The sequence below is a fragment of the Empidonax traillii genome, unplaced genomic scaffold (assembly GCF_003031625.1).
Source record: "Empidonax traillii isolate 1590-97213 ecotype Southwest subspecies unplaced genomic scaffold, ASM303162v1 scaffold56:size2478089, whole genome shotgun sequence".
Classification (NCBI taxonomy): Eukaryota; Metazoa; Chordata; class Aves; order Passeriformes; family Tyrannidae; genus Empidonax; species Empidonax traillii.
In genome coordinates, this window is record NW_020955249.1 from 25,854 (window position 1) to 151,967 (window position 126,114).

The window sequence follows — 126,114 nt, forward strand, 5'->3', positions numbered from 1 at the left end:
CAGGTGACTCCTCACTGCAGTCTGGACTCTTCAGTCCCGTGAGGACGTGGAGCGGACGCTCCTCAGTGCCATCGTGCCGTCATCACACAACAGCCGACAGGATGCGATTGCAGGGCCACAGTGTCAATGCAGAGCCTGCATCCATCTGGCAGACCAGCAGCCAGTAGGGGCCTGTTCTGTGGGAAAGGGGGAGGACAGATTGGCTGTGGTCACAGCAGCTTGTGTAAAGTGAGTGAACACACGGTAGTCTTCCCCTCATGTGAGATTTCCTTAAGGGAAAAAAAAAAAAAAAAAAAGTGCCTTTATTGCCCTACTCTCAGCCATATAAGATGATAATGTGAATAATTTAAGCCCTTTCTTCATTCATCACCAGGAGATTATAGTTAAAGAGCAAGGTAAGAAAACAGTAATCTCCTACCGCTGCTTTAGGAACAAGAAGATCTTAGTGCTCTTAGTTAACAAGTGCGCTACCCAGAAGTGGGAGCTGTGAAAGAAATCTAACAGGGTGCCCAGACAGTTGGGGCTTGCTCAGTGCCAGCTTCAGCCAGATGCTTCTTCGTTCACAAAGTGAACTGCCTCGAGCAGTGGGCCACCAGTCGTAGTGGTGTGGATAAGCACCAGTGATAAGCATGTATTTCTCTAGGTATGGTAAATCCACATTGTATAATGCAGCCTAACAACTGAAGTGGTTAGTAAGAAAGCTGATACAATGTTTCCATTCACTGAATGGAAACAAACCAGTGCTGGTGGCAATAGGTGGAGAGAGTTGTTTTATGTTTTGGTTTGGGTTGGGGTTTTTAATACATCTTTTATTCAATTACAAAATATAGTTGTGGGTTCTGCTTACCTTTGAAAGGCACTTAGAATTTCTCAGTTGGAAAATATTGTCCTGGAGCTACATATTTTTCCAAATCTGTCTTAAATGCCTTGCAAAGGTGACGGTTATTCTAGGATAGCCTGCTCCTCATACTTGTTCCTCTTATGCACCAAACAAATAATGTTTTCACATTCACTCCAAAGTAGGCAGTACTTTTCCTCCCAGATTATAACTGAGGGTAGGTGAATGCCCTAACCACCTCTTAGATGTAATATGTTAGATGAAACGAGGGGCTCATGAATATGAATCCATTTGTGAAGAGTACTTTATTGTTCTCCCAATAACTGACATGTTGCCTGAGGTGTACAATTCTTCAGGAAAATTTTCTGATTCAATTAAAGAGAACAGAAGGCCTTAACAAACTTGTTTATCTGGTTTGTCTGTTTACCTGTTTATCATTGCAGATCCAAGGGGCATAGTTTCTCTGATACCTTTGGAACTTCACAGGTTAAATCGTTATCTAATACAATCACATTGACATGCACATTATCATGGAAATTACATCAGTACATGTCTTCTTAGCATGCACACTGCAAGCTTTAAAAGACCAAATAGCCTTTCCCTTCACCGTCAGTGAGTTATAGTGATCTGTTAGTTTCCAGATTACCATGCACTTTTCATAACTAGACAAAACCTGAATGGTTCGAATGAAAGTCAAGCAGGGAAAAAATAAACTGAGCCTTTTTAAAAGGAAAATCTGTTTCCACTTATGTGAAGGAGGTCTTTACAGAAAAGATCTAATCTTTTTTAACTCACTGCTCCAGAAATACACCAAGAGTGTCAAGGCTTTCTGTTCTACTATTTTTGGTTCAGAGATGATGGTAAATATAACAGATACCAGCATTTCCTCTGTCAAGGCAAACTTGCAGAATATCTTCAGCACACACCAAAAAAACCCCAACCAACCAACTCCCAAAAACCACCAGCACATTAAAATCTCTATGTAAATATGAAATCGAGGTACTCCAGCTTCTTTTTTTTTTTTTGATAGTACATGTAGTTCAGTTTAGATGCATTGTGTTGATTAGCCTTGGAAAAAGTTACCCTGAGTCAAAAACTGTCCTATGCCCTTTATTCAGCTTGTACATTGTTAGTGCTAATTGACTATCTCAATGTAAAAATGCGTCTCTTTTTGCAGCTGTTACTCAGCAGCTGTAAACCACTGCAAATGGGCACCTCTGTGTTTGTTCTGGAGATTTTTAAGTATCTCAGGTGGTGCAAAGTAAATCAGTAAAGCAAACTGTCCTGGTTTCAGCCAGGATAGAGTTAATTTTCTTTTTAGTTGCTGGTACAGTGCTGCGTTTTGGATTTAATATGAGAATAATGTTGACAACACACTGAGGTTTTAGTTGGTTTTAAGTTGTTCTTACTCCAAATCAAGGATGTTTCTGTTGCCAGTGCTCTGCCAGTGAGGAGGTGCACAAGAAGCTGGAGGGGAACATGGCCAGGACAGCTGACCCAAACTGTCCAAAAGGATATTTTGTACCATAGAACATCATGCCCAGTAAGTAAATGTAATGGCCAGTCTCTTCGCGAACGAAGAACCGGGGAAGGTCTTTCCACCTTCCAGCCTGCGCATTGGATTTTTTAGGTGAGACACAGTGTGCGCGGAACTGAGCCCACCCTTTAATCCTGAGGTTCATCTGCCGGGGCCAAGCACGCTTGGACGGTGGCAGCGAGGTCCTCAGGACGTAGATNGGCTTTCCGCTCTCACAGGTGACTCCTCACTGCAGTCTGGACTCTTCAGTCCCGTGAGGACGTGGAGCGGACGCTCCTCAGTGCCATCGTGCCGTCATCACACAACAGCCGACAGGATGCGATTGCAGGGCCACAGTGTCAATGCAGAGCCTGCATCCATCTGGCAGACCAGCAGCCAGTAGGGGCCTGTTCTGTGGGAAAGGGGGAGGACAGATTGGCTGTGGTCACAGCAGCTTGTATAAAGTGAGTGAACACACGGTAGTCTTCCCCTCATGTGAGATTTCCTTAAGGGAGGAAAAAAAAAAAAAAAAGTGCCTTTATTGCCCTACTCTCAGCCATATAAGATGATAATGTGAATAATTTAAGCCCTTTCTTCATTCATCACCAGGAGATTATAGTTAAAGAGCGAGGTAAGAAAACAGTATCTCCTACCGCTGCTTTAGGAACAAGAAGATCTTAGTGCTCTTAGTTAACAAGTGCGCTACCCAGAAGTGGGAGCTGTGAACGAAATCTAACAGGGTGCCCAGACAGTTGGGGCTTGCTCAGTGCCAGCTTCAGCCAGATGCTTCTTCGTTCACAAAGTGAACTGCCTCGAGCAGTGGGCCACCAGTCGTAGTGGTGTGGATAAGCACCGGTGATAAGCATGTATTTCTCTAGGTATGGTAAATCCACATTGTATAATGCAGCCTAACAACTGAAGTGGTTAGTAAGAAAGCTGATACAATGTTTCCATTCACTGAATGGAAACAAACCAGTGCTGGTGGCAATAGGTGGAGAGAGTTGTTTTATGTTTTGGTTTGGGTTGGGGTTTTTTAATACATCTTTTATTCAATTACAAAATATAGTTGTGGGTTCTGCTTACCTTTGAAAGGCACTTAGAATTTCTCAGTCGGAAAATATTCTCCTGGAGCTACATATTTTTCCAAATCTGTCTTAAATGCCTTGCAAAGGTGACGGTTATTCTAGGATAGCCTGCTCCTCATACTTGTTCCTCTTATCCACCAAACAAATAATGTTTTCACATTCACTCCAAAGTAGGCAGTACTTTTCCTCCCAGATTATAATTGAGGTGCCCTAACCACCTCTTAGATGTAATATGTTAGATGAAACGAGGGGCTCATGAATATGAATCCATTTGTGAAGAGTACTTTATTGTTCTCCCAATAACTGACATGTTGCCTGAGGTGTACAATTCTTCAGGAAAATTTTCTGATTCAACTAAAGAGAACGGAAGGCCTTAACAAACTTGTTTATCTGGTTTGTCTGTTTACCTGTTTATCATTGCAGATCCAAGGGGCATAGTTTCTCTGATACCTTTGGAACTTCACAGGTTAAATCGTTATCTAATACAATCACATTGACATGCACATTATCATGGAAATTACATCAGTACATGTCTTCTTAGCATGCACACTGCAAGCTTTAAAAGACCAAATAGCCTTTCCCTTCACCGTCAGTGAGTTATAGTGATCTGTTAGTTTCCAGATTACCACGCACTTTTCATAACTAGACAAAACCTGAATGGTTCGAATGAAAGTCAAGCAGGGAAAAAAATAAACTGAAACTGAGCCTTTTTAAGAGGAAAATCTGTTTCCACTTATATGAAGGAGGTCTTTACAGAAAAGATCTAATCTTTTTTAACTCACTGCTCCAGAAATACACCAAGAGTGTCAAGGCTTTCTGTTCTACTATTTTTGGTTCAGAGATGATGGTAAATATAACAGATACCAGCATTTCCTCTGTCAAGGCAAACTTGCAGAATATCTTCAGCACACACCAAAAAAACCCCAACCAACCAACTCCCAAAAACCACCAGCACATTAAAATCTCTATGTAAATATGAAATCGAGGTACTCCAGCTTCTTTTTTTTTTTTTTTGATAGTACATGTAGTTCAGTTTAGATGCATTGTGTTGATTAGCCTTGGAAAAAGTTACCCTGAGTCAAAAACTGTCCTATGCCCTTTATTCAGCTTGTACATTGTTAGTGCTAATTGACTATCTCAATGTAAAAATGCGTCTCTTTTTGCAGCTGTTATTCAGCAGCTGTAAACCACTGCAAATGGGCACCTCTGTGTTTGTTCTGGAGATTTTTAAGTATCTCAGGTGGTGCAAAGTAAATCAGTAAAGCAAACTGTCCCGGTTTCAGCCGGGATAGAGTTAATTTTCTTTTTAGTTGCTGGTACAGTGCTGCGTTTTGGATTTAATATGAGAATAATGTTGACAACACACTGAGGTTTTAGTTGGTTTTAAGTTGTTCTTACTCCAAATCAAGGATGTTTCTGTTGCCAGTGCTCTGCCAGTGAGGAGGTGCACAAGAAGCTAGAGGGGAACATGGCCAGGACAGCTGACCCAAACTGTCCAAAAGGATATTTTGTACCATAGAACATCATGCCCAGTATATAAATGGGGAAGGAGTTGGCCATGAGGTTCCAGTGGCTGCAGGGGGACAGGCTGGTTATCGGTCAGCAAATGGTGAGCAATTGCATTGAGCATCACTTGTTTGCCTTGCGTTTTGTTTCTTTCTCTCTCCATTTCATTACAATTAGTAGTAGTGTCAAATTATTACTACCTTTTATGTTTTGTTTCAATTATTAAATTGTTCCTGTCTCAACCCACAAGGTTTACCTTTTCTTTCCACTTTTTTCCTTCCTGGGGCAGGGGTGGGGAGAGCGAGAGAGCAGCTGCATGGGTGGGACTTGCTAGGGTTAAACCACAACACAAACTGTCTTGTCTTAGTTCAAAACTGAATGTCTAACTTGGCTGTAGACTGCAAGGAGAAGAAAGGTACTGCACACCAGAACGCTGAAGTCAGAGAGCAGGAGGATTACTGTGAGAAATTACCCCAAATTCCAAGGGCCTGCCTGACCAAACTTTATTATAACCACGTAGTTGCTATGGAAAGATGTGAACAAAAAAAAATTTAGTTGTGCTGGTACGTGCATGGCATATGCATGGGAATACAACTTGCTGAGAAGTTTGACTGTAGGAAAAATAATCCCCAGTCCTGTAAAGATGTTCTTACATGTCTAATATAGCTTCCATATTTAATAATAACAATTTATAATTATAAATACTATGCATAATTTATTAATACTAAATATAGCAAGTATTAAATCACGTAATGAGGCAAGAAATACAACGGGTCTGAATTTGAAAAATATAGAAATGAGCCTTTAAAGACCAAAGTGACAGCAAACTATTTCTGGACAAAACTAGAGACAGCTCTAGCTTTTATGATTTTTTAATTTAAAAAAGGTCAGAGAATGAAAATATACCCACATATAAGCTCCTAATATCTTTCTTGTTTGAAGAACTAGATCAGAATTTCCAGGATTGTCTATAAATGGAACACAATTTTCTACTGCTTCTAACTTCTCCTTCCTTAGGTTTCATAAGGGATAGCAATGGAAAAATAAGTTTGCTTTCCTGGAAATCTTTTTTCTTGTGGGGTGAGGGAGATGTGAGAATTTTCACCAGTGGTTTTTGTCTGAAAGAAATGACCTCATGTTTCCTCAAGGAATCTTTAAAACCCACACCTAGACACAAATGAATGCACATGGCTGCTGATGGAGAAGGGTGACATGATTAAAAACATGCAAGACCACCCGAACTCTACAGTTATTTTCTTCAAATAAACATGTATGGGAGTAGATGACTCATCCTGCAAAGTACAGACTCATTGATTTCAAACAGTTCCATTGGAACTTCCTTGTCTGGACTTCAGCAGCTTGGGGTTATTTATTTATTTCTGTATGAGTCAGAAGTTGTGAATAATGTTTCTGCTTAGTTGACCACAGAAGTGGAAGACAAAGCTCATACAATTTTTTGGAGAGTCAGAAATCAAATGATTGTCAAGAAAGAGAAGAGAGAAAAAGAAAAAAATTACAATAGCAGGAAGCACAGATATCATAGAGATGGAAAATTCATAGGTTTGGTTAGTCAGTAAATGAACATGCATCAAATCCTAGAATTTGTTGAAAATTGTAACTAAAAATTAATATATAAATACAGGCAGAAACTGCTCTCACTGAAGAGTAGAAAAGTAAACATATTTGATAAGCTCACATATCTGGCAAAAGTCAATGAGCAAAGGAAGTATTGATCAAAGACAAGAAAGCACTTAGCAAGTTTTGTAGATGTTTAAACAGTTATCCTGTTCATAGCAAATGAAAAATCATAGACCTTGACAAATCTAGTTCAGCCCTTTTTCCAAGGAACTGTCCCCACAAGATTCCTGGCCAGTGTTTGTCAACCTATTATAAAAGTTGTTCTGTTGATGGAAATCAAGCTTTTTCATGGGCTGTTTTACAATTCTCACTAAAAGAGTGATTTCACCTGTTATTCTCCTCATATCCAATCACCAAAGGAATTTTCTCCCTTTCTCTATGTAACTACCTTTAAAATTACTTGAACGCTATTTTCACCTCTCACCGTCAGTCTTTCCTGCACTAAGAAATTGAGTTCCCTCAGTCTTTTTTCACAAATCATGATTTCTAGACACAGTGTCAGTAAGCATGAAGATACCACTGAAGGGACAGAAGGATATTGAATCTTTTTCAGAAGAACTCTACAAGCACTGTGTCTAGGTGCTGGCTTTTGTCAATTTGACAGCTTCAGGAGCATTGTGAGTCTTTTTTTTTTTTTTTTTCTTGGTAACTGTCTTTGCTTTCTAAACGAATCTCAAATTCCCTACAGGATGTCCTGAGTAATATTGTTCAGTTCAAGTCATGTTCTAAAAAATGAAAAACAGCATCAACATCAGGTTTATAATAAGCTGAGAACAGGGAGAGTTCCTGATTAGTATTGGAGGTCTCTTCGATGAAAAATGTGACAGTGTACATCTGACTACTTTGCTAGGGGAAGAAGGGTCAGCTGGTAGTATAGTGCACCTAAGTATTGATGCTATGAGATATGGAATTAAAAAAGGAAATTTTAGCTCATTATGTAAGGGCAATTCTGTTGCCAGTCCTCATAATATGTGTATAATTCCATTCTGCAAAAAGCTTCCTGATAAGTGGCTTGTGAGGATAAGATCCACATTGAAAAAGGTACAAGGGTTAAAAGGAAGATTGCTTCATGGTCTTATCATGAATAAGGTTGTAAAAATGGATTCTAGTCTTCAGAAAAAAGTTACAGCCAAGATGGAAGTTTTAGGTTACCAACCAATTTAAAATACAGGTTTACTTCCAGCTTTACCATAGACTGCTGTTCTGATTTTAAGGTGAATTTCTGTGCCTTAGTTTTGCATTTGTAATGACTCACCATGAGTCAGGAGTGGATGACTCAGAGGTTGTGGACAGTACAGCTTCCATGGATTGAAATCAGAGTCAGCTTGACAGGTACCAACATGGAGTTTCCTGCAAGATACAGTAGCCCAAAAGACTAGCCATACTTGTGCAGTGCAGTTCATGCAGGTCTGCTACAATTTTGTTTTTTGCCTGAGACTGGCTTCAGCATTCATATTGTTATAACCTTTAAATATCTGAAAAAGGAAAATTGTAGTACTTCTTTTTCTGATTTGTTTAATCTGTGATGTTCTTCAGGCAATTAAATGAGCTACAGTTACAGTATTTGTATTTTTCATGGAACAGAGTACAGCATGATAATATAGTGTATAGCTGTAGTTATAAAAACATATAACTGACTTAGTTTTCAATAAGCTTTGTGTCATTTTAATGTACCTTTTAATGTACAAACTGGTTTATTTTAAATTATTGTCTATTGCTATTACTTCTTGGCTTTGAATTTTCACATTCCCTCTCTCAACTCTGCAATTTCTTAAGAATTTCAAATGTTCTGACTTAACATAGGTATCCCTATCTAACTAAAACAACCATATTCATCGAAATACCACTGTATTTCCTTCCCTAAAAGTTCAGAAATGTAATTGAGAAATGAATGTTCTGCAAAGACCCAGTTGCTTCTATTTGCTTAATAACTTAAGTCTCTCGGTATCTACCATGTGGTTCACAACTTTACAGAAGCCAAAAAAAGCAGATGGTCTGAATTCCCTTGTTCATGCTCCCTCCCCATTAACACAAATCATGAGAATCTATTCCTGAATATGGACTTGTCCTCTGAAGCACTGACGTGTTAAAGAAAGGCCATATAGTACCTGCTTGCATCAGACTCACTGAGTGCCTCCACTTTTAGTCCAATACTCCAAAATCTCATCTCGTTAATTATAATTTACTTTAAATACATGGTGAAATTAAAATCCATCCAAATATTTTAAAAAAAATAACTTTTGGAAACTAGATGTAAAATTAAACTTTGCTGTACACGTCATCCCAACTAGTTATTTCATTGCACCGATTTGTAACACGTCTGTCCTTGCTTGTGGACTTTATGAATGGTACTAAATAAGTAAGTAATTGGCCAAACATATATTAGATTTACCTCTTTCAGATCCAAAGCCACAGCACAGCAGTCTCCACTGTGAGCAGGAAAATGTGTGATTTCTGTCTATACTGCTGGGTGATAGATGTCAGTCCCACACGTACAGTCACTCCTGCAGTTACGAGATGCTATTCTGTGATCTTGATGGCCAGGCTTCCCAGCAGGTCTGTGAGAAAATGCATCATGGTTAATTATAGATTCCCATAAAACACAACTAATTTCTGAATAATTCAGCTGAATAGTATGAACTTTGCAGCTGAAACCATTTTCCATTATGAGATGGAACAAAATATACAGGTAGCATTGACCTCTAGTTGCATTAAGATTGGATTTAAGTAATTTCTTAAAATGAGGCATTCTTGAGCTTCCATTAGCTCTGTGAATGACCTCTAATCTCTAACACACACACAAAAAAGGCTTCTTAATCTGTATTGTAGAAAAATCCTACACACAGCAGCAGTGCCATCTTCTGCTTGCTTGCTTTCATGCATGCAAATACTCGATCTGTGTTGCAAAGCAACCCCAGGGAAGGTGCATTTTTCTGCCAGTAGGTAACTAAGGCAGCAACATTTTCCAATAGTCAGGGACAACATGTCTGGAGTTCCATAGATGCGAGCAGTTTTCACAAGTGAAGTTTTTCTGAACACAGAAAAGGACTTCAGTCATTTGTCCAGGTTTCTAAAATATCACATCCCAGTCAGAACAGCAGCTCAAAATGTGTACATTTCTATACTTATGCTGTACACAAGGAATACATTATACCTGTTAAATATGCTTCTGGAAAGTTATCTGGACATAAATGTACACTTTTGAACAGATATAACATATTCCCTTGGGGTTTGCACAAGTACAGCAAGTTCAAAGCATGAATGATTCACGTGCAGAGGAATAATTCAATGCAGTTGTGTTTTATTTGATCATATTGCAAGCATTTGTGTGGTCCAACTGCAGTAGATCCAACAGGTCCCAGATGTATCACACGTGCTCTGAATCAATAGCACATAAGCAAGGTAGAAAGCTGGAAGCCCAATTTCAAATACTTTCTTTAAAAAGGTGAAGTTGCGGTAAATTACATTTTTCCAAACCAAAGTTGCGAGCAAAAGGCACACTGAGCCTGTATGGCTCCAGGGACTTCCTCCCCACATCAAGGAAACAGCTCTGTTTGCCATGCAGTACTGGACAATGCATTGTTGGATGGAGCTTGTAGCAAACATTAGATATGAGTTTGATTGCATCAGAAAAACTGAAAAGGGAGAGAATTTCATTGTATGACTTTATCCTGTTGGAATATGTCCTCGGGGATTTTCACCACATGGACACAACAGAATGATGCTGACAATTATGAGCCTCCCTTTTCCATGCAGAGATGTATAAAATAGCTTCTGCCAAATGCACAAGATTTAATTGTTTTTAATTTTTAGAATATTGTAGCTAGATACTCCAGTCTGTGCTTTACACCAGACTTGCACTGATAACCTTTCACCTTTCCCCAGTAATAAGTGTGATAATACTGCTGCCTGCAGAGGGGTGTCCACCTTTACATCACCTAAATGAGGTGAGCAGGTGTATTCCCAGAATGCAGAGTTAGAATTACAGTATTATCAGGGTATTGTTTTACTGCTTATCATTAGCTGGGAGAGGACAGTTTATGCTTCTGAGAATATTCATAAACATTACAGTGCTTGGTACAAGGTCCCTTGCAGTCAGTCGTGCTCACTGAACTCCCTCTGCTGTGCCGATGTGTTATGGACCCTATTGACCAAACCTCGTCCTGCTTACTGATTCAGTTCTGGGACTGACATCACCCCCACCTTGATCAAGCATTGCTGCAGACTCAGCTTGTTGCCACTACTGTTGCCAGTTCAACCCAGCCATGCCCATCCCATAAATTCCTACGTATTGGGCTCAGAAATGCCAGAGGACACGTGATGCTTTTGCTTTTGGTTCTGGCTTGGAATAGAGCTAGACGAGAGTCTAGGAACAGAGGTTTCTACTAGATTGTTCTTGAACCTGGAAAGCTTTGCAAACCAGAATCTACTGTGAGTCATACAGGATGATCCAATTGCTCTTGGTTACTTGAATTCCTTTCTTGCACACAGTTGCATTCAGTACACAAGAGGATGGACAATTCCACGCAAAGCAATAAAATATGGAATGATGGGTAAGGCACTTAATAGTGAATGTAAATGATAATTTCCTAAGATAGATTTTCCCTTCCCACAGAATCACAAAGTTTCATTATTCTCATTTTCTCTCTTTTGAAGGCATATTTATCGTTAAGAACAAATTAAGAGCTACTGAAGAAATTAACAGGTACTGAAGAACAGTCTCTGTCACTGACTAGTGCAAACCTGTGGAGGAGTAAAAAGGTAAAACAAGTTCCTATAAAACATTTTGTTGATGAGATCTCAGTCCACACTCAGTTAATTGGCCTGTTTTGCAGGATTTAACCTGGTGGCATAAGAACCTGGAAATAAATCTCTTAGCTACGATTAGAGATGAAAGACAGATTAGCACGGGCAGGAGAGCTGAAGTCTTTTTCTCCATCTCCACTGGTGAGTCAGTGTGAAGACAGGACAACCAAAGAGACATCAGGAAATCAGTGTTTCCGTCATCCTTAGGATGTCTGATTCAGGTATTTTCTCCCTTGTATTCATCAAGTTACCAGCTTCAAGTTCCTGTTCAGTCCTCTGAAGCAGGTTAGTAGTTCCTTTTGAACTGTCACAAATAAGAATGTGTGTTTACCTACAATGGCAGATTTTAGCAAAATCAGTAAAATAAGATGTGATTTGTTTATGGCAAAATTGCAAGCCAAATTTCTTTGGACAATTTTTATCTAATAAGTAAATGTTACTAACAAGCAAATAGCTGTGCTATGTCATGTTCTATGTAGTTAGGGGAATTTGATAGCAAAGGAACAGGTAGGTGGCATCTTGGCAGCAAAAAGCTACTGTATGGTGATTGAAGCTCTGTTTAAAGTGAGTTAGACAAGAAAAGCTTGAGAACGGTATTGATATTAGGGGAGAAATTTACATATTTATTTGGCTTCTTCTGTTGAAAGAAATATTTCTCCCTTTATAGAATAAAATCCAGTTTGCTCTGCCATAACCAGGGGAAAAATGTCTGTGTGTATATGATTCATAACTCTGGAGTGGCTTATGTGCACAGGTGTCTAAGAACTTTGATAGAGGTGTTAGTTCCACTGAACTGCTGGTTTTGGTTTTACAGTAACCTGCTGCCAAACATAACTCAGAGGAGAACAGATACATGTTGCAGAGCAAGACTGACACTTTTAGCTCATAATTGCACTTCAGTTCTTTCATCTGGAAGAACTTTCTTCCTGGTGCTCAAAAAATGCTACTGCATGGCTGTTTTAGTGTTGCAATACATTTTATGCAATAGATTTATTCAATACTTCATTAAACAGTTAGGAAAAGAAAAATGTTGCGGTGTATTTATAAAATTCATTATGATGGCAAGAGAGTCTTCTCATTATCCGAAATAAATCCAGTAAACTGTTAGCATAGGTAAAACTAATCTCAAGATAAATATCCATGCAGAAGCTGGGAACACAGGAATGGAATGGGTAACTGGTTCTTCTGACCCATACCCAACGCACTCAGAGTTTCATAAGCAGCACAGTGTGTCCCAGAGATCCTTTGTGCAATCCAGGTATATCAGTGATCAGAATCAGTCAACAAGTGGTCACTGCATACAACAAGCCCCTCCTCTGGCACTAGGGCTCATATGATCCTATGCTGGTGGAGGACTGTGGCGTGGGTACCTCTGTTAGATGAATGTGAATATTCCACGAAATCTGGTCTTACAACAATACTAAAATTGCACCAAGGAATCTGGAAAAACCATATGAGAATTACTGGAGGCAAGGAATTACTAGGAGAGTTTCTCTTGCACAGAATTTTTTTTTTTTTTTTTTTTTTTTTTAATTTTAGGCATCTGAAAATGGGGGAGGGAGCTACATCAGAATAGCTACTTGAGAATGAACATAGCCCTGTTTATGGAATTCAGCATCAAATTTCTCTATGGTTAGAATATGACAGAAAGTCTCAAATTAAAAAGCCTCCCAGCTTACAGTAATGAATAGCTAAAACTTTCCCCCAAAGAAGGATAATAGTCTGTTAAACTCAGCTTTACACTTGAGCCTCAGTCTCCCCTTATGCCACAGGGCCCCTCCGTGAGCTTAGACAAGCTGGTGCCCTCTCTGAAGTAGCGATGGCCCCAAGCCTGCCAAAGCTCGGGGAGCATTTGGACAGTGCTCTCAGGCACGTGGTGGGATTGTTGAGGTGTCCTGTGCAGAGCCAGGAATTGGACTCGATGATCCAATTTAGGTCCCTTCCAACTTATGATATTCTGTGATTCTGTGAAATTTACATCTTCCAAAATCAACAATGCCTTTTGAGTAGATGAATTTTAAGTAAAGGTAGAAATATTTGCAAGTTTTGTTGAAATGTTAAAGCAAAACATGTTTGGCAAGTAGGGTGTTTTCAGTGACACTGTAACTATACATGTGCCTAACAATTTAGAGGCATTTTACAAGTACATACATATATTTCATAGAAGCAAACAGTGCATGATGCATTCATTCATATATACTGGCCATGGAATGTGAACTGCATAGCAGCAGTCAGGGAATTTCACAACAGATTCTCTCTGGTGTGAGCTCCCTGACCTGAGTATCAGGGACAAATAAACCTATTAGCAGCCGTCATCTACAGCTATTTAAGGTCAAGTCACGAACTGCTTAACTGGCAAAGCAACCAAAGATACTGTCTCCAGGCTTATCAGGCAGGCTGTCTGCTGAATTCACATGGGGGCTTAATTCTGTGCCAACAGAGCATGATCCTTTCAAATAAGGTCTAAAAGATACCCTAGAAGAACCGTGTGAAGAAAGTGTTATAGTTTTACAAATGACTATTCTCAGGACTTGTCTGCACAGAGGTGTCTGTCATCGATGCGATTATCACACTGTGATCACAATCAACATTCATCCCATTCTGTGTGGGACTGACATTTAGGATTCTGACTGGAATATGGGGGGCTGTAAAGAAAACCAGTCTATGGTTGGTGGTAGGAGGGTTGGATTAAGGTGAGATTGTCACAGTTCTCAAGACAAAGAGCAAGCAACTTTAGCTGCAGGAGCAGAGGTTAAGACAGTAACGGGGATTCCCTGAAGATTAAATAGGCCTTATTTAATACATCATGCTATTCCAAGAACCGTTTTTTAATAAGAACTTTCAGAAAGAAAGGGAGGTCTATCAGAGAAAAAACAGAACATCCTAAAATGCTGATTTTTAAGGTGTGAAGATGTTCTGCTTTTTTTTTTTTTTTTTTTGTAGGGTGATTTGTTACTTCACATAAAAATGCAGTGGAGGATGTTCACCAAAAATATATTCAGGTCATAACACTTAAAAGTTAATAAAATTTTGATAATACTTTCTAGAAAACCAGCACAGTCATCGATAGTTTAACTATTTGTATAACATTTTGTCTCTGTTGATAACAGCAGTCATTTTGCCCCTGCAGTTTTTTGCCAGAGCGATCATATCTTAGTACTGTACATGTGAGGATAACACTTTCTTTTTACTAGCAAAATCACATTTCACTGTACATAATTAATGAAATTACTAAAAATACCCATAGGATACTCTGTTTCTGTTACTTTCACATTTTTTTCTATAGGGAAAAAAGGTTTATGTGGTTATTCTGTATATATTTGTGTTTGTCCTGCTTACTCAACTTTTTAACACAAACCTAGCCATAATAAAGTAATCTAAGAATAATAAATACCTGTAATTGTCAAGAACATACAGGCAACAAGTTCAAGGGAAAAAACACTGTGAGTGTTCTGGAAGGAAAGCCAGCAGCCCAACTCACTTCTAGACATCAGAAGACCTGCACAGAAAATTTCCCTTGACAAAAATCCACAGAAATCTAGAGTCATTGGTTGTACTGTTCACTTGTTTATAATTGCTCTAGTTTGTCCTTAGATTTTTTTTTTTTTTAAGTGTATGGAATTTAAGCAATAAATTTCACTAGGGCATTCCCTGGGCAGGACTGAGAGTGCGTGAGGCTGCACAGGAAGTTCTCTGTAGTCTCTATAAATGGTCCATAATACCTGGTCAAACAGACAGTAATCTCTCTCTCTCTCTCTCTGTCTTCTTCAGATTTCTACTGCATGCCTTGGACACATGCCCCTAATCCGCTTACGAGCTTCCCTTGACCTACACTTCTTTTCCTAACGCTGATCTGACTATGGCTGTTCTCAAAGTAAAATTCACCAAAACTAAGAGGGACAAACTGGCCCAGATCTTATGGATACTCAACTGGGTTTCTGTAGTGAGCGGGATCATTCTCTTCAGTCTTGGCCTCTTTCTGAAAATAGAGATCAAGAAGCGCAAGGAAGTGATGGCAAAAGGGGACATTAACTCTGTCCCCAACATGCTGATCTCTGTGGGGGTCATAGCATGTATCATCAACTTTCTGGGTGGAAAAATCTGCTACGACTGCTCAGACGCCAACAAGTTCTCTCGATGGAAACTTGTTATGCTGCCATACATTGTATGTACCTTCTGTTTTACCTTCTGCATCCTGGTGGGTGCTCTCATGTGCTACACCATGAGGAACGAGCTGGAAGAGTCTCTCTACCTGGGACTGAGGGATGCTATAAAGTTCTATAAGGACACGGACATACCTGGACGATGTTTCTTAAAGAAAACAGTGGATTTGTTACAGATTGGATTCCATTGCTGTGGAAACAATGGCTTTAGAGACTGGTTTGAAATTCAGTGGGTATCTCCTCGTTATCTGAATATGGCTTCTAAGGAGGTTCAAGAGTAAGTATTTACTAGTCATAATAAAAAAATCTAGGAGAAGAATTAATTCAAGAAGACAAAGTCTTTTTACTGGACCCATGTATCTTAATAAAGAATGACCACATTACTTGCAAAATACACTAACTACATGCACAAGCAAAGGTTGCCTTTTGCTAACCTTTTAGGGACGCTAAGCAAAGCAAAGATGTATCTTTCCTTTTTTAATGTGGTGAGTTAGCTACCTCAAAAATTTAATTTCAGTTACAGTGAGCTGATAATGGAAAGAAAAAAAGGACTGTACTATCAATACATTGCACAGTCAATCCTAAACACTGAAAGGCCTTTCTCCTTCAAGGTATTAGATTCTGCACAGCCAAGTTCAAGTCTGTATGTTCACAGGTGAGAAAGTGCCAATCATCATGTACACTGAATAAAAATTAAGAACACTTTACCTTTTTTTTTTTTTTCTTTTTTTGCTGGTAGTGCTTCACATGATGTAGCAACTGTGGAATTATATGTTCAAAAAGAGGACTGGTAATACTTATAGACAACAGAAAAAATAGCATTAAAATTTCTGTAAGTAGACAATTTAATATGTAATAATTCTTCTAAAGCAGAAAAAAGTTCTCACTGACAAGAGTGTAGTAGCTTTGTATTCCTTGGAAAGACAAACACAAAGAGCTTGACTGGCATTTGTCAAGTGCTTTGTTTTGTTGAACTCAAAAATCAGTGACAATAAGGGCAGAGGAAGGGAGGCCAAAGATCTTATTTTATCTAAATTTGCAACTTGGAACTGCCATCATAGCAAAGTGTATATACAGAGTTGCAAATATGCCAGAGTGCAGGGCCTAAGAGAATACAGATAAGAGGTTATCAGCCTGCATAAACAGTTCTCTGTGGACATAGAGCAGGATTTACAAGTGCTCACAAGAGAGAAGTTAGGAAGTATCACATAGAACAGACTGCCCCAGAGATGCTTTGAATCCTGGTTCCACAGGGAAAAGGGACATGACAACAAAGAACTAAAAAGTAGTATCTTATTGTGAGGTTCAAAAGTAAAATATCCTGCCTTTTATTTCTGCAAGGCATGCAGAAACAGTAATGTTTTATCCAGAGTCTTAACTAAACCGTTTTCTTCTGCAGGGTCACCTGTGCTCTGCAAATTATTTTGAGAATACACTGTCAGTTAATTTTTGTCCCATTTTGGCAGAAGATGACAGTGAAACGTGTGTGAGGGAAGTAATTTCAGAGCTTCTTTTGCTGTGAATAAATTGGTTAATTTCAGCTGGACTGCCAGGATAGAAGTTGGTGCTGTATGACCACATTATACTACGATTTCGAAAAGTCTGGTAGTGAAACATTTAATTAATGTGAAATCATTGGAAGCAAAGCCCAGCTGGTAATGTTCAGAAAGGATGGAGAAGGAATCAAATTTTTCTTGGTTTCAACCTGTACTGTATGTCAGTTGGAAGATTAAGAGGCAAAGCAGCTGAGAACTGACATACTGTCAACTTACATGTAATCTTTGTAAAACTGAACTTTTCACCTTTCTCCATGACCCTTTTCCCTCCCCTCTCTTCTATAGCTGCACTGCCAACACCTTAAAGTGACAAGGCATGGAGACAATCAATGGGAATGGTCGGAAGATGAGGCAGGTTACAGTAGTACAATCCTGTCATTGCTTTCGTTAGGTGAAAATCATCTTTTTTTTTTAGCCTTAAAAGTAATTTTTGCTTGACAATACCATAACAACTTTGAATTGCAACAACAAATAGCGTGAATGCCTCGCACACTGACCCAAGTTACTGAGGTCTTCCCTTCTAACAGTACCAACGTTCTTTAATTTGCCACTGACAGAGACAACACAATGGCAAGATGACAAAACCAAGTCTGGAAACTGATGCTGTTGGCAGTAGAAAGAAGATTCCCCTTTATAACATATGGCACAAAGAATTAAAAAAAAAAAATAGTTGAATTGATGCTTGGGATCAAAAGAAAAGGTTAAGACCCAGTTTAAGAGATTGTATTTTATCCATTTTAGATGCTGTACTGTATCTGGGTCATTAAATATACATGAAGCCTTAAAATATAGAGAGCATTTTCCTGAACCTTTATAATGTGCCAGTCTTCCTCTCCTCCCTTTGAGAGTTTTCTCCTCCAGCATTCATCCTCCAGTCTTCCATTTTGTGCCTCTCTGACTCTGTTCCTCATTTCCCTTTCATGGTTTTGCCTGTGCCCATGACACAGCTCACACACTTCAGTATAGTTTCAGTGCATTATTTGGCTTCTTTGCATTGGCCACAAAGTGAAGAGCTAGACTTGAAAACAGAGAGGAATTCACGCCTATCTCACTCCTAGGTGGGAAATGGCAGATGAACTTCCTGACTTATTTGGTTTGAGGAAGATGGTTTTGAGAGAACCTTAAAACAAAACACACACCAGCACCTGAATAAAAAAGAAAAAAAGGGATGAGAAGAAACAAAGGAAAAAGGAGGGGAGAAAAAAAAAAAAAAGGAAAAATAGAGAGAAAAAAGAAAAATGGGGCAGGGGAAGAAGGTTGTATTTAGCAGGGTCACAGCACTAAAATAAAGGTAATTATTCTGCCATCAAAGCACTGCCACAAATACTGAGCTTCCTAGGAGCTTACGTTTCATTTGAAAGTACTTCTCTTTAGGTAGTGCATCTTTGTGTGGACTTCTGTTTTCAAGCAGTATCTTTGTGCTGAATGAAGTAAAGATTTCATGCTAAAGAGAAGGTAATACAAGGAAAACAGGTATCACAGATTCATTTAACTGTTCCAGAAAATCATGATTAATCTGAGACTCAGTTCTCTTCCCATCCCATTCCCATTTTTTTTCTTATTCCTATTTTATCTTTCCTCTTTCCACATGTTTTCCTCCTGATCTTATGGGGGAGGGAAAGGAATAATTTTTATTAATAAATATGGTTTTTAAAGTTACAAAAGTATAGTTATAAGAAGCAGAAAATCCCTTGTGAATTAGTTTCAGAATATGTGCTGAACTAGCCATTGCAATGGGTACAGCGATGAAAGGCCAGTGGACAATTTCCAGTGCTTCTCATGGCATGCAAAGTTATTCTTGTCTTAGGTTCTCTCCTAAGGAATGACTGAATTGAAAATCAACATGAGATAATGAAACAGGATTTGAAGGGACATAACTTCCATTAGAGTTCCACCAAGATAAAGAGGTTCAGAAATTGTCTTTAGTATTTTCAGCACAAAGATACCTAAAAAGGAAACATCTCTGTGAAAACTGAACTCACATCTTGTGGCACAGTACCACAAACCAGGTGAGGTGCTGTGCTTGTACCAGACTTAAATACAGACCATTAAAAATTCCATTTTCCTGTAGTAAGCAACTTTTCCTTTGAAAATATATCCCCATTTTCCTTTTGTTACATTGGAGAGGCCTACATTGCAGCAGACTTGCATTATTTCCTCTGCTAAAATCACAGGCCCCACCTGCTGCTGACACGACTTTTGTAATGCCCAAACTTTCTGTCCTGTTGCAGCCGTCTAAAGAGCAACGTTGACGGGAAGTTCCTGGTGGATGGAGTACCCTTCAGCTGCTGCAACCCCAGCTCCCCACGGCCCTGCATCCAGTACCAGTTGACCAACAACAGTGCTCACTACAACTATGATTTTCTGACGGAGGAGCTCAATATCTGGGTGAAAGGGTGCCGAGAGGCCCTACTGGATTACTACACCAATATTATGAGATCCATTGGCATTGCAGCATTGCTTATTTGGTTGTTTGAGGTAAGTCTCACAAAAATGGTCTGTGTCAGATTAATCAGAGTCTTCTGTCTCTATAGGACGGGAAACAAATATGGTGTAACATGAGAAGTGCCTCAGCAACCAAAGTCCACAGGCACTTCAGGAATGTTGCAGGACTTCCTTTAGTGCAGGACTTTCATAAAGTCCACAGAGCAGAAGCAAATCTCGTTGAAGATGAGGGCTATCAGAAATTATGTATATAATTCTGCATATTTACAGAGCATATTTCCTTCACTGAAGCACTTACTAGATCAGATACAAAACAATATATGCACTGACGCAACTGCAAGGGAATTATGTGGTAAGGTCTGGGGGTTGTTTTAAGTCTGTTTTAACAAAGAATATACAAAATGTGAGCAGGTCTTTGGCTTAGTAGATTAATTTTGTTTATAGTTAAAATTGAGCGTAAGTATTAGTATCTCAAAGCCTCCTTTTTACATTATACATTCACCATATAAAGAGTACCTGCAAACATGGCACTGATTATGCTGCTGATAATGCAATCAAAATAAGCGCACCATAGGGAAGCATACACCCCTGCAAAGCTGCAGTCTTCCTGCTGATGTCTATTAAGAGAGTTATCTGGATGTTGTCATCCACAAGTAAAGGACCCTCAGTGGCACAGGCTGCAGTAGAGTTTTCTCGTCTTTTTAGTAAGTTTTAGTTTTCTGATTACTGCTCTATTACATAAATATTAGCACTGTAATTAAAATAGTTCACAGTCCTCAAGCAGTGCTGGGTGGTGGTGCCAGAAATAACAGGCCTTTGGCAGATTGTAAAAAAACTGTGCTCTCTGTGCTCCCTTAAATATTGACAAGCTGGGCATGCTGATCTCAATTGTAACAGAAACCAGGATAGCGGGGCTTTTTCCAAAACTTATACTTGAGCCTCTGCTATAGGCCAGCCTTTTGAGTTTTCATACCTTGGCATGTAGGACACATATGGCTTACATATGAATGATGAAACCTCCTTGGAGGAAATATTGATTTAATCAAGGTCAGTGGGGAAAAAATCCATGGAAATTAACATAGCACAATTTTGTTTTCCCAGTGGCCAATGGTTCCACTAATTGATCATCCATTCTACATCGATTAGTTCAGTCTCTGAGGCTGCAGGGTTCCCGAGTAATTCTAGGTATTTATATGCTAATAACATGCAAGGGGGATTGTTATCTGAAGAATGAAGAGAGAATCAATCCATCTCTCCCTTGTATTATTCTTTCTAAAAAAATGCAATTAACTGGTAGAGCGGTTAGATATATTGCTCAGACAATGTTTGTCTGCTTGACTCAATACTAGTTATGAGGCCTCTAAACACTTAAGTCAGAAAGCTGATTTAGTGGTAGGGTTGAGGCTGTGATTTCAACTCGCTGTTTAACCCATTCACTGTTTCTTACAGCTCTCTGTACTTATTGGTGTTCGGTACCTACAAACAGCCATGAAGAATGTCCTTCTGCTCGGAGATCTGGAGGGAGAATCAGATGGTTGGTTACTAGAAAATAGTTTTGTGGAAACTGCCAAATACAACATCAGTATCATTAAGAACCTCGGCAAAGCCAACCAGATCTCCACTGTATCAGGCATGAATGACCCTAACATTAATGTTCAAAACACAGACTGTGGCAAAACCAATCTTACAACAAAATCTATCCCTGCAGCTAGGTAGGCAAATCTTCAAAGGAATGACATCACAAGTGTAGCTTTGCTGTATTACATTCCTACAGTTACCAGATTTTTCACTGGTGGGGTAAAAAAGGAAAAAAAAATGAAGACAATTGAACAAACCACAGACTGGTGACAGCTCCAAAAATGCTGATACTTCTATGGATGGATGCATTTTTACTTGAGAAATCCCTGATTTTCAACACTGCACAGAACTTTTGGAATTTTTCCCACTTTCTCTCCTTTATCTACAGAATTCTATCATGGTCTGAACGTGCCAGAGTAATCGCTATGCACAAGCAAATGTTCCAGAGAGGATGGGTCTATATCTACTAACATACAGATTGGTCTAATATGTACCAAAGTTTGTCATTACTGTCACTACACCTACAGAAATCCCAGCAACTGGGAAATCCCAAAAGAAATTATTGCACTTGATAAAAAGATTCTTTACAAAAAAGACAAAAACCAAAATGAAAGCTCTGTTAGTCCAAGATAGGAGAGTTACTTTTAGATGAAATGTACCTATATTGCAGCCCTTCAAACAGAACCTACTAGCCAGGTGAAACTGAAGGCAAGGAAAGTTACCATAATGTACTTAATTTATTTTTCCCCAAAAGTCTGAAGTATGTTTTCATTTTTTCCCCTCTATAGTCTAGGGAAAGCCAGCTGCCACACCTCCCTGAAAGTCAAAGGGTACTGCTGAAAGGAGTTCTCTGCTTAAGAAAACTGACAACTCTTGCAAGGATATTTGAAATTCCAAGTAGCATGTGATAGCCTCAGTTTAAAAACAAGGATACACCTCCCCTAAAACAAACACTGATGATGCTTATAAGCTCCTCATTTCAAAGGTACTTAACACATTGATCCAGGGGCAGGAAGATAAGGGACTATGTGAAATCAATGAAGGCTCAGGAACTTTGTCAATGCATGGAATGAAAGCCTTCAATGCCCAAGACACTTGTAGTTACAGGATGCCCTATGACATTAATTCATCATTAGTAGTAAGCAGGAAAAACATATCGATACAAAATAGAGGTTAAAAGACCAAATAAAGTATTTTACTTGTTACTGCTGTGACTGCATTCTTTGTGAATAATCAAGTAAAAGAAGTTATACCACTGGGATATTCAAAGCAGCACTATTCCTGCTTTTGAAATTGTGCAGAAGTAAAAGTAAAAATTCCTTTAATTAACAAGTGTTGTATTCTGTAACACTAGAAAAAGCAAGGATTATACTGTAAGCATATATTGTAAATAAATTGTGCAATGTAATAATCTGGAGTGTAATTCAAGCAGGCTGTGTGCATGACCATAATTTCAAATGCAACTGCTTCACTGCTTAACATTTTAGGTCTATACTTAAGTATGGTAAAACTCCTTCAAATAACTAGGTTTGTAAGCTGAGACCTTCTACAAGAGCCATTAACTCTTCCCTTTGCATCGCATTTACCTGTGTCTGTACTTCTAGTCTTCATTGCAATCACTTTGCCCAGTGTGGAATTAAAAGTCAACCGGTGCATAATTCCTTCAGCCACTTCTGAGAGTCAAAAATACTTACCAGCTGCTCTATAATTAGCTGATACAGACTGGAAAAGAATGAATACAGAAAGTTGTAGTGCCTTGAGAGATCAAGGAAAAAGACTGTCATATACTGCAAATTAATCAGATTTCCCAACAGCATATAGGGTTCTATAAATGCAGTATATTTTTCTTCAGGTAAGTATGCAAAGTGCCACATGTTTCAGTCAACAGCATTCTCTTCCTCAACATAATTTTAGTCCACCTACATTTGGAAAAACAGATCTCAATAACCAAAAGCTGTAAGATAATCAGAAATAACTTAAGAGAAAACCAGAAATTACTCCTGTAGAGTTTTTTTTAATTAAGAAAAAAATTTAATCTAGTGATCTAAGAATATGCAAATTCTAGAAAATAAAATGCTTTCAACAATTAAAAAAGAGAGGAATGGTTCAGCATGATGAAAATGGTTGTAAATCAGGATATCAGAGCATAAAGAAAGAAAATCTTACTTTGTATTTTAGGAAACATTTCCATATTTCCTAATGGCAAAACACATTTAACTGTAGAAACAGATGAAACATTTTGCACCACTTAAAAATCTCTTGGTCAAGTCTTGAACTTGCAGAATTACAAGAACAGTGAGTTTACTCTTTTGCTAACTTTCTAGTTGATGGATTTGTCGAGAATCTGCTCTGAAAAAATAGATTTGGAACTGACCATGCAGCCTTAGAATCTCTTTAAAGACACAGAAATGTCAAGCAGTAGTTGATGTAACATATTATCGTGAAGAGCAGAGGTGTAAGTGTCCAGCTACACATCTTCCCTGGCCCCCACAAAAGCTCATTTATTTGCATATGAAGAAAACACATTTTACCATAAAAGAGCAGTTAGCATTTAGCAAGTTAACCTTTGTCTCCCAGCCAACTGCCAGAAACTGCAGAAGTGGAATGTGGTTGCTTTTGAAATTAACTGAATTTCAAAATACATTTCACAGGGAAAAGTCCTTGTCTGGCCTATTACCAGTGATTACTTAGTCATTAGATTGTTGATTTCTATCTTGTCTAGGCATTCAGTCTCATCCATAGAGACACATTACAAAAAGATGATAGCTCATTTCACAGTAATCCTGATAAAATTTACTTTTCTTAATAAAGGCTTTCTTCTCTGCTTTGTTTTACTGGTTTCCCCAGAAGGTGGAAGCGCACCCTATATATCCAGCTTCCTTTACAGCACCTGTCACAATAGTTTGGATTTCCTGACGTATTTAACATCACAGCCCCAGGCCAAGACAACAAACTCAAGTAGCAGCACAGACTCCACCTTAATTCTCTGTAATTGTTAAAGACAAAGACGGCATTAGCGAGCCAAGCCTTTAAGCCCAGGCATATGCTCAGATACAGAAATAAATGCGACTTGAGGTACACTTCTTATCCTACTTGTTATTAATGCTTAATCCAGTCAGAATTAATAACAAAATAGCAACTTCCAGAGCAAGGCACTCATCTACGCATGAAACTATTTTCTTTATCAAGTTCTTAATTAAAACAAAATTAGAGAAACACTGTAATGTTCAGTTTCTGCTGAAGGCACTACGACAGCTTCTATAATTGCAATTACAGCACTCTAAAGCTTTCTGATTACCACTGAAAACACTTGCTCTACATTCATCATAAAGAAAAAATAATTAGCAAGAAATATAAAAATGCACATTTAGGGTCTGGTTAAAATGAACACTAGACACAGCTCAAGCAGGAACTCTGGTACACTGGGATGAGCTCTCTGAGCACTAAGCCTGTATCTCAACACTTGTACCCACCTCAAGAGGCCAACATTACATTTCAGGTACACTTAAGAAGGAGGAAACAAAAGGTTCTCCAGTCTACTGAAAAAGACTAACCATGGCTCTTCACAAATACAGCAAGGACTCAAAACAACCATAAAATCCACAGCCCTCATTTTGTGCTTCACAGCATTTTGTTGCAGTTTATTCATTCAAGTATGAAGTCTAGAAACCTCCTAAAATTAAGTCTGATGGATGTAAGTTGTTTGACACTGATTTCATAATCACACAGAAATGAAAAGGAAATTCAGGTCCCATTTTAATGTTTCACATTTAACTTCATACCAGGTCTCCTCTTACTCACCATTACAGGAAATCATGTATTTAATCCCTCAGAATTTCAGATGGCTGTCCTTCAGTGCACATTTCCTTTCCATTCACTACGGTCAAAAGCAAAGCTGCATAAGTTTAGAGAAATGTAGCTATAATTAGGAATAACTAGATTTGAGAGACTTGTATAGGAGTGGATTTTCATTACTAGCCATTTGTTTTCTGTATCAACTGTTTTCTGTATCCCTCAAATTTAGTCTACCTGCAAAATACTCATAAAAACTAACAGAAGAGACTTGTGCTACAGAAATTAAACAACTTCCATTTTTGAAGAAGGTAACATTGAGGATCTTTTTAAGTAACAGGTTAGAAGAATCTAAGTAAGAAATGTTGTATCATGAATCTGAGTAACTTACAATGGAAATTATTCAGTGATACTGGCTAGAAAATAAAGTGTATTTCAACCGTAAAGCAAAGCACACGATGGCCAAAATATTCCTCTACATTTTTCGTACACTGAGGTTTTTACTATGTAAGAAATAGTGCTGTGACTTTTTTCTCTTTTTTTTCCTAATTAATAGGATTCTTGTTCTAATATTCTTCAGAACACTTTTACCAGAACACTTCAATCTATCTTCCTCTATCTTTTACCTTTTCAAGAATTGGTTCTTAAAACACATTTGCTTTACTAAGAATATGCATAAAAAGCAACACCATCAACACCCAAATCCTGTAAGCTTAACGGTGCCCAAAGCTATGACAGCATTGGATGTGATGACAGCAGCCTGTAACATAAAAAGGGGCAAGAAGTACTGACCATTTCTATGTGAGAGATTTCCCGACTGTTTGCTTAGCTCTATAATAAAACACCTTTTTTTTTTTTTTTTTTTAAACATGTATCACAGAGCACATTACACCAGCACCACAAGGCTTCCCTTTCTAGAGGTGGCTACAACAAACAGTTCTTATCTGACAAGATACAAAACCAGAATCGCTCAACTAGGACATCTTTAGGGCATCTAAATATTAAATTCTGCACTTAAGACTTATTTTACAAATCGAGGTAGACACTGCAGGAATTTGCATCTACAAAATACTGGGACAAGTTTCAAGTGGCATATTTCTTTACCTAAGAAAAAGCACAGTATCACTGCTAATGGTACAACAGTGATGCAGACTACAGGGGTAACTGGTACTGTCTACCAGACACCGCTATGATGCTCTTGTAAATACAACTGTGAGGTGTCAAATAAAAATGAATAATCTACGAGAAGTTACTTTATTTCTTTTTTTTTTTAAATATACATATACAAGATATTTTATTTCAAAAGCACAAGAACATTATACAAGTTTCAAATTTACATTTTTGCAATTAAAGATACCAGTATGTGCATTATCAAATAACTTCTGTCAGCTTGGATGGAAATCAGTGGCATAAGCATCTTGTAATCACTAAATACAGATTATACTCACAGTGAACAAAACTGCATAGTAATTTATGAAATGAAAGATGACCACGCTAGTCCATGAATGACATGGGAGCCCATTTGCTAAATTAGTATGTGCAAACGTGCAGGAAGATGCAACTTTCTTCTCCCATTTCTTCAGCTGCAAAGAGATTTCTAGAGCTTTAAATGAGCTCACCTGCTCATAACCAACTCCTGTTCTTATATGCTACAGTTCAGACAGAAAACAAAACAAAGTGATCTCATTGCATATTTGACAATGGAATTTTTGTAACAGTGAAGTGTGAGATAACAAAGTTTTTGATAAAGGAATTAGTAAATATCAGAGGGAAACAGTAAGAGAATACAGCTTGGTATCAATGAGGCATACATCTGCTAGTATTAATTCAATATTTTTGTTGGTAAGAAGTGTTTTGATGACATAAAAATCACCAGTGCATGCAAGTTTTCATGACAACTGTTCTAAATTCAGTATGTGAAGACTAACAGAATTAACGTTTGTCTTCAAAGAGTTTAATGTTTGGGTTTAAAATCTGATAGAATCAAAATAAGGAGAATGGTCTTAATTTCAAGAAATAGAATACCTTAAAAATATACCCAAGCCAACTTTTTGTACCACCAGGGAAGGATTACAGCAAAAGTTTTTAAGAAATATTTGAAACTAGAACAATATTTGAGTTCATTGGTATTCCATTTTGAGATTAGTTATGGTGCTGTTCAGAGCACTCATACATACATACTCAAAAAACTTTATTAAAAAAACAACCAAAAACCAGGAAAAGAATGATATTTAAATCTAAATCATTATTTGTGATTCTACTATTTCACATACAATAGTGGCAAAACGAAAAAGAAAAAGACATCATACATCACACGCTCTCAGACATCAATTTGAAAATCTCCCCTTGAAAGCCTTACTAAAATGGCACAAAAGAATCCAAACAGCAAAGGGGCAGGAAAATTCAGGGTAATGAAAATTTCAAACTTTCACATGGAAACAGTACTTCCTGGGAAAGCATTTTTACCCATCACATTACAAATTCGCTCATGTGTATCAGGGTTGAAATTCAGAAAACAGAACAAACATTTAGAACTAAAGCAAAATAACATATCAAGAAGAGAGTTCAATCACAATGTGCTATTAACTGGAGGGCGAAGAAAAAGACTTAGTCACCTTTTTTTCCCTTTTCTGCTCTACCTGGCACTGAACCACTGAATATGCTCCCCAAAATACAGCATTTCTTTTACACAGGCTCCAAAACATGCTCCAAACAATGTAACAGAAGATGAAGAGTGGAAAATCCCTCAAATATGGGCCAAATTATTTCTGATTCTAAAACTTGCTGCTTTGGGGCCTTGATTTTAGTCCGATGACAGCTCTGAAAGTCATTTACTTTACTGAAGTCTCTGGCTCTTGTATAACTTGCAGAGCTACACTACCCAGCAGCAGGATTTTCACATTTGATTCTTGGGAAAAACCTCAGAAAACAAACTGTAAAAAAGTAAAGCTAACCACAACCTAGCCAAATACTTTAGCCCTAGACCTCTTAAGATATACAAGACTAAGAGAGGACAAATTCTTTAGATAAAGTGCAGTTCTGGCAACGCAAAAAGCACAGACTTAATTTTTTGATGCATCAAGCAAGTTGGTTAATTCCCACCATGCACTTTCTATCCCACACTTCTCATTTGAAGAATTCATTAATGAAAACTCTTCATTAAATCCCAGTGTACAGCTGAATGCAGGCTATTTCTGTAAAATTTACTCTTCATTGTAACTGTCGCTACAGATGACTAAAGGTCTGGCACAACTTCCACTCCAGTATTATCTTGACCTATTTAAAGCTTCACTAAAGCTTGGGAAAAGAACCCAGGAAGAAAGTAAAGGAGGATTTTCCTTGACAACACCATTTTGGTATGTTCTCAAGGCACAGAAGAGACAGAAGTGCGGTGTGTGCTCTGAAGCACAGTATTTGGGAAGCTGTCCTCATGAAAATACGTGAAATAATTACAGCTTCTGAAAAAAGTGGAAATATTTCTGGACATGAATGTTCAGTAGTAATTACTGAATGTGGTTTTCCTTTTAGAAAGGAGAAAAAAAATACAAGGAAAACATATGACATGAGATTCTGTTTCATTATATCAGTGATACATCCAACTTACAGAATCCATCAATTGTGTCTGAACTACAGAATTCACTAGAGTAGATTTTTTTTACTGCCACCCTCCCTTCCATTTCCAAAGCACTGCCAAAGGTAAGATTTTTCACTAAAAATCAAGAGACTCAGAGCAGTTGCCAGTTGAATCCAAAGAAGATCTGATTGGTTTCTTGGCTCCTGGCAATCTCCTCTATGATGCAGTGTTGCTGCCATAGCAGATGGAGCTTCCAGTAACGCTCCCGACATAAGTGCAAGGGATTGCCTCTTCTTCATAGAAGGAAAAAAGAATAACCAGTTAGCGTATCAAAATAGCAACTGCAAACTTGTTCCATTAATAATCTAACATCAACACTAGACTATACAAAATACTTGCATGAACACCAATTCCAACAAGTCTATTGGAAATGTAAAAAAAAATGCTACGTGTGACAAGCAATGACCGTCATTTCCAAGGCGACACTTCAGCAATAGCAGTTGTTGCATGTTCCTGATGAAGAGTACAGAGTATTCTTGAGAAAAGTAAGAAAGTTTAACAGTACCAAAAATTGTTTTTTCCCATTATAAACCATCCATTCATGACTAGAAACTGCCATCAGGAGTTTGAAGTTCACCAAGTTCACCAGGCTAAGACACATATTACAGTGCTGCACGTGACAGTAGGAAGAACGTGTTGTCCAGTGGGTATAAGAAAGAAAGAGATACGAAAATAGAAATATAAAAAGTTAAACATTTACTTACTTTAGATCCGGATCTGTTTCTCCATACTCATCCAAGTAGGGTGCAGGGTATAAGCAGCCCCTGGTTTTACCTTCAATAAGGACAACTCTGCATTCCCTGATTCTTAAGGGGAAAAAAAAGATACATTTAAAACACAACTCCAAGCAGACTCTTCATTTTTTGTGAGCTATAGTTTACATCAAAGCAATGCATCTTCGTCTCAGACAAAAAGAATCAAGTGCTTTGACAAGGTTGTGATTTCTGAACTTCAAGTATTTCCCTTTACTCTTTCACATATTAAATTCTGGCCAGCTACTTACTTGAGAAACATACAGACTCCAGCTCCACACTGAAGAGCATGAAAAGTACAGGCTCCCAACTCCTCTCCATTCACCAATTCTTGACAGCAAGTGTTCTGGGAACACAACATAGCCCCACAGAATAAACACAATACTGGATGTTTTTGTTCATCATCAGAAGACCGTGGACATCTAAAAGAAGTGTAACCAGAACGTTACAGCAGGAATTAAAATGTTGAAAAAAAATGCTAACTATGGATAATGTTCCTCAAAAACCAAAATGACCCAGCCAACCAATGAAAAAACCCCAATCCATAATCAAACAAAAAACTAAGACAAACTATGTCATAATCATTTCACATATCTGCCTCTTTAGGCTGTGTTTTTACATTGCTTAAAATATTTTACTTGCAAGATATCTGCTTTGAGCAGGAGATTGAATGAGATAATCGGTTGAAGTCCCTTCTGACCTGAATTATCCTATGATTCACTCTTTTTGGCATAAAACAGTGCCAATCATCTGGGCTTGTTATGTCCAGGGCAAAAATTAATTTCCAGGCCTATGGTAAAACCAAATTGCACTGGAGAAAAATGACCAGGAGTCAGCTATAGTAATTTTATATGCTATCTTATCAAACGTAAGTGACTTAATTTACTAAGCTGTTGTGTTTCAGATTTAAAATGAACATGTGATAGCGTTGGCCAGTACATCCGTAACAGTGCCTTCACTTCTACAAAATAATGTCTGGATTGTTTTAACACCAGTTACAGTAACTGCAAGAATATAAAAGTCACTAGAAGTGACAAAACACTTAGGAACTAAATATGCCACATCTTACCTAAACTGAGAGGCTTGGTTCAGAAGGCAACTATAGTCTTCAGGAAGCTCTATTAAATGATTTCTTTTCCTAGGATACCTGGGCAAGTGAAAAAGAACTATTATGAGAATAACAAAGATCAAAGCAAGTAACTATGAATTCCTGCTAAGCTTTCGGTCCTTTCTGCAAACTTCTGCAGTTCCAGAGAAATTCTTCAGTTCTAGAATCCCAACAGCTCTACATTCCAGAAAAGGTGTTGAAATTAAATCGCATATGCAAGACATTCCATATTTCAGTTAGCTTTTGGTTTTCCCACAGCAGATTAGATTACTTGTCTAATAATGTACATTCTCAATGGAGAGTCACTGCACAAGGAATAATACACAGTCATTTAAAGATAAATGTACTCTTACTAGTAGAGCAGGAGGAACAAAACACAAGCTCTTTAACTTGGCCACAACACCCACTTCATTCTTTCAGCTGTTCTAGGTCAAAAACAGAAGAGAACAACCATAAGCTTACCTTATTGCAATGCTTTTCCCCTTCAAACAACTTAACACCATCGGGTCAGCACACCACCTATTTCAAACAAATATTTGCAGATGACAGCATTTGATAAAAATATACATTCAGGATCACTAAACTAAACCACTAAGTGATAAGCAATAAGGCACTGATAGTCTAGCTAAAAATTCACAACATGAAACAGCTTGGGTTTTATGCTTTTGCTTCAGGAGAAGATTTTAAGAGGAAAAACCTATGTGAAGGAACACTTAAAATTATTATCAAGCACATGAAAACACAGGGTTAACAGAGTTAAGTGCCAAGCAGTCTTCAGATATCTTCAAGTTCTCAAAGTGGGCTACAATACGTAGCACCTTTTGGAAAATATGTGCTGAAAGACAGCGTAAATAAATATCATACACTCTAATTAAAAAAATATTTGTTGTTTTTATTTAACAATCATCACCCAATGGTTATTTTACAATGGTTTATTGCATGTTATATGCTTGCTTAGAATGGCCAGTGTGTCTACCAAAGCAATGGTAGATATGGTCAGTTACTGAAGAGAGGAATTGGTATGTTTAAGACATCTTTTAAGTTATTTCTATGAAAGGAGAAGGGAGAAAGAACCGTAGCAGATGGTCAATCTAGTATGCTTCATTTAACACATTTCTCAACAATCATCAAATTTAGTCTTCTGAAATAAGTTCTGTGAGAAAACATATGGGAACTTGCATGATGATTTGGCAGCTGTTACTATTACATTAAATATGTAGCCTCCTACTTGAAACCTGTGTTTCTCATCAGGAGCACTGTAACTATTTGCTAACCCTGCCTCTAGCAACCATTTTCCAGTGTTCATAAGCACTTATCTTATGTGTTCTCTTAGAAGCACCATTATGTCTTTGAGCAAACACGTAGGAACAAGACAAACTTATTTAATAATTTACCTGTGAAAATTAATTTATTAACTTATAAGTAATTATACATACTACACAAGGTATTGATCATGATATGTAGGTAATTCTTTAGGTCAACTATATGGACTCTAAGTTGGAAGTCAACAGTTCAAAATGTCCCTAAATTGAAAAATCTAGACAATAAACCAGAACAGATGTTAAAAAACCCAACCAAACAACAACACAGTAAAAACTAGTGAGAGTCAGAGAATTCTGCCAAGAACCAGGAATTATTACAAATGCAACCAAGTGCTCAAATGGTCATATTAAATACACAGAGACATTCTCCAACACAATATAGCTGGATTATTTGTAGCTGGGGAGGGGAGAGGGTGTGCCTATTTAATTTAGCTTGAATTTTTGAATGCGGAATTTAACAAATTCTTTCTTTACTGCTGCTATCTATCACAAACCAAAAGAGAGCAAATTTAGGTTAGGTATTAGGAAAAAATTCTTTACTGTGAGGGTGGTGAGACACTGGAACAGGTTGCCCAGGGAGGCTGTGGATGCCCCAACCCTGGAAGTGTTCAAGGCCAGGTTGGATAAGGCCTCAAGCAACCCGGTCTAGTGGAAGGTGTCCCTGTCCATGCTGGGGGGCAAATGGGACTAGATGACCTTTAAGGTCCCTCCCAATCCTTAAAATTCTTTGATTTCATGATTCTAGATGGCAATATACGTAACACTCAAACTGTACCTTTAAACCATTAAGCAAATTTCAACATCCATCAGTCTATATCGGAAATGCAGAGAAGAAACACTGGAAATGCAACAAGAGGTACAAAGCCTCACTCTGCCAGCTACATAATTTTCCATAGTCTCATTTTATAGCTCATGTAATCAGCACTTTTGGTCTAGACAGATTAAAAATAGGCAAATGCAAAGTAAGTGGCATATCGCACATGTAAAGGTTTATAATAACACCTTTTGGTCTGCATGGTTTCAAAGAGATCTGCAAGCACTAGTCCCTTACACTATAATTATTTAATACTGGGATTACCATAAAATATAGAACGTTTTGTGGGTTTGGAGTGCCTTTAAGAGATTCGGCATACCTATGCACAACAAATAAATGTTTAGAGCTTTAGTACAAATTTGAGCTCAACTATTTACTAATAAACTTGATCCAGAATTCCCACAGCGAATCACAACAGAAAAACACGGCCTGTCCAGCCCCAGTTAGTACCTTTGAAGCAGTGGATTTACTGTGTCCCAATATTCATGGAAGAGCAGGAACAAATTTGTAGGTAGAGAGAGGTAACTACAAAGTGCCTTGAAGTGCCCTTCTTCAGAATCTGTAAAAGAAAAAGAAAACATGAACAACTGTTTAAGTGTTCCAGCACTGCTGAGTAATTCAGACAAAAGTAGGAATCTCCTGATCCCTTTTCCATTGAATAATACGTATCCTACAGCTTCAGCACAGCTCCTAGCTAGCACTATTGGATGTTACTCCACTGACTCAATGACAGCTACAGTAATTTGGATTATCTGAGGATATGCTTAAACAAATTTTATATATTAATTTTTAAATCATGCATAACTTCCTGTAATGACAGAATTCCTTGCTTACATTACTGCATAATATGTGACACAGTGCAGTAGATTTCTCTATTTGCATTTTAGCTTTTCACTATCCTTACGGCCTTCAATGATTCTAAATTTTGCTATAATCACGTCAGTGCTAACAGATTACATAAAGCTGGGCTAATTTAATAGTTTTCTGGGTGGTCATTTATTATTTCTGCTACAGAAAATGGCATTGTTGGTTCACCAAAAAGACTCCTTCCTACAGAATCAAAGTTCCAGACTAATGCTAAGGATAATAGCATATCCCAAAGTGCAGAGATTTTGATTCACACATCATAATAAAATGCAAAGTTAGGTCACTGTTAATATAAATCAATTTTATATTTTTCTTGCATATGTTACATTTCACCTCAGTTATTCATAGTAATTTTGATCCTCCTTTCCAAATAGTTGATGATTCTGTGTTTTGCTGCATTTTGACAGAAAACAGAGTATCACTGGTTTTAGTATCCGTAATGCATTGGGATCCTTTAAGGAAGCGTTTCAGTTTTATAATGTGCTTTGTTTCTTCTTGGCTTTGTTTTGCTCAATCTCTGTATCTTCAGTATTTACCACCATTAGCAACTATATGAAAAGGTTTGGATTCTTTAAAAATATACTCCAGGCTACTTCTCAGATGATGTAATCCAAATCTCTGAAACTATCCTTAAATCACAGAATCTTTTTATTCACAAATACTTTCTATCAACACATCACTGACAGTTCATATATTTCCACTTTCTCAGAAGTAAGACTCTTCTATGCAAGTAAGGCCAAGACAACTCAGTTTTCTCATGTTTGTCCCTACCTATACAAATTAGTAATTCTTTACCTTCTAAGTCTTATTTTAATGTATTGACTATTGTTAAGTTCTTGTGAACACTTAAATTTCTTTCAGAAAAGAGTAACCAGTCACACATAGATACATTAAATGTGTTTTCTCACATTTACCTTGTAACAGTTCTTCGGGTGGAGAAACTCCCAGCAAATAATGAAAAAATAAAGCAGCACAACGAAGGTAAGGCATGATGCCTTTTTTAACACAGTCCCACACAAACCAGCCTGGAATATCCTGACTAAAGCAACTGTAACACACAAATGAGAAACAGTTGCATTAGTTCACACTGAAAATCCTTGTAGCACTTTCATATTTTGTTAGAATGGCAGCTGTGTAGAAGCAAGGCTGATGTATCCCAAATTCTGTGAAACACAGACACCGGCACTTAACTTCTAACTGCCCCTTTGCCTAAGGAGGAAGTACCGAGTTTACATACAAGACTTACGTTAAATCTTCAAATTACGTCAACTTATATTTTTCTCAGAATTATAAAAATTAATAGGCAATACATTGCTGTCCATTTCTAGGTTACTCAAGATAACCTGATACAAACTGTGCAAAACAGCATCACACAGAGCAATTGATTCATGCACCAGTTGTTGTTTATTACCGAAAGTCAGCAATTTTTTTGAAATTGTGAAAATTTTTGATTCAGTTGGTGTTTTGAATACAGTTAACAATGAGGGAAAAAAATCCCTTAAACCAGCATAAATACACTTCATGAACAATGAAACCAACAGAATAAAAAAATTAGTAACTCATATTTCATTATGGAAGTCACAACAAACAAAGGTTGTTTAAAATAAAGCTATATCAAACTCATTTTTGACAAAAAATACTCGAGTGATACTCACCTTAGTAATTATTATTGTAGCCTGTGCAATATGAGCATTTAGTCTAAATTTCATAGTATATTTAACTTCCTTACAGTGTCATTGTTTTCTCAAAATTTTAAACTTTGTGAGCTTCCTGTTCACATAAATGTGAACTTAACTCAAATGTTGACTAGTGCTTGCTGAGGAACAACCTGTCAAGCCATATTATAACATCACAGACTATTGCAAATTTATTATGCAGACTGTGCTGTTCAAGCACAGGTAGGTCAGAGTTAGAAGATAAAAATGCATACACAGAAACTAAAACACTGAAACTATCACAGTTGGGTTGCCTAAATGCTGGCATTTAATTTTATACCTAGGCACCTTGGTACAGTGACCTAATTTTCCAAAATGCACAGCACCCATGATTCTAAGCTCATGCCTTGGGAAAAAAAATTCCTCCTGTTATTTAAATACCAAATGTTAAATACTTAAAAATTTAGACTAAAAACTTTTAGATAAGTGGATAGCACTGTCAGTCAGTGAGAAACATATCTCTGCAACTAGCCTTGGTGAAGATAAATCAAAGCAGAGTTTGCAGAGGGTGCATCCATATTTTCTACTTCATTTCACAGAGATACTGAAGTACTAAAGAGTCTGCAGCTATACCTATCAGAAAAGTCTGAAAGATGGGCACTAACACTCAAATGAGCAACGGTGTTCAGCTTTACACTTTCTCCCCTTTTATAGTAGAACCATTTCCTTCTTTCTCGATTCCATCTATACTGTGAGAGATCTAAGCAAAATAATCAAAGCAAAGAAAAAATAAATACTGTAGTTGGTTGTATTTCTCTCCAGAACAGATACAGGTATTTTTCAACCATCAGACTAATAATTTACACAGTTGTCCTCAAAAAGTAGCTACTTTAAAAGAAACTGTTTCTTTCAACAGTTTCAGTGTTCAGGAACAGAGGAAGAAAGCACAGGGCATTGTGCTAACTCCCCATACAAAAGGGATCATTTTTTTCCTGTCTTCTGTGTTCATGTAGGACAATCCCTGTGGATTACCATCTTTCCAGGAAAATGTAATGCTATAACTGAACTGTTACTTACCCACTGGTGTACTGGCAAACCTCTCTACAGAAAGATTGTGCAGACTGTGCCTCCTCACTGTTGTCAGGTGAGCAAGCAGTGGAGGATTCTGCGTACAAAAAGATGAATCCAGTGTAAATGTATTCCATTGTGGCACACTTCTCTCTCTTACCTATACTGAACCCGTTTTATTTTATTGCATTACAGAAGTATTTCCACTTTATTTTGCTTAATTATTTTCTATTTAATATTTTCTGCCTAAAAAACGTTTTCCTAAGACTGCATTCAATAAGGAAGAATCAGAATAACTCCCTCATTGCTCATCCTCAGGTAAAGAACTGCTTCCATCCCTTGAACTTTTGAAGTCATTGTCCTACATAGCTTAAGCTTTTTAAAAATTTTTATTTTTTTTTTCATTCCCATCATGCTGAAGAAAAAGGAAAGTAGTAGCTAGAACGTGTATAGGTTACTGACAGTTTTTAAAAGTATTATGAAATATAGAGAAAAGTGAAATTCTCTCCTATCAGTTTACAGGATTCTGTATTTCAGATCTGGGTGTCTACTCAGTTGATGGGTAAAGAAAAATTTATTTGCCAAGTGCATACTGGCTGTCACTGCACCCCTCTGAAATGACTGACTGGATCAAGTACTGACATATCAGTAACTGTTGTTTTCTTAGGCTAAACACACAGAAGTGATTTAATAAAAAGCTCTGAAAATGATGTAGTGCTGTTTATTTTTAACAGAAAACAGTTATTGCTACCTAGCACTGTAACTTATGAGAAAGTTGATACCTGGAAAACACTATTGGTGTCAATCCATTATTTTTCAGAAACCATGTAAAAATGCCAGAAAAATCCAACCTAAACACACATCTACCTGTTGCTGAAGAGATGACAATTTGCATTATGTGTGCCAGGGTTGTCAGATGGAAGAGGTAGAGGTGGTTATAGGCTGAACTAATTGATGAAGGTTGCAAGTCTACAGCATCCTCCCAGTATAAAGATGGAAAGGATAACACAACTCCCACCTACAGTAAAGAGGCAAATATCAAAAGGAACAAAAACTTAGTAATAACCATAAGAGTAGTAGAAATTATATTTTCACTATATATTTATATTTCATTTTGTGTAGTCCATTTGAATATGTTAATTTATCTTGCTAGTTTTAATTCAAAATGTAGCAAAAACTCACTGGGAAGTATTAACTATTTGTGCCCCCTGGCATGTAGGAAACTCAGATATAGTTCCACTGTAATTGCCAGTTTAGAGATACACCAGGACAGGCTGTCGAGTTCCTAAGAAGCTTAATTCTGTTCTTTGACATAAGACAAAGCACACTGAAAAAACTGAGAAATGAGATCAAGCATTAGACAGAAAGGCAACCAAGGCAAAACAGATTTTTATTTGGTGAGTTTTTGCTTGGTTGGGTTTTTTTAACAGCAGAAGAAACTGTAATACAGATTTGTATTAAGAACTGAAAAAGATGCTAAGAAGAGGTAATAAGAGAGAATATGAAGGAATCAGAAGGTATGAGATACCGATAGAGACAAAGGGAAACTGAGAGAAAGAAGCCAAGTGGGTGCATTTCTTGGGAGTTTTTTAAATTTAATAAAAATGGAGGTGGTAAAAAGAATACTGCGATTGCAAGTATGAAATTTAGTAAGAGGAAGACAGAAAAGACTTAAAATTAGAAGAATAGCAGAACAAGAAGTAAACATTTATAGCAGTCATATGTCATATGTAATCATTTGACTGCTGCTCATGTATAATCATTTGACTCAAGCAAGTGAACAGATAATGCAGGACTATCTACAAGGTAAAAGTACATAAAAATTTAGGCTCAAAGGAAAAGTATTAATATGAAGAATAAAATGAACCTGCTTACCAAAATGTGGAACATATCTACTTCTAAAAGTGATGGAGTGTCCTCCATTTTAAAGTTTGGTAGGAGAACTACAAAACAAAGATATCAGTTACACATTTGATACACATTTTCTTCTTTTGGAGTTCTTTTGAACTGAAATCTCAGAATCTGATTTTAGAACTTCTATCATTTCAATGTTTTCACCAAAAGAAAGTCCAAGTCTCTGAAGTAGGGAAGTATCTATTTAATGAACTGCCTGTCACTTTTTTAATTGATTGTTTAGTTATTTCCACATGCCCAAACAGCTCACAATTTTAATTAACATCTCTTCAAAAACACGGTGTTAAGGGTGAATGTACTTAGGCACTGTAAGACTAGATGCCCCACAGCCTTACCCAACACAAAAGCCTAAACACCACACCTAAGAATCTTATCAGATAGAAGGCAAACCCAAGAGTGGGTTTAACAAAGGCCAAAACACTAACCTCATCAGTACAAAACATGGATGATAGTTAAGTGCCTCAAACTAGTTCTCCCTGAGACCAAAACACCTTAAACTAGGCTGCAAGCAGCCTTTTGGAAGCACTAGAAATCAGAGAATCATGGAATGGTTTGGGTTGGAAGGGACCTTAAAGATCATCTAGTTCCAAACCCCCTGTCATGGACAGGGGTGCCACTCACTAGACCAGGCTGCCCAGGGCCCCAATCCAACATGGCCTTGAACACTTCCAGGGATGGGAGAAAAAAAAGAAAAAAAAAAAAAAAAGAAAACCACCACCACCACAAACCCACAAAAAAACCCAAACCAAACCAAATAAAACAGAAAAAAACACAAACCAAAAACAACACACTTCTCGATGAGAAGATGAAGTCTCACAAGTAAGAGAGAAATATCCATTTTGTGGCTTTATCTACCTTTTTAGAACAGAATTTGAGTAATTTTGAACATTGCCAGAAATAGCTTGTTGACCAACTGTAAATATTCCAGACCCAAGTATCTCTAGGCCTACGTAATCTGGGATAGAGGACTTTTTGGGGACTTCAGTGATATTAGTTAACGGAATTACTGATCACTTAAGTTCAATTAACACCTCATGATTTCAGGCAACGTTAGAGAAACTGCACTGTTTTCAAGTAGTCTGACCCTTGCTTCTATGCTTTATTATTGTGTATGCCATTTTGGAATAGAAACTTCTGTAATACAAAGGTAGTAAATAAAAGGAATACAATACCTCCTAGAAGACGAATTAGATGTTTCTGAATCAGGACCTGTGGTGATGTTGTTCTCTGAGCAGCTGCAAACTGCACTAATGCTTTAAGGCCACTGTGCTAGAGCGCAAGAGAAAATGGTTGAACGGGAAAGAAAGGACAGATATAATAGTGAAATAAAATTGTAAACACATATCTACTTCTACAAACAGAAAACACAGTGATAAATGAATTTTATATCAACTCCCACATGTAAGTTGAAATATTATTCTTCCAAAGTGTTCTTTACTTTAGCAATCTAAACATTTCGGGAGGTATCTCTCAAGAGAGAATGATCTTGATGTTAGCAATTTCCACAACTGTATATATGTGTGTGCATGTATAAACTTTTTTGTTTAAAATATATTGCATATCTTACTTGTCCATACCTGTCTATTTTGTAGAGATCCAAATAAAGGCTTGCCCTCCGTTTCCAAGAGGTTTTCTTAAAATTAAACACAGAAAACATTAAGATGTTTTGTTCTACAGCACCTAATATTCATTTATTCTTAGAATATGCACTTCTTTTCAAAGTTCAACTTCATACTGCTAAAAGAGCTCTCTTGCCAGAAATCTAACTTAATTAGTACCGCATGTGTCAGAGATTGTAGTTGTTGTAGTGAGCTTTTTAAACATTTTCAATTTTTCAAATCTTGTTAACCAGGAATTTAAAGGAACACTTTTTCACATGAATGAAGATAACTCATTCATTCTATGGATTTAGTTTTATGTTCAGTTACCCTTATGTAATGCTCAAACCTACCAAGTTACATTCCCAGAGATGCTATAGAGCCATCTTACCCCCAGGTTTAGCATAGAATCATAGAATGTTAAGGGGCTGAAATGGACTCTAAAGATCATCTAGTTCCCAGCCCTCTGCCATGGGCAGGAACACCTTCCACTAGACCAGGTTGCTCAAGGCCTTATCCAACCTGGCCTCGAACACTGCCAGGGTTGGGGCATCCACAACCTCCCTGGGCAACCTCGCTAAATTCACACTACTGCATTTGACTGTACTTCAACAAAAATATTTCAAAAAGAAAATTCCCAAACTGAAACACAATTTATTCTTCCTCCCTAAGTGCATTGGTTCTGAAGAAATACTAAAGATAAAATAAGCTCATAAAAATAAGAAATCAAATTAACTCAATTGAGTAAAAAGGTGTACATTCAAGTGTTTTTGTGCTTCATTCACTTCAGAGATGAATCAGAACACCAGGAATTTTTTTATTTGTTTCCACTGGGAGGTTTTTAGAACTATTACTTATACAATCAGATTGCATAAAATTACACAATCAAGTAACGTAAGATTTTCAATTAATGAGAAAGAATAAACCCAAATTATGCCTTACCTATACACTGGATGGTAAAAGCACACGTGCTCCAGGTCATCATAGGAATCCGGGAATCTGCTTCATTTGGAGCAACTTTTAGCCCAACTCTATAAATGGTGGTGGCAAACAGAATAAGCATCTCCTTGATACTGCTTGAGTATTTGGCTCTGCAAAACCAAGATGAGATAATTTCAGTCTCAATTATTAATAGCTTATTCCTTACTGGTCAATCATTAAAGAAATCTAACTCCAAACCAGTTATTTATGAAAGAAATCATGAATACAAGGACTCTTTGTCTGTACAGAGGAGAAAAAAAATCACCAGTTTCCAATAGTAAACAAGTACCTTGACATAAAAGGCTCTACAAATTGAGGGATTAAGAGCTGTCAGGCTGGGAAGAGATTATTTCTTATATTACCTTATAATTGGCATGTGAAAAACACAACCACTTAAAGCCAAGTAAAATACAACGACAACAAACATTTCAAGAATTGTAAGTGCTGAAACAAAAATAAGAAGGCACTAAAAATGGAAAGAAGGACATTTCAAATCTATTTTAAAACATTCAAATTTATTTTCCAACACATTTTTTAGCATTTAAGCTAAAAGGAAAAGTTTTATGTAGAAAAGTGTTTAGCAGTTTTAATGGCTTGTGGGTTTTTGTTGAAGTCATACACAGAACCTGTTTGACATTTGTATTAATTCTCCATATGTCTACAGACAAAACAATTGCACCATGAAGTCTGGGGTTTAGTCAAGTTCATACTTAAAGACCACAATGTTTCAGTTCAAGAATCTTTCCCATGGAGATCAGTTATCAAGAAAAAATTTGATTCAACTTTCTGAAGACGTTTGTGCAAGTAACAGATACGTGCGAGTACTTTGCACAGTCACGTCAGTCAGAAGGAGCAGAAGCAAAGTACTCACAGCGTGACCTAAAAAGAGGCAGCTGAGCACACTTGAAAAATATCTATCCTTTCATTCTGCTTTAGTAGGTAAGTGCTTTTGCCCACCGGCATAGAAACAGACAACACAATCCTATTCCTCTGAGTAATCCTTATTAAACTATCGCATCTAAAACCAAGTGAAATTTATGCCCAAACAGATGTGTAGCAGGAAAATTAAGGCAAACAGGCAGTAAATAACTTGTCTAGAGGCACAGTAAGTAATCCAAATCACTAGAATTGTGGATTAGAACATTCCAAACTTCTAGCTTTGTACCAAGAATATAAGAACTACCAGATTGGATTTGACCAAAAGATCCACTTAGCTCTGCAAAGACCTGATATTCAGTGAAAGCTTATGGAAAAGAATAAGTAAGCCACTATTCAGATCAAACAAGGCATATGCCTTTATTTCAATACAGAGTTTGAAGTATACCTAGGTTATTTAAGAGAGAATTAACATAATGCAGAAAGCACTTTCAGTAACACTTACGAGGACTGAACTCCAAAACTAAGGATGGAATGGAATTCCAAAGCAGAGTTCCCCATTCCCTTGTTGGTGAAAGCTGGAAGATTTTGCTTCTCTCCTTTCAGAAAAAAAAACCAAATAAAGAGATCCACGTTAAAACCCAAGTAAATTGTTACTGTTTTTATAGCAGTCTAACAGAAGTAAGTCTTCTTTTTACTTTAAATTGATTAGAAAATAATTGTAAACACACCTCACCAGTCAGACTATCTTGTATGATTCCTACTTAAGTAACATTTGCTTCTATTCCCCAAAACAGTAGTAGATTCTCTGTATCTTTTGTTTCCTAAATACTCATACACATTTTTATTTTGGTCTTTTTAATTTAGTTTCTCTTTTTTACTATATCAAGTCAATACAAAAAAAGTTTAATTTACTCTGAGCGCAAGTTTGCTGCTATCCTCTCCAAATGCACATAATTTTTGCTACAGGGAAGATGGAAAGAATTTAACAGAAACCAGAGAAGTTGCTAAGGACACTGTGAAATCAAGACATCAGCTCAGAAAGGGCTATGACTTTATCCCCAGCTTGATTTGATACTGTCTCAATTGACAGTCAAATGTGTCCTTTATTTTAAGTTTTCTGTTGGTATTAGATAAAATATGTACTGACATATATCCAATGGAATAGATTAAAAATTAGGACAACAAACCTTTGGTATTTTTCACACTGTAGCCTGATATCCGGACTGTGACAATCTCTAGCCACCTAGCTAGGGACAGGATTTGAGCTACTGCCTCTGCATCCTCACTGAAAACAAAAACAGAAATCAGATTTTACTTTAACTCTCACAAGAATCACCTGAACTTTAAAAACAGAAGACACAATTAGATCCAAACACATGAACTCAGTATTTGCTGGGCTTTACTGGCTTTGTACATTTTGAGCAAACATCACAAAATGAAGCGTTACACTCAATACTAAATCTAGATACTTCCTCATTTGAGATCAACTCCAAAGAACAGCCAATCGAAAAATGCTTTTTTTTAAATAAAAAATTGACTGCCAAAAGAAGTATATTTGGCTGAATAATCAATAAGGAGATATGCAGTCTTTTATCCAGATTAGGAAGCTCAAGCCAAGTTTTCCATCCAAAAATTTGAAAAGCCAACCAGTCCCAAAGTAATTTTTTTTTTTTTTTTAATTTAAAGTTACACAATCTGGTATTTCACCTGTTTATTTTTTGAGCCTGCAATGGAACGATAGGAATCACAGTATTGCACAGAGACTTGCAAAGTGGACAGAGATACTCTCCATTCTCCAAGTCGAATATCTGCTCAACGTGCAGACGCTGTCGAAAGTTCAGCTGCATGGCTTCGAAGTACCTGCAACGTTGAAAAGGAAATTACTAGAAAATGGAATGGCTCAAAAGAGACACAAAAACAAATGTTCAAAGTGCTATTATACAGCAAACACCTATTCAAGAGAAAAAACAATTCTCTTGTTGGATGTGAAAATAATAAAATCTTTAAGCACATAGATGAACTTGCGCAAAAATGCATGGTATTCCACTGACGGAAAAACGATGGCAAGTTTTGCTTATCAAGTCCTTTTAAATTTCATTAACATTTTACAGACAAGCAGTCCTTACGTTGTCTACTCTTCCCTCTTATCTTCGACACAATGAAATGTTGTATCTAATCTCTGCTATGCAACTCATTACTGTAAATTTGAAACAAGGATTGCACGTATTGTTCTTTTAGTTTTAGGAAAAACTACAGGTAACAATTCACGAATCATTGCAACGACTGAGTCTCATGACAAGACAATGAAACTGGAGCCTTCTTTTAACAGGAAGAGAAGAAAATTTGTATTATGATATTGCACTTCAACTATTTTAAACTCTATAGGAAACAAAGAAATAACTGATCTTTTTACAGGTTTCGTTATAATTCTGCCCCTTCACCGGATGCAGTAAGCCTTCAAATTTAATTAAAGTCTCAGTGGTATTATTGTGAACAAAAAGATCCAGCATTTAAATCTTCTTGTCAGGATACATGCAACTAAATTCAGTCCTAATGTTCCGACTGGGTACACAGCATCTAAGAAGCATTATTATCTAACTTGCACATCGAGGTAATATATGATTTTTTTTTTTTTGCTTTAAATCATACATCCTAAGGGAATAAAATAAAATCCCATTTTTTCATGTAATAAGAGAAAGTGTGCATGCAGGGCCATCTGCAGAAATTCTAATAAACACAGGCTATTTAGGATGTATTCTGCTACAATCAATAAAATGATACATTTATTTTCCCCACATTCAATCGACTATGTTTTTGCAAGCAACTACCCTTCCTCATACATGGCAACCGCAAGGATATTCCATTCATTTGAACTTGTACTGTTTTAGGGGGTTGGCAGTATTTTTAGGCTGCACATAGAGAGGTATGGCAGGCATCATTGGGAGCAATATTAGTAAGTTAGAATGTCTGTTATGTAATAAATAAAAGACTATACTCAAACCTTCTGTGCCATCCCGTATGAGAAGAGCCTGTTGTCCATTTTAATCCCATTAACCCATACAGCAAGTCATCTTTTCTTAAAAAGAGCAAGGGAACTGAGCTCCAGTGTTGCACTACTTAGATCTACGCAGATGTAGATGGATCTGCCAAGAGCAGATGTATTATACTCAAGGAACATACTTCCGTATCATTTTAAGTGTGTGCACCTATTTATTCTGTACCAATGTTTTATTGTAAAAAACTATATATACACACATATAGAAAAGTAAATGATATGCACTAGAAGTTTAATAAGATTTTTTGAAGTAAAATGGCACATGTACAAGCAACAAACCTCAAGAGATTGTTTATAACATACAACAAAAAAAGAGTAGCTGTCATTGCATGACCAACTCTCTATCTGTTGATAATACTTCACTGGGATGATTTCTATTATTATTTCACACTATTTATCTTGTTTAGACTTGTCAGACCTTTGTGGAGTCAAATGTAGGATGACTCTATTCTGCAAGCTAGGGAACTCAGTCTTTTACTATTCAGTCTGCATTCTAATCCAACACACTTGGTCTAAATTGTGGGTCCACTAACCCATAGAAATCTGGTAAAGTTTACAGTCATTGTATCGATTCTTTGCCCTTACCTCTTACTAAGGGTTTGTTCACCAATATGGGAGGGGTTGCGAAAAAGTATTGGTAGATTTAACCACTCCTACTCTATTCTAAATGCAAGAATCTCATCTAAAGACTCACTGGAATAACTCAGCTTCATCCTTTATGGTCTGACCTGGTGACAGACCTTTAAAGTACTGTTACTCTTGAATGCTCACCTGTAGGAAGGTTCCTAATGGTTCACACTGGACTGCTAAAAGTAAATCCACTAGACATGGTTTCTTATTCTTGACCAGTTTTACACCATTGGTTTTATTTGCATAAATTAGTAACTCCTTAAAGACTCTTCTTTGGGTCATAGAGAGCCTAAAAACTTTTGATGATGATTTTCTTCATCACACCAAAACATCTCTCATGCCATATTTCATTTTTAGATGAGTACGAATAGTTGTGATCTCTTAATTAAATATCCACTTACTGTACTGTCTTTCAGGAGTGCACTTAGATGATTTGGAAAATAGATTAATTAAAACTCATTAAAAGGCAGCAAAGACACATCCTTACTTCTGCCAGCAGGCTGCGTGCATCACATGACCACAGCTTCCTGTGTGGGTCCCACAAGGTAACTCCGGGTGCATGAAGAGAGGATCTAGTGTATCTAGAAAGATGTGGCAGAAAGAAATTAGTAAAAGAACAATAATGTAACTTCCCATGATCAAGATCATGAGAAATGATCAAGAATATACACAGAACACAAACCTTTTTATTTTCCTACAGTTTGCACAGTCACCTTAAAACTCCATTTGGCTAATTTGTCCAGACCAACAATCCAGCAAAGTAATCACAAAACAGAACCCACTTGAACTACCGAAGGCTTTCCACTAATTATGAAGAAAGAGATGACAAAATTCAAAAGCAACAGCCAACTGGTTGAGCAGAAGAAAGGGCTCTTCCCTCTCCAAGTACTGTTTCACCTTTTTTTATCCTATTCTGGGCTGCATTTCTCTTTTTTAAAACTAAAAGCCGACAGCATCTGATCTTGAATTTTATTTTTTTTTGCCAAAAAGAGAGGAAAAATGCAAAAATGTCAGGGAATACTTAAATTTCTCTAATACTTCTATTTATTTCCTTCTTTTCCTTAAGTAACTGACCAAAAGTTCTACCACGTTTAATCAACTGCTACTTACAAAGGAATTGTGGTTGGTCTTTGTGTTCCCTGCTACTAATATGTTACTATGCAAATCTAATTCTTGTGTTGGTATGATTTTCTTGTATTCTTTTTTTTTTTCATTCATCAGATGATATCAATCCTTGCTTACACTTTTCTACATTTTCATATTGTTGCTTTTATTATTTCCAAGACAAGTGAGGAAAAAAAAAACCACACACAAACAAACACCCGAACCCTTTTCGGGCTGCCACACTGGCCTCTGATAATGTTCATTTATTTCCTCCATATTGGGAAAATTTGCCATTGTACTTAAATAAACACAAACTGTGAACAGTCTTGGATTTTTTCCAGGGCAACTACTCCTACCAAATCTACATGTTTGCTTAAATCTTCTTGTGAGACTGAAGCATTTTCTGATTTCCCCCAACAAATCTAAACCTTCATACACTTCTCATTCAAGTTTTAAAGCATGGATTTTAGAACAGTTTAAAAATTTTCACCTTTTTTTTCTCAAGTAGGGTAAGCCATTCAGCAATCTGACCAAATACAAGACTTTAACTGGTTCAAAGGGTATGAGCTCTGGGTACAGAACTGCTTGTAGTCTAAAAGAAGAAAAATCACATACCCCCTGGGAGTTCAGGAATTCTGCTTCTATTCTGAGTTAAGGCAGTTGATTTCTGGACACAGGCAGACAACACCATGGCAGCACTTTCCAACTTTACTTCTTGCTCCTCCTGACAGAGAATACAGGTCAAGATTTCTTTCTCAGCAACAGATGGACCTCGCTTGGGACCCAAAGCAATTCTGGAGTAATCAATTGCCGAAGACATGCTGTAAGATCATAAGTGACACAGATGGAAAATAATCAGATGGCTTTTTCTACATAAACTTAACTCTTCCAGGCACCTAATAAGGTCATACACTCCTAATATTTCTGGTTTCATACCAATCTGCTTTACAAAACCAAATTATGACCAAGCAATGAAGAAACTCCTAAATCCACACTAAAATGCAGTACTCTTTAAAAACAGAAAGCTGAAGCCAGCTAAGATAAAGTAACACAGTGAAATGGATTCAGGAAATTCAATGTAGATTGGATTAAATATATTTCAGTCTTACAGACACATTAAAATTGGTTTCCTTTCTTGAAGAAAACATACAAAAAATGAATGCCACTACCTTAAAACAATGCTTCATGACATAATAAGCTTCCATATATTTTTTAAGTATTCCCTATTCCAGAGTTCAACAACGATTTATAGAAGACAATTTATTAAAGACCAAAGGATATGGTACCTCTTTTCCAGCAGCTATCTCCATTTTGCAGATTAATTCTGTGAAGTCTCAGTTACAAAAAAATTGTGATCTGTATCACATATACTATATTGTTGAGGTATCTCTAGAGCAGGAGCTCAACAGAAACCAAACAACTTCAGTATGAAATAAGATTTTAAAACCTAACAAACAAAAATATCAGTGATTTGAGCTACAAGAAGCATATTTTCTTCTTGCAACTTAAACTTAAGACACATTGGCTTTCAGATTCTTCCTAAAAGAAAACACTTAAATTTTCATCTATGGTTGACAGTCACCTCCAAGATTACAGTGGTGTCAGCTCAGCAGGTTTCCAGTGATACTTTTTCAAATGTTATTCAATATATGTATCCACCATTTGAAGAACTGATTTTTTTTAAATTTTATCTTACGCTGCTCTACTAAGCGATTCACTGTTCTTACATCAGAATACACATGCTAGTTTATATATAATTCTTTAACAGAACATGACTTGAAAGTAAACAGAGACAGAGACTGGAATGACAATATCTGTCCCCTGAACCTACTTATGTACTTTATGGAGCATAATGAATTTACATAGCAGGTAATGAACTCTTCCCACCAGAACTCTGGATGTCTTTTTTCTCACCTTTCTTCCTCCATTATAGCATCTTCTTTCCCCTGGGCCTCCAGTGTGTTTTCATACAGGAGCTTATGGGTTTCAATGAAATTCCTCTGAAGTGCAGACATCTGGGCCATTATCTTCTGACGGTGCAACCTTGCTGCTTCTGCCTTTCTCTTCCGCTCAGCTTTCTCTTTATCCTGAGTGCTCTGTGTCTTACAATAACAGAATAAAGAAATCACAGGCAACTGAGAACACCAAAAAATGAGAAGACTCTTTCCCCAACTACAGGCATTCTAACCACTGACGTCAAATTCGTCAACTGACAACGCTTTGATGAGGAAACAAAGCTTACTGCTATTTGAAAGATGAATAAAACTCAAATCTTTAAATGTGACTAGATTAATGAACCTACTCAGAAGACTGTACTTTTGTGGTCCCCAAAAGGTCACTAGTACAAGATCCAGCCCAAATGCAAGATCAATAATACCTGAGACATTTTAATTAAGTACTTGTCTCTTCTTAAGAAATTTTAGTGAGGTGAGCATCACAAGCCTTCTCCACTATTCTGTTATTCTCCCTAAAGTGAAACCCTTACTGAATATTCAGTATCTTCCTTACAAAATTGAAGAAAATTTTATCTTGAACTATCAATGACACAACAAATGTAGTAGCTTTTTATATTTATATATCTGTGTATTGTATTTTCACTATTCTTTATGGTACACAGGAAAATTATTCTTCTTCCAGTATTTACTCATTTATCATGTTTTCAAAAACTATAAACAAGGTATTTCTGTGCTTTAGAAATGCAGAATTCAAAAACCAGGTAGACTTAATTAAAACATATAGAATCTAACTCCTCCTATTCTATTATTTAAGGGACAAATTCAACATTATAAACATTGCTTCCATTGACAATACCATTACTTTTTGAGGAAATCAAACAAAAACAAACTGCTCCACAAGCAGTGGAACTGTAAGAGATTAATTTCTTACTGACTTTTTATATTTTGTTTAATACCTCACCAGATACCATATGACACCTTCCTCAAAAAAGAAACATGGCATATGCTGTGATAAGTTTAGAGCTCAGCATGCAATGACCAGCCAAGAGATTGTTTGGCAGCAAGCTGTCGCCAAACAAAACGCGTAATAGCAAACTGGTCTGTCTCTGCATACTGTCTAAGGGTAATTAGATTCTCTTCTGTTCAACTGCCAACTGAAAAAAAAAACAACCCCACGGGACTGCGGTAATCTTTGAAATCTCCATTTCATTGTGTCACTTGACCACTGGATTAAAAAGTTATATTGAGCAAAGTGCAAAGAGACTGAGAGACAGAATAAATACTTAAGCCTCATGTCTTTACACAATCAAGGCAAAGCAGATTAACCTCTTGACGGGGCACGTAAATTACAAGACATCACTTTAAGTGGATTTGTATTTCTAATTACTCTACAATGACAATATAATAGAAAAGGTGGTCAGATCATAAAGACAAGAAATGGAAAGATAAACACAAATTACTTCCTTCACCCCACTCAGTTGCTTCACTTAACTTGGAAGTACAACCAAACACATTAGGTGCTGATAATTCCATTAAACATGTTTAGTACAAATTTCATTTATTAAAAATATTATTATTGGAACTAAAATCCTATTTGTAGACAAGATATTAGAAATTACCTTTAAATATTCTCATTTTAGGCAATAAATTCAGTCTCTTTATTGAAAATAGCCATTCAAAATATTAAATACAAGGCTTCCACTGAACTTTTATTTTTATTATTACCTCATCACCTTTTGTAGCTTCTGAGGCTGATGCAGCTGCTACTGTTGTCAAACTAGATTTTTCTCTCAATCTTTTCACTGTATCAAACATCTAAAAACAGAGACTTAGATGTTAAAAATAAAATGCAACTTGACTCTTATTACGGTATAGATTAATACAATTATGATATGGCAAAATATAAGCACTGGAACAGGTTAAAAGGAGAAGTTGTGGATGCCCCATCTGTAAAAGTGTTCTTGGCCAGGTTGGATGGGGCCCTGGGCAACCAGCTCTCATGGAAAGTGTCCCTACCCATGGCAGGAAGATTGGAGTTAAACAATTTTTATGGTCCCTTTCTAAGTAAAGAATAACCCAGCACTTGAAATTAGCAATACGAAGTGCAGTGACTTGTAAGTGTTAATACAGTATTCAAGAAATCACCTGGTCTGTGGGGAAAAAATGCTGCAATAGATTAAACTTCGAGAAATCATTGCAGTTGTAAACACTGGATTGTATGTAGGAATCATAACCTCTTTCATAACAGCTTTCTTCATTACTGAGATCAGATCATACTTATCTCTCCACTGTGTACCTGTAGTATCCAATTGACTGTGTCCTTCTGTGCCTCTAACTGAGGAACTCTCTTCAATTTTTCCAGAAGCATTAATACATTCACAGCATTTAAGGCTGAGCTTCCCATTCCTTTACAAAGTGAAAAACAAGAAAAGGGACTTCACGTATTTACAACCACGGACATGCCTTAAAATATTGCTAATTATATAACACACATACATGAATTTTTCTGGTTTAATTTCATCTGTTTATTCCATTTATATAAAGTATAATCTACCCCCTTGTAGATCAGTAATTTCTGCTTTAGAAAATCTTTGCTTAATAATTTCTGCTTAAAAAAGAATTGCTTTTCACTTCCAATGGAATCAGTAAAGCTCTTGTAGCTTATCTAAGTTTGCTAACAGCTTAGCATGCATAAATTTATTTCCATCCCACAAACTCCTATTATTACAGGAATTATTTCCTTCCTTAAAACTTGGTGACTGGCTCATAGCGTTCTAGGCCCTTCTCTAGCACAAGCGTGCTTTAAATCGAGACCATTCCCTTCAACGATATTTGTACTGCAGCACATTCTACAAGAAATTAATTTGCACATTTTTAGTAGGGAGACAAATACATTATAAAAACATTTTTTTTTTAATTAAATCACTTCTCTGTAAGAGCTTTCTTACAAAAATACTGACTATTTTTGCATCCTTTATGTGTAAAATGGGGTTTTGGATTTTCCAGTTACACAAAACTAACGGTGGCAAAGTATTCTCTAGTATCTAATTAATTTGAATTTATTTCTATAGTTGACAAGGAGCCTCTTAAATAGAAATACGTTCAGTGTCATGATGATACTTCTCTTTGCTCGACAATAAGAAAAAAATTAAAAATAAGGTTAAATGAGAGTATTTTTCAAACTCACATTTCAAACAACATTTGAAAAAAAATAAAAAAATAAAAAAACTACTTCAGTAGTTTTATGTATTTATTCACATAGGAGGTATTTAAAACACACTTAAGATGTGATGTTTAGGAACATGGTTTAGCGGTGCATTTGGCAGCAGCAGGTTAACAGGCGGACTTAATCACCTTACAAGTCTTCTCCAGTCTAAAGGAGTCTTATCTCTGTTGCATCTCACAAGTGACAATTAGTCACAGGTAGTCCAAACCTGGTTTTTGATTATTTTTTAAAAAATATTTTATCAGGTTTTAATATAAAGCAAAAAGTAAAATCTTTCTGACTAAGGCCACTACATAATTTCTTCTAGTTTATTTATTTTGGAAAATAAAACATACGTGTTGCTTTGTGATAAAAATCAAAGGATACTTCTTCCTCTGGAGACTTCTGTAATTGCTGCTTCTCTTCTAGTAGCCCTAAAGAAAGGAGATGGAGCACCTGAAAAAAAGACAAAAATACCAAGCGTCATCCAATGTTAGAGATAAGGAAAACTGGCGTTTATAATAAGAGCATTTAATATAGTTCTGTACTATATGTTGATTATATCCATGGTAAAACACCCGAAAAAGTGCAGAGATCATACACAGTAAGTGAAATAAAAATGCACAATATAAATTTACTGCGTATTAGTTGCACTACAATAAATAAACTTGCACCCACTTCACATTAGCAAAATGTGAAGCTTGTCGTTTTGCTGATATAAATCTATAATTGCTTAATTCCATAACCCAAAACTTTGCAGGTAAGGAAAATAATTAAACTATTTATGCACTCTAGTGAACAAAACTGATTATTTCAAGTAATCTGTAAATTCACATCTATAATTTTATAAATATTATAACTACAACTTCCAAAACCGAACAAACCAACCAACCACCCCAAAAAGCACCTTTCAACAATGTCAGTAATTCCTTTTTTTTAAGCATAAAGTCACTGTGGTAAAATTATTGTTTAAATACTTACAAAAATTACTTTATTCCATCACTGAGGCCCCAAAGACATTTATGTGCTTACAAAATGAAGCAACTCCAATTTCTTTAAGATTATCAAAGGGTTACTTAGTTGCACATGAAGTTTCAAGAAGATGATGAGGTAAGCAGAATTATGTATTGAAACGGCTTCAGTGATCAGGCAACAAAGGTAGGAAAGAAAAATAGAAAATTGGAGAATATTTCCTATTTAATACTATTGTGTACTATGGTTTTATTTCACAATGGAGATAGATAATTAGAAATATTTTCTTCATCGGTAAGATTTATAAAAGCAGGTTTGGGAATAAAAAATAAATCCTTATCATTCAAAGTTGTCTTTATATATTTTGATCTTTTCATAAGCAGTTAACATGGTCAGTACAGGAATGGCCATGGGAAGATGACTAAGGCTGACCATACCATTTGGATCATAGCCTCGGTCCACAAGTGGGTTTCCAGTTCCACTGCTCTCTGAAGAAGGGTCCGCAGGATGTGCATCATAACATCACAGTTCAGAATCCTCACCACGTTGCTGAAGGCAGGACTGAAGTCTGGAGGAGGAGGTGGTGGCAGTGCTAGAAAACGGAGATGTGCAAATGTATTACTGAGCTGGCATTCCACCCAAGACTGCAGGCAAAAAGTAGAGAGTGCAAAAATACTACTTTCACTGAAGAAAACCTGGACTTTTGAATTAATGAAACTATGACAAACACAACTGTTCACCTAAGACAGCTGTCATCTTTAACAAAACTAAGTACTTATATAAACCACAACTAAGTACTTATAGAAACCAAAACTAAGTTCTTATATAAACCACAGGCAAACTAAGCTAAACAATCAATCACAAGTACTTAGTTCTATCTGTAAACACAAATCTTAATATGAACACAAATTTAATATGAACTCAGCTATCCACAGTTAACTCACAAGACATCTCCCAAAGCTCATTATACACATGCAAGAACATAACACTACTGAATTATCACATTTTTTGAGTATCAGTTTCAAATTTCTACCTTCATCCCTGTTTTCTTGTTTTCTTCTTTTCTTTTGTGTATGCTCGGCCTACAGAAAAAGCAGTGTCGTTGTATCAGCACCTCTACAGAAGTACACAATGAAACAATGAGAAACCCTACACTAGAAATCTGGCAAGATATCTAGTGAACATCTGGTTGTCTAACCGAGATCTGTTTAACAACATCACATTTTGCATTTAAATTTGTAGCAGAGATAAATGACTGGACATATCTGCTTCCTCAGTAAGAGTTACAAAAGCAAAGTTTGGTGTTTCCTAGTACAAAGATAATTCTTAGCATAAAGAGTTAAGAGAATTAATATACGAGTCACCATAGGGGAAACACTGATGCAAACCATACCACAACAATTTGTATTGACAATCTTAACTTCATTTACATTTAAAGTTAGCAGTATACACTCTTTACTGAATCAGTTTCTTTACATTCCGTTGCCTCCTCTGATTCGGTAAAATTCTTTAGACATTGGTAAGTGAATGCTACTCTTTAACCTTTGAGAGTGAATCTTACACTGCTTACCTTGCTGTGCTGGGTCTTGGTATAGTGATAAAAGAACATATTGAAGTCCTTCAAGCACTCATCTTTCAGTTCATAAACTCCATGGCCAGAGACACCTGGTTTCCTTACAGAGAAATATTTCATGACATACAGATTAGTAATGTATGTTCAGCACATCTTTAAATGTAAACAAACCAGTAACACAATTTATTTTCTAACGCAAGTAGAATAGTGATGGTTACTTCAATAATTTACAAAATAAGCAAGGAGTAAGTTTATCAGTCTTTAATTTTCACGACTGTTAACTACTGTAAATCTCATCCTGCTGCAAAACATTTCTAGTCTATACATCATCTACAGTACACAATATAGCCTCTGAAAATTCTTTTAAACTTTACGGCTTAGAATTTCAGACACTGGATGTTACTGTATAAAATTCATTCCTTTCTTTAAGCAAACTACAAAACAAGTAATACAAACAGCTACTTTCCAGACAGGGAGATTTTTTGAACCATCCATATAATTCCCAAAGTAAAATTCCTAGGTACATCTATAGTTATTCTTAGTTAAAAAATTAAAAAGCAAGTCACATGAAATTTAAAATGAAGTATACTAAAATAATTAAAACAAGATATTTTTCTCACAAAAATAGCAGACATTTGAACTAGTTTTTCTCAACTACTAAAACTGATTGTTCTATACCTGCAAACATATATATAAGCACACGTATATAAAATTAACTCTCATCTGAAAATAACAGGAAGTTAGCAACTAAGTAACATTTGTCAATGGTACAGTGAGAGTTGTTAATGTTCCTAGCCATCTTTGGAAAAAAAGAAAAACAACAACAACAAAAAAACAACATTTGAACATTCTAGGACATGAGATTATTAAATTCCTGAGACTCTTCAAACTGAATTTGAGGAAAAAGGGTGAAAAAAGGAGAGAAGCAGCAGTAGCTTAGGATACTCCATACATTTTTCTTTCCTATGCACACTTGCAAATGTATATACTTCAAGACAGCAAAATATTAGCTGAACAGACTGTACAGTTCAGCTTGTTTAACCCACATAAACCACTTCACATACAAGCTACTTATGAAATAACATTAAGAACTTACTTAAATGTAGCCACTTTATCAATTACATTCTCCAAGCCAGTTTCATTGTTCTCCTGGTAAAAAATTTAGTTTGGAATAAATATATGAGTACCTTCAGTATTATGCTACGTGTAATAAAAACAGGCAGATTTAGATAATTCCCTAATTCATGAATTAATATATTTTGCCCACTGTTAATCAGAAAGCAGATATTCATAACTGACAAGTTCCAAGGAAGTACCAAAAATGGATAATATTTTCAGTTAATCATGTAAAACTTTATTAATAACTGAGCTGATATCTAGAAACAGGGCAGTTACCCAACCTCAATGGAGGGGAAAATGGAGGTTCAGTTATTTTAAAACAGTGAATGAGGATATTTGGATAATATTACAGACTATTTAATTTACAATAAACTGTAGCTTTTTGCATTAATTGCCAGCCCTCAAAACTTGCACAGATTATAAAATCTAATTCACATCTCTACGCTTTGCTTGAATTTTCAACAATTGGAATAGAATGACTGGGAAATCTGTGTTTTCAAAGAGACTTGCACAACACCTGACTTTGAACTGATCTGCACAGGTTTAAACGATCAATATTATAGGATCAAATTTACTGATGGCACACAGGGCCGAATAGAACTCAGCTGTGTGGTCCTACAAGGCTAACACAGGAAGTTTTAAAACTTTTCTTTTTTAATCTAGAAGAACTAGGAGGACAAGAGGGCATGGTCTTAAGCTGTGCCATGGGAGATTTAGGTTGAATATTAGGAAAAAAATTTTTACAGAGAGAGTAATCAGATGTTGGAATGGGCTGCCCAGGGAGGTGGTGGATTCACTATCCCTGGAGGTTTTCAACGTGAGACTGGATGTGGCACTTAGTGCCATGGTCTAGTAATCACAGCGGTGTTGGACCAAGGGTTGGACTTGATGATCTCAGAGGTCTTTTCCAGCCCATTTGATTCTATGATTCTATAAACTATAGCTAAATATTTTAAAAAATTCCCCCTCTTAATCAAAAAACGTAATTCCTATATAAACCTTTCCATATCTATTCATACTTGAAACTATGACATTTACCTTTACATCAGTAATGTGTGTAAGCCCCTTTGTCATGTTATTTTGTAATTCTGAAACCAACATTAAAGCTTTTAATCAGAAGTAAAATGCTTCCGTATTAAGATAAGAAAGCTTAAGAAGAAAGACAAACCAAGAAAAAGTAAAGGAAGGAAAAAAGTAAATAAATCAGGACTCACATTTTCAGGCAAAGACTTAGTAATTGCACTGTGGGCCATCGGTTCAATACATAACAGATGGATGATTTCTCTCATTATAACATCTTCTTTTGTCACATTGCTGATTCCAGGAACATATCTTTCCCCTGTCAGAGTGAATCCAAAGCAAAATGGCAAATATGACAGGTATAAAGCAAATCTGAATTTTCTGAAGTGATAGTGCTATTGCTGGAATGTTGCAGTATTGGCATTTGTCAGAAACCTGTCCCAACTGTGTCAGAGTAAAAAAGCCCAGCTTCCTAACAAAAGGGGTCGAGATGGCCTTTCTCTTCATATTCTACATTATTCTACTTTAATGCCAATTATGATACTATCTAACAACTTTTTTTACTATGCAACCCTTACTGCTTCCAGTTGACAAATATTTGTGTTACTGAATCATACATTTAAAATAGGCACCATCCAGTATATTCGCCATACCATCTATGTTAAAGAAAGTCATCAAGCCGATTTTGTCAAATTAATAATCCATTACTAAGACAAGAGAAATGAAACTTACCCACAACATAGATGAGAATCTGTAGCATCTCTTCTATTAAAATGTTGTATTGTTTGATTAAATCCTACAAGAGTTAGAGAAATCAGTTTAAAAAAACCCACAGAACTGCAGGAAAATCCATCAAATGACATTGAGCTCAGCCTTCAGATCTACTACTTCAGTGAATCACCACAGTGTAAGAAGAAACTTCCAACAAGCTGGAAAAAGTGTCTATACTTGCAGAGGAGATTTCACTCAGCAACTGAAGTGCAAGACTCAGAGGCAGGAAAAGAAACAACAGCTAAAAAAAGTATCCCAAATGAAACTTCAAGCCTTAAGAAGCAGCATAACAACCCAAGAAACTCCCAGCCAAAACAAAAGCATGTAACATAGCCTAAGAGACACGGAAATTTTATACTGAAGTTATTTACATGGATTTTGGAAGATGCTCTATGAAATAAAGGTCAAAAGGGAGCAAAACCTGTTTGCTAATTTTGAGTAAGCCTCTACAAACCCAAAGCTGACAAACTACTCATCAGGAAAACTGGCTACTTACCTGATCTTTGGTGGGTTTGATCTTTTTGAAAGCATCAGCAAGCTCGTATCTCTGCAGCATCAACAGGAGGAACTGGTTCGGATCCATAAGAGACGCACCTATCTATCAAAAAAAAAAAACAAACTAATAAGAACATCAGTTACTATTACAGTTATTCAGCCATTACAAAAAAAAAAACAAAACAAACCTTTGCCTTTCACCAAGAGATCACGCAAATTTAATATAAATTTAATGTAAATTTTAAACATTACATTTTGTTAAATTCCATGAAAGTTTTATAAGACAAGAAAGCAATGATTCAAAAACATTATACCTGGAGCATGATGATGTCTTTATCATACATCTCTTCTCTGCATTTAACATCTTGGTAATAGAATACCTGAGGAACAGGAAAAGAAAATTAAGCAGAGATATAAAGTAATGCACTATCAAATATGTACCAGTTAATCTCTGAGGCTTTTTAAAACTGTACCACATCATTACTGAGAAAAGGAATATTTCTTTCAAAATAAATGTTTACTTTGATGAAAGTGCTAAATGCTTTTTCACCTATGCAGAGAAAATCTATGACATACTTCATATACCCCCTTCCAAGGGAACATAATTCTAATGGCTGCTACTGATTAAAGAAGAAACATCCTCCTCCTCCTCCCCCAGTTCTCAAAGACAATTTTACAGGGTGCTACCAATATTGACTTTGATTTCACCAAAGGGTCCTGTGCAAGATCAGCAGAGAATTTCTACCCTCAAAGGAAGAAAAAAAACAAAGTCAAGCCAAAGCAGGCAAATGCAAGGGTAGACTCTTCCTTTTACGTTTAGTCTTGGAATAAAAGTCCCAAGAATTAGAAAATGTTTGTATGTCCAGCTACATGGCTCTCAAAACTATGATACTAAAATAGTTTAACTTTTGCATATAACAATTTCCGTACACAAAGAGAAACTTCTAACAACACTACTAAGAGTACTTATGCAGTGATTACGAGATCTGAAAATAGCTTAGAAGTAGACACCTGTAACATTACTACTGTTTCAAAGAGTAAGAAACAGTCATAACAGAGACGGAAATACTTATCTAATATAGGGTCCAGGGAGGCAAGCCATCACTGAAGCTGGAAATAAAACCAAGTAATCTAAATTCCCACCTAGAAACCTTTCTATTTAGTGTAGGAGTGACCCCTGTGACCCCTCTCTGCACTGGATGAAACCACGCCTGGGAGCATTACTGAGAAACTCTTGCATACGCCTTAGGACCAACTTGCCACTGAATATGGTAAGGGAGTACCTGGCTTATCAGGGAGAGTCCATTCCTTCTCCACATCTCTGCAGCAACCTGAGCCACCAAGACAAGACATCGCAAAGGATATTCTACTAGCAGCTCCACTTGAAATTCTTCCTAGAATTTAAAAAATAAGGAAAAAAAAAATCAAGCAAGAATAAGTCTGTTGATGATTTCAGAAAGGTAAGTTCTAGTGAACAAAGACATATTGACAGCTGCAAAATAACTTGCATGTGAGCCATGAAGGTTACAAGATATAATTTTAGGCTTTTTCTTCCCAGAACATAAATCACAAGAAGCATTTGAAGTGGGAAAAAAAATATCTTACAGGAGAAACAAACTCATGCAATCTTGAGATGGCTCCAGTCTTGCTTAATCGTACATGAAGACCTACAAAAACCAATAGGAAGAAAAATTAGAAAATAAGTCAAAATCAGTGAAGGTTCTCCTCCAACCCTTTCTAGAAGTTAGCTAAATCATCTACAACTCAGAGAATTACAGAAAAGAAGTCAGTTTATTTAGGAGACTTCATACTTTCCTTTTTTTTTTTTTTTAAGATAGAAGATCTACTACATTATCACAGTAGTTCTCACCAGTCTACTCATTGAGTGAATTAATTAACACCATTTAAACTGAGGTGCTAAATAGTATTAGCAAAATTATTATTTCACATTTAAATCAGATGTCAGCAGTAAATGAATTTCAAGACTACAAGGTTTAACAGATGGTATCTTGGTATCAAATGATGTGATAAAGAATCTAGAGCTTAATAGCACATGATTTCATTTGGCTTCTACAGAAAGCAGGCATCACACACTGCTGTGGTCCCTTGTATTCTGACTGGAAATCTGTCCTGGCATGGTGCAAACATATCTCTTTTAGGAGGAGCATTTTAACAGTCCTAAGATATACATGGCTGGCAAATAAATTTGAGATACAGTAATAATAGTGAACATTCATTTAGACAAAGCAAGTAGCAATAGAAACAGAACCACATAAATTCAAATAGTCCAGAGAAAACTGATGATCTCATTAAAAAGGGAAAATTTTCCTTCTTGTCTGACTTCCTTCTCTCTCTCTCATTTTAAAAAAACATCTTCGGGCCTCCATGGCAAATGTTTTTTTGAGAAAAACTTACCCAGAGTGGAACATATGGAGAACACATTTGCCTGATCACAAGAATGTCAGAAAGTCAGAGAGCAACCCATCTGTGAAACACTGAATCCAAATGCCTTCTGGAGTAAAGAAATACAGATGGGCGATCAACACAATTTAAACAGCAATCAAAATACACCACCTACCAGCAAGAGTTCTAGACAGTGGCAAATGTATGCTGACAGGATCTGCAGACACTCTGTAAGGTCTGCTCTCCAGGGTATGGCCACATAAGTGAAACACTGTCTTTTCCCGAGAGCGGCCGTTTGTGCTGCACCTCATCACAGCTTTATGGCATTCTCTGTAGGCCCTGAGCAACAGCTCTTCCTAGAATTTAAAGTAAATGCCTAAGTTATATTTAAAAATCATGCAGTCCATCCTTTCTCTCTTTGCCACACCACAGATTAATTCTCTCATGCTCATTTTTTTGTGGAGAACTATATTGAACAATAGTCAGCTTTTTAAAAAGGTCACTATTTAAAAAGCCCTGAGGAATATTCACAGAAGGCACGCTTTTAAGAATCCCACAAAACTGACACACTTACATCACAGGCACACCACTCCTGGAACATCAAAAGAATGTTCTTGAGCTGCATCTGTATAGTAATAGCTGCTTCCCAGTCAGGGTCCACCTCAATGTGCTGACCAATCTGTCTTTTTATCTCTTCCATTCCCTGAAATGGAGATTCCACAAAATACTCAAGCTAAATCAGTGACCACAGGCCTAAAACAATACAAAATCCCACAGCCAAATTGTAAAATCCAGGTTGTTTGGATATATGTAGCTAAAACTGGTGAGTATTATTTCTATGAAGTAAACATGACTTTTGCACCCACTCAAGACAGGGATTGAAGAATTTGTGTTTATATCCACAACATTGTTATGGACAAAAAGAGGAGCAAACAGAAAAACTGTAATACCTTTATAACAGAATATTAGAGGGAAATTATTTAAACGCATTGTACCTGCATGCAAGTTAGAATCCTTAGGAAAGAAACAAATCCTTCCAAAAAACGCTCCCTCAGGCGGTCTGTCCATAATGTAGGCTTGCTGACTAAGACATACCTGTCCCCAAAGAAAACATTATCATCCTTTGCCCAGACCTCTCTTCAGCTTATGCTTGTATTTCAAGTGTTTTTTGGTTTAATACAATCAACTGCATTGTCACATTACATCACCTTCCCCATCTCAAACTACTCAGGAAACTTTCACCAAATACTAAAGTTGCTAGTAGTTTGGTGTGACTCCATAATTTGAAATTAACATCTTTTTTTAATTCCAAGGTATTTTCTTTTTTTAATTCCAAGGTATTTGGGGTGGTTTGCTTTCACATTACACAATTTATTAGACTAATTTGGTACATGTATGAATAGAAAATCCTATGCAGATAAGGATTATATAGCTTTATCAGAATGATAATGAATAGAAGCCAAATTTCCCATACTGTCTTAGATATATTTTGTTTATTAATGTAAATGTTATATACAATTGTATCAGTGAAAATCAAAATATGTCTTTATAGAATAAAATGTTGGTATTTTAAGTTTCCACTGAAAAAAAAAAAATTCAAATTTCACATGTGTTTTTGAGGGGTTTGGTTTTGGGTTTGTTTTTAAAGTAGTTTTATCATCAGTTTCTGAATTGAAACACCTCATTTTATTACCAATATTCTTAGAATTGCTCTAACTTCTTAACTTTACACTTACCTGAGGTCATATATTACTGCATATACCCGATTCAGTTTGTCCTGACTGTAGCCTTGGAAGTTGAACTTGTCATTTTTGTCTAGGTACTCTGGAAGCACTTCTAGGAGTGTCTCTGTAATGGTGGTGATTACATTTTGCTCTTCGATAAGATGTCGGGCCTGCAAGAAGGAAATGAAAATTTTTTTTTCCTACTATTTTGTTGAAGAGAATTAGAAACATATTTTTTCCTTTTAATTCAGTCGTTCTGATTAGAAATTATTTTAAGCATTTGCAAAGAGTCCAAGATAAAAAAAATCAGTATTTATTATGTAGGAACATAGCTGCTATCAACTTTGTATGCTTGTTCAACTATGACAGCATCTATATAATGGATATGTTATTTTTTTCTTGAAAGATCATGTAGGAAAGGACTTTGACATTAGTATTTCGGGCAAGAAACACATAACCTTTAAAACTCACAGGTATATTTACATACACACAGAGGATTTAACATATTTCACCCCCACAAAAAGACATCTAACCATTTCTTACTCCTTGCCCCGTTTTTAAGGTTACTTAAGAAGGTAAATGTGAACAGTAAATAAATACAGTGAGTTAATGCAGACTATGATGTGCCTAAAACTTATACTTATTTGCATTCCCTCTACGTTCTGTAACGAATTTTCACATCAACTCAAGCTCCTGCTTTCATACTGGCCCGTAACAAATCTCAGAATCATTCATATTCAAACTCAGCAATGCATAAAGACTCTCTGCCAATCACAACAGTCTGCAAAGGTGGTACTGCTAGCAATTCTCAGACTTGTTTTGCATTTCTTGCAGAGACAGGCTGAACATACCAGAGTGGGTACAGTGAACATCTGAACTGAGAGCGCTGTCACAGAGAGAACTCTGTCATGATCATCACTGATGTATTCCTTTTGCAATGCCTTGTAATACTAGAAAAAGACAATATTGGGGACATTAAACAAATGTTAATAAAAATGCTTACTTTTTTATTTACAAGACTTACATCTCAATGTCCTTCTTCCTACCTAACAGAAGCAGTTCAGACTGCAAAAACAGCACAATGTCCTCAATGCACCAAAGCAATTCAGTATAGACCCCACTGCCTTAATACTCAAGATAAGCACAAATTTAACTGATTTGCCTGACTCGATCCAAAATTCTTTTTCTCCCACAACCAAAATTCCCCAAGAAAAGATATTAAATACCTGGGGAAAAAAAAATCCATATAGACATTAACTTATTATAAAACAAATCTTCCTCCTGCAGTGAGCTGCATGGATAGTTATTCAACAGCTGTCTATAAAAGACATGTACAATGAGTAATGCAAGTCTTTGTTTGCTTTGTTTCAGTCCAGAGAAAACCATAATGTGTCAATCATCTTTATCAGAATTAAAAGGTCTCATCATAAAACAAACAACACTTTATCTTATGTTTTGTATATTTCTAAACTATTGTATCTAATTTTCAAAACAACACTTTGTCTTATGTTTTGTATATTTCTAAACTATTGTATCTAATTTTCAAAATGAAAGGCCAGTTTCAGTTGCAGTTCACCTGCCAATACATAGAATACTAACAGCATTTAAATGAGTATATATACATATACGATTCTAAGGAACAAACCAGTGACATGGGAATTAATTAATTGCACTCTACAAAGGCTGAGCTAGTTATTAAAGCTCTGCTTGTTGAAAATTCATTATTTATATTGAAACAATTTTCCGTTTGGGGGGAAATTTTACAAAGCTAGTACAAATTCATAGCATAAAAACTAAATAACCATTTACCTTCACAAATTCCACAGCAAAAAGTTTTTTGTATTCCATTTCCATGAAAAAACTACTGAAGATAAGCTCATGGAGAACCTTCCTTGCCCCTGCAAAAAGCCAATACAATGCACGCCATTTTGTCATAGTAAGATGTAGCTTTTTGTGGAAAAAAGGAACTAATTACTAAACCATAATTAAAAATCATTAAAAGCCTTGAAATGGTTATGAAGTATATGAGGAAAGTTATTATTTTTTCCTGGGTTTGACATTTACTGGTATGCATTTAAAACACTAAGTAAGCACTTAGTCACTCAAAGGCTATATCTTGTGTAAAGATTTTTCAATATACATAAAGCAGGAAAAACTGAGGAGGTAAATATATACCCCAAATATCAATTAGCTCAGCTGTAAAAATAAAGGCTGTATAAGACCCATAATATTAAAACTATGAAGAAATTTAATTCTACCTGCTTAGCTCCTTCAGTTAATAGCAACATGGATATACAAACCTTTATGAAGTTTTGCATCCCACAGCATCAACTTGCTTATAAAACACGGCTTTTCAGATCCAGCTTCTTCTTTGAGACATATTTGACAAAAGATCTGGCGAAAGTCACCTATAGGGAGAAAACTATTCATTTGTACAAGAATGCTTTGATAATTAAATTATATGGCCTAAGAAAATGAGAACTACGGATTTCTGTTCTTTAAAAGATGAAAAAGAGAAGGCACTTCAGTATGAATTTTTTTTAACAATGTTTTTTCCCAATGAATACACTGCTACATACCCTTTCCTTTACTTATTTCTTCCTATCATTTTTACCTGATCAATTTAATAAATCCTATGATGCATAAGAGTATTTTAAAATTAAAATAATTTAGACAGCTTTGCAAAGCAGATCCATAAGAAGAATTCACAACGTCTGCACGGAAATGCGCAGGTTAGGCCAGTCTGTGCTGGTCCCTCCCTTGAAAGTCAGTCTTTTGTAGATATTCTGAAATTATTTTACATTTCCTTGCACATATCAGTAAATACAGTACTTGCTGAAGCACTTTTGGCGATAAACATTTGCAGTCACCTGTGGATTATTAACATTCAGAAATGAAGCCTTATTTTACTAATTTGAAAAGGAAGTATCATGAATCAAGTTCCTGACAACCTGGAAATAAATAAAATGCTACACTCAACATGGAACACTCTTTTTTAGTCTTAGTTTAACTCATAAGCTAAAAAGGTAATGCTTAAAACCCTGAAGTTTTGGGGATTTGCTGGAGCACTGACACCAACTTGCCTATAATCACAATGAGGCAACAGCTGTCAGTTGGCATTTTAGATAGTGTCATGAAATTGAAAATATAAAAAACTATCCAAGAAGAAAACTGTGGATAAAAATCAAACTTTCACTAGAAACCTTGAAACAAACTACATAGTCAAAAACTTGTACTGATTGAAAAGACTGAGGAACTCAGACCAGTAAGAAAATACCATCAGTGAAAAAAAATACAAATTTGAAAAGAACAGAAGGCTAAAATTTGTAAGCTACCATAAAGAACTGCAAAAAACTACAATTCTGATCTATATATTTAAAGGGAAAGATTGGCAAGTGTTCAGACAAAAAAAAAAGGGAAGAATTTCACTCCATTATCCTTACAAAAGAGCTAAAGCCAGATTTACCCTATCAAAAAGGAGGATAAGCAGTGAGTAGAGCTTAATCTATGCACATTTGTACTGTGAAGAGCAATTTTATAATGGTTTTAGCGTGGTAAAAAACACAGGTATGAAAAAGACAGTAACAAAAATCAAAAGTACATTGATTCAAAAATCTTCTTTAAAACCATGAACGCCATCAAACACGAGAACAGTGTGTGAAAGCTTAAAATAGACTTTCCACTACTAAATAATGTTTTCAATTAAAGCTTTGCTTTGCTTATTTTATTGACACTGTCTAAGAAATCACAGCTATGAAATCTGAAGCAGGACTTAATTCCTGCAGAGGATGTGTGTTTTCACTGACAGAGATGTTCTGCAGCTTTCCAGCAGCACTGGGGATAGCGGCTTTTAAATAACGGTGTGTGCTATTGAAACTGAGAATAATAAAACTTCCAGAAGAGCAAATATAGTAGGGAAAGACATTTATTTCAGCAAGAAGGAACAGAAAGGCACCATTATTCATAACCACATTGATGGATATTAGCACCCACGCTACTGTACTGTTTATTTACTACTTAGGAGGAACATGAAAGTATTTTAATTAAGGTAATATCATAGACAGCACTGTTAAAGACACTTCTGAGAAAATTAAGTCATTCAAATACTGCCATGGCATTATCATAACAAAAATCAGTTCCACTTACTTGAATAGCTCATGAGTTTGTTCAGCCAAGATCCAAGGCGCAAAGCAAACTTCTGGTGTGCCATAACATCAGCGTGCAGAACCTCCACGTGAAGTGGTCGTTGAGAAACATTTTCAGAATGCCTCTAGGAGTCAGGTAAGTATTAGTACATATAAAATCAAGATAACATTAATTTCATTATTTATATTCACCACCCAGTATCATTCTCAACCAAAAAAGGAAAACAGTCTGACGTTTTATTTCTGAAGACATTCATCTATGTATCTATTTATCTATCCATCCCAAATGTGGTGGGATAAATTCAACTGTAAAAAGCTCACAGGCAAGTTATAAAACCATAGAAATACTAAGTTAAAGACTTAAGAGCAGACAAATGAGTCTTCACAATTAATACTGATGAGGTTGATTTTTTTTTTATAAGTATTTTAGGAATTTACCTTAATTTCTTCTTTGGCTTCCTGACAAGAGGCATAATGTCCTGCCTTAACAGCTCTACGACCCTGTTTAAAAAAATATTGAGAACAAAATACAAAGCAAACCAAAAATGTGACAACTCTGACTCTATTATGTTTTTCATGCATAACAGAAAAACAGAGACTGATGCTATTAGATATCTAGAAGCGATCAAAATTAACATAAGTGTCTACCAAAAAAAGCTATTTAAATTAACAACAGAACAACAAACTAAAGTCTAGATATGTTCATATTATGAGATAAGGAAAATTCATTATACATGAAAACAGATGGGAATGATTTCTACAGATTACTTTAAATACAAACCATATCAACTTTCTTCCTAGCACACAGTACACTCTTCCTGGATTGCTTTTCTGCAACCTTTCCTACTATTTCTCAGCTCTGTATATGAAATACTAGGGCATATTGTAAACATGGGTTTAATAGCTTTTTCAATAAAGCCAAGAACAGATCCAGCTTAGACCTCATATTCCACTCAAAGGAAACTATGTGCTTCCTTAGCAATTTCTCCACATAGCAGAACTTCACAGCAGAAGAGAGGAAATAACTCCATGTTGTGGAACTGTTAAAATTAAAATGCTATAACCTACTCCTGTACTGTAGCAGGCACTTTGTAAAAGGAACAGCCCGATAAATCCTTGATCCAAAATTCAGACTTGAATAAAAAGGAATCTTCATAAGGGAAGCCTCTGAAAGTTATTCTATAAACATGCACGTATATACATTTTTTTACAAAACCTGCAACTACAGAACAAGACTTGTAATTACGTAAGACTGACTCCGCTAACTAAACACAACTAAACTTTCATTACTTGACAAAGAGAAACAAGCAGAAAACAGTTTTTACAGATTAAAAAAAGATTCTGATATTAGTAAGATGTTTTCTATGTAAATATACAACTAATACATACACAGCTTTAGACAAAGTTTCTCCATGTGCTAACTTTTTTTTATACTTCTGTGAGGTAAAAACATATGGTTACAATTAAGATAATTAAAACATTGATCATACTTTTTTTCCCACCCCACTGAAAAAAAAGTTCACATTACTAGTATAAGGTCTTTACATGGGATATTAATTCAAAAAATGAAGTAGTAAAATTGTCAGGTTCACTCACATTCCTTCATGGATTACTCCTGGTTTTATTTCCTTAATTTAAACTTTTAACATTTTCAAAAGAAGTCTGAGCCAGAACAAGCAGTAACTCTTCCAAAATGTAAGTTACATTTCTGATTAAATGTACCTGAATATGTGTATTTCTTACTTGTATATTTTTCAGAGAAATACTACTAAAATAAAACAATCACAGCTGAGAAATAATAAAAAAAAAAAAGATTAGGAAAATATGCTAAATACGAAAGGAGCAACTTCAGATAAATCAGCTCATCCCTTTCTCAAGAAACTGGCTTTTTGTCCTGAAAAAAAAAATTATATGGTTTTAAAAAAATAAAACTTTCTTGAAGCAAGTGATGACTAAGAGTTATTCCGCAATGTGCCTTTCTCTCCTCCAAGCTCCAGCAACCAAGAAACAAAGATTCTATAACCAAGTGACTATAGTGGCAATTCTTAATGATTGAAAGGTGACTTCCTCCCATATCCCAAGGCACTAACCTCTTTATCTATGGCAGTAGTATGCAACTGGGCTTCACCGAGTTCGCAGCCAAGTGCCCTTTGCAGGCTATAGATGACATGATCGTAAGAATGGTGTTCATCATTGAAAAGGACGCAGTAGTAGCTGTCTACTTTCTCGCTACTGGGAAAAAGGTAACATATCATCACACAAATAAAAATAAACTTGTAAATAGTGTCCTATCGGATACAAGCAACAGCTTACTTGATAGTTTGAATGTCAAATACAAAAAAAAATCTCAGAGGAAAAATCAACCACACTACTTTTCCCATGAAGCATCAAAAGGTTTTCTCTATATAACTGTAGGTCAAAAATACTCCAGTGCTGCTTATAGGAATTTCAGCACTAATAGTCAGCACAAGGGTGGGAATATCCCAAGCAAAATTATAATCAAAGTTTCTAATGCTGTGAAGAGAAAGCTGGGAATAGGTCACTACCTAACTGTGAGCTCCGGAGGCAGTTCCTTCTCTTCTTCCCAGATAAGCATATCTACAATGTACTTTATCACAGAGGGAAACACCCTCCTAGAGTGCTCCATAATTTCTTCATTCAACTGACACTCAGAATTCTGTAAAACATGAGATAATATGGAAAAGAACTTTAAAAAAAATTTTAAAATTGCATTGATACAATACCTTATTACTATATTTGTTTCAGGAAATTATCCTTTTTACGATTTTCAAGCAAATTACCCTCACCTAATTTCTTCTCTTCAGAGTTTTTTTTCATCCTAAGGGCTCTCAGTAGTATTCCAACAGTTTCACCTACCTTTTTTTTTTTATGTACCCATGTTTTATCTAGGACTAAACTACAAAAGGCATCATCAAATGTGTTAGAAAACTTCAGTTTTTTTAAAACTTACATTTAAAAAAGCTGTTTAACAGCTTTCTGTACACACACAGATATTAAAAGTTTGCAGTCTAGATGAAAATTTTTCTCCTGCACTGCTTTCTTTTTTGTGGGGGCATTCTGTCAAACACTTAAGGCAATCAAACAGAATTATCCAAGGAACACTAATTCTCTTTTCTTCAGAGATCCCATCCTATACATAGATATCATTCAAAATATCCCTGAGAACTGATGTATTTCCCATCCGCCCAGACAAAGCTCATCAAGAGAATTGTCTACATCACATAATATTATTAATCATTTCTATAAGCATTTAAGCAGGAGAGAAATCAAAGTTATAAGCAAAAAAAAATCATTACCAAATCTGTACCTAAGAATGAAGCGATCGATATTGAGGTATAAGACACAGATTTTAGGTTCATCAGAAACGCCAACAAAATCTAAATAGGCATGTTTTTGCCAGAGTCAAAGAAAAGACAAGAAATACAGATGTTTTCCAGGAATAAAGCTTTTCACACGTGACTTTAAATCCTAAAGTACTAAGGGCACTCACTTCTGCAATACATAATTTGACACATAATAAATATTAAAGAGCAGAAAGAGCAATGTATTTAATACAACTAAGAACCATATTTTCAAAAATTCTTAAATCAACTACAGTCACATTTATCTATTTATGAAGCAGATGGCTTTTAAAAAAAATAAAATCATGTTGAACAATACACTAGATATGATGGAAAAGCTAAAAATGTAGTAGAAGAGAAGTAAGAATGTGTTAACATGACCAATTACTTCTAAAGCTCTGGACAACAGTTTTCTGACCTGATAAGCATCAGAAGAATAATCTGGAGTCAGATATGCAATCTAAAAATCTCTGTCAATGAAATCGTGGTCTATAAATATCACTATGGGTACATACTTAATTTTGGATAAACTCACGGTAGATCTTGGTAATTAAGAATGGAAATGTCTGGGGTAATTATTTTTTTCTCAGACTGATAAAGTTATCATAATCTTCATGTTTGGAAAAGAATGAAAAAAACTATAGTGCTAAGCATAATCTAATTGAACCGAGTTGTAAATATACTAATTTTTCCCAGTTTTTCTTAAGAGTTTGGCTTTTTAAGCACTAATGTATGTTAAGAAAAAACAAGAGCTGGAGAAAACTCAGAGCTGTGCACAAGTACTCTAGAAAAAAAAATCAAAGGAACTCACATCAAAGGATTTATAAATTATTAAAAATGGGGTTTGCACTCATACAAGTAGTGTAAGATTAAGTGATGCAATTGCACCTCCCATGCTATCCATATTAATATAGAAGTCACAGTAAAATGAAATTAAGATACATCTAATGTAAATTGAAAGGGTAAAAATAGAATTTTCTCAGAACTGTGCCTAAAAACATGCAATTGTTTAAGCTCCAAGGTAAAGAATGAACTAAGTGAGTTCAGGTACCAAAGCTTTAAAATAGTTAACAATCTTTTTTTTTTTTTTTTTAAAGTGCCTGGGAAGTATTGTTTCCTTATCTCAGACATGAATCCTTAAAGTTTGCTGTTTTTAAAGATATATTTAGGCAAAAAGATTTTTATATTTTTGGCATATGGAAGACATTCATTTGAAATCACAGAAAATGGGTAACTCCTAAAAGCCTGGAGTGGGTTTTCTAAAATTATATACTGTCTGCACTAAAGAGTAATTAAAGGAATACTGGTTAGGATAATCCCGCAAGAAGTGCTTTTTGTTTGACAAGCATGGAATAAACACTTCTGCACTACCAGAAAACATGCTGGAAAAGAAATACGCAAGACATCTGCACCAAATATGCTTTGCCACTCATTTCTTTTAATAAGCCCTATATGCTGAGAAAATTCCTACATTATGAATGTCCTTGGTTCTCAAAACAGAGAACAAACCATAAGGTAATCCAAACATTCACAAGCCTCTTTGTCATAAAAAATCCATGACAGACAGAACTTTTATTAAAAAAGAAAGATGGTCGTGCAATGTAATCTTTCAAATAGTTACACACAGTATATATTAACATGCTGGTGCATTGCATTATTGTAGTGGTTGTATTTCAACTCCTTTACTAGAAAGTCTGCATCTGCTGACTGCATAATAGCATATTGACAAAGAACTAATGGGCAACCTTTTACTTCTTCGAAGTCAAATAATTGTCTCACTATATGTTTTCTATCATTCACAACTCTCAGGTAGCACTTAATGTAGGAGCATGTTCCAGTTCATTTGACAGCAGTTGTAAAATAGCTTTGGACTTTCACAGCTCCACGACAGAAGTGATGAGCAAACAAATTCACTGCAGGCCAACCAAAGACCTTGTCAGAGATAGGTAGAGAAATATTACTTGAAGAAGTAAGGGAGGTTCCTTGTTTCCTTATGATCACAGGTATGATTATATTTCTTAATTAGGTTGAAAACAAAGAGATACTGTGTTAGCTGCAGTCACTATTGATCCAATCTGTCCTTTAACTTTATCTCCATTGTATACAAATGCCCTGAAGAGTATTTTGAGCAGCTTATTTTCATCCAAACAAATAAAATGCTGAGGAGTCCTGAACACATGCAGCTTCCCCTCAAGCTTTGTTCAAACTCAGTTTTGAAAAAAAAGCCCACAAAATTTGGACAGCATGATATTAAACAGGAGTGAAACATCTTTTCTGGTAAAATTGCTAAAGGTTTCAGTGTTTTTCTTAACGTTTGTTTTTTATTTCATTACAATGAAAAAGCTGTTCTAAAAGGAAAGGGAAGTTAAAAAGCACAGTATGCTGTCATAGATGTCAACACCAGAACTGTGAGATCAAAACCTATACTTTGCAGAGAAACAGGTTCCCCTGCAGGAAGTAAAAAGGACTCTGGTCAGAGCTGTTGGAACTAAAAAGTAATATTATTCTCAAAAGTAAAGTGCTGAAACAACTGTTAGAAGAACTCATGCAGACCTAAATTTTAAAGGTAGGAGATACAATCTATTTTGTTTAGAACATCTTTGTTATATTTCTTGAGATGTGCTTCATAGGTGCATGTTCACCCAGGTATCTGTGCGATTTCTTTTTGTGAGCCATCACAGTTAAAATCCATAACGAATGCAAGCTACTGTCTGTAAGACAAACTGGTGACCTGAGGAAAAGGTAGTATCACTTATCTAGGAGCAAATGAGACTTTTCGGCTGGAAACACTTAGTTCTCAAGTGGAAAAACGGTTAATTCTCAACTGAGACGTGAACATTTTGTGCTAAGACTGCTGCTAAATTCTCTTTGTGATATGATGTGGACCTCTCTGCACTTCGCTAGAAATCTGATATTGAGCACCCTGTAGCATAAATATATAATGTATCTAAAGGTGGCTTTGAATCTGGTAGATGTGAGTTCTGTACCCTCCTATATGTCTTTATCAACACTACCAGCAACCTAGCACTTAAAAAATTCCTATATTCTTTCAGAACACCTGCATGGCAGAACCGACTTCAGTGAAGTAGAAGCAGGTAAGCTTTGCAGCAAGGAGCTCCAAGTGATAAAGGGATGACCCCTTCATGGAGCTTCAACTATTTTTATCTCTGAAATTCATTAATTATCGTGGGTTTTTTTGAAGGATGAACAAGTGAAGGAAAACTTTGTCTCATTTTTCAGTAAATCCAGAGCTCTTTATTCATTCTCCATTTGACTTTTTTGCCAGATCATAAATAACAGCAGTTTTGCAACAAAACCATGAGTTAGGGGTCTATTTGCAACGAAAATGCTGAGGATTTTTGTCTGGATTATCTCAGACTGTAGCACTCTGTAAAAACACCTGAAGCAAGTGATACACCTACATTTTCTTTGAGAAGTCCTTATAAGATAGCACATTTCTCATTAAAATGCCACTTTATAAGGTACAATAAGCATGAGACATCCTAGCACAAGAGGTTAGTTTCAAGGCATAGAAACTTATTTTAGTCACAGTGACAGATGACACACCAGAAGTAACTGACAAAAACAGTTGTTCAGTAATGCAAAAAAGAGAAAATATAATTAAAATCAAGTATTACATCTAAACATTTACTAACCACTGGGAAACCAATTATTTCCAAATAAGAACTGCAAAAAAGTAACACACATGGCAAAGAAAAGAGCAAGGACTGCAATTTTAATGCCAAATGAAAGGCTGAAATGCACAAGGCAGATAGATGAAATTGTCTCTAAACAAAGAGGAAAAGAAACAAAAAAAGAAAAGCAAAAAAAAAATCAAAGGATGCCCAATATATTTTTGATCCCAAACACCTTGACCAAAGAAATCTGGATTTCAACTTGACTGAACCTGCTACATGAATTATACAATACACATATAGGAATAAGCACTTTTTAAAATAAAAAAGCAATATTTACAGTATCTATTACTTCACTTTAAGCAATATTCTTACTTCTTTTGGAGAATTTGATGATCCAAGCTCATGCTTAGTGCACAGTGGTCCAGCCTTCCATGCCTCTGTATCCCCACAGTCACAAAATCCACCTCCAGTGGAGCTATGCATCTGTAAAAACCAGGTATTTCAGTCATGAAATATGCACATAAAAAAGCAAGAGAAAAATAGAAATGCACATTATTTAAGTCAAACACAAGTATAAATACCTACTTGAAAAATAGAAGAGATGCTGTATAACCAATAGACTTAGCACAACATTTTTCTTTTTTTAGATAAAAGGAGACTTATCAGAGGAGCAGCAGGGTAAAATGTAAACTATGAGCCAAAAATAAAGGAGGAAATACAGCTGCTGCTACAAAAAGGTATGCAAGTCTTAAATAACTTTAACTAGAAAGTAGGTGAAAAAGCCTATGATTGATGACTAAGTGCTTTATAAATGGCAAAATAATAATTTCTGGGTTTATTCCTAAAATTACAGAAAAGCTGCTTAATGTCTTTTTTACAAATTACTCCATAAAGTTAGAAAATAATATAAAGAAGAATATGCACATATTAAACAGACATTTAGTAGTACCTCCACTTCTAACCAAAGAGAAGATTACATGATCACATTTAAACACATTCTTGTAACTTAAACTTCAGATTGCACTTTCAGAAAAGTACAAATTCTGACCCTTCATTCTGGCAAAAAGTTCAGACAAAACTCAGGCAAAAAACAATTATCCTTGGCTTACTCCAAATTCCCAATCCTGAAACAATTATAAAAAAACCTTAGTGACCCAATAAAAAGACATTCAAAAATCTGTTATTTACTTGAAACATTTTAAAATAACCTGATCTAATTAGACTTGCTTCGAGCAGGAGAGTGGTCTAGGTGACCTCCTTAGGTCCCTTCCAACATAAATTATTCTATGAATCTATAAAGAGCATAACCTGTATTCTTTCCATTGCATATTTACAATGAAAATGCAGCAATTTTACTCTCATCTGACCACGTATTTCCATATCTGATGTTCTGCCTGAAGCAGTTACTGAAAAACAGGGAAATAACACCAGTTTCTCAAGGCCAGTTGTGGTTCCAAACTGCTCTGTAATCATTCCCATCTATTTTCCCTGGGTTTTCATCCTACCTCTCTGTAAACTGTGCATGTGCATGCATATGTATAGAGAAGTTATATCCACATTATCCAAATACTTTTGTACGTCTCTGAGTCAGTATCTGCAATACATGTTCAGATCAGTACACAAAGACTTATACAGAGGGGCAGAATACTGTACTTTATTAGCAGTCAGTTTTGAGATTGCCAGGAACCTCTTCCAAACTCTGTCTCATTGAACCATACCCACTTAAAGGGGATTTATGAACAATGGGTAATAGAAGTAAGACAAATCTCTTCAATGGATACCGTGCCAATGAACAGAAAATCTGAAATGAAAAAAAATCTATCCCTTTTTTTGGTCATGAAAGATAATTAAATTGCATACATAGTGTTTCTGTACATTTTCTTGTCTCTTGCATCAGACTTAGTCCAGCTTTAAAAATGACACAATATACTGTTTTCCATTTCTGCTTCCAAGGCTGCTGAAATTAGAGGTTCAGTGAAAAAGGCAAGCAAAAAAGGAGGCCTGGGAAGAAATCAGAAGATGATAATTTAGGCAGTAAGTTATCTAAGAATTATTTTAAAGAACCTTCTTTAATTAAAGCATGGGAATCTTTCAAAGATAACGTAGATTTGGTTCAAAGAGAATCAAAAGGATATCATAAAGAGATGATCCAGTTCTAGAACAATTTCCTCCAAAAAAAAAAGATGCTTAACATTTGGTGTAACTTCATCATAGTCCACACTAAGGCAAAAAGTAGTTTATGCAAATCTAAATGGAGGAACAAAGTGGACATGTAGAGACTGCACTGTAAGTACCGAAGCAGTGGCCCTTGTATTTGCACGCTCATTCTAAATTTGCCAACAACACTAACCAGGACTTAGGACATGACTGCCATTTTCAGTCACAGTTTTTTGCTCTGACTTACACTTGTGTGATACTGCCAAAGAGAATAACAGTAACATTCATAAACAGTCCTTTAATCTTTGGTTCTTCAATTAGAAAGTTGCTGTTCTTAAAAGAGGCTTAACATAGCTAGAAAGACGAGAGGAGATTAACTAATTCATAAAGCCCAGAATTTCTTTTTTTTTTAACAATAAAATTACTAATGGTTTATATACAGTTTATTATATCCTCTAAAAAACTTCTCTAAAGTTACAAGTACCATTTCTTAAAATATTATTTTCCTACCTTGTACCGGTGATTCTTGTGAATGCTGTTCTGGAAGCAGTCAATACAGAGCACACAGGTTGGATCAACCGCACAGTCTCTGCAACAAAAATGGTAACTGTAACTGAAAAACTTTCTAAACCAAACACACAGAAGTTTCATGCACAAAAGAAAATGCTGCTCTGAAAAAAAAGCCCTGAGATTAACAACACTTCAAATTATAAAAACATTGCCTACTCCATGTCACAGAAAGACGATAGTCTTGTTAGGTTTGAACTATGTATTCAAACCTGTTATATCAAATTCCGTCAAAAGCATGCTCATTTTCCACTTCTAAAACTTGCTGCTAACTTCTGGTTTTGCTAAGAATAAGTAGCTATTAAAACCCATGAGGACTCTGAATTAACCTTTATTATTGCTTCCAACATCTGTAGTCAGTTTGCCAATTAAACTTCTGCTACACTTCTGCTGGGCTATGTTTTTTAACTTCTAGAACAGTTAGAAATTAAAATTTAAAGAGAATTTCTTTATTAAATGAGCCAGGAATATGTATTTTGAAATTTATTCTCAACAGCTTCAGTCATGCACTTAAATATCAGAAAATCTGGAACTATACTCTTAGGCAATCTAATTCCATTTTTTCTGTTCTACATACATAATTTTTTTTTTATTTGCATTTTTCCTTAAAACATGGTTGCTTTTTTCTTTAAATGCTGTTTCATTCACTGCAAAATGTGGATGACAGGTGCTAAATGACAACATATCAAGTTTTTTACTTTACACCACGGTTCAACATTTAGCTCAAGCCTCTTTTACAATACAACTAAAATAGCGTGGTAATTCTGATTACAGAAATATCTTCCTTTCAAACCCTCAGATTCTAATAATCATTACAATAATTTTATACTTCAGTAACACTCATTTATTACCATAAATCTACTGAAAGGTGAGTTAAAAGGAAGAAAAATGAAGTTATAAGCACCTGCTAGATTTGAATGCCCAATTCACGATGCTTAGACTTTAACAGTTCAGAGTATCTATTATTTTTAGCATTTTAAGTCTAAAGAAAATGTATAGCTAGCTTCAACTGCAGTAGTACAAACATATAGTGTCTTGTATAAATATTACCACATTTTTGCAAGACAGAAACTCAAAAAACTAAGAAAACAGACCTCTTCTGAGATACAGAGCTTTGTCTTTTTGCGTGCTGTCACACAAGAACTCCGTGAAGGCAGGAACAGAATTATCCCTGCTACAGCAGCACTAAACTGCCTTGCCCATCCTTTTCCTTCATACAACTGTCACACTCACTAAACACTTCCCAGTACACACAGAAGGACTTCTTCAAAGACTATTCTCCTTTCATACACAGTACTAACTTATTCCTGGAAAAAGCTGCAGTGTGTGTGACTCATTAAAACTTTACAGTATAACTCATAAATGTAACGTTTACAGAAAGCTTTCATTCTGACATTGCCTAAATTCTAAGGGCTGGATTTTTTAGCAACAATAATATTTCTTATCCTTAATAGTATTCCTGAGTAAACTTTCTAGGCATTTAAAATAAACTGAAAAAATAGAATAAACTATGACAATAGCATCATCCTAATGCTGAAGAATTGCCAGCACAGTTGCAATATTTACATTCACCAAAGACAGTTGTTTTTTTTTATATCAATGTTATAATTATACTAACTGTTTATATAATTGTATTCATATGAATTCACAAAGTAAATTCTATCAAAGCAGCGAGTTACTATCTTTAGTATACTCCAGGATGAGAAAAAAAGGTGAATAAAAAATGACCATTGTCACACAGCTTAAGCAAAGGACTGATGACACTCAGAAATGCGGGATTCTGTTTCAGACTTTGAAAGAGTGAGTACAGCACTGTACAGAGATTTTTATGCCTCTTCTCCCTCCTTTCAGCTACACCCCCATACTGATACTCTATTATCCAACATCTTTAACAAACGGCTTTCAGTACTTTTAGCATCCTTTCCATTTCCTTCCCCATTTCTTTTCCAGAGCCTTCTTTTCATATGCGATTAAATGACTTTGCAGCATTAACTCACACAGGAACATTTATGATAACACACTTTCATTCTTACCTGCAAGAGTATGTTGTCTCCCCTCCTTTGAACACCTTTCCACAGAGCTGGGAGGTTCCACTCTGTTGTAGTTTCTCCAGGAATATATCTGGGTCCTCCCCAAACAAATAACACTCCAGGGGATATAATATTGCTGCCTGGACCATTTCTTCTTGTTTCTCCAGCAAGGGGTCCATTTCAGCTGAGTAAATATTTGGCACATGTTTTGCCAAGCACTGTAAAAATGTGGCTTGGAAGTCGAATCTTTCATCACACCACTGTAAAGAAAAAGTACACCCACAGATAAACATAAAAAATAAATATGAAGAAAATAGGATTAAGCACTTCTGATGCAGAAAAGACTTCTGAATTCATGGTAGAAGTCAGTTCTGTGAGCAATAAAATCCAAGAAACCATGGTTTCCCAAGAATTTCTCTCCTATTTTCCTTTTAGTACCCACAGAGCAACCTGTATTCCTTTGAAGTCTTCTGTTAAAACACTCCAAGGTAAGAGCTGGCAAGTGCTATATTACTGTAGAATAACCTGTGCATTAATGAATTTCCAACTACATGCTTCCCAACAGGCCAACCAATACACAAATCCCAATGTCTGTTCAGCTGGAAACAAATAGAAAGAACAGCAGCTATAGCTGGAAAAAGTTTGGGATTCATTCCTTAGCCTGCTTATTGTCACAAAACATGTACCAGCTTAACGGTCTTGGAAAGTCTTGTCGAACTGCTTATCAGAAGTCAATTACCACTGAAGGAGAAAGAAGCCCAAATTATTATATAAGCTTAAAGTTCTTGGTAAACTAGATGAAAATGCAATTTCATTTTTATAAGACAATTAATGAAAGCGCTTGTGTTTTGGCTTGAGGTTCTTAGTCCCTAATTTTACTTGCATCTTCTCTACTTCTCTGAACCATTCTCTTTAACTGCCCTATTTCTGTCTTTCAAGTCTAAATATTCTTCCTTTCACATTATTCCCATTAATTACAAATAACTTTTGTTTTTTCCCCATTGCAAATCAGATGATAAGGCTCCTAAAGACACCATCCTTTAATACACAACCTTGGTTTATGTCCAAAAATCACAGAATATCCTAAGTTGGAAGGGACCCACATGGAACATCAACACAGGACAACTCCAAGAATCACACCATATGCCTGAGAGCATTGTCCAAACGCTTCTTGAACAGCAGCAGAATTAGAGCCAGGACCACTTCACTGGGAAGCCTGTTCCAGTGCCCAATCACCCTCTGGGGGAAGCACCTTTTTCTAATATCCAGCCTAAACCTGCCCTGATACAGCTTTGGGCCATTCCCTCGGGTCCTGTCACCAGGACCCACCAGTGACTGATCTCTCTCAGTGAAGAGATCAGTGCTTGTCCCTCCAATTCCCCTCACGAGAAGCTGTGGAGTGTGATGAGGTGTTCCCTCAGTCTCCTCCAGGATGAACAGACCAAGCGACCTCAGCCATTCCTCACATGGCTACTCCTCAAGGCCCTTCACCATCTTTGCAGCCCTCCTTTGGACACTCTCTAACAGCTTTCTATCTTGCTTAGGCTGTGGCGCCCAAAACCACACACAGGACTCAAGGTAAGTGGGATGGAGGGGGGGGGCGGGGGAGGGGGGAAGCTCAAATAAAATTAAAGAGCAAAAATGCACATCACGTTATATGAAATGCAAGAAATCCTCAACTCCAACTTAAAAAGAAACCTACATCAACTGACTCAAGACAGAGATCATAGAATCATAGAATGGTTTGGGTTGGAAGGGATCTTAAGGATCATTTAGTTCCAAACCTCTGCCATGGGCAGGGGCGCTTTCCTCTAGTCCAGGTTGCTCAAAGCCCTGCCCAACCTGGCCTTTAACACTTCCAGGGTTGGAGCATCCTCAACTTCTCTAGGTAACCTGTTCTAGTGATAACTGACTAAATAATAGAATTTTAATACTACAATAGAATAAATAATATAAGGCTACAGCTTCCTAATTTACTACCCACATTAGAAGTGTTCTTCAAAATCAGAAATGAATCCAAGAACATACGCAGTCAGAAATGTTCCAAGCCCAGTATTCTGAAAACCAGATCTGCAGTAAACATCACGTAAAAACCTCATCTTTGTTTTTTGGAAAACTGTATGTCTATCTCACGTACACAAGTATAAAAACTGCCTACACAGAAAATCTAAAGGGAAAAAACAAAAATGAGATATCATATTGAAGCAGCCTAGATTAATAATAACACCTCTGATTTAAGACGACTGGAAGTGAATTACTCCTTTTATAATTAAACTCCATAAAATAATGTTCTCCCTTAAACATGTTTCCTCCTGTAGTTTGCTTTTGTTTTATCTCACCTGTACCATACTACGGAATTAGCAAATTCCCCTCCCAATTTGGTTACTGTATTTTTCAAATGAGGGAGGGTGGGATGTGACCCCTTGGCATACACTCTCTCCAAAGCTAAAGAGAATCCCAGTCTGTAGCCCTTCTATCTTAATAAGTCATGTTCCCAAGGGATGGTGTAAGTTTAGATTCTGCTTTCCTGGTCCAAAGCACGTCACAGCTTCAAGAAACACAGGGCTACGCTTTCCAGAAAATCTGCCAGAAGGGTAGAATGGGTTCTCACACAGTCTAGCTCACAAGCATTTCAAGCATTCCTGTGCAAAGCCTTTAATTCTGCTTAAATGTTGTCTTGAGAAGGGAGGACAGGAAGTAGGGAAGGAGGGGGAACAAGGGAAAAAAGAGAACTCTCTCAAGCAAGCTGTCTGTCTTCTGGTGAACACACTAAAATACATCCTCAACCCATACATCAAGCAGGAAATATCCATTATACTAACAAGAAAAACAAGAACATTATTTTTCTTATTTCTAAAAGTTGCACCAGGGTAAACATCGGACCTATCCCATAACCTCTGTGCTTCCTAGGAGAAGTAACTTATTCCTTTTGTGAAAAATCTGTTTAGCATACTATATTCAACTGTATAAAATTACACACAAAACTACCAACTATATAAAAGCTGCCAAATACAGCACATCCCTAAGTTATAACTGACTGTCCAATGCCAGTTTGGTCCCCTTGTACATATAAACTGAAATTCAAGTTTGAATACCTCAACTAACAGTTTGAGTAGCTAACAGAGGAAAGCCCAGAGGAAGCAGGCCTGAATACACTCTGCTCCAACTTACACTATTCCACTGGAACACATTCTGAATTTAGGGAAAAATTACCTCCACATACATTTTAAGCAAATTAGAGCTTTATCTCAAACCTGAATTCTGAAATTTCACAGCTTTTAAATATTTGTATTAGTGACCTTAGCAGAGTTCTTTGGATGGGCTTCTTGGTCATTTTCTCACTGTTAATGAGTTAGCCACAGAAGCAGCCATGCCACCACATGGCCCATACACACATACACACGGCCCATAAATAAAACCCCCACAACCAACCACCCGCATGAGCTGAGGGAGTTATCACTGCAATGGCACAGCACCACCTTCCTGCAGAAGGAGCAACATCCACACCGTGTCCGTGGGCATTCCCAAGTATTGAAAACAGCAGGCAAAGGTGGCATTCAGGAACCTGATTCTAGTGAACAGTTTATGTCAAAGACGTGCTTTGCCTCCTGTCTCTTCTTTTATACTCCAACCTTCTCCAGGCCCATCTCTTCTCCTCCTTTAATCACATGTTCCTGTCACATACACCTTTTTTAAGATGAGGATAATCCTCAAACTGCACGATAGAGGAAGAAAAGGGAGACAGGAGGATTTGCACAGCTATGTTTCCCAAGTGTAAGCAGTTCTGTCAAAAGAGCAACCACTTCATCCAAGACAATTGATTTGTGCTGTACAAGAAAAGCTGTAATCTGTAACCTTTAATGGTTCTTCAGAAGAAAACTACGAAAGAAGCAGTACCTCACAGTACCACTTGAGAATGAATCATTAAGTCATAATCTCATCTTGCATGGGAAACATGTCCTTCTCTGGGGGATCAGATTACTACTATTTCTTCCCATGTGTAAGCATATAGACATCTTCCCAAAAGTGAATTCCAACCAAACATATAGGTTTCTTATACATGTAAAAGGATAGTTAGTAGGCTTTTTAAAAACCCTTTAAATAAGCATAGTGTCAAGAGGACGTGGAATTATATTTGCCTACACATACTGCTATAAAATATATATCTGTCACTGATATAGCAAATATATCAATATCCAATTTTGTCTTTCACAAACACATTAATTTATGAATATTACAAATAACAACATGAATGAGAGCTAAGGAAGTATATAACGAAAAAGAGAAAAAAAGGTAACAAACTCTCTCAATTCACTTTTCATCTGCAGACCAAGCATCAAATGAGATTTCTTGCCAGTATAACAGACTTTCGTTATCACTGCAGAGGTTTATTATGTACATTAATTCGGTAGCCATTGCTTCCATGACAATTTTTGATTTACCTTCTAAGTACAGTTCCCTTTGAAAGTCTTTTCAAACTGACAGCTTGCATTAGGCAATACTATAAAAAGCAGCTCTACTTTAACTACACTGATTGACAAGCTGATCTTTTAGTGCACAAGCAACTGTGTAGATTTCAAGACTGTATTTTTAGACCTATACATTAATCTAATCAGTGAAAAGAATGAATGTTAGTATCTATAAACATTAAATAACAAATCATGAAGGAACAGACACTACCAGTAACACAAACTAAAACCTGCACCTGGTCCAATACTCCAGTTAAAAGGAGGAGTAAAAAAAGCTTAGTTTTGTATAACATAACTCTGTCAAGCATGAGATGAAAATACCAGCTGCCTGTCATAACAGCAAGTAGATGCAGCATTTTAAAAGTAAATACTAAAAATGCTGGGGACATACTGATTTCAAGCAATTCAACATAAAATACATTTTAAAAGGACAAATACACAAGTTCTTATATAAGTATGTAGAATACTTAAAACTTCTTTAGAAAGGAACCTTCAAAACATTCTTAAACTAACACTTCCATATTAGGTTCTGTTTTTAAAATTTTAGTTCAATTTTTCCTTCTCATTATTTTGGCTTAAAATTATCAGTTTTCTAATGCACCGAACATAAGATTCAATCGAGTACAGAACACCTAGGCATTATTTTTAGTAAAAATAACCAGGAGACAAGGCAATCTGCTTCAGTCTCAGAGATAAATATTCCCCAAAGAAAAGGCTTCCAAAATAAGTACTAGAAATTAATTAGCATATTTCTTCTTCCCTGTCTTAAATCAAACTGAACTTGTTTTTTAGGAGCATAAATTCTACCACCTCTGGAAGGGTATGGTTCAGGGAGTTAAAATGGAAACTTGCTCATTTGTTTTGTCACATTTATAATGTGTTTCACATTCTCCAACAGAATATAGCCAATGCTTTAGCAGAGAATCTAAGTTTTAAAAATTATTGTTTTGAACTCAAACACAAAATTTCTGTTTTCTGACACATCAGTCACATAGCTTCTTTACATAGTGTAGCTTAAAAACCAAACCATAATACCAAACTTTGATCTGCTCTAGATATCAGTACTTACACTGATAGAAGTAAGTTTGGTTTAAAAAGTTATTTTCTATTGCCACAACATGGGTAACACTCAAGACTGTCTAACATCCTAACAAAACATCAACTCTAATCTGAAGACAAAAAAGAACTGTTTGATCTCTATATTCATTTAAACTTTGGCCTCTAAGACAAAGCAGGGTTGACTGCTTTCATGTCAAAAGGTGCTTTAATGATGCAGGTGTTTGCCCACTGGGAATAGACTCAAAACCAGCTCAGACTACTAAAGCTTTGTCTACAGTAGAATCTACCTCAGTTCCAGTAGTCACCAATGAATTCCAGCTTTGCTGAACCAGAGCAAATCAGTGACCAGCCAGAGAAGGACAAGTAACCACCAGCACCATCCGTTATCATTTCAGCTGCTGGACAGCTAAAAGTCATGTCTGCTGCAAGGTAAACAGACCTAAGCTGCAAAACCTCTTGGAAACTGCAGGTCCCATGTCACTTCTAAATCACAGACATCTCCAAAATCACCTGAGTGCAGGTGCAGTTCCTGGGGGTAAGCACCTGAATGCAAACAGGTGCCCGAGGAGACTACTGGAGTTAAACCATGGTCTGTAGTTCTCTCTGCCGTGCTACAGGCATCTCTATTGTACCTCCCTAGCAAATGGACACTCCAGCCTAAATGCACTACAAAATTAGGAGGATGCTACTAGGTTGGTTCAAAATGCAAAATATAGTCATAAATTCTAGAATTAATTTCCAAGTCTTTGAGGTATGCAATCTAGTCACCTCTATGTTCAATTTTTTTTTGGTCAAACCTGCATGTGGTAGATAGCAATGTACAATTAACAATAGAGAAAATAGGAATTCAGTATCACATAGTAAAGCAAAACAATAGACAAAATACATTTTGGGGGAAAAGTTATTCTCCCTATAAAAATAGCAAAATCATAATCTTTGCAGAGTTATCTGTAATATTCTGTGAGACAAAATTTGAACTTTTTAAGTTCTTACTATGACCATTTACAGATAATTTTTGTTTCTAGAAAAACAAAGGAAAGAAATACCTTGATTCTTTCCTTGTTTGATCCTTAACATCCATGCTGTGGTCTCCTACCCTTAAAGGAACAAGGTATCTATGAAATATCTTAGCACCAGGTTGCACTTCAAAACATGCATCTACGGTGAATATTTACAAAGAAGTCATTGATATGGGGGGGGGGACAACGACGGAAAACAACAACAGTAGGTTTTTTTATTAATTTCTGTGTACTCAAAGTTGTCTTACAACCACCCAATTTCCCAATTATCATTCATTTTACAATCCACTGTATACATAGTCTAATCCTGCTGTGAATGAATGTATAGAATTCAGGTGACTCTATCCATATTTAGCACTCACTCAGCATCTCTCAAACACTCCCTTATACACCAAATCCAACCTGTTTATCCCTAACTTCCCTACTGCTCTGCCATCTAGGAGTCACTGAAAGTCACATGCTAACAGTAACATCCACTCGCAGCTACGTTCTCCTGGAGCCGCTTACCTCTCACAACCATAATACTGTAACGATATTGCAGCAACCATACTTTGGGCACTTCATGAGGACTTGAGCAAAGATAACAGATACTTTTACAATCACCATTCACCTCTGCACTAACAAAAGCCACAAATACTACCAAAAAGTACGAGTAAACATGAAAGCAACAAGGAAGAAAAAAGCCACAGCGCTGCTCGATGCCATAACGAAGAGTGCTAAATATACAGGGATGCAAACAGGAGCTGGGCAATGCTCCAGTTACCTGTTGCAACTTTCATGGGCTCCACTTCAAGGACGCAGACACAACCGAACAGCTTACACTGTTCTGTTAATGTGCTGCACTTTCTAAATACAGTGGTTTTGATTAAATGCATTTCAGGGCTTAATTACACTAAAGGATATGCTGGTTTATCTAAAGGTGAGATTTTAAACAAATTTAGCTCAACGAAGTGATGTAAAATTATACAAACATCATCTGGTCTAAGCAGGTCAATTCAGTTTAGGAGAGTTTTCATTTAAAACTGGAAATCACTGCAATTCCAGCTCAGATGCCTGGCTCAAATTTCACTAAATTCAAGAAATAACCTGCTCATGAATATGAATATGCCCTCAATATTACTACTTGATTACAACATATCTGCAGTAGCATTTTCTCAACTATTTAGTAGCATTGAACAACCCAAAGGATCTGAAATACTTCAGAATGCACAAGCACCTGTATTGTGTTTTACTTCCCAAAACTGAAATCCAAAATATTCCTGCCTTTAAAGGAAATATCCTGATAATAAATCTTTTCCGTTCTTGTACACCACTACCCCAGTTACATCTTATCTTTTGTTTAAGAGTATTGAATGATGGCAAAATATGGGACTTTCAAAAAACAAAATCCCTTTTCTTCACAAATATTACTAAGAAGATACACATATATAAAAATTTGAAGATTTAGTATATATTAAAATCTTTGAAATAGTTTAGTATCTAAGCCCTGCTCATATATTCCAGCTAGCAGCCAGCAAAGTAGGCAGGAGTCAAAGTGGAATTTGTTTAGAATACAGATGGACAAACAACCGAAGGCCTGGATCCAGCCTGCAAAGCAGGCTTTTGTTAGGCCACCAGCAGTGCCTGCTAGCCAGCTAATAGACAAGCCAAGTCCAGCCCATCAGTCAGCCAAGCAGACCTTGGATCCTGTTGGGAGAGAAAAGCAAGTAAACCTAAGTTTGGTAGAGAGGGTGAATTAGTAGGTCAGCGCCCAAATTCAGCCCACTGTCTTTCAGGAAGCAATACAGCCACCATGGAGAAGCGGGGGCAGAGACAGGACCTGACTTAACTAATGCAGTGAAACACCAACTCAGGTATTTCCAACTACTGTCATTCAACCTGAAGAGCCGGAGTCAAGGGCAGAGAAGAAACCCCAGAGTTGGGCTGGGTTCAGAAGAGTTTATTACCTAAGTCATCACCATCCACTCCAAAATCAGGCTGACTCCTGCAGAATCATTCAGGTAGTCCTGCATCATGTGCCCAGTGCTCTGGGAAGGTTTGCAGCCAGATGGTTGCAGCCAGATGTAGTGCTGCGCTGCAACCAACAGCACCCAAAGCCAAAAAAGAACAAGGAGAGCAAGAGACAGTCTGAACAGGCTGACACTGAGACAGATTTGACAAGATCAGTAAGGCCAAAGTTCACTCTATTCAGTCAGTTTTCTTCTCCACACTCACTCAAATTCCCAATTCTAGTATCACAGCAAAAGGACATTTCAGACCAGCTGTGCACAGTGAAAGCACAAGTCAGTCACGATTATGTTAGTTCCACCTAACTAGTACCATCCTTGGTACAGCAGTAAATTGGGTGTACTGTTTCCAGATTACAGCTGTCTCTGGCAACCCTATACCCAGGTTTGCAATCTAACATCATGAACGCTGTCAGACACAACCTAAGTACGTACCCCAGGCTCCTCTTCTCCCTTAATACACCCTAACCCCATACTCCCTGCCAAAATTCCTGCAGTTTGCTCGGATATACAGCAGATAATGCAGTCTGGGTGGCCAACCATCTCTCTCGGAATAACAGTAATTCTGGCCCACTGGCTCTCAGTTGGCTGAAATCACATAAAAACTAAGACAACTTAGTGGAGCAACATCATCTTTGAGCAGCTGGGGATTCTTCAACATCTCTTGAGTTTTTCACAATAACACAATTACCAGTTTTATGCATTGCTTGGGCTAACTGAGCCTCTCACGTCCCCAGATAACAAAAGGTTGATTTCATTGCTTTGCTGCTGATTGCAACTATCATCCTTAGTACCACTCTGACTCTATATATATGGCTCTCAAACTTAAGAAATCACTTGACTCAGGTTGCAATTTTTGACACTATATAATGCAATCAAGCTACATTTTTCCTAGTTTAAAATTGAAACATTTCTAATATAGAATAACACCTCACATCTAGGTCTGTTATGGCCACAGAAATATACTTAAGGATGCAGCCTGTGAGGACTGGGCCATTTCTAATGATTTGCAAATACTCTTACAATTCTGAGGAAAAGTGCAACAAAAAATGGCTGCCACATGCAAGACAAGTTCCATCAGTAAACACTTTCCTACTTTTATTAATGCTGTGTAGCATCATGCAAAAAGCAGCTATTCTACAGGCTTGCCAATGCCCAACTTTAAAACATCCACAGTCACAAATTTCAAAACTATAGTGTGTGTGCAGACTGTTACAGAAAAACGGAACATAAAATGCAAGGTTTCTGATACATACCCATCTGACTTTCTTAAAGTGACAGCCTTCAGTTTTAAACTCCTCTATCAAGTGTTTTGAACATAGTAATCACTACACAAGGTTATGAAGGAAAGCACAGAAGGCATTTACACTAGACAGGGTCAACACCAAATTCTGTTCAATAATGGAATACTAAATCCTTAGGTGAACAAAATAATTCACAGAATGAAAAAAAAAAAAAAGAGGGTATTTCTGTTCAGCAATTAAACAACAGTCTTCACCTACATCCTTTCTAAACAATACTATTTGCTGCCCCATTCTCATTCTGCAAAACAGTCATTTGTTATTTGGTCTTTTTTATTCCATAGTAAAGTCACCTTTAGTTAAGAAAGGTAAGGGATAAAAGATGCACATATACACCACAACGCTTTAAGGACGCAGCAGAGTCTCTGAAGGTTTCCAAAGTTTGATCTCAATTACGTAGAGGTCAAGTAAGACACAGGGGTGTCTTACTTGGGTGTCCCCCACCCACAGAGGGTGGGGGATGCTGCTTCCCCCTGAGCCGCCTGACAGCGGCTGTCCGGGCCCGGGGCACGGCTGGCTCTCCTCTTCCAGAGGCAGACCCGGCGGCCGCCGGACCCGCAGCCAGTGCAGGCCCCGCCCGGGACCGGGTGCGCCCTCCTCAGCCGGCGGCGGGACCGGAGGGCAGCGGGCTGCCCGCTCCAGCCCCACCGCCCCGGCCGGTGCCGCCGCCCGCCGGCTACGGCGAGCGCCCGGGAGCGCGTCCCGACCCCCCGTGGCACCGCTCGGCAGCTCCAGGGAGCCAGCCCTGCTCGCCCGAGCGCCAGGGCGGCAGCGAGGGCAGGGCACAGGCTGCCCCCGAGCGCAGGCAAGGGGAACCGCGGCGCGGCGCCGGGCTGCAGCCTCACCATAGCTCTCTCGGGGGCCTGCGCGGGGGCCCGGCCGCCTGCCACTCCTGCTCTGGGTCCTCCATCGGCTCCGTCCGCCATTTTGAGAGCGAGGGACGCGGCCGGCGGCGCCGTCACGGCCCGGAAGGAGCCGCCGCCGCCGCCGTCACCGTCACCGGGCGCTGCGCCCGCAGCCAGGGCCCGCCCCGCGCGCAGCCGCCGCGGCGCTCCGGCAGCGCCTCCCGCTGTGTCCGGGCACGGCGGGTGCCGCGGGCCGTTGGGGGGGCCGGCGGGCGAAGCTCGTGTTGGCTCTGCGCGCTCCTCTGCGGGCACCTAAAACTGCACCGCGTGGGTGTTCACTTCGCGCCCTGCCATTACGGAATCAGAGAATCGATTAGATTGGAAAAGACCTCTAAGATATAATCAAGTCCAAGCCGTGACCGAGCGCTACCATGTCAATTAGACCACGGCCACAAATGCCACATCCAGTCTTTCCTTAAACACCTCCAGGAACAGTGACTCAACCACTTCCCTGAGCAGCGTATTCCAATGTCTCATCACCTTCTCTATGAAGAAATTCTAACTAATGTCCAACCTAAACCTTCCCTAGTGCAGCTTATGTCCTGTCATCCTATCATTAGTTGCCTGGGAGAAGAGGCCGACCGCCGCCTGGCTAGCAAGATAATAATATAAGTAATTTCATATACACAGGTGCAGAGTCGCACCACTTCTGCAGACTTGGCTCCCATATGTCTCCTGTATGGGCTAAGCAAAGGCAAAATTTTGCAAACTGGGTACAAGGGTAGGATGCAACAGTAGGTTTGAGCAAAGGCCTGTCTCCAAGATTAAATTTTTTCCTCCACCTCTCCTTCCTACAGCATAGTGTAACTGTTCTGGGTACTCCGCATTTGCTACTTTTGCAGAAGGTTAAGGCATTCAGGACCTGGCCTAAGCGCTGCCGGAAGTTTTCCGGATTGTTGCAGTCTAGTTGCAGTTTCCTGTGTTTGTACCTTCTCAAGGCTGGGCAAATAGGCAAACAGCCATAGCACTGGACCTTGAGGGTATACATATCCACCTGTCCACCTATCAGATGCCTGATATCTCTATCGGGAAGACTGCCTCCTTCCATTGTAGTCTTACTGTTTTCAATCCTCCAAGAAGTTTTTCCGTGTTCTTCCATTGTCAATACAGATGGGATAAAGTTTACAGGTGACCTTTTCAGTACATTCAGTGATTTTTCTCACTGCACCTTGCATCAGACACTCTTGAAGTTCTTCTCTTATATCTTCAGAACATCTGAATGTAGGTTTCCTGTCATAGCTACCACTCATCTTCATTTTAAGTCATGCAGACTTCTTTACATTATTGTGTGTCATGAATGAAATCACTGTGTAGATATTGTCATTGAGATAGGATTAGGCATGAGACGTAAAAAAGACAAAGTGAATTTTGCCACTGAGCCACTTAACCATTAATTCAAAGCTTCATCTTGTTTTGTCTGTCCATCTTGCTGGTCTTTTTTAACAACACAGCCAACTGCTAACCAGATGCGTTTGCACAACAGCCAAGGTAGATTGTGATTACTGGAGTCCTCCACATGTTTTAGCATCAACACTAGCAATTGTATAATCCACCTTCAACATAGTTGAGCAAGAAAAGCAAGGCAGAATTCCAGGAAAGCAACAAACCCAGTCAAGTGGCAGAAGGGCTGCCTGCAGCCCCCTGTGCTGGGAGACAAGCAGCTTGCATGGCCATGTCTTTTAGCTGAATTATCAGTGTGGTTTCACTGTACTATGGTGGCTTTTATAATTTATGCTGATGTAAATCAACTGCTTTAGTTGAACAAGAATTATTGTTAGACTTATTTAACAAAATAACATAAAGACTTGGAACCCACATGCTGGGAGACAGCAAAGAAAGTGGCAGCAAACCTCTGAAAAAGCAAGCTGGCACCACTGCCCAGGCAGGAATGGCACAAAACACCAAGATCTCCATGGATACTACAGTAACAGAGGAAAGAAGAACAAAACAGAGATTCAGATCAGTTTTAATAGAGACAAAATGCTGAAGTTTGGCAGCCCTGCTAGAGACAAAATAAAATGGTGGAGCTCCAGGAAGAAAGGGAGAAAACCCCATTTGTCAAGATTACTCCTGAAGATTACCAGGATTGCTGATTGCTAGCTGTCCATTTAGAAGCAGTTGTTCAGGGTGTTCTTTGGGGGCAAGAGGGAGCAGACAATCAAGATGGAAGGCAGCTGAAAAAAATCAAAGCAAGCATACATGAAGTCCTGCAAAAGAGAGGCTAAATTATCAAGAACATCTGAAAAGAGGTGTATTATATTAATAAAGTTAACCTGACCTGAAAAGTTAAAATGCAAAAATGCCAAAAATTAAATCTTTATCCTATGACAAATCATGAGAAAATATAATGAAAATTACACAATATTGAATTAGAAACTTCTGATATCTGAAAAGTTGTTTAAGAATGCTACATTAAATATCAAAGAAAGTGACAGAAGCTTTTTCAGCTGAGCTCATGCTTATGACGGTAAAAATCTCAACAGTAAATGTGAGCACCAGTTAGGAAACAAAGAGTTAATAGCAAAGAATAACGCAGCAATTTTGAATCTGCAGTTGCTATAGCAAGGTTTTAAATGGTATATATGAAAAAGAAATGTTCAAGAGACCATAAAAAGACTGTTTAACTATGATGGGAGCAAAAAAGGTCAATTGCCTAGATGTCAGAGCAGGTAGAATTATAAATACCATCAGGGAAAAAAAGCGAAAGTTTACATGCTGTACTCGGAAGAAAACAGGATGAGACACCGCTCTCTTCGTAGGTCTGACTTTTGTTTTGTTTTAACGTAGGCGTTTCCACGCACCGCTGCGGCTGGGGCGGGGAGGAAGCGGCCGCGCTCAGGATGCAAGGAGCGCGGGCAAAGCTGGAATCCCCCGGCCTCGCCGGATAAAACGCCCGGGAGGAGAGGAACGCCCCCCTCGGCCCCGTGGGCACCGGTGCTCCGAGCCCGCCGCTCGGCCGGGCAGCCGGGGGTGGGACGCGGAAGTGCCGCTGCCGGCGGTGCTGCCCGCGGGAGGGCGGGAGCCGGGAGCGCTCTCCGGGGGCGGGCACGGTGGCGGCGCGGCGCGCAATGCTGGGGCTGGCGGCGGGGCTGCTGGCGGCGGCCGCCGTGGCGCTGCTGCTGGACTGGTACGGGCCGTCGGGGGCGCCGCCGGCCGCGGGGCAGCGCCGCCGCTGGGCCCCGCATCCCGCCCCCGGCGCGGCGGCCGCCGGCCTGCTCTGGGTCGTGCAGGTGAGTGGGGCCGGGCGGGGGCGCAGAGCGGGCACACCGGAGTTACGGGTGTTGTGCCAGGCTGCCTGGAAGATAATGGAATACATTCAGCGCCGGTAGCTCGGTGTGCAGCTTCGGTGGAGCTGCAGGTTGAGCGCTGGGGAGCGGAAGCCCGAGGCAAGAGGCCGTGACCTGGCGATCCTTTGCATGACAAAGAACGCGGGGACTTGTGACCCGTACAGGTGACACGGCAGGAGCCGACGGCCCCCAGCCTTCCTCCCTTAGACTGTGAGGGTATAAAAGCCCAGGGGTTCCTTTTTTTCGGGGTCCCTCCTCGGAGGCACCAGCTCGAGCTGTTATTTTGTTGTTAAGTAATTGCACCACGATTAAATTATTTTAAGGATCTGAACTTCTGAGACTCTTGTTATGGGAAATCTGGGGTCGAGCCGGTAAGGAAACTTGGTCTGATTGTGTGAGTATGGTGTGTGTAGCTGTGAAGGGACTTCGGTCGCAGCTCACGTGGTGTGAAGAGAGATTGCCAGAGTGGCTCCTGGATGGTCGGACAGGGAAGTTTCCTCAACAGATAAGGTGGAAGCAGTAATTAGAAATTGCCTAATTGTTACACTATATATTGCATCAGTACCTGATACTGTATTGTCTAATATACCGGTGAGAAGTGCAGGCTCTTGCCTGTCCCTTTCCCCTTCCAGAACTCAGAGAAGTTGTGTGGCTGAGAAAATGGACCGATTTTTACCAGTAGAACGTACTGGGCTATTATTCAGAAGGTTAAATGTACATTTGTTTCCAGGTTAAACATAAAATCCAAGTTAATCTGGCATAGTCCTGGAAGCAAATTGTCATGTCTGAGTGCTTCTGTGGCCTCTTCTGACTCTTGTCCCCAGAGCATTCCGGGAGCACTTAGTGTAGAACTAACCGCAAAACTGTTTACATATTTGCAGTTAATTGACAGCTGAGTTGTCACAAGGGTTGCTGTGCGTTTCCTTCGAACAAATAAGCTGCTTTTACTGTTTTGTTTTTATTCTCAAACTCAAGAACACTTTGTCCAAATGTATTAACTGCAGTCGGTGTTCTGAGTGCATGAGCTGACGCATTATTAGCCCTTTTGTTCTCTCCAGTTGCTGTGTATTTTCAAAGTAATTTTTTTTCAGTAATTTTTCCTTAAGTGACTTAAGGCTTATTTTTATTGAAGAGTCGATTTCAAGGCAAGATGTATGCTTGAATTAATGTAAGTAAAACCCCTATCTTGAGTTGGTATCTTGTGAAGAGTCAACTACAGCAGCATACAGCAGCTGCAGAGCTATAGTGATAGGCAGCATGCACAGCTCCATGCTTCTCTTGCCGTGTTTTCTCTGGTTGTGTTACTTTAAGTGCAGTTCTCCCAAGGACAGGTCACAGCACAGATAATTTAAGACTTGGCTTTACTTTCAAGTGGTTATATTCTCTTTCAGGCATGCCCTTTAACAGCTGCTTTATCGTTGACCTAACTTGGAAATTAATCAAGCACTAAATCCAGAGTTATGCCTGATGATCTTGTGGGAAACAGGCTTCAGGCTCCCTGGTGACTCCATAGGACTAGCCTAGGTCATTGGATAGAGGCCAAGATGATCCTGTAGTTCCTTGCCTTGTTTTTCCTCCCATCCACAGAACTGTCTTGTCTTAAACTGATCTAAATTTAATCTTTGTACTGCAATCTTCTACTAATTGCTCTTCCACCTTTCTTATATCAGGATTTCCTTTCTTACCCAGTGCTGAGTAGACATTGTAGTTCAGTATTTGACAAGCTTACAATTATTTCTCCTGTTTCTCTCAGGTAGATTCATTCTACTGTTGTTCTAGACCTTATAATTCTCCTTTGTTAATGCCTGCCAGTCCTGAACCACATCTTTGCTACATAAGGAATGTTGATGGTGATTTCTCCTCACCCCTTAATCTCTTCCAGTCCATTTTGATGAAAGTTACTGCCTATGGTGCAATGAGAGAGGCTAAGTAACCATATCAGTCAGAGGGAGGAGAAAGAAGTGCAGCAAGTGGGCTTTTGCCTACATTTTAGAAAATTAAATAAGAGCATTACAAGTTTTTCACCTTTCCCAATGTCTTCCATTTTATTATGGTACCTTTGGAAGTTAATTAAAAAAAAAAAAAAACAAACCAAACAACCCACTCCTCTCCCAAGATCTTGATATTTCAGGGTTTTTAGTGATGAGAGAAACTTAGTCCCAGCTCTCAGAAGTCCCAGCAGGACACTGTAACTCTTAGAACTTAAAAGTTAAGCCTTTTTAAATTTTAAACTCATATCATAGTGGGAAGCTCTTTGTAGAAAATCAAGCTTCCCAACCATGCTCTGCTGTAAGGCTGGAAATGTACATTCTCTGTAGTTACTGGTGGAGCATGAGTAAGGTTTCTGGTAAGACTTCTTTTTTTCTGCGAGAATAAAAGGTATAGAAGTTCTTATTTTCTCGATTTGATTGCTGAGATAGATGAATTGCAAATCCACCGGCTGAAGAGAAGTGAAACAAGATGTTGCATCCTTGTCAATGATTAAATGAGGTTTGATGTATTGAGACAGTTTTACTGTGCTCTTTGATTCACACTAGCTTGAATGTACCAATAGAAGTGAATATAAGGTTATGTCTAAAAGTGTTTACCTTTTTTGGTATCCAGTTCTGATCTAGGCAAAAGTTCCATGTAATTCCAAATGGGGGAATTTTCCTAAGCAGAATTAAAAAGTAAGGCATTTTGTCCCTCAGGTATTTTATCTGAATTTTTCAAAAAAGTAAAGGCTTTACAAGAACAGGTTTATTACATTGAATATAAAAGGTAATGTTTTTCTTTCCAAGTGATACTGTCAGATGAGCATGGGCATGTGCTTACTTTTTCTCAAGTATCAAACCATTTGTTTAAACAGAGGATGACAATTTATTGGTTGATTGACTGAAGTGGAATGGAATGTGGAATTGAAAGCATTCACCCAAGATTTTTTTTTTTTTTTTAATATTGTGGCTTTTCAAAGCCGTACAAAATAAAATCTTACTTGTCTAATTTTTCCCATCCTGCCCCAAATGCGTCTTCTGATGTGAAAGCTTTGAGTGGTTCAGAAACAAACAGCAACTTTTACTGTTATGTACAAGTCATATCAAGATTTCATGGGCAATCTTTGCTTCCTTGAAGGCACATGGGGTGGGATCTAAACACATTCATTAGATCCATTAAAAAGAGAATGGAGAGAATGTTAACAATCCTTCCACCCAGGTACTGGAAGGGTCACATCAGGTACAAAATAGGTTATTGGTATATTTCAAGTTCTAGGTAAAATTAAACTATTCTTGCTTTGCAGAACTATTTTGTATTCTCACTTGCAGCAAAACCACTCTGTTGCACCAGAAACTCACAGAATTTGAAAGGCAGCAGGCCACTTACAGTCATCACAACTTACTGAGGATAGCTAAGTATTTCCCCATATTATTGTATGCCCTTAGTTTTAAGGAAATTTTTTTTATGTAAATGTGATTTAGGGGTTAGAGTTGCAATATCATATGCTTGTTCTGCTTTTGTTCTCCCCTAGCCATCCAATTCTTGTGTCTCCCTGTATCCCTGATAGGAATCACTATGATTGCCCTGATGTTGCATTCTTATGTTGGCTTTGCAGAACAATCTGGGTAGCAGTAACCCTCTACTTTGGACAGTGTTTCATTCTTCTCTTTTGCAGGTGTCAGATATTCATATCAGCATGTTTCGGGATCCCAAACGAGCTCCCGACTTCGAAAAATTCTGTTCTGAAACACTTGACGTAATTCAGCCAGCACTTGTTCTAGCAACAGGTAAGCAATTCAAAAGTGTGAATTCCCTATTCAGTGTGCTGTCAGAGGAAGAGCAAATAAGCAACATTTTAGGATCTCAAGAGAGAGCTTTAAAGTGTTAAGGTGTCTTAAGCAATGGAAATGAAATTGCAGCTGAAAATAGACTGCTAGAAGCATAAAAGAATAACAACTCAAAAGAATTAGTTTCTGTTTAGTGTTCTGAGTCTGATGGTGAGTTTAGTGTGTTTTATATGTAACAGACACAATTATGCAGGATAGCTATCCCTTTCCTAATAGTTGTTGCTACACCTTAGTCCTTGCTAGCAGTTACCTTCCTTCTTGTCGTGCTATTACTGTGTGAACAGAAGTGGGAATGGTTCAAACTTTAATTGGAACTTGAAGTGATACAGAAACTGTGAAGGTAAACAAAGCTCTGTTTTGGCATGGCATTAGTGAAAGTGTTGCAGTCATGTGGTCAGTAGATGTCCGATGAGGCTGCTGCATCTACATTAGAAGGCATTTACCCTTACGGTAACCTCTTGGATGAGATACAGGAACATCCAGACTGTACTCAGGAGAATGCAGCCTTTTACCCTCGGAGGCAGGGATGCATGTCTAGTTACAGCAGTTGTATAAGCTGTGTAGGCCTCTAGTTATAATCTCACCTTTGTACACCTCCAGGTGACCTGACGGATGCTAAGACAAGAGATAAACTGGGGTCTGAGCAGGTAGAAGAAGAGTGGAAAACTTACCAGTCAATTCTGAAAAGATCAAGAGTCATGGAAAAAACCAAGTGGATAGACATCAAAGGGAATCATGGTAAGAAGGCAATGAAACATCTGTCTTTCCTGTGATTGCAGATCACAGAATACAGAGGTAAAGTGTTAGTAGTCACTACTATGTTAGTGGTAATTATGAATCAAAAGGCCTTGCCATCCACATGTCTACTGAGGGCACACTTTGTTTACAGGCACTTACTGGAGTTTTACTACCAGAGAAGCCACTAAATAACAATTTACATCCCCACAACAACTTCATCTTTGAATTGAAACTTGAATGAGAAAACTATTGCCACTTTTAGCTCAACTGCATCAAGTGTATAATGCCTTCTCTGGAGTTAGACACTCTGCTTGTCCATTATGCATTAAAAAAAAATTAGTTCTTCAGCACCTGCTTAATTCTCTGTATTTCAATACTACCAAGTTAAATACAGGGGTCAATGATCAATTTGATCTGAAAGTTTCCTCATTTCCTTTTTCTCTGCCTTACAGATTCATTCAACATTCCGCACCTGGATAGCGTTCAGAATTATTACAGGTACTTTTATTTACCGTACAGATGCCATTATATTCAAGGTCAAACTCACTAAACAATATTCTGCTTTCAGTTATCACAGTTTTTCACTGACTTTCCTATAGTCCAGGATCATGTCTGCTATTCCCTCTGTCTTTTGCATTGTCAGTTAGTACAGCAGAAGAGATTGATAAAAATCAAGATTCTTCTCTTATCTCTTATCCTTCTGTGTTTGACACTGAATGGGTTAAATCTGTCCACGTCTATAAGATGTTCTGTGCATTGTATTCAGTTTCCTCAGAAAAGTTGTGTGATATATTTTTGTAAAAGGTGTTCCCAGAGAATGCTTTTACTACTTAAAATAGGTGAAAAAAGAAAAGCAAGATAAAACTTCTCTTTTTTTTATTGTTCTTTAGGATAGGATGCTGCCTATCCTTTATCCATAAAAAAGTACTGTGTTGCTCAGGGAAAGCATATTTATGCTAACATTTTTTTAAACGTTTGTGTGCTAACTTGCTGCTTGTCTGAACATGTAACCCATGCAATGCATCTTCTTTGAAGTACAGATTATTCAATGCCATTGACTTTTAAGAAGGGACCACTGCAGTAACAAGGAGGAGCTAGATCTAATGCTTGCAAGGAGTCTTGCATTTATACTATGCAGGTCACTGTTGTCATTGCTACAAGCTTTCCTAACAGCAATATTTCCACTTTATTTTGTTAGGAAATACTCTGCCTGGCGTAAAGATGGCTCTTTCCATTACATCCACACTACCTCTTTTGGGAACTATTCATTCATCTGCGTGGATGCCACACTCAGCCCAGGCCCTAAGAGACCCTATAATTTCTTTGGGATTTTAAACACGGTATTGTATAAGTCTTGACGTTCCATCTTGCTGGCTATTTTACTTCTGTAGTGGTTTGTTTGGAATTTTTATTTGTTTCTGTGTAAAAGAATTATGTTGAATATGTATGTTTGCCGAAAAGAGTGTTTACATTTTTAAATTATTATGAATGTGGGACATTTATTTAGAAAAATTAGATTTTGAGAGCCTGCTGATACTGGGAGGCTCGCTGGACATGAAGTGGTTGATTTAATATTGGAATTCAAACAAGTAGGAGAGAAATTTTACCTCCTATGGTTAACTTGAACAGCAATGGCTGAGTAATATTTTTAAGATTCATCATCTGAGTTTATTTAGTTAAATGACTGAAGCATGTGATGCACAGGTTCTGTGGTCTGTCATGCCTGTGAAAGGTCATCTAGCAACTTAAGAAATAGTAAGGATGATAATTTTAAGGTAAAGATGTTTGTAAAATTAACTCTTTTGCTATATGAATAAGCAGTAGAAAGGATAGGAATATTGTTTACCAACATCTTTCTTCACATTTCATTTTTCTTGTGTTAGATTGCAAAGAAGGCATTGAGTGTCTGGTTTTCTTTTCCAACATCAGATTTTAGAGTTACATCTAGTGGTATAGTGGTTCACACACAGGTCCCTGAAGCAACTCAACTGAGGGTATTCTCTGTAATGGGGAAAAAAAAAGGAGAGAGAGAGAGAGAGATTAATTACATTCTTCATTAGTTTCTTTTTGCTTGCCTTTTGCTATTCTTTCACAATAGCCTAAATGTTAAACAGATTTGTTTGGTTGCCTTTCAAATACCTGTCCATTTCAGAATCAAATGGCAGAGCTGTCTTTGATGGCAACAGAAGGTCTGCACAGCAACCATACTATCTGGTTTGGCCATTATCCCACCTCAACAATCATCTCCCCAGCCCCAGGAATACGAACCTTAATGAGGTAAAGTCTTTTTATCCCGTGTGTTTTCAATCTGAAGTACATTTCTTGCCTCACTTAACATGCTTATCTCTCACTTCTCATGTTTTCTGTAGTGATATTTCCTTCCCACCCAAATAATCACAATTCTGTTATTAGTTCTGCCACAGCCTATTTATGTGGACATCTCCATACAATGGGGGGGCTCATGCCAGTGTTGCACAGTCAGCACCGTGGTGGCACTCTGGAACTCGAACTGGGAGACTGGATGGACAATAGAAGGTAAGTAAAGCCTATGTGAGTAAATTATTATACGAAGCCCACCAGGCTATACTGTGATTCCCTCCTACACTGGTGGATTTGAAAGGAGCATGAGATCAGCCTGACTGGTTATTACTATTGATGCTTTTGAAAAATGTCTTTGTGTGTAAGTTTGGGATTTTTCCCCATACCAACTGTTTGCTAATAATGTACATAATTTTTTATTAATTCCTGGTATATAGAAGTTAAAAAGGGGACATCTAAATGTCCATTTAGTATGTGTTATGTTCAAATGTATATTCAAAAACATATTCGAATGTAGATCAATAAATTATAACAAAATTCAGCATCACTACTTCAAAATATCCATGCTCTGCACTAGCTGTTAGAATTCTAGATGCGTAAGTAGTCTACCTGAGAAATGTTAGCTTAGCAGCATATCAAAACACATCTGATGCTACATGGACTATATAGTAGTATATTAGCTTTTATTCTGCAGTAATCCAAAGAAAGACACTTGTATGCATACAGGAAAAGGATACAGTGGGGTCTTGGTCCCTAACTAGAGTACCTGCACAGACACTGTAATAATGTATATTATATTTGAGTTATTTAACCTAATATTCGTCTATCTGATTCATGTGAATATTCCATAGATCTTGACTCTTGGAATTTTGAATACTGCTTCTGTGATTTATAATAAAATGAACCTAATCAGAGGTAACCAGCTGCACAGCAGAGTTGGTTAATATAGAATCAACTACAGAAGAGAATAAATGGAAAATAAATTAAGGAACTTGAGAAGCATGGGAATGAGCTGTGGATGCTCATTTGTTTGTATTAACAAATTTTTTTTCCTTTCACTGTAGGTACCGGATCCTTGCGTTCGACCACGACCTCCTGAGTTTTGCAGATCTTAACTTTGAAGAGTGGCCTGTAGTTCTCATCACCAATCCCAAGTCCTTGCTTTACAGCAGTTCTACTCATGAACCATTAGTCAGAATTCTTCATTCCACTCATATCAGGTACCCTGTGATCTCTTGATTTCACAATATTTAACTACATGTATACATATATGCAAAAAGCTTTCTTTTAAATATGTGTCCACTGTCCTCAGAATTCACTTTTCTCTGTATGATCATTCCTGAGAATTCCCTTCCTACCACATATGGGAAAAAGAAATTGTGTGGATGTTTATTTATGCACTTATTTCCCCTCAAGTCAATTGAACTTTTTTTATGTAACCAAACCTGATAGAGTTAGATTAATATGTAATCTGTGTTATTTATATCATGTGTTCATGTTGCCTCTGCCAGTTTCAGGATTTTGTGTATGTATTTTTCTAAGTGTTTTCTCTATTCACTTCAGACTTCTTAGTCTCTTGTGTTTTCAGTTTTACATGCTTTATATATTAAATCATCAGAAGCCTCTGATTTTCCAATGTTCATATTGGTTTTAAATCTACATCTTTCCATTTCTACCTCTTCTATTTAATTTTTTCATTTATATGTCAAACTTCTAAGCCCTTTTCAACATTTTGTATTTGCTGTCAGACCAATACACTTGGAGTATTACATACACAACATTACAATCAAAAGAAGTTTCATACTTTTAATTTAAGAAGTAGTATCCAGTAAGTGTCTTTCTTTCCAGTTTCCTATTCAGAACCTTCTCTGAACATTCTTATGATTATATTAAATATATGAACTGGTAGAATAGTTCACCATAACTATATGAGACTCCTTTATTTGACTGAAACTGGAATGCCTTTTGTATTACCAGAAATGAAAGGAATTATCTATGTAATAATTTGAGTCTGCATTAGCATGACCAATTCTCTGAATATAAGCACTGCCAATTGATAATACATCTTTTGGTGTCCGAGATCTGTAAAACCAGTCTTGTGTTCCACTCCATGTCTCATAAGTGCAGTTACAAAGACTGAGAAGTTACGTTCTGACTAGCGAGGAGAAAAAAATAAAAAACCCACACCAAACAACAAAAACTTCAGAGAGAGAGAGACTGGCAATTTTTAATGAAGCCATCTATAAGTGTTTGATTGTGTCTATATGTGCAGGAGGATGCATCCCACTTGTGTTAGCAAATGTTTTGACAGCAAGCGTTATAAGATTATTTCTGCCAGGACCTTATGATCTCTGTCACTTTTCTGTGTGTTCCACAGCCAGTTTTGTATCCTGTTCTTTTGTGCAGTGCCATACAGAACTACATTTTTTAACTGTAGGAAAGAGCTACTGCCATGTTACCATTAGCCTACCGTTTTAATTTCTAATGATATTTTCTACGATATTTCACCGTTCTAATTCCTAAATCTTCTGAATTCTTTAGCACAAGGTACTAAATCTTCAGGGACTTCTCCTAAGGAAGCAGTGAGAAGTCTGCAAACCCTGTAACAAATCTGTTTATTTTGCTCTTTATTCACTCCTTAGAATTCTGGCATTCTCTCCTTCTGTCATTGTCTCTGTCAAAGTCTCCATAGACAGAGTTCACTTGGGGAACGCACATCAGGTGTCTGGTCCTCTCTATGTGCTGAAGTGGAGCCCACAAAACTACAGTGAAGGGTTCCATCGCATAGATGTGACTGTCCAGGTAAGGTTGGCATTCTTTATATTTTTGTTTTTGTTGTGGTGGCTTCTCCATCACCCTTCTACATCACATAACTAGGACCAAAATACATAACAGATTTACTTTCATGTTTGTCTGATTACAAAAACATGACAGAAGACCAAGCTTGAATTGAAATTAGCCAGAGATGTCAAAAATACAGGAGAGAGTTCTTGAAGTATATAACAAGGAGAAAAGGAAAGGAAGACTAGAACAAGGCTAATGTCACCCCCATCTATAAGAAGGGCTTAAAGGAGGATTCAGGAAATTTTAGGCCCATCAGTCTTACATCAGTCCCTGGGGAAGTTATGGAGCAAATCCTTGTGGGAGGCTATCGCAAGTCAGATGAAGCACATGACGGGGAAAAGCCAACACGGATTCACCAAGGGCAAATTGTGTGCCAACAAGAACATTATGAAGTTCAACAAGGATAGGTGTAAGAACTTGCACCTGAGAAAAAGTAATACAGGCTTGCAGCACAGGCTGGGATTTACCTGGCTGGGGAGCAACTCTGGAAAAGGACCTGGCAGTTGTGGTGGACAACGAGCTCAATGTGAGTGAACAGTGTGCTTGTGCAGCAGAGAAAGCCAATGGGATGCTGGCATGCATCAACCAAGGCATCACCAGCAGAGATAAAGTCAGTATCCTGCTCTACTGAGTGCTTGTCAGGCCACACCTGGAACACCGTGCTCAGTTTTGGGCCCTGCTGTGACAGGCTGGAGAGGGTCCAGAGAAGGGCCAGAAAGATGATGAAAGGAGCAGGAAGCTGCCATGTGAGGAAGGGCTCAGAGAGCTGGCTTTGTTTAGCCTTGAGAAAAGAAGGGTTAGGGGAGACCTTATCACCATGTTCCAGTATTTAAAGGGTGGATACAAAGACGATGCAGAATCCCTTTTTACAAGGAGTCGCATAGAAAAGATGAGGGGTGCAAATTACTCCTGGGGAGATTCTGAGTAGGCACAAGAGGAAAATTTTTCAGAATGCAAACCATCAGCCATTGGAATAATCTCTCCAGGGAAATGGCAGATTCTTCAAAATGGGACACTTCTAAGATTCATCTGGACAGGGTGCTGGGCCATCTTGTCTGTACCATACTTCTGTCAGGAAAGGTTAGACCAGATGATCCTTGAGGTCCCTTCCAACCTGGTATTTCATGATTCAAGTAATTGATCAAAACTAAATTTTTAGTAATGGGCAATAATTAACTTTTATGGTTGTCTTGGGAAAAACAAATAATTGAGCGTGATCAAAGAAAATATAAAGTGGCATCATGGTAGCTCAGAAGGCAAAAGAGCTAGAATTTGAGTTTATTTCTCTTTTTTTCTACTCTGGTTGGTAACGAATTAAGCTGGTTTCTGCAATTAGAGTCTGTTTTGCCCGTGATGGCAATTGCTGAGTGATCTCTCCTCATCCTGATCTTGAACCACAAGCCTTTCATTAAGTTTTCTCTCCCTTGCCCAGCTGAGGAAAGGGAGTTAGGGAGCAAACTGTTGAATAAACGATGCACTGTTATTGTTTATCAATACCAGTTTGTGGCAGATACACCAGAAACAAAGCACAATGAAGCTTCAAAATATTTTAATATGGGCTATTACCTAGAATGGAACATTTAGAAAAAAATTGGTGGTGGGACCAGTAAACAGTCTTCCACAAGTTGCTGAATCTCTGACAAGTTCTCCTTCATATATAGCACTTTCAGACTCTGATCTTATAATCACCAAGTTACTTGAAACTGCAAAATTGACAGCAAGTAATCATTTGTAGGTAAAAGTATTTAATACAGCAGCATGCTAGAGATGCATGCATCAACTGGATCTTTCTAGAAGAGCTGCAGTGATAATTAGGAACTTGTTATTTTGTGTACTACTGGTATCTAATTGTTCTCTGATATCAATCTAGGATGCTTCAGGAAGAATTGGCACGCGGGGCCATATATTTGCTATGGAAGAAAACCTCTCTCTTCGATTTGACTTTTGGCCATCTGTGATTCTTCTCACTGACCACTATGTTCTAGTAAGTACTTTCAGCAAAACAGCTGTCATTCCATGTTGGCTCCCAGAGCTGCAGTAGGCATTTTCCTAATTCCTGGTAGACTCGAATGCAGTTCACTTTTTCCAGATATGACTCCATTGGAATTCCAAAATACTTCAAGTTTCTTAAGTTGCATGATTCAACCACAAATGTACAGCAATGGTTCATGCAAACAGTTGACCTCTTCCATTTTTGGGCATAGGTGTACACGCGTTTTGTGCAAGCAAGAAATTGAAAAGAAGCTGCTAGAAGAAGGGTAGGAAAAGGAAACATTAAATTAAAAAAAACCCTTCATTGTGATCTGTTGCAATATGTGTTCTGGCAAGAATGCTGGAAATATTCTTACCACCAGCTGCTGACATTATAGCTAGCTCCAGCAAAGAGGAAGGCAGAATTCCTGTTGACTTCAGTAAGTTCCAGGTCATATCCAGATGTGTCACAGCTCAGTTCATGCAAAGAATGCATGTCATAATAGTTTAGGTGCACTTTTAGAACAATGCACTTTTAGAACAAAGAAGGTCCACATGACCGCATTCATATTATAATTGGCTCAAAGTTATTATCTGAGTTTTGTTAATCAGTAACAGACGCTCTACACTGTCTTGAATTGCAGTTCCCTTCAGCACTCAAAAAAAGTGTTGCCTAGGAAGTGTATTTGCACTTTTTCAATGGATGTGTTTTACAACCCCCATTTTTTTTTAAAGATTCAGGTCTATCGCTTTCAGCCATTCAACTGAATGCAAGTCAGTATGATACAAGTTCAGTAACTTGGAAACTTTGAAGTTTCTTTTTACTCCTCATTTCAATGACACCATCGAGCTTTGAATATGTGTTTCAGTTAGAAATCTTTGTACCATTCTATCAATGCTCATAAGGAATGCTCCAAGGCTGCCATTACTCCACAGCTGGCTTAGAGTCAAAACTGTCGTTTCAGGCTCGTGTGCTCTTTGGGCTGATTGTGCTGGTTCAGATCACCTTGCTTGTTGTTTTCAGATACCTCCAAAAGCCAGTACTCAAAGGTATGAACCAATGTTTGTGGGTTTTAGAGAATCTGTTTTCCCCTAAACTTTTTACTGTTTATCTGTGTGCTAACAATAGGTAAGTGATTGTGCTGTTCATGACCATATGCATTTTGCATCTACTACTGTGGGGTTCAGTTGGTTTCTCAGAAGCTGCTGTTTTGCATTTAAGGGTACCTGGAAGACCTCCAATATATCAAATAAAGTAAATTAAAAACTAAAAACCTGAGCAGGCATCTTTGTTTAAACAACAATTCAATTGACTAAAGTCTTATTTTAATTTTTTCCAATGCATAGAGAAAGGAATGTTTTATTTTGTATTAGTTCTGTACATGTGCTTGTTTCACTACAGTTCTCACAGAATTCTCTGTCGCCTGAGTGGAGAAACAGATTTCCTTCTGCAAAGACAATTTTGTTAATTTTTTCATAGAACATGGACAGGATTGGGTCTTTCTCAATATTAAGGCCAGTTCTTGCATAACATGTTGGTTTTTCTGTGATAAATCTGATAAATGAAAATTAGTAATGTGAAGCTTGTGTGCTTATCCTTTAAACAATTATTTGAACCACACCTTACTAATAAGATTTTTCTGGAAGCCACCTCCCTTCCTGTTCATATCGGTGTCTGTCCCTTCCTTTATACTCATAATCACGTAGCATCCTGAGGTAACTACAGCAACTGCTTACATAGTAAAAGAATAGATTTTCAGTTGCCTTTATGGAATTCAGCAACTAAAAATGAAAAGAGCTCACTCTGTGATCAGCTAGGTCCCTGTGGACCATGGCAAATGTTTTACAAATTAGTGAACAAGTCTGTTAGGGCTGTTGATTTCCAAAGGTCAAGCTTGCCCTCTGGGGGTTAATTCTTTGTGAGAAGGGCAGCCACAAAATAGGTGAAACTCCACAAGCTAACTTCTATAGGAAGGCTCGCTTCGTTTGAGTCTATTAATTGTCTGCTTCAATTAGAAAGTTAATACTGCTTTTTTCTGCTAACACACTTGTCAGAATACTGTCATTTCAATGCCTAGCCTTCATGTGATCTGAGTTGCTATCAGATCTCACTAAGTAGATTCAATTAAAAAAAAATTGTTAATCTAGTCCATGCTGACCTGTCTTTCTGGGTTTGCACAGTTACTGTTTTGATTTTCTTACTTTTCCTTTAATATGTACTTTGTCCATGTTTTTCATTCTAGATAACTTCAATTTTGGGTATAGAGTGTTCTATGTTATTTACATACAGTAATTGTATTCATTTAGCATGGCAGCTTCCTATGCTGTTTTTAATAAAGATTTGTGAATTTATCAGTTCCTTACCTTCAGTTATCACAGTAATAGGAGAAATGCATTCCTTTGCATTTGTTCTGTAGACATACCAAATATTACTATATTCCTTATTTAATAGAACGAGTACATAATGTGCAGATTTGTTTCAGAAAGACCAGTACTTTATATCCATATATATATATATATATATGGGAAGTGGGTTGCAACCTGAATTAAGTGTATTTTTCTTAAATGTGTTCTCTTTAGAAAAGCCAGGATTACTTACTCTGACTTCATACTCACTTCATGTCTTCAGTAAAATGAACACCTTCTATTACTCAATTCTGGTTCTGAATTTGTACACCATTCTGGGTAAGTAGCATAGAGTACTGGAGGACATAAATTAGTATTTTGAAATTACACATCATATCCTGATGAAAATTCAGACTTCTAACATTCTGGAGAATGATAAAAATCTGCTTCAGTTACAAAATCTATGTGGAACTTGAAAAGTTTATGTCCAAAGAGACTAAAGGTTTATTTATAAGATCCTAACTTAGAACCCCTGAATTAATTAAACACTTAAATTGTTAAATTGGTGTAAAATGAGTATATGGAGGGCACATTTCACATGAGGTGTCACTAAGGCATCTCAGCTCTCATGCTACAATTTTAGCTTATTCTTCTCTGATATTACGTTACTAAAATAGCGACTTTCTTGGCAGTCACCGTAATATGCATAACATAGAACAGCCTGCCTATTTTAACTTCTGTGCTGAGCCAAGCTGGGATTGTTTGTGACCATGTTTTTTTCATATGTCTTACTGTAATTCTGGGAAAAAGCTAACTTTTGATAGGATTTGCCTTTTCACTTCTCTCATGAGGAAGATCTTATATGTGGTGTTGAAAATTGTCACAGATGAAACAAAAGTATTTTTGTTGCATGCCATAACTCTCTGGTATACTGTGATATTTTCACATGCAAAATGTTCACCCTTTTGTTGTTTGTTGAAGATGAAAACATAAGGCTTATTACTATGGAGAAGCAATAGAGGAGTCACTTACCCCAGTAAACCGCTTTGTGCTCAGGAGAACAAAAGGCCATGTGGCGAAGGGCCATGTCTGTGTCGTGTTTCCTGATGGCGCTGTGTGTTTGGCTTCCTCTCTTGCAGGACCGTGGTTTGTAGGTGAGCTGATAGATGGCCAGTGGGGAGCCTGCTTTTCCTTCGGGGTGTTCGTTGGTGGTTCTTTCTTACAGGGCAGCATGACATTTGTGGTTGGGATTTTACAGGTATGTATTTATAAAAATTCAAGCTAACAAACTGCTTTTTTCTGGGATTTTTTTTCCAATTTTTTTTAATAGTTTTATAAAGAGTCTGGGAAGGACAGAGGAGGTTAATGGCCATGCCTGACTACAACAGATCTTTCTTATCTTTCTGCTAATTTAAAGGGCAGAAAGGAAGGAGGTTGTGCATTATTTTCTTTAACTTCTCTTGTCCCCTATGTGATGTTGCTTTGGACGTGGATGTCTGGATTAAGAGGCCATCTCTATAGATTTACTGCTCTAAATTTTCTATTTTTGTCCTCAGCTCATGCACAGCTTGCAGTGATGAAGCAAAATAAACTGAGTGGCCAGGGCAGCCCTTGCACCCTGAATAACTCTTCAGCTCAGTAGGTGTCACTCTCCAAGCACACAAGTCCAGTTTTCCCAGCAGTGGTTTCCCCAGCTGCCATTCATCTGAAAGAGAATTGGCATTTAAGCCAGACCAAGCCAGTGTCTCCTCCTTCGTATTCCCTCCCTTATACCAGAGCTAGGAGTTGTTTGGCACCACAGTGGGCTGGGTCAGAGAGCTGAACTGACATGATGATCTTCTGTTTTTACCGTATTAGCCTTTGCCAAGTCTGTCTCCCTGAATCAACTCCAAGAGAGGTCAGATGCACTTCAGTGCCTCTCATTGCAAGTTTGCGGACAGGAATGCTTGGCCTGAGACTGAGGCACAGGCACTATCAGCTCTATTAGCTGCAGAGTCTTGGAAGCACGTCCTGAGGTTCCATCTCTGAAAATTGTACTCAACCCATAGAACGGGACAGTTTTATGTGCTTGTATCTTTCCATGCCCTCATATGGGTTACCCAGAACACTTGTCTGGCTTACTGTCATAGTTTTCTCTGCTCTTTTTTTCAGATGTTGTTTTTCAACCTGCCATTAATGGCCTATCTGTGCTGGTGCCTGTTTTTGCGGTGCCGGGGTCACAGCTTCCGCTCTCACATCCGTCACGTCCGAAGCCTCCCAGCTGTGCTTGTTCACCTGGCCATGGCACTCCTCCTGGCCTGGCAGCTCTATTCCTGCTATTTCCTCCAGCGAACCTATGGGACCTTGGCTTTCTTCCTCTCCCCGATGAGAATGTGGCTGGTGGCACTGACCTCAGCTCTCATTTATAAAACCTGGACACTGAAATCATCTGAGCTCAGAACTTATATAGTAGAAATGAAAAACTGTCAGTGCTCCTGAAGTACAGTATAAGTATTCCAAATTCTTTGTCTTAAAAACTGTGAAGGTACAACCTATTGTTTTGTGATGCTGGAATTCCATGCAGCTCAACCATTAGGTGGTAAGATCTGAAGTTGCACCTGCACTGCTACAGAACTGTATTAAATAGTAAATGTACAATATTTAGTACATACTTTTCTTGTATTATACCATATAGTGTATAATATATGTTATATAATACAGTTACACATTCAGTCAAATGTATAATAGTGGTTTTTTGGTGATACAGCATATGAATATGTCTGGACATGTTTGTCTATTACTGTGAACAGAAAAACATTTTTGATTTATTAAATTTTTTATTTTTATAATGCTGGGAAAAGTGAGCACAGATCTTGAAATGAGCTTCAGGATTTTTGCTTAACTTTGATTTTTATTTCAAGATTTACAAGATTTTTACAAGACTAACTGCAAGACTAGACCAGATGTCTTTATGAAGTCATAGTGGCTGCAGAAGTGCTATGGTGGCTTTCACAGCAAGAGTCCTATGCAGATACACTTTCAGTGCATAATGCTGTTACAGGTTACAGGCTGTTGGGTGTGTATATGTGTGTTTGTGGTCATGTTTACCTGAGCTGTGGCCTATTGCTCATTTCCAATTCTCCAACACCCAACCAGTGAAAAGACAGTGAAAGATCAATGTTGCTGGGATTCTCAGCTGTAGTCAGAGTTCAGCTTCAAAGCCATGGAGACCCTGTCCTCAGGATGGGAGATCCTGGAGGAATTATGTGGTCTGATGCCTACAGTGTCTGTAACTGAGCAGGTCAGGCCTGCGTTTCTGGGTCTCAGGCAAATGCACTAAAGAGTGACCTAAGGAAACTCATTTTTTTGTTTTCACTTTTTTCGAAGTCCGAGAATGATAATACAATTAGTTACATTTATGAAGAACGTAAGGATCCAGAGCCAAGAGAGCCGAGGTGCCTTGATTTGTGAAGGAAAACACTGAGTTGCTTTAGAGAAGACTGCTGTGAGTGGAACATTTAAAATACTTCAGGTAATTTTACAGTAATTTATTTATGGCTCCTTGAAAGAAAAAGGAGAGGTAACTTAGGGCTCCTGTGACTGTAGTAGAATATAGGAAAATAAATTGAATTGGAAGAAAATGTTAACTAAATCAAAGACTTTTTGTTCTTTCTAAAAGGTGACAGTTTTTCTACTCTTTAATTTGTATTCTTCAATGATTGATGATATAATAGAGCTCTTATTTGCATAAGTTAAATACACTGTTAAGACAGTACAGAATGTCATTTGTTGCTACAGAAGTTTGTTTTGCAAAGCTGTTAGAAAATCACAGGGCACAAAATCTGTTTGTGAGAAATGCTACTGAAAAATTAATAATGACATTTCACAATTACTTTTATGTGATAAGGGAGCATAAGAACTGGCAATAAAATACTTCATATTTCTACCCTGTGTCAAGACTGTGTTCTGAAGTGAGACTTTTCTTGTGGTGGTGTTAGCAGTCAATTGCAACATAAAAAAACCTCAATGTAATCATATTTCTGTAGACTTAAAAATCTTACAGTCTGTCAAATACTTATGTTTTGGCTCTGTGGGCTGTGTTTGGTAGATGGACGGAATTCTGTTAAAGCTCTCTCAATGCAATTCTTAGCGTGGCAAGCAAAGATGTTTTGTTTGTAGATACATTATCCCTGGCTCCAGCAACCCAAATAAGAATCACATGCTCCTAATGTGGTTGATACGTGAATTATATATGTATGTGAGAATAGTATAATAAATTTTGAGAGAAAGGGGCTATCCTACTGTCCTGCTGTCACAGTGAAGAGCACATTGTAGAAGCTTAGAGCACTACCCTACACAGGAAGCATCTCTGACCTTATGCTCTACAGACACAGCTATTGCAGGTTTTTGTTGCCTAAGACAAGTAAAACTTACTTTGTCTCATGTTAATTTGGATTTTCTCCTCCTTAAACGGTTTTCCAATATTCTAAAACTTTAGTAGGAAAATCCTAACTTGAGCTGTACACTTTAACACAGGAAGATTTTATTTACCAATACTCTCTTTGAAATGTCTTAATTCTTTATATCTCAGTTATTAGAGGCTAACCCCCTTGTCTGTGCTTCCAATTCAGCAGTCCCTATCATGTAGGCAAGTGGTTGCCCAAGTTAACTATAAGTAACAAAATTCACAGCACAGGATGTTTTCCCTTCAAATTCAAACAAAATAAATGGGTTCCATAAAATGAGGCCCATCTCCCAGAATCACCACTAACTTAAAGAACTACTAATAACTGGACAAACCTCTGACAACTATGCAGGTAAATAGATAAAATTATGATAAATCTGGGAACCACCCTTTTAAAAAAACTAGATTTGCTCCTCTGTTGGCCTGCGGTGCCCAGAAGGCACAAATCAACATAGCAGAGTGAAGCAAGACATTCCAGTGATAACAGGTCTGGGGTTGTCCTGATGAATTGCCTGGGTTTGGTCTTCTTTTAAAATAAAGCTCTTCTGCTCTCTAAAAGGCTACATCTGTACTGAGGAGATAATACAATATTGTGCTGTAATATATCAGCATTTACATCAGTCAGCATCAGTGTAAGATTTCGTAGTGTTACATGATTTGTGGCATTTTTTTCCAGTTTATGGATGAGTAGTGGATAAAAATATTTATTGATTTTTCTATTTGAACAGAAGCAAATGCCTTTGGCATTCATTCTTTCTGGCATATAGTTATCTTTTTTTTTTTTTTAAATAGTACTGCTGTTTCAGGGTAAACATGAGAATTCAAAGGTCTGTTGAAGTCAACAGTCCTTCACAAGCTCTTTGTTAGGACAAATCAGAACTATGTGATGTGAGCAAAACAAGTGACAGATTGTGCAACCAGACTGCTGAAGTAAGTACTGTACATACTGCTGGGGGACATTAGTATGATCTGTGACAAATCAATCTTTCATAGTATAAAAGCTGCTATTACAATACTCTAGGGCTGTTTTGGTGTGGATTTTTAATCTGTATGGAGAAGCTCCTTTAAAATAGTTAATTCCCATTTGAAACTACCTAAAAGTACACTTGAAATTATTATTCAGAAAGAAAAAAAAAACTGACAGTGTCTTCCAAATGCATTTGGTTGTCTTTTTGGTTTTCCTTTAGAAAAAGCATATGTAATTTTTCGCGTTGCTGTTTGCTTATGAAGGAATTATTGTGTTCATGGGTGAATTACATCCAAGATGCTGTGAAATGCATAACATAAATAGGAAATAGTTAACAATTTGCCCAGAGAGTTACAGGGAATGAGAAGGGGATTATGACACAGGGTCCTGCCTTATTGTTACAAACTGTGAGATATGTGAAAATTTTCCTAAGAAAGGACGTTCTTTGATGTTTAATCTTTTCTATACTTTCACACCAAATCAACAAGAAAGAAGATTTAATCCATGAAACAGCAGTGAACAAGCCAGCTCTAAGCCATGTCCAGGTGCTAGAAAAGCAAATTACTTGTTGGCCTTGATAGCTGAGGGCTTGGCGTGCTTCACAGATCTCAGGCACAGTGGGAGGTAACAAAGCTTGGGAAGAAGGATGTACCATTGATGGCGGACATGAAGAATGGAGAATTTACAGGCCACAAGGACATTTGGCAGAACCCCCAAGATAAGGAAGAAACTAATTAGGCCAACTCAGCAGCTGTGCTGAAATCAGCTCTGACTGGGTAAAAGGTAATTCCGGCAGGGGGAGATCGTGACCACTGACCCACAGACCACTGACCCAAGAAACCCACCGACTCAAGAGGAAGACTGAGCATACAGACTAGTTGCCGTGAGAAACAAGAGAATTATTAATAGAAGATTGAACAATAATTAATAAGAGACTATGCAGCTTGTAGCAAAGGAACACTAATTCCTCTGTTTGCTAAAATGTGTAACTAGTAAAAACTATAACAATGTCTCCTTTCTAAACTAGAGTATGTGTCTGTGTTTAGAGAGCTCCTGAACACCAGCCCAAACAAGCCTCTGAAGGTTGGCGGTTAAAAATGTTACAACTAACTTGAGAAATTGTGTCCTCTGCATGAACTTAGCAGGTTATAATGTGAAAACCATGGTTTACTTTGACTGTTCCCATCTTATTTTTCCCCCCCCCCCCCCCCCCCGAGGCACTTGACTAATGCTGCTAGAACTTGTATTGTCCTCCATAGCTTACCTAACTACAGGCATGCTGCTGCAATCAGGCTGCCTTTATTACAGTAAAGAATCAATACCTCAGCATGATCTCACTCTGGATCACCCCTCACATCACTGCTCTTAATAGATTTATGACTTGTGTGGATTACTAAGCAATTGCTGTAAAAATAATAGTGCTGGGAATGTTATAATTTTATCACAGTGTGTTTCAGTTGTGAAAAATAACTTCCTAGAGGATGATTACTTCTGAAAGGTGTGTCAACTCACAGTGCCAGACACGAGCTCACTCCGGACTAGCTCTTCAGCAAAGATTGTTAAAAAGAATAAAATTTGTACTTTGGACAAACAAATGTTACTTTGGAAACATAAATATATTAAACTGAGCCTTTCACCCATAACATATCAAAGGAAGATAACCATTTTAACACCTGTTCAGTAGTGGTTATTATGATTGTTTTCTTACATTCACACAACACAAACTCACCACAGTTCATAGCTGAAGTCTCTTTTGAAATATACAGGTATTTAATTATCTTGCTTTGAATACTACCCTATGTATACTTCCTTCCCAGCAGGCTGAAATAAAAGAGAACAGTCCTCTGTTTTAAGAATAAAAGACATTTCTCTCAAAACAGGCTGTTGAAATGGAAATAAAATTGATAGATTGGAGGATGCCATATATAGGGAAATGCATGTTATAGGACATTGTAACTTTTATGTGGGTTAGCGCTCAAAGGTAGAAGAAAATAGGAAAACACCATGGTGACACCATGCCCCAAAAAGCACCAAGTACTCTCATTTGTAAAAATATTTTTGCATCAATAACGATTTTCAGAAGCAGCAGCAATGAAGCCTCAGGTTAAAGCCAGATTTGCTGCAGGGTATGTGTGTGTTTTGGTTGGTCATGTGGAGGAGTTAATGGAGTGTTAATGGTTGGTCATATATTTGGAGTGGGCTGTTTTCTTTTGCATTTACATATTTGCTTTAAGAATGAACTGTAAGGACGAGGAGGCTTATTCCGAAAGATTAAATGTGATAGAGTGCATTAAGGCTAATCTGCCTGGCAGAAACTGAATGCAGAACACAGGGTGCATAGAGTGATGGTGACATTGTTTCAATCTGAATGTTCCTATCAGGCTTATGCATGTAGGAGGGAATAAAGAAAGGAAAGGGGACAATGGGCACATCAGCACACTTACTGGGGACACTGTTTGGAAAGGCTGTATTCTCATCAGCACCCTCCTCATTAAATTCAGTTGACAGGAATCCAAATCTAGAGACAGTGCTCAGGATCACTGCATTTCTTGCTGCCTCTCATTCTAATATACACACCAATTACCAAGCCATACAAGCCTACACTGCTTAACTTTCACAGTTAAGTTATTCACCTATAAATTATTCACCTATAAACAATCAATATGCAGGAATTAATAGAATTTTGCTCACCTCTTGCTTTCTGTCTTCCGTTTGCCAACTATGACAACATACTGAAGTTAGTGCATAAAAATTTTGGCTTCTCTTCCAGTGTTCTTGAAATGAAGTACCATGAGAAAGTTAAAAATGCATTGTAGTACAGGACAGGATACAGAACTTATGAAAAATGAGGGAATAACCAAACCTACAGAAACCAAGAATTGTGACTGGAGAAGCAGGAACAGGAGGAAATTATAAATCAAATTACAAAGCCAAGGACCAACTTTATCTGAACTTTGTGCTCATTAACACAGTCACATATTTTAGACAATCTAATGCTATACTCCAGGTCTCTTCTCCTCAAAGTTTATGGCAAACATCACTGCATGCTTCCTTCTTTCAGGGCCAGCTTAGGCACTACAAAATAAAAAGACTGTTTTTCATATTGCTCACAACAATATTAGGCAATTCTGATACTTGTCTTACTTTCCACAGCACACAAAATTATTTTCTTGCAGCGTTTCTTTCCCAGTCCTTGGATTCCATTTAGTTTGGCCTGGGTAGTGACTTAACGCATAACCCCATTCTGTGGACAGTTCAGCTGACTGTTCATTTTTCAAGAATCCCCACTGAGATGGTAAAAGAGCATTGTTAGACTAAAAATTCAGAGCCAAGAGAAGTTACTGAGGGAACAGAAAATCAAGTGTCTGCAACATTACCTCTGTCACTGGGCAGCCTGTTTTGAGATTCTCTGTCTGTCACCTTGGAGAGGTGAAAACCACAGTAAAACTAGTGAAAATTAGGTGATTATAACAAAAATAAGATACAGTGGATTTAGAAAAGGAATTCTAAAAAGAAAACTTCATTTAAGTCTGGAATGCAAAGATTGAGAAGAATAAATAAGGATCACCCTACACCTGAACTATCTCTGATTAAGGTCTCAGGTTGCATGCAGAGGGACCTGTAAATGAATTAGGTTTCAAGTGCTCTGAAAACAGAGGATATGATACAATAAAGAGAAATGGACAAGATAGATCAGTGGAAATTTCCTTCAAATGGCAAATGGAAATACCTTTGGTATTAGAGACTTTGAATTCTAGAACTGAAATTTTTATTGCAATTATCTGGAAAAAAATAGGAATAGTTATGTTCTGAAATGATTAACTGGATTGATTGGACTGTCAGGGAAAACTTACACTAGTAAATTAAAAATTCCTAGAGAAGTTCCTGGGCACTGAGACAATCTAGCATGGGAATGATGCACATCTACACCAGTAAATTCTTCTAAAACCAAAACTAGGTGGCTGTATACAAATTACTTACTGGAAATTGTTCCTAGTGATATCTAGTCCCTCAAGATTTGAACCAAATTTTGGACTTTTTTTTGTTGTTAATCAGTAGCTATAGCTAGGTAGATATGACTAAGCAATTTAATTGTGAAACTTGTAGTCTTGGCTAATCCTTTGTTTTAAGGGAAACAGAACACTATTCCAAAATGAATGGGCTGTCTGAACAAGAGCCATGAGGAGGGAAGTCAGCAGGACTGAGCAGTAACTGGAGCAAAGGTAATTCCAGCAGGGGAGATGGCGCCCACCAACCCATTAACCACCTACTCAAAATGGACCCATTTCAAGTATAAATGATCGCATTCCTGTTTGCAGTGCTATTTAGTTTATTAGCATCCCAAAATCTCTGCTTTCAATCCATACGGAACAACTTGATTGTTTATTTAAAAAATGGAAATTAGTATAAGTAAAAGCTTCCTCACTATTAGAGACAGAGTGCAATTATTTTTCTTAAACCAATGACTTTTACTTAGAAACTGAGACGATCTGTTTTCCAATATTGCCTCCGCTCATCATGGACTGGAAAGCAGCTTCAAGAGAAGTAATGAAATAAGTTAGTGCCAAGTAACCTTTAAAAAAAGAAACCAAAAATGGTAGAAGCAAACGTATTAAACAGCTCCCTGAAAAGGAGAGATCCCATTTTGGGCCAGTTTTGTGTCATAATTAAAAAAACCCTGATTTGTAAGCAACCGTTTGACCCTATACAGATTAAGGATTACATTTGCTGTTTTCGTGATATGTCATGCAAGCATCACAGAGAGACAAGGCATGACTGGAGAGCCCCCAAATGCTGTGGGTTTTGCAAGCCCTTGTGAGAGAAAAGGCTTATAAATATTGTATAATAGTGTGAGAAGCTGGTACAAAAGAATATACCTCTGAGTAAACAAAATATGAAAGTATGAAATATGACTGCTATATTTGACCAAATTCCTTCAAAATACATATGTATACCAGAAAGAGGCAATTAGAAATGGCTAGAATAAATTGGAACCTCTAAGATTTGGTTATCACCTAATTCTATGAGTTCCAATCTTGTGGGACTAAAGACTAAATGGACTAAATCATACTCTTCCCCCTTACTTGACAGGGAAGCATTCTTACAGTACCTTTGATCACATGGCTCATGTCACAAGACCCCCTTTATTTTTATATTTCCTTTGTTACAATATTTTGAACAGGCTACACAATATTTTGTTCTGTTAAAAAAAAATACTTTCTTTAGCAATCTGTAATATGCTTTGCCCCTTCCTGTATGTACTTTTATTTTTTGTTAGCAAATCCAGTACAACCTCTGTTAGATATTGGGCTTTTTTAAAGTATAATTTCAAAGTTGTCAAAATAGCATTTTCTTCCACTCAAGTTCTAAGAAACAGGCAGCATTTTAAACCAGTAAGATCAGGATGACTATCATCAGCAGCTAAGGTAGCAGTCTAAAAAAAAAAATCTTAATTTATATTCAATGATTTTTTTTAATGTAAAATAATTTTCTTATGGAACATTTTAATACCTCATGAAAAAATATTTTATTATAACAAATACAAAAATCTGAATTGGTAAATGAAACAAAGGAGGTAGTTAACCTCTGATATAATTGTATTTAATAAGGTGGTTATTATTCTTAGAAAATGATGTAAAAATCTTACCACCGATGTTTGCTAAGCCTTCTACCATGGTCTCTCTGACCTGTCAGTGCAAAAAAGTCCTTTTAGTTTTCTTCAAACAAGGTTAGCCTTTCACATTTTTTAGAAACATGCCAAGGAACTGCCACAGTCTAAAGATTTCTCTTGCTACAATGGACAGTGCTTTGTTTGGATCAGACTCTTTCATCAATCAGAAAAGGAACTGTTTAGTTCTTCAGTTAAATCCCTGCCCCTTCCAAAATTTCCCATCTTAGGATTTTACCAGGAAAATTTACTGATCACTAGAAGAAATAAAAACTAATTCAGACAGACCTCTGTCTGAAGGTATAATTTAAGCATATACCCATCACAAAATAATAAATGGCCATTACAAAACTTGAAATAAAATTTCAGACAAGATCCTCAGCAGCATTCTGGACACTTAACTGATCAGATATTTGAAAGCCATATTTTTGAAGGCCTGATCCTTTAAGTCAAAAGTGCACCCTGTACTGAAATAAATAATACAGACGTGAGCAGCATGTAATTAGAGACGTCTGTCATACTACAGTCAGATCATCCTCATAGGTACCTTCTAAAACAGTGCTATCTTGTAAGCTTTCAATCATACTTATGCATCCTTAAGAAAGTCTGTTCAATTCTGAGGCACAGTAAGAGAGCCGGGGACAAAGAAATTGGTCTTCTTGTAGTCAGACCATGATCTGAGGAGACAGTATCAAAGGCCATTGATCAAATCTAAAAGTTCTCACCTTCAGTTTACCTTCTTGGATCCACTGGCAGAGTTGTAATATACTAGCTTCGTGTTTGTCCATGTAGTTCAACACTAAGAATCTTTCCCTGTGAAAGAAAAGAATGAGTTTTGATATAAGAAACATTGGTAAACATTTTAAAATCTTTACAAATATTTTCCAGAAACAGCATTGTTGAAACTGAAGGGTTATGAGTACGAATTACAATGAGATGCAGCTCAGAGCTTTGCCAGCTTTTAGTGACAGCTCCATGCAGTGGGAACTTGACAGAAATATCGGTCTTAGACAAGTAATTCTGTTCAAGTATCAGAGATAAGAGTAATAAAACTGAAGTAGTATCACCAGAATAACCAAATGTCCAAAAAATGTAAGAGAATTCCTATTATTTTTTACCTTTTTCTTTTTTTTTTTTTTGGTAGTAGAGAGAATAATTAATGGGACTGCAATTAAATGGTGACTATACATTAACTTCAGGCTGCTCAAAATTTTGCATATCCTGCTGTCACAGCTTTCTATAGCAATCAAGAAACTGAAATGATCATCAAAAATCATAATTACTTGTAGCAACACACCGATTAAATTCTCCACTGTATTCTACTAATTTTATCTTTTTTTTTTTTTGAAACTGCAGACAACAGTAACAGGGACAAGAAAAGAATTCTAATTAGAAGAGGTCAATCCATTTGCATAGAAATCAAAAGTCTCCCCAACTTCGTGACAATGCAATGACTGAAAAGTCTCCTAAGACTCTGCTTCTAATCTCTGCCTTAGATGCATCTGAATCCTGATAGGAGATTCAGCAATTCCCAGAGTCACAGCAAAACTGTTTTACCTGTATATGTCACACCTACAGTCCCATTATCTAAAAACCCAAATACTAAAAATGTAATTTCAATAAAATCACTGCATCAGCTGCATCCTTACTCCAAAAATATTTGATTTTCTCTCTGCTTAATTAATACACTTTGAGAGAAGGCGCTCTGAGAAGGCACATCTGAGAACAGAACCACAGCAGCACCTTCTCTTGTACTAAAGAATCTGTTGGAAATTCCAGGACTAAATCTATCCATCACAAAAAAAGTGTAAGAACAGATATGTATGAGTCTGTGTAACAACATCACTTCCCATTTTTTATGCCGATAAAGACAAACGTAGGAGAAGGCATTTACTGACATTGTGATTACAGTTTCCTTTTTAGGCATGGCAACACTCTGCTCCGATTACACATGTCTGTTGAGGATCTACAGACTACCTTCCAAACATCAGTCACAACATCACATGTGCAATTGACCTGGAACCTGGTCACTAGTTCTGGAGGAGAAATGTACCTTGTGATGTTCCTTTCTTTCTGTATTTTTTCTATGTCAGGAGGCAGCGGAGGAGGATAAGGCACATCTTTGTTATACTGAGAAATCTGTCCACACAGGATGATATGGCTGTTCTGATTCATCTGTTTGGGACAGCACAAAGTGAGAAAAATTTCATTCCTCTGTCTCAGAAATTAAATTTCTCAGAGATGCAATAGATTGTATTGCAAAACTTTCATATGAGCCAGATTTCCTATAAAAGGGTGGGAAAATGGTATGCAACAACCTATGACAGCATTCAAATAGATAAATGCAAGGCAATAGTGGAAAAATGAAAGCTATACAGCCTAATGTAATTTAAAAAGGCACTAAATAAAAGGAAGATAAGAAATTGTTGTCTTACTGTGTGCCCTTTTTGTCAGAAGAGGGGTAATAGGACAGAGAAGTTTAATACAACTGTTGGATACAGTGTGATTTAGAAGTCCCAAAGATGCCATTGCCACCAAAGCCTCCCTGCCATGACAGAGTGGTTGTATGTTAACAGTGAAGTCTGTATGGAGGCCCAGTAGAACTAGTCCTGCATCAAGCCAGAAAAGCAAAGCTGATAAAACACAAGATTACTGAGGTGATAGACAACATTTTTATAGAATATTAACAAGTCTCCTGGCCTAAGATGTGAGAGATAAGAAGCAGAAATTGTGTTTCTATTACTGTACTGCCAGGTTGGTCCATATGACAAACACTGATTTCAAATATCTAATTTCTCCTCAAGACCAGGATCAACACCTGGGTTAGATCACTGAAGTGGAAAACCTGCTCTGCTGTGTTACAGGCTGAACTCTAGTATGAATTAATTCAAAGCTGGGCATGCAGACAGTGCAGAATAACTGGAATAAGCCTGACAGCTGGAATAATCACCTGACTTATAACCGTATCACTGATGTCTCCACCAACATTGTCAAAGTAAACATCCACACCGCCTGGGCAGAGTTCACGTAGCTGTTCTGCCACATTTCCCTTCTTGTAATTGATAGCAGCATCAAACCCCATTTCTTGGACCAAAATGGAGCACTTCTCATCTGTGCCAGCGATCCCCACCACTCTAGAGCAGCCCTCCAGACGGCCAATCTGCAGTCACACAGTTAAAAAATAAAAACAAACAAAACAAACAACTAAAAACCCCAAACCATAAAGACAAGTTAGATCATTCATCTGCATACAGATACCCGTGTGTGAAAGGGGACCTTAGAGGGTGTTACAGTTATCCCCCATCCACTGAACCCCAGGCAGTAAAGTCCAGCACACACTCCCATCTCATGAGACACAATTGCCTCTTGTCACTCCCTCCTCACACTTAGATAAGGGGAGGTACAATTTGCCATCTTTCCATAACTCACTGACTGCAGAAGATTTAATTTGTAGAGTCACCAATGACTGGCAGTACTTGAGAGCCAAATATAGTATACAATTACATCTGCTACGTAACATAACTTAGCTAACAAAAGAGAAAACAAATAGACAATAACGGATGTAAACACATTCTTCATCCATTTGCTTATGTACTATTTCTTCATAGCTTCTCTCTATTAGTAAGTCTAAATTTTGCTTAATATCTATTGTGTTTGTGTGTATACGAGTATGTATTATATATATATTTGTAGATATGCACATACACACTGCAACAGCGTGCAAAGCAGACTGAGGAGGACAAAAGGGCTGTAAAACTCAAAACACAAAGAATGTCATGGAACACAGCACAAAGAAGGGCTTACCACATTTTTTTACTGACTATTTTCTAGTATAGAAAAAAAATTTAAGTCTCTAGTCAATACAAAGACAGTGTTCAGGTGGCAGGCTACTATACAAATATATATAAATACAGGTATTTATACCATCTACTTTACTTTGCTAGCAACAAGTAATACCGTGGACTGTTCTCTCCTATCCCAGTTTCACGACACTTACTTTCCCACCTAAAATCTGTCTCAGTGAGAGTGTGCGCCGAATCCATGAAACTGGCCCTTCCCATGGGGTTATACCTACTCATGTTTACAATGATTTTATCCACATGTTTAGTAACTAGCATGTTCCAGCATGTTCCAGAAGACAAAACTTAGTCACAGAGTACATTCATGTGTCTCAAGCCCATCCTACCTGGCCGGCCAAAGAGCCGCAGGCACCGGCTGCTCCGCTCACCACCATTGTCTGATTCGCACCCACAGCCACGTGTCCCTTCTCCCTGACACCCAGCAGGGCCGTCAGTCCCGTGATGCCAGCTGCGCCGAGGAAGTAGGAAAGGCGTCCATTCACAAGCTGTGGAACAAGCTACAGAACAGAGAGGTGTGTGGTCTTCATTTGTTTTTAAGGTGAGGTTTTGCTGTTTGATTGACTGAGGGTATTTTCCAAGCAAGGCACAACTGGTAGGGGAGGAGCTATCTCTAAATTAGGTCTATTCTAACAACAAGTTCATATAAAAACTTTTTATTTCCATAGCTTTAGAAAAAGTTTTTAAGCAAAGTCACTCACAAAAACTTAAATTATGGAAGAGTCAAAAAGCAGTTGGGAGACAAGAGGTTTGCAGCAAGTGAACAATTCCTATAAGGAATAAAAGGAGCCATTTTATCAAATACTGTGATTGCAGATCCGTGGCAAAGGGTCCTAAAGGAAGGAGTTTATTTGAAAGTATAAATTCTCCAACTGCAATAATTTTCTGTGTTACAAGAGAACGATCAACACAACATATCTAGTGCACTGTTCCCTCTCCACTTTCAACTTAATATTGAATACCCTTTCTTCTGTGGAAGTAATATCTCAAGTAAAAGCTTACAATAACATATATTAGTGAAATAAATTAAATTAAACATATCTAAAGCTTTTTTTTTCTTACAACTACAATCTCATGGATCAGGAGTTCTACTAGAATTAGAATACTTATCAGATTTAATTAACAGAAGGAGTTTCATGTAAATTTATTTAAAAACAACAATTGAAATAATACTGGCGTGTATGGTAACCAACAAAAGCATTTACATTTTTCTTTGTTATGAAAAAAGGAGACATTGATACAGGTTTTGGCACCTATGACTGGATCTGCCTTTTGAAAACTAGTTGTTCAAATAACGTTGGTTTGTTTTTGACTAAAAAATAGTATCATTAACAGTAGTTAACATCAATAGCATCAGCAGTTATTTAGGAACAAAAAAAAAGGTTTAGTAAAAGAAATAGTGACAACCCAGGCTTTGCATTTATATTACCTTCTGTAGCAAGCTGCCATCTAGAATTGCCACTGTCTGCCAGGGCCAGGTGAAGGAAGTTACAAAGTCTCCTTCAGCAAGGTTATCATGCTTGCTCTCCTCCACGACCCCAACACCACCACCATCAGCAACTTCAGAGAGCTGCCAGGGCTGCAGGTAATCGGAGCCAGTGTCCTCATTCATTCGGCAGCGCTGAAAGACAAGGCTTTAAGTGGAGCAGATGTGTTTAAAACTTCAAACAAAAAGGGCTCCTCAAAAATCTCTCAGGAAGTCCCAAATATTCATAATATTGTCTTAGACCCCTCTCTCCCCTTGTTTGCTCAGTACAAAAGGAGGATGGACCATTCTGATCTCCTCCAGCAGTGTCACCAAAGCAAACACATTCTACAGATGTTGCCTCAAAGGCACCTGTACAATCAAAGATGACTGGCTCAGATCTGATGAGAATACTACAAATTCCATTCCTTTACTGAATGAATCTTAGAAATGTAGGATTGTAAAAATACCCACAAATCACTTAGACCATGCCTGTGCACTGAAGGGCAGTCAAACATGTGTAGACCATCCTTGACAGAGATCTGTTTAATGAAACGTCTTGAAATATTGAATTCTTTACATCTCCCCCTGTTGCCTAAGTTAGTACTTCAGGATTATTAAACTTCTTCTTAATTCCCAAGCTAAACCTACTTTCCAGAAATTTAGACTTTTCTACTATCTCCATCTATGCAGGGAATAAATGCTCAGAATTCTCTTTATAGCAAACTTTTACAGACTATGCCTCTCTGGTTCTTCTCCCACCTTCACTTTCATTTCCACCCCAACTCTCCCAACCACATGATTTCTACAACTGTACAGAATTAGAAAATACATATATAAGAAAGGCAAAATTCTTATAGAATTTTAAAGTTTAAAGAAAAAGCTGATACAAGCAAATCTGTAATGGTACACCAGGGTTCTCAGTCCCTTCCTACTTCTATAAAGTCATATTCCTATATTTATCTAAGGCACATTAAAGCCGACTTCCTTCCCAGTACAACTCCACCAAAATTAATACAATTGCTAAGTTATACTAGAGATATACCAGAGTCCTATAACTGGTAACTTTGGTGTTAAACATCATGACAGGTACAGAGTTGAAGGTATTTTATAAAACACATTCTGGCTTAGCTCTAAGTCCATCACCTACCATGTAAGGGTCCACAGAGAGATAGAGGGTTTTAACACGCACTTGTCCTGCTTGGATTGTATCCGCTATTGTACTTTGTTCCAGTCGGAAGTTTTCAGCCACTGGCACTCCATTCTTCCCTGGAATTATTTTTAAATCAAACAAATAAATGAATCAATACAGAGCTTCCCTTAATCAATATGGGAAGGCCTTTTTTCAAGGTAGTGCTTTTTAGAGTAAGTTAGGTTATACATTTACTCAGGTATAAAACTACCTACCAACTTCCAGATTTTGTATCAAACTACAATTTAAATGGGTGCGCTTCCACCATCCAAGCTGAAGACACACTGATATGTCAGCTTGAGTGCCCCTGGTGGTGCAGTGGCTAAACCACAGCGCTGTCAACACTGAGACCCGGGTTCGATTCCTGGTTAGGACACTCCCCGGGCAGATGGAGCTCGTTAGCCCTGTAAGGCAATCCATCTACGTCCTGAGGACCTCACTGCCACCGTCCAAGCTCACTTGGCCCCGGCAGATGAACCTCAGGATTAAAGGGTGGGCTCAGTTCCGCGCACACTGTGTCTCACCTAAAAAATCCAATGCGCAGGCTGGAAGGTGGAAAGACCTTCCCCGGTTCTTCATTCGCGAAGACTGGCCATTATTATGCCAGCTTATGCCTACCTGAGCCAGTACCAGGTATGTGCACTGACTGACAGTTTCCATGCTGCTTGCTACACATGATTGTTATGAATAATTAGGGTAAATTTAAAAAAAAAAAATAATCAGGAACTGTTCCCACTTAAAAATGGTTCTGTATACTCCAACATGATAAAAAGCCTCTAATGGTCAAAACTAAGACATGCACTGGGACTTCTCTCACATAACAAAATCATCATGCACTGTTCTGCCAAGAGCAAATGACCATACATTTTAACCAGTTTTAAACTCTCACCTTTCTGCCTCTTTTGAATCAAGTAGAACTGAGGGAATACAGATCACAGCCACTGCACATGCATATGCTTCAAGAGCCATCCCTTCGCATATACAGATAGACCTCTTTAAATTAAAGCTTTCCAAAAACACCTGTAAAACTGCACCAAGAGCCCCAGAACCAGAGCCTTCATCCTCAGCTTGGTACCACATGCAGCAGATCAATCAGACTGACAGTTGGAACCACTGGCACTAAAAGGAGACAGCCAGACACCCTTGTATATTTTAAGTCAGAGTGCACAACGCCAGCAGGCTGGTGCTGTAACATTTTGAAAGACTTATTTGCACGTCACACAATAGTTCTTACTGCTTAGGACTATTTTGGCTTTAAGCAGCATACAATAGTCCCTGCAAAACTTAATGTCTTCTACAACAGAAAATCTATGAACTCACTATTTAAACTATTGTGCTGACATCCATAACAAGGCAAATGCGTAAGCAAGAAAGTAAACAAAACCTCAAGGGTATAAATTTATAAATTTAAAATACAAACACTTTGAAACATGGAAAAAAAGATCCGATATTTACAAAAAAAGAAGCAAAAATTAATAGTAACAAAATATTTTAGTCATCTCTTAAAATGAAAGAACAAATGTCAGAACTAAGAAGCCATGTTTGCTAATCTTTCTTCCCTTTCAACCCCTAAAGACTTTTCTCATATATTAATCATTAACCCTTTTTTTCTCACCCAAGAGTTTAGAAATCCGTATATACAGACTAAATAAAAGCACTTCACAACAAACTTTATTTATTGCTGTCTGCAATGTTAAGACACACAAATGCCAATATCTCAAGTTAGTGCCTGTTTCTACCCTCAGCATTTTGGAGCATAAGGCAATCATAACACACACAATTGCTTCTTTATCAGAGAGAAATACATACCAGGTCGTGAATTCAGCACTACTCTCTGTATAATCATCTCTGCTTTGCAGCAATTTCACGCTGGATTTCTACAAAAGAAAATGTTGTTTGAAGGACTGAAATATAAGTTTTCTTGAAAACAGAATATGGAACGGGGCGAAATACTCAGTAATTTGGAAACTGGGGATGAAAGATGGGCCCTACCAACTTCAGCATCCATAACCTAGAATCATATAATCATTTAAACCAACCTCACACATAAAATAAACAAATGTGTGGAGTTTCCCAATTTATCTTGTTAAAGCCATGACTTTATGCAATGTCACAGTAGCACATGCTCGAAAGACTGAAAATTATAACGTCCCATGCTCCTTGTAAGATCATTCCTAGGTTGTAGGAAATGTGTTTGGTTCACTTTCCTGTGCTGACTGAGAACACTGTTCCCACACAAGACACAGAGATAGCTTTGCATTCAAAGTCAGGTGCCACTCAATAAAAGGCACATCAGAATATAATTTTGCAGGTACTTGACAAAAAGAGATTGTTATGTAAGATGTTTTGTGTAAAACAGCAATTCTTTCTACTAGCAGTGTATTTTCTCCTAAGAAATGGTCTGGCCCAGAGATAAGAAACAATTAGATTTCCACTTGATCTGACCTACAGAATAATTTTTCCTTGACTTTCAACAGTTTAAAAGAGGACTGTAAATCTGTGGTCTTGCACTTGTAAGATACCAAAATGATTAAGAGGAAATTAACCTGACTTAACAGGAGAAAAATCATGATTTTACATGCTTTCAGAGCCAATACAAAATAAAAGTGTTACTACTATTCTCAGCAGAGTGCCATAAATAACCAACATCCACAAGAACCAGGGACATTATGGAATGAAACATGATAACTGATGTCTTTGTCATAATGTTTATTTTGCCGACAAGAACAGCAAATTGGAGTGAAGCTAAAAGATGAGCCTCGAAAGTACATCATCACCACTTACATTACAGCACTCAAAACCATAAAAAATACAGCCTGGAGTGCTGAAAACATAATTAATAAGTTATCAGGAGAAAGGCATCTCTGGCCTTTCCCTCTCCTCTAAAAGCCTCAACTGACTCAAAACACGAGTATCTTATTAAAAAAAAAAAAAAAAAAAAAAAAAAAAAAAAAAAAAAAAAAAAAAAAAAAAAAAAAAAAAAAAAAAAAAAAAAA

General features: G+C 37.4%; 4 protein-coding genes and 1 long non-coding RNA gene across 18 annotated transcripts in view; 2 read left to right on the forward strand and 3 right to left on the reverse strand.

Moving 5' to 3' along the window:
- Positions 1-5,004: 5,004 nt before the first annotated feature.
- Positions 5,005-22,175, forward strand: LOC114055461 (photoreceptor outer segment membrane glycoprotein 2). 5 transcript variants are annotated; one of them, XM_027879582.1, is made up of 5 exons: positions 9,464-11,344; positions 11,419-11,674; positions 15,161-15,829; positions 19,340-19,586; positions 21,003-22,175. In XM_027879582.1, exons 3-5 carry the CDS (start codon positions 15,249-15,251, stop codon positions 21,267-21,269), a joined length of 1,095 nt encoding a protein of 364 aa, XP_027735383.1. In that variant the 5' UTR covers positions 9,464-11,344; positions 11,419-11,674; positions 15,161-15,248; the 3' UTR covers positions 21,270-22,175. The 5 variants fall into 5 exon arrangements, with proteins under 5 accessions (XP_027735387.1, XP_027735383.1, XP_027735385.1 ...); XM_027879584.1 differs by having other exon boundaries at positions 11,419-11,610; XM_027879586.1 differs by lacking the exons at positions 9,464-11,344; positions 11,419-11,674 and adding an exon at positions 5,005-5,048.
- Positions 22,176-27,549: 5,374 nt separating this feature from the next.
- UBR1 (ubiquitin protein ligase E3 component n-recognin 1) lies at positions 27,550-88,271 on the reverse strand. Of its 5 annotated transcripts, none has more exons than XM_027879577.1 (47): positions 88,140-88,271; positions 77,444-77,700; positions 75,354-75,432; positions 73,059-73,169; positions 68,233-68,363; positions 67,777-67,915; positions 66,125-66,187; positions 65,688-65,811; positions 63,842-63,949; positions 63,351-63,439; positions 62,393-62,491; positions 61,554-61,711; positions 60,813-60,912; positions 60,392-60,520; positions 59,993-60,173; positions 59,020-59,081; positions 58,698-58,808; positions 57,729-57,794; positions 57,416-57,517; positions 56,881-56,944; positions 56,343-56,467; positions 55,106-55,158; positions 54,007-54,109; positions 53,470-53,518; positions 52,874-53,028; positions 51,821-51,920; positions 50,556-50,665; positions 49,985-50,074; positions 48,219-48,406; positions 46,920-47,125; positions 45,688-45,781; positions 43,223-43,375; positions 42,703-42,800; positions 42,018-42,111; positions 40,598-40,746; positions 39,635-39,690; positions 39,230-39,326; positions 38,019-38,086; positions 37,011-37,161; positions 36,153-36,240; positions 34,335-34,468; positions 33,004-33,112; positions 30,880-30,936; positions 30,379-30,456; positions 29,561-29,731; positions 29,262-29,363; positions 27,550-28,790 (listed from the first exon to the last, which is right to left on the reverse strand). In XM_027879577.1, exons 1-47 carry the CDS (start codon positions 88,218-88,220, stop codon positions 28,649-28,651), a joined length of 5,274 nt encoding a protein of 1,757 aa, XP_027735378.1. In that variant the 5' UTR covers positions 88,221-88,271; the 3' UTR covers positions 27,550-28,648. The 5 variants fall into 5 exon arrangements, with proteins under 5 accessions (XP_027735378.1, XP_027735379.1, XP_027735377.1 ...); XM_027879578.1 differs by having other exon boundaries at positions 48,219-48,400; positions 67,777-67,918; XM_027879576.1 differs by having other exon boundaries at positions 67,777-67,918.
- A 2,874-nt stretch (positions 88,272-91,145) lies between these two features.
- Positions 91,146-109,463, forward strand: TMEM62 (transmembrane protein 62). Of its 3 annotated transcripts, XM_027879587.1 has the most exons (14): positions 91,348-91,429; positions 95,136-95,247; positions 95,908-96,045; positions 96,498-96,543; positions 97,244-97,385; positions 98,198-98,322; positions 98,458-98,580; positions 99,429-99,584; positions 101,007-101,166; positions 103,079-103,192; positions 104,145-104,229; positions 105,760-105,864; positions 106,665-106,783; positions 107,677-109,463. In XM_027879587.1, the coding sequence occupies exons 2-14, from the start codon at positions 95,157-95,159 to the stop codon at positions 108,001-108,003; spliced, it is 1,731 nt and encodes a 576-aa protein (XP_027735388.1). In that variant the 5' UTR covers positions 91,348-91,429; positions 95,136-95,156; the 3' UTR covers positions 108,004-109,463. The 3 variants fall into 3 exon arrangements, 2 of the variants coding, with proteins under 2 accessions (XP_027735388.1, XP_027735389.1); XR_003570730.1 differs by lacking the exon at positions 107,677-109,463 and having other exon boundaries at positions 91,146-91,429; positions 104,145-104,308; positions 106,665-106,778; XM_027879588.1 differs by lacking the exon at positions 91,348-91,429 and having other exon boundaries at positions 94,771-95,247.
- LOC114055464 lies at positions 97,355-113,897 on the reverse strand. Of its 2 annotated transcripts, none has more exons than XR_003570732.1 (3): positions 113,628-113,897; positions 112,666-112,757; positions 97,355-98,046 (listed from the first exon to the last, which is right to left on the reverse strand). It is a non-coding gene; the product is annotated as an uncharacterized LOC114055464 (long non-coding RNA). The 2 variants fall into 2 exon arrangements; XR_003570731.1 differs by having other exon boundaries at positions 113,381-113,897.
- A 1,351-nt stretch (positions 113,898-115,248) lies between these two features.
- PTGR2 (prostaglandin reductase 2) overlaps positions 115,249-126,114 on the reverse strand; it is a 16,067-nt gene continuing 5,201 nt past the window's right edge. For 2 of the 3 annotated variants that reach the window (XM_027879590.1, XM_027879591.1), the window contains exons 2-10: positions 124,928-124,995; positions 123,077-123,195; positions 121,891-122,082; positions 120,791-120,961; positions 119,555-119,764; positions 118,658-118,779; positions 117,330-117,417; positions 116,584-116,623; positions 115,249-115,470 (exon numbers count right to left, since the gene is read on the reverse strand). In XM_027879590.1, the coding sequence (XP_027735391.1) occupies positions 115,406-115,470; positions 116,584-116,623; positions 117,330-117,417; positions 118,658-118,779; positions 119,555-119,764; positions 120,791-120,961; positions 121,891-122,082; positions 123,077-123,195; positions 124,928-124,964 (1,044 nt within the window). In that variant the 5' untranslated portion in view covers positions 124,965-124,995 and the 3' untranslated portion in view covers positions 115,249-115,405. Of the gene's footprint in view, positions 115,471-116,583; positions 116,624-117,329; positions 117,418-118,657; positions 118,780-119,554; positions 119,765-120,790; positions 120,962-121,890; positions 122,083-123,076; positions 123,196-124,007; positions 124,238-124,927; positions 124,996-126,114 lie in introns of those variants that run through there. The other variant, XM_027879592.1, reaches the window with a different exon arrangement.

What these genes read in the sequence shown, in the direction of transcription:
- UBR1 (XM_027879576.1), bottom strand. Translation starts at nt 88,220, where the DNA reads ATGGCGGACGGAGCCGATGGAGGACCCAGAGCAGGAGTGGCAGGCGGC. An exon ending in TTTTTATCACAAAGCAACAC is followed by an intron (nt 50,666 to 51,820) that starts GTATGTTTTATT and finishes CACTTTGTAAAG; the next exon opens with GAATGGGAAGCTCAGCCTTA. An exon ending in GGAGTCTGTATGTTTCTCAA is followed by an intron (nt 29,364 to 29,560) that starts GTAAGTAGCTGG and finishes TTTCCCCTTAAG; the next exon opens with AATCAGGGAATGCAGAGTTG.
- TMEM62 (XM_027879588.1), top strand. Translation starts at nt 95,061, where the DNA reads ATGTTGGCTTTGCAGAACAATCTGGGTAGCAGTAACCCTCTACTTTGG. An exon ending in AGCGTTCAGAATTATTACAG is followed by an intron (nt 96,544 to 97,243) that starts GTACTTTTATTT and finishes TTATTTTGTTAG; the next exon opens with GAAATACTCTGCCTGGCGTA. An exon ending in TCTTTGGGATTTTAAACACG is followed by an intron (nt 97,386 to 98,197) that starts GTATTGTATAAG and finishes TGTCCATTTCAG; the next exon opens with AATCAAATGGCAGAGCTGTC.
- LOC114055461 (XM_027879586.1), top strand. Translation starts at nt 15,249, where the DNA reads ATGGCTGTTCTCAAAGTAAAATTCACCAAAACTAAGAGGGACAAACTG. An exon ending in GCTTCTAAGGAGGTTCAAGA is followed by an intron (nt 15,830 to 19,339) that starts GTAAGTATTTAC and finishes GTCCTGTTGCAG; the next exon opens with CCGTCTAAAGAGCAACGTTG. An exon ending in TGCTTATTTGGTTGTTTGAG is followed by an intron (nt 19,587 to 21,002) that starts GTAAGTCTCACA and finishes TGTTTCTTACAG; the next exon opens with CTCTCTGTACTTATTGGTGT.